Here is a 144,179-nt window from a genome sequence, read left to right as displayed (position 1 = left end):
TATAGTTTGCCATGTTTGGGTGAAATCTATGATGCCATGGACTCTGTGGTAGACAAAATAAGAAACATAATAGAAGCAAAGGAACTTGACTTAACATAAACTTTTTCTGGAAATGTGCAAAAGATTGTCATTGGTCATTAGAACAAGATGACCACCACATAACATCTTGTAGCATTTTCTTTTACGCCAAAGTATTATATCACAGCTATGCTTTCCTTGCCGACAAGTGTGCTACCATGTAGGGAAGATAAGGTTGCTAGTAGCTACAAAGCTGCATTTAGAAATACATGACAATATTGAAGTGTCATCTTGAGTGAGTTTAGCCACTTCATGTCTTCAAGCAATCACTATTATCTCTCTTTAAACCAAATGTGAGAAAGATGCTTGCGATTGGTGGTACATACACAGACTACTTGCAGCCTTTTCCAATTAAATATCTCACTCAAGTATGTAGATTTTTTATATTTAATTTTTAGTTTTTTCAAAACATAATAATATAATTTTATAATTATGTTTTGCATTTATAAAATAAAATACTAAGAGCTGTATGTAAATTGAATAGTTTGCAATTTCCTTAGTTGAGCACGATTCAATACATACTCTATTCACTCAATCAAGCTCAGCCACTGTGAGTGCAAAAAACAAAACAAAGGATTTGGTCTATGCACACTCTAACCTTCATCTCCTGTCCCATATGACATCTAAATGCAGTGAGGGTGTGACAAGAAATTGGGATCTAAATCCTGAGTGTGCTAATTTAGATGCTACAATTGCACAGCTTGCTGAAGTCTATAGATGGGCCAGCTTTGCATGACATAGCCTAATGTTGACTGTGATGCTTTTATTGAAGAACGACATGAAGATAGTTACATATTGATATTAATTTTGAAACTCCAGTGTCTAATAACATTTTGATTTCACAAATGGTTGAACTATGAATTTATGAGTATTTTTTATTTTTTCAAATTATGAATATATGGCAAACCTGTATCTGTGCCCAAAAAGTTCTTTTTGCCATGCCACTGTATTGGGTCCCTGTATCCATACTTGCGTCCATTCCACAACCAGTAACTTAACATCATTTTATACATTTAATTCAACCAAGGTTTCCAGTGTCATACTTACATTTTGATATTCAATTGTGTGTGTGGTTCAGCAGTTCCTTTGCTCTTGGATAGAATGTTATGTGTATTTTAAATCTAGGATGCTTGAGAATTTACATTAAGTCTTTTAAGTGAGGCTTGCTGAAACTTGCTAAGCCATATAGGCATATGGAGTTTGAGGATTTATGTCAGATTTATTTATGTCATCCTGTATCTCCATCCTCTGTTTTCCCAGATTAATTGGCCTTAAGAGTGTGTTCCACCAGCCAGATGCTCTCATTTATATGCAGTTACAAGACATTTTCAGACAACCACACTGCTTCACGTTTTTGCAATAGAAAGTGTTTGAATTTAATAAATTTGATTGTCTATTGCTCTTTCTGAGATTTCACACTTTTAAATGGCATTTGCAACATGTTCAAAGTGCACAAAGGCCTCCTCTTAGGATCCAGTATCTACTAGGATTTGGACTCTTGTGCTCAAAGACTTCATGAATGACTATTTGTTGAGAACTCATCCTGGTATCCAGGATTACAGGATGCATTGAAGCATTTCCGAAGCACACAAACAGAGGTTACGATTCTATCTTCTCGTACTTCAAAAAAATCCAACAGTTGAGGTTCAAGAAACATTAAACAGTGTTGTATGAGCCGTTTGTGCCAGTTGAGGCTGTCAGAGGTGCTTCCTGCTCATTGACCATTTTGAAATCACTCCAAGATTCCTAGTTCTGGTGTAGTTAGGGTTACTGCTGCTGTGAAGTTTGGTATCCGCTCCCCCCTTCCCCCTCCCATCCTGCCTATTTTTAGTGTTGGTGGAAAGAGCTATACTCAGGCTAGTAAATTTGCTCCTTCAAAGGTGAGAGCATATCCCATTGCTTGTGCCAAGACCTATTCTGTGGTTCGTGGCTTGGAATTGGTGGAAAATGTGGATTTCTGCCAACTTTGCAGGTTGGTGTGTAGATTTGCTGCTCTGTGACCCTCCCTTCTGGATCTGCACTGCATGGAGTCTTGGAGATCGTTAGTCTCTGATAAACATCGAGCTCTTTCCTTGCGCAAAAGGTTTTTTATTGCTGTTTTTACTTTTGAGGGCAAGTGTGACTTCTATATTGAGCAGACTATAGATGTGGGGAAATCACTCTCTCTAGGCCAAAACTTTGGATGGTCTCCTTCAACCCTCTTATTGAAGTGCTCAACATGCGTGTAGTGTGGGTTCATCTCCCAAATCTTGTCCTTCATTGTTTGAAGAATTCTTTCTTTGAGGCCATAGGCAAATTTATTAGTCATTTTTAAAAGGTGGATGTGGCTATGACTAAGGTGAGCCGATCTACTTCTGCTTACATTTTGGTTGACTATGTTGTTTCATGGTCGGGGACATGCTGTGGACCCAATTGTTGGATTTTGAGGGCCTTCCCTTCAGATGTAGGCAGTGGCTGTCTAGCCACATATTGTTCCCTTTTGTGTTGTAAAGTTGCTGCTACATGGTGGAAGGACGCAAATGATATTCATTTGACTGTCCTGGCTTCTGACTTTTCCTGTGATGACACTCTTCAGGCTGATGATGTCTCCCCCTTAGGTGATGCTCCTTCTGTTCTGACCTCCTCTATCTGAGTGGATCTGTCTCTAGCCCTTGTTGCTATTCAATCGCCCTGGTGGTGTTAACCCTTCTTCGATCGCTTCTGCTTCTGATATGCTCCAGCTTGTGGCTGCTAAGGTTCAACGTTGTCAGCGCACTGGTCCTGTTGATGGTGTTAATTCTCTCTATGGGGATCCCATCATCTTGTGTTGGAGATTTTGCTGAATGTATCACATGGATGGTTTTTCGCTGACAAAGCAAGAATCACTGTGCAGTTTCTCATCTCCTCCCATTGCTGCAGATAAGGTGTGTACCTATACTTGATGTGCTTTTAGTCTGCTGCCAGTGGTCTTCTCTTGGCCTTGTTATAAATATCTGTTGTTTTTATGCCTTTGGGCTGTGGTTTTGTAAGGGACAGCACCCTTATTTTGCCACTTTTAATAATTAAAAACATTCCGTACTCAAGTTTCTGTGATTGCACACTGCACTATGGCATTTTCTTAAATATATGGTTAGACTGTAAACTCCCAGGTATGAAGACCTAAAGGACTAAACATTTGGAATGCTTGAGAAGACCCCTCTTGAGCACTACATAAAGTTTCAAATCTTTAAAAAAATCATTTCCAAGTGTGTTGTTTTTAAAGGCCAACTCTGCTCATTTATTTATGAAATTTCCTTTACAGACTTGGTAACTGATTAACATTCACAGTATTTTTCATAGAGCAATAAGATCATAGGCTCCATACACATATAAATTAAATAACCACCTAGTTTTGGGAGAAAATCCTCATGGGTAATAAAACAATCTTTGATAATGTAAATGCATATACAAACAATTTGTTTGCAAATGAATGGCTCAGAATCTCAGATTACTCCATGTGTTTCACTTTCGTAATGCTCCACAACTTGTGCAGCTGCTTAATGCAATGGCAGCAATAAATTACTCTAAGCACAATGTAGAAACAGCAGTTAACTTACAATAACCATCTAATCACTACTTATGCTACGATATTCTATGAAGGAATCTTATTTCATGCATTGAAGATTGCATTTATAATCTACAGTCTCACTGATAGCCCATATAAATAGAAAAAGAAATTGAGGGATGAAACTATCACAATTTGTGAAAAAAAGATCAATTGAGATGATCATAATATATATTAACCATTATGGGATTGGGGAGCCTCTTTACTGTTGGAGCTATATTGATTTGAAGATATCCTTCTCATAGTTTGTATGCCATTGTCTGTTTCCATCATGCAGTGGTGAAGCTGCTATAGAGTAGCTGCATGCATCATACTGTCAGTCAATTATTGACTACGAAGTACTAATTTGCAATTATGTATGTCCTCGGCATCTGTACGTGAAAAACTAAAGAGCTTCTTCACCTTTTATCATCAGAAGTTTTTCTTTGGCTCCTCTTAAGCAGATGCCGTTCTGTTACACTTTCTCATATAGATGTTTATGCTAGTACATAGGATTTATGATCAGTTAATAATGGGGAATGATATGCCTGATGTTTTGGAAAGCTTGCATGAGAATTTGGTGTGTGTATTTAATTATACTCCTTGCCATAGGTATTGGTTGATTGGACTTCACTGACTTCCTTGTAGTGTTTCCAATGAGTCCAATGCCAAATTGCTCAATGAATAAACATATGAACTATCTACCTTAAATGTTATTTGCTTATAATTTGTATCAGCTATAGTACCTCCTTTATGAGCTACATATTAAAACGCTTGAAAGTATAAACTGAAATAGTTTGCTAATCTCATCGAAGAAATCTTGGAGACCATTGATTGTTTTGTTTGCCATTTTATTGAGAAGCTCATTATTCAATCACAACTTGATGTAGATAGTCCAGATTGAATATGATCATGTTTGTAAATTTTAGGTCAACAGTTATTTTCATATATTTTAAGTTTTTATAGTGAGATCTTTTTTGCTTGTTATTATATAGTAGCAGAGGCCTTTGTTACTTGTATTATTCCATGAGACTATCTATAAATATATATTCCAATGTCTCATCTAACCAGTGTTATTGCTGCCACAGAAAACTTGGTTATAAACTACGTTTTTAGTTATGATATCCTATCAAATTTCAATGATTGCAACTAAACAATTGTGACAGATACATCCCTTGTCATACACCAAAGAGTGGAGTAGCTTAAAATGGTACCACTAGTCAGCACAAGTAGCTTTAATGTACAACCAAGACAAACCTATATTAGAGCTCGTCTTAATTTGTTATAATTAGAAACTGAAAACTCCACAGTTCTGATTCTCATTCCTTTCTTTCCTCATTATTTTTGTCAGAGTATCAAAGGGAGTGCGGGACTTACCAGGAAATGTTCAATCAGCTGCCAACACTTTTCCTTCAGGAAAAGCCCTCGTGTACTTTGGGCTGCTGATGGCAACGGGCATTTTTTTCATCATCATGGCGCTGTTATTGTTCCTTCCAGTCATTGTTCTGATGCCTAAAAAATTTGCATTAAGCTTTACACTCGGCTGCCTATTTATTATTCTTTCTTTCTTTGCATTGAAGGGCCCCAAAACTCAGCTACTTCACATGGTCTCCAAAGAGGTAGTTTCTTATTGTCACCTTATATAATCAACTAATTTAGATTTCAGTATCAATGAATTGCTTTTCTGTTTTGCCCATAGGCCTTTTTAATGGACTCAATGTCAGCCCTTTCATTGGGCTTATCTTGATTGGCCAGTCCTGGATGCTTTTTTTACTTGCAAGATAGGAGTTTACAGTAACTATTATCGAAGGAATTTTCTTTCTAATAGTACCATCTCATTGCAGCCTTCAAGCACCTAATACTCTGGCTCTGTGACATGGTATTCTGCAGAGATTGCCATTCACCATTGGATTTGTTGCGAGTATGGTGGTTACAATTTATGTATCTATGTTTCTCCACAGCTATATTCTTTCTGTGATTTTCTCTGGTGTACAGGTTTCTTTCTTTTCCATTCTCTCACATGTTTTGTAGTGGACAAGGAGAAAGGATTCTTGAGATTCTCAAGTTGTGAATGAAAGTATATGCTTTTGTGTGATCACTGTGTAACCTTATTTTTCTTTACAGGTTCTGGCATTGGTATATTATGTTATTTCATACTTTCCAGGAGGTTCCGCTGGTCTGAAGTTTCTTACATCAAAAATTACCTCCTCAATAATGAAATGTTTTGGTCAGTGATGTATATGCCATCTGAAGCTTTAAGTTGTATTTGAGAACTCAAAGCTGTTTGTGGAAGAAGTGCTAAACTTCTTGTTAGATTTCGTGTATTACTCACAGAGAACCCAGGTACAATCAGAATGCTATATTTTTACGGTTGTCACAGTGTTTTGTTCATGTTGTGCTTTGAACAATACCTCTATGGGATTTGCTAGAGAGTTTTGAGCAAAAGAGCCCCATGAATGGAAATTCAGATCTGTCAGAAATCTTTCATGTATAATTTCCTAAGAAGTTGATCATAGAAGGTAATTGCTTCTTCAGCTTAAATAATGTAAAAATTATGATTACTGCAGCATCCTTATGGGAAATTCCATCTTGTTACTACAGGCAACTAGAATACAGGTTCTGTTTATGCTGGTTTCCATATTCCCTCATTCATTTTGCTACTAAGGCCATACCTTCAAAATAATACGTTTCTGGGTTCTCAATTTTGTATAATTTACAACAAAAGTTTAGGGCAAAACAGTGTGACAGGAACTATAGAGATTCTGTTTTGGAAATTAGACAACAGATGTAATTGATAGAAGTAAACATAATTGGGTATATTGCATGTAGTGTACTGAGTATTGCACTGGCATGATTAGCACATTATTGTCCAATTTTCGCTGTTTGCCAAGCAGATAACTGCAGGCCACGGTCACTCTCAGATGTTTACTAGTTGAATTCATAAATGGCAGGCTGTTTCTATATGAAATGAAAATTGGCTGGTATGATGGATGAGATTGAATGCGCTTCATTTGATTCTCAATATTAAACTATGTTACCCCAAGGGACGTGGGGATGGGGAAATGGGTTTCCGGGACAGATTTTTTTTCCGGAGTAGGGGACGGCAGTGGGAACAGCTATATAAAAAGTAAGAAAAATTTAAAATATATAGGGAAATTTTAAATATTCATATAAAAACATGGATAACGCATGCTTCTATAGATTATAGAACCTTAACATATAATGTTTGTGTTAAATAATTAAACTTTAGAGTTCACATGAGAGTGGAAATCAAACAAATTATCAAAACTGAAACATTAATTTTATGAGACAGCCAAGGGAAAGGTTTCCGGGAGTTTCCGAGTTTCCGGGACGGGGGGACATGGGGATGGGGTCAATTTTTGTCGGAAACACATCCCTGGGTAACATAGATATTAAATAATGTCATTATTTGGCATCTCAGCTGCAAAAGTAAGAATAAATGTAGCACAAAAGACATTTATAATGTGCTTTTATAACAAAAGCAGAAAAAACAAGGTGCTGCCCCTTACAAAACCAAAGGCCAAATGTGAAGGATTTAACAAGGTCAATAAAGGCCATTGACAACAGATTAGCAACACAGCTAGTCACTTGCATCAAGAGTGGGTAAAAAGCTTATCCACAATAGAGGCAGGAGAGTAAGATTGTAGACTGATTCTTCGTTCGTAGGTGGACAACCATCCACATCCAATACTTTTAGAAGGGTCCCCACCACATAGAGACAGTAGTGGAACCCCCAACGAGAAAATTAATGCCAGCTACAGGAACAAAGTGTGAACAGTTTTGAACTTCAACAACCACAAGTTGGGTAGAACATGAGCATCAATAGTTAGAGAGGGGTCCATGTTGATAGAAGGGACTATATTAACATCAAGAGGTGTAGTAGTAAGAGCGTCTTGGGGGCATACATCATCAGCTTGTAAAGAGCCATCAGAGGTAGAGTTGGAGGCCAAAACAATTAGATGATCATCCTCTTCGTCCTTCCACCAAGTGGCAACAACTTTATGATGTAGGCAGAACAATATGAAGCTAGAGGATTTGTAGAGAGACACTGCATGCATCTAAAGGGGAGGCCTTCAATATCAAGCAATTGGGTTTAAGGTTGCTTGTCAACCATGAGAACTACATCACTTGAAAGGGATGTAGAGATGTCAACATTAACCAAAATATTAGCAACGGTTGAGCGACTCACCGTTGTCATACACTCATCCACCTTTAAGAAGCCATTGAGAAATTTGCCTATGGCCTCAAAGTAAATTCTCTCAAAAATGAAGGGGGAGATTGAGGGGAGGAATCCACATTAGACACATACTTGAGTGGTTCAGTAAGAATGTTAAAGGAGATTGTCTGGGGTTTGGCCAAGAGAGCGATTCCCTTAAACCCACTGTTTGCTCAATATCAAATCATGTTTTTCATTAGAAGTAAAAACAACAATTAAAAACCTTTTGCTCAAGGGAAGGGCTCAATATTACTAGAAACAAATGACAACCAAGAATTTGTCAGCCAAAGATGTAGATTCAAAAGAGAGGGCAACAAACAAGCAAATCTACAAACCAATCCACAACGTTGGTAGAAACATAGATTTTCCACTACATCTGGGCCACAAACCACCACAAGAGAGGTCTTAGCACGAGTAACAGGATGCGATTTCACCATTGGAGTAGTGGCAACCGATTTGTCAGCTTGAGCATAGCTTTGCCCATTAATAGTAGCATTAAGAGGGTGAAACCCAACCCTCACAACCTCAACGATAGAAACCCCATTGCCACTCGACACAAGAATAGTCTTTGAGCCCCACACATGAAGAGGATTAGGAGCACCCAACCTAAGGAGGGGCATGATTGCAATGCCATCTTACGTAGTAGAGGGTACAATTGAAGCTCCCACTACAACCATAATGAATAAAGGGGAAGCAACAATGGACCTCGACAAATTTGTAAAATCCATCGATACCCATTGTACTTCAAACATTTATGATGTGTCAACTAAGTTAGCAAACATGTTTTTAAATGCTTTTATTCTATTGAAATGAGAACTATGTCAAACTGTGGCTTTAACTATTTTTGTTACCTCTTATTAAATAGGAAACAAAGATTTACCATATAGAAAAGAGATTAAGCAAGCAAGGCTGATTATTTCATAATTATGAGAGCTGATAAGGTATGATGTGCTGAAATAAAAGAGAAGTAAACATGAATGTGGGCAAACATAATAAAATAATTGACCTATCAAGCCTGTGGGATAGCCCACTTTGATTGTATAATGGTGAAATAAAAGAGAGGTCATATGATGTAGACAACCATAAAAAAGTAACTTAACAAGCTTGGGAGTGAGACTATTGTCATTTATGTCACCACTTATTTACTTGCTTGTATTGCTTAATGTTGAAAACTGCACACATGTCCTTTTGCCTTTGTTGGGTTCAATTCAACTAGATTGCCCCTTATGCAATAATAGGTTCACAAGTGACATTCCATTGTTAAATTCATCTGAAGACTCTATGCACCTTGCCCTTTGCCCCCATTATCATTCATCCTTAGGAACTTGTTTCAATCCTTAGATCTTGCATTTGTTACCATTGTTTAGATTTATTGGTGCACATACAACCCAAGTATTTAGTATGCACAATTTAATCTACAATTTGCAAAACTCAATTTTAAGTTTGCCAACAATTTCCCACCACCTGTCAAGTTGACCTAGTGTTGGGTGTGTGCATGTGTGTTATGTTGTTTTTAAATTTTGTATCCATTTGAAATCATGCTTGAAATATAAGAACTTTAAAAGTGAGCGTTACAAGAAAACCAAAAAACATTTTGATTATTGTAACTTATGATCATCTTAGGTATATTGTATGTATTGGCTTCAATATTTATTTATTCTCATTAAATCAGTTAGTCCAAGGGATTGACAAAAGGAGAAAAAAATCCTTGTAGAACATGTTCCTAAATGGTGTCCTTCAACTTTAGATCACTTTTGACCTAGGAATAAGACGATATAGTGCCTTATTGCAATTATTATTTTATTGTAGTAAAATAACCTAGAGAAAAGATGGATATAATTGGAATCATCCTACCAATATTTGATAATACTTGAGAATTTTAAGCCATTTTGAAGGGGCAGACATCCAAAATTTTCCAATAAGAACACAATTTGCAATATAAAGACATAAGCTAATCAATACCTTCTATTTGTGATATCTTGGATGCCATTTAGGTTGATTTAATTACCCATATATAACTATATACATGATTACGTAACTTAAATAAGGCTAATATTGGCCAAAGTTGACTATGCCTATTGCAATACAACCAGTGGATTACAGGTATAGTATGCATCCCTTTTCTAACAAGTGTTGCCTTTGATAAGAATCAATTGTTAATGCTTATGCACCAATTATTCCTTTTCTTAGGTCAGTTTTTTCAAGTGGGGAATTATTCCAGTTGATTAAGTACTTCGAGACCACCCTTGTTGGTGACCTAATGATGTTGTTCAAGGAGTGTCTTTGATATACTTAATACTTTTCCTCCCTCACCAAGCTTTGGTGAATCACTATTGTTACAAAGTGCATATTTCTTAACACAATTAACTCCAATTGGGATGCCACACTACCAATCCTTGGAAAAACCTTATAAGAACCACAATACTTGGGTGTAAGCTTGTTATTCTCCTTAGGTTGTTTCAATGACATTTGTTCATATGGATGTATTCACACAAAGATTCAATTTGCTACTTGAAAATGTTTTTTACCATGTTGATGATCCAATTGTTGCTTCATTTTATTTTGTCATTAGCCAAGTACTCCTTGAGATTGTTATGGCATCTTTTTGGCTTGATGCATTCTTCAATTTTTAGACCTTTGGGTGTTCTTACACCAATTAGGTGATTGATGGTGAATGGTATCAATATAGTACTGTATGCAAAATAATGTGACAATGCAATTTTTTATATAAAACAACTCATCTAATTTAATTATGCACACCCAAAGGATTACAAAACAAAGTAAGCTAAAAATGTGACTTTTACCTTTAGTTATCAGTTGCAACGTGCCTCCATTGTCCTAAACTTTGAGTTCTTGGATTTGTGAGCTCTCAGACTTGAGTCAACTCTTTCCTTCAAGATGCTTCAAGGTGTTGGAGAATTATGAATTCTAATGCAATTCTATGAACCTAGAATACTCTATACACTATATGAGATGTTGAATGATAATGAATGCACTAAGAATCTAATGGAACTATGATATGATTATGAAAAAGCTATGAATTGCTTGATGATTGTGTGAATGCTAAAGGATGCTAGAATGTCTATTGCTTGAATACAAAGAGTGCTGATTAGCTTGTGTGAGAGAATGCGGGTTCCTTTTATAGAGTTTGGGAGGACCCTAACCTAGGTGGCGGCATCCGACAGTGGAGAGAAAACCTAGGACAAGTGTAGGGATGCAATTGACTCAGTTAAGGAGGTTGAGAGAAAGGACTTTGAATGTGAGAAAAACTAGGGAAGATGTTCTTCTCACATGGACATGAAGATGTTCTTCTCACATGGACATGAAGATGTTTAACAGGCGGAGAGACACATGACACATATCTCACCAAGACCCTTGAGAAGACCCTTCCCTCAAGGAGGACTCTTGGACAAGTGTCTCATGAGTCATCTTTGACCCTATGAGGTGGATTGACTAACTTCTATATAGCATATGGAAAATGGGAAATACTTCGTCACCTAGAGATGTGTCCCAAATACCAACTCACATGAGGACAAGTGTTCTTGCATCTCATTCGTTGAGGACACATACCACTTATGGACCCCATAAAAATATGACACATGGGTGATGATAAATAGAGTTAATTAATAATTAATTAAAATTAATTATTTGTGCAAAGATGATCTGTCACATGACATGGACTACATAGGTGGACTAGGAGACTTCATCACTTAGGTAAGTGTAAAATTAAGTAATTGTAATAAATCACTAAATATAACTATTTAATGGACTTAGGATAATGCAAATAACCTAGGTGAATTAGCTTAAATAATTAAATGATGTATTAAGGCTAATAGACGAATACTATTAATTAAATATAAAACATTTCATTAATTGATAGAAATGAATTAACTTAATAAATTAAATAATTTATTAAGAGTAATGGAAGAAAGACAATAATTAAATATTAAAATATTTAACTAATTTATTTGACAAATTTTAAATGTATACATTTGGCCCTCTTTGAAATAATGTGCGAACAACACATTGTTTCAAAGACAACTTGCACTTGACCTTATTCCTCCTGCCCCAAGACTTTGGACAATGCAGAACCGATGAGATGTCCCCTCGAAAGATTGATCGATTTTTTTTATTTTTTCGAAAAATTAAATTTAGTTTGAGTAATTTTTCAATAAGGATTTATATAGAAATGAGGAAAAGAATGAAACAAGTAGCAAGTTGAGCTAGCATAAGAACACTCTTGAGCATAGAGGACCCCACATGTATAAGTAGGACAAAAAAGGAGAGGATGTCATTATTTGCACACTTGGAGATTGGAGTAGAGCTAGCATAGCGAAGAACGTCATTCCTGATAGAAGACCACCGATTCGAGCGTGTTAGGAGATACTATCAGCCAACTGACTATGGTGAGCTGTTAAGTCATTGATCCCTCTTTGTCATTTGATAGATTTAGCTTGAATTTTAGATAGGTTTGGTATATTTTTGATAGATGTTGATAGGATTGTAAGATAGGAAAATTTTGAAATTTTTGGCCAGCGTGAACAGATGCGCAGTTTCGGCACATGGATGTGCAGGTATACTGTGTCCATGCGCAACAATCCTAAACAAATGTGTGGCTACACAGTGGATCAAAATGGCGGCTCAAATATAGGATAAAATAACGCATTCATAAATAACTGCGCATTGATCGAATGTTTCTGCGCATTGGTAGAATTCAACTGCGCATTTGTAATGCACATCTATGTAGATTTTGTGTGCATATGTAGGATGAAGCTACACATATGTTGAATAGGTGCATTTGTTTAGGGATCTTGCACATGTATTAGAAAGAGCTGCGCATATGTTCTTAGTGATAGAATTTCTATATGAAATTGTTGTGAAACCCTAAGTATTCGATGATTTTGGTTGACTGATATTGTAGAATTGTGATCGAACTATCTAATTGAAGAAAATTGATGTGACTAATGTAGGCATCGTCGTTGCGTAGTTTGTTAGATACCCAATTAGGCTCAGACAAATGACAAATTTGTTGGTAATCATGTGATAATACCAATTGTTTGATAAAATAGTTAGATCAAAATTATAGATCAAGTATGTCTACAATATCTAATTTCATGCTATGTCGTTGAGACCCCTTTTGATTGACAATGATCACATATTGAGATTGCATCATGCTTTGTATTGGCTTGTGATCATGGCCAATCTTGGTCTGCTGAAAGCACTTGCAGAGAGATGGCACTCTGAGACTAGCACATTTCATCTCCCTACGGAAGAGATGACTGTTACACTTGAGGACGTATATCGTATTCTCTGACTACTCATCATTGGTGAGTTAGTGCACTATGATAAACACGATGGATTGGCTGAGTACAGAGATTTGTTCGGAAATGAGGACCTAGATGAATATGGGATCAATTGGGTGGTGGAGGCTTATGATTCACTTCCCGCAGTTTTGGCTAGCATGATAGCAGGGTATATTTTTCTAGACAGGAGATCGAAAGGATTTCCACTAGGATGGGGGCAGACTTTGCAGAGGATGATAGAGGAGGGGACCCAGTTTTCTTGGTGAGTGTGTATGCTAGCACACTTGTATCGTGATCTACATCAGATGGTCTACCATTGTGGAGCGTCAATATCTGCAGGTGTGACATTATTACATGTTTGGGCATGGGAGCATATTACTGTAACACATCCAATTCACATGAGGTTCAAAGGTGTCAGACAACCATATGTACATCTATATTCTACGATTTAGTGCTAACCTAAGTTGGGAAGATTGGATCACTAGAGATATGTACTAGACACTTTGGATTCGGTGATATGGAGACCTTATTTGGATTCTGAGGACTAAGATGATGAGATGGAGTTGGGATATTGTTTTGAGACCAGATGGTTGATTGGCCGGACACCACATATTCTAGAGAGACAATTAGTGGGCCGTGTTCCAAAATAGTTTGGATGACTTCAGGTGATCCCTCCGAGTGTAGAAGAGTTTGCGTGCATTCATCGCGAGAGGTGGGACTAGGGGCCTGTGCCCTCATATGAGATTTCCTGACATGAGTTTCGGTAGATGCCATTCTAGGCATGTACGATCAGGAGAGATGTTGTCGATCCCAAGATGACAAGAGAGTATGAGAGATACCTACAGAGGCATATGATTTTGAGGATATTTTCTCCAGACAAGCTACCTCCACTAGACAGAGGATACATGATAGGAGAGAGGAGGAGATGTGGTGGGAGAGATGGTGGTCGGGTACCACCTCCAGGTAGAGGTGGAGGTAGAGGTGACAGAGACAGTGATGAGGGTGGAGGAGACGGGGAAGGTCAGAGGAGAGCATAGACACGTGGTAGAGGAGTAGTTCGAGATAGAGGATCGAGACTAGTTCCTCGTCATTTAGTATAGAGACATGTTCCCTTATAGATGCCCAGAGAAGCAGGACAAGGAGAGGAGGCAGAGATACCTATACAGGAGGATTTAGTACAAGGCTTTCCACACGACATGGAGTTGGGACAGGAGGAGGAGATAGATTTAGAGCAAGCAACAGAGGAGTACACAGAGGTGAAGAGACAGGCTATGAGCATTCTGCAGTTAGAGCAGAGGATAGATCAGTTGGAGACACAGTTGGCGGAGGTGCTCTAGAAGTGAGATAGGGCACTTGAGAGATTAGAGACAACTAAGACTCTACTAGAGCAGATGGAGAGGGCTCAGACCTTGGTATGAACATAGAGAGCATGAGACTAATGTTGAGAGATGGCAGGGAGATTACCTACTGGAGGGAGGCATTTCAACAAGCTGTTCTCGAGGACCAGTAGATCGAGAGTTTCAGAGAGAGCTCCTATGCAAGTAGACCTTCAGCCAGGACACACAGAGAGAGTTGGGATGTGGCTTTGAGATCACCTAGGCCTGAGACGAGAAGACAAATAAGTGCAGGAAGAGACACGAGTAGGGCTGAGGCTGTTGGACCATCTATCCCAATTCACAAAGAAAGACATACAAAGTCAGGTGGCAGTGCCAGTTAGACATTTTGTATACACTTTGGACATACACCTTGTATTTTGATGGACTTATGTATTTTGAAACATGTTATTATTGTGTGATATCATCAGCTATTGGACATTTGGACTTTGTATATAATTATTTTATCATGCATGGACATTATACGACATTCGACACCTTAGTTCTTACGATTATATAGACTTTCTATTACTGTTATTTATGATTGACACTGACACTTGATTATGCAAGATGTATGATTTGATGATTTTGATTATACGCAGTTATATACACGTGTTGAGGTTCTACTATGATGTTATGCACTTATGTGATATGATGTGATGTTTGTATCTTTCTGTTATGGATGTTTTATTAACATATTATGGATGATCTATTGTATGCATTAATGCTAAATGGTACATGATGGTTTCTAAATGAAACATTAATGCTTATTATTATTATGTATTAAAGCATCTTATATGATATGAATAAATAATAACAACAACAAATGAGACGTGTATAAATGAATTCATACATGTATAACATTAAATGAATAAATTAATATGAATGTAATATGATATGATTTCTATGATCTCTAAATAATGTTTTAAAATGACAAATGTTTCACTAAATGCAATTAAACTGAATCATGATGATGACCTATGGGAAAATGATAAATGAATACGAACAATGTTAAGAAGTAAATGGACCTTCTAATCATGGAATACTATATGGAATGCAATTTTTTATTTATTTATATCTAATAGCTTCAATCATAATAATACCAACCATGTCTCACTCTAAAAGACCTAATGGAAGAATTAGAAAACTTAGAAGAATGAACCCATAATCTATAAAAGGTACCTCACATACAATGAGTTGAATATGTATGAGATGGAAAATTTGAATGAATATATAAATGCAACTATAAATGAAACTCTAACATTCATAATCTCCATTGCTTTTGTAGCATCTTGATCCAAGGCAACATGAATTTTCTATCATCATTGAGCTCTTTATTGTTGTAAGAGAACAAAAGTATCATGGCATAATTAAACCAAAATGACCAAATCATTTCTTACATGGATTTTAATATTGCAATCTTGACAAGCATCTAGGTATAATTAAACTGAGATGACTTGAGTTTTTCTTGCATGATCAATAGACAAGGAATGTTTTCCAATTCATTTTATGAACATATATTTGGAGTCGAGGTATGTGTAGCACATCATAATCCAATCAATAGTATCACAAACTAAGTTGTCACCATATAATGCTTATTATATATATGTAGGCACTTATGCACATACACCCCAAAATAAAAGTCCAACTGATTGCAATAGAAAACACCCCACAAACAACAATAAAAAAATGTCATGTTCCATCCTAGTTACTCTAGTCACATGGTATATGGGAGTGATTAACTCATATCAATGAGACATCCTGGAATAACATAAGAACATGATAACGATGAAATCAAATTGATGAATGCATGCACTCTAATAATCAATCAAAATTTGTCACCAAATATATAAATCTCTTGCCAAAGATATTGTTATGGTTTTGTGTGATTGTTTAATTTTTTGGATAAGTTGAATTTTTAATGTAGGTAATGTTTTGATTGATTATCCCAAGTTATGAGTAAACATTTGATTTATTTGTTGAAGTGAAGTTTGATCATTGTTTGATGTCTGAAGATTGTTAAAACATAATCCCTTTTGTCCTCTTTTTGAGTCATGAATTATCAAAGATCCACTTCCAGAACTAGGTCAAGGACGTAACCCTAATTAGATATTGGACTAACTTATTATGGATGGAGAAAGACATGGATGAAAAATCCAATCTAGACCAAGCTATGATGGAACTTTATTATGGATATATACAAGGTAGATCACATATAAGTAGCCAATTTATTATGAATATGTACATGGTAGGCGATGGAGGACAATAAATTTTATTATGGATATAGACAATGAGATGGAGAATTCAAAAGAATCCTAATGGATAGAAGAGCTAACTTGTCACAAATGACACATATTGCCAAGATTTCACCACTTGCTTTTATAGTAGTTTTTTCCCTTTTTTTCCACATTTCCCCCTTTTTTTTTTTGTTTTTTTTTCATATTTTTCAATTTTTTTATTTTTTATTTATTTTTCACCCCTTGCACTGGGATTTTTAGACATAAAAATTTGTAAGGTATATGCTATTAATAGGTTCATCCAACAACCCATCCTCAGAAGTTGATAATTGATATGCCCCAGATCCGATTACAACAGTAATCACTAAAGGACCTAGCCAGTTTCCTTCAAATTTGCCTTTCTTTTCTCTATCTACTCGATTCTTTGGATTTTCTCTTAGGAGTAGGTCACACACTTGAAATTCTCTAGGTTTCACTTTGTTGTGGTATTGATGGGACATTCATTGTTGATAAAATTTCAAATGGTCAAAGGCTTTTTGTCTCCTCTCATATAACGATTATAGTTCTTGCAATCGTGATACTCTCTACTCTTCATCTAGAATAAGATCTCTTAATGTCACTCTAAGAGAGGGTAATTTGAACTCAAGGAAAAGTATATATTTTGAATTGAAAAGAAGGGAATATGGAGTGGCCCCGGTAGGAGTGCGAATGGACATATGGTAAGCTTGCAGTGCTAGACTAAGTTGAACATGCCAATCATGACCAACATCATTGACAGTCATTTTAAGAATCTTTACAATGGTTTTATTAGATGCATGAGCTTGACCATTTCCTTGTGGAAAATAAATGGTAGGGGAATGATGGGTGATATGAAACTTCTCACATAGTTCTTTGATATCCTTATTTTGAAACTATTTACCATGACTCATGACCATGGACATTGGAATACCATATCGAAAAATGATATAGTTAAGGATAAACATGGAGATCTTGCCTGTGGCGGTTTTGAGTAAAACAACCTCAACCCATTTTGTAATATATTTAGTTGCAACATTTATGTATCTATGGCCATCAAAAGAAGATGGATGAATTACCCCAACAAGGTCAAGTCCCCACTGATTGAATGGACATATTGTAGTAAATGAATGGAGTTCCTAAGATGATGCATGAATGAGATTCCCATGTATCTAAGACTTTTTGCATTTTCTAGCATATTGAAAGGAATTAGACTCCATTGTGGACGAGTAATAACTCATACGCATAAGCTTCTTTGCCAAAGAAGGACCATTTGAGTGTAACCCACATATATCCTCATGTACTTCTCGTAAAGCAATTTGAGACTCATCATGTTTGAGACAACTCAAGAGAGTACCGTCAAAACCTTGTCGATACAGGGTGTCAACAACTAATGCGTAACAAGGTGTTTTTTGGAGGAAATTCTATTTTTGGTTTCAGGATATGTTAGGTGGTAAGATATTATCTTTCAAGTAGGCATATATTTTTCCATAAATTGGGGAATCTTGACCCACTAGATGACATATAATTCTAGAATCAGGATCATCATAAGAAGGATAAGACAAAGGCTCCACTAAGAACTCAAAATGAGCTTGTGTGTTTTTCACATCGAGCAATGGAAAGGATAATAAAATATTAAAAGAAATTGATTAGTGAGTTCCCTCACTTGATTGCATAATTAGATCCCCAAATTAGGGGAGAACTCTTTATCAAAGATCGAGAGCTCATTTTGTAGGGGTTCGAGTTTTGGAGAGGCGATTTTTAGAGAAGGAAGTTTTCAGAAGAAAGTGGTTTTCTCGCATTCTTCGTGCAATTGTGTGTTAGAATCAAATTTAGGTAGAATCTTGTGATTGATTATGCAATTTCCATTTCCCAATCTTTTGTTTGCTTCATGTTTGGACAGATTTGTTCTCAGATATTTGTAGATTTGTTTGATATCATTGATGAAACCCTATTGTGAATCTTAATTTATCTTCATATCAAAGTTATCTGTGTTTAACGAATGGAGTTTTTGAAACCCTTGTTCGTTTGAATTTTAAATAGATGGGTTTTGGATTAAAAATTGAGTTCTAGAATGTAAATCCGAATGCTTTTTCTGGGTTTCCCTATCAGAGTATTTGATCACGTTTTAATAAAAAAAACTATATAGAAAGTTTGTTTATAAGGGAGGGGTGTTGTTTTTTTTTTAAACAAAAAAATCTTATATTTTTTTTTTTGGTGGGCGGGGCCACCAACCCCCACCCTCCCCCCCTTTCTCCCTACCCCACGATGTACGGGATCACAACAGTTCTGTTGCGACATCAACAAGTAATGTTGATGCAGGTTCTGTTGTGATCACATCAGAGTTCGTTGTGGTAGCATACAACTACAAGCCAATGGGCCTTTAAAAATGCTAGACCATATTTTAATATATTTTAATTTTTTTATTAAATTAAATTTTATTAATATTTTTTAATAATAGTTTTTATTAATTATTAAATTTATTAATAATTGTTAATGTTTGGTAGCTTCAGTCGGCTAAACCTATCAGACTAGTATAAATATACATATATAAGTGTGATATATATATATATATATATATATATATATATATATATATATATATATATATATATATATATATATATATATATATATATATATATATATATATATATATATATGAGATATTATATATATATTTATTATTTTAATGGATAGACATGTCTCATGAGGACACATGTCTCTCCATGTGTCATTTACAATACATATAAGAGGAGATTGATGCATTTGGAAAGTATATACCTCAATAGGAAATGCCATTACATTTGCAGCAGATTCGAAAACCTCAACATGGTATCAGAGCCAGGTTGGATCTTTTCGGAATCAAGAAAACTAAAGAATGTTGATCTCTATGAAGTATTAAATGATTTCTAAACTCCACAAAATTACAGAGATTATAACATGCAAGGTAGCACCCTTTATATTATCTGCTTCTATGTATGGAATACGATATTGGGAAACATATTGCTTAAGAGGGTGCAGATATATAATGGAATTAATGGAGATTATAGGTGTGGTCACAAATTGCAATTTAATTTAATGTTCTACAAATGTAGAGGGGATTGTTAAGGGCACAGGAGGCAGCAAGAGTCTACAAATTACATGAAGAATTGAGGATATCTGACAACAATAGACCATTATCAATGTCAAAATGATATAGTAATGGTTAATAAATGGACTATACATAATCTGAACAATTTTTGAGATTGATAGATTACTTGTCTTTGTCATTTGCAAACCATTTTCGTTATGAGAAAAGCTGCAAACAAATGAGCTAAGTCCTTGGATGACTATGGGATGTAAGGGAATGCATAGAATTAGTCCAACTTCAAAATACATAAGTTGTTTAAATTTATGTGTCATGTCTCCAAGTGCGAGCACTCTAAGAGAGTAGTGCATCAAATCAACGTTTTCTATTAGCACGATGAAAGGTTTGAAAATGTTGTCCTGCAACCAGAGCCTTTGATGTCTTTGATGTCGTAATGAGAAATAACACATAAATTCTTTATTGAAGCAACCACAAGTAATGGAGTACAACAAGTAAAGAAAGATGTGACTAAACCTATTTTCTCATGCCTTCTGGTTCTCTTGGCTGTTTGGAGTATGATCTTAGTTCTAAATATGGGTATTAAGGAGATGGGCACCCGACAGTATATAGGAGATCGATTGTGTAGATTTTCCAATATCTACAGCGTTAGAAACCTCATGACCCACATGTAAAGCATTGAATAGATGTATCACTTGCACCTTATACAATGATGCCCTCAAACGAAGACAGAGAAAATACACTGAACCATGCAAGGGCTTCAGGCATTTGAGAAGGTGATGGTCAAGATGAAATGACTTGGTGGACTCACATAATCGGGCAAGGTAAATTTATTCGATGGTACATACTCCTTTACACCTGAACTCTCCATTATGTATGGTGACGTCAATCATCACATTGAAAAGGTATAAAAGTATATTAGTTTATACTTATTTGAAATTAATGGCATTGTCTTATTAATTCTAATGTTATGGGATATAAATAACATTGGGATAAGATTAGAAATAAATTCATGTAATGAGCGGATATATCATTATAGTTAAATAAAACTATAGTTGGTATTATCATTTCTATTGAGTTGATAATAATAATATGTTGAAAATATAGATAAAAGTACATATAGAAGATGGAATATGTTCAATTAATATTTGCAGAAATTATTGTAAGGTGATTATCTTACAATAACTTGTATCAAATTAGATCTTTATCTATATTACATTGGGATGATCTTATATCACAATGCAAACTATTTATTATTGTAGTTTCTCTCTTATTTTTTATAAGAGCTATGTGCCTTGATCTTTTCCTCCGAGAATGTTATTGTAGGAAAAGATGGAGATTGAGACTCAGAGGGAGGTTGATATTTTAGAAACCTCGGAAGAGAGGGAGAAGATAGGTGATAGAATTCAGTCAACCTTTTGTGATCTCAATCATATTGATTCAGAGGGAGTAACTAAATTGTGGTAGTCAAGAGGACTGTGATTCACGAGTATACCTCGTGACTATGTGATTTTAATGAGCCTACCTCCTGTGTACATCATGAGGAAGTGACGACTTCCAAACAATTATCACTTGTATTTGTAAAAGTTATTGAAAGGTGACGATGTTACAATAACTTAATTTTTCTATTATGATGGATATCTTACGATGTCTATGTAGATCATAATAGATTATATTTTTTCATTGTGGATGTTTATATGGTAAGCATTATGAGAATGCGTATGCACATACCTTATAAACAATTTTGAGTATATGGTGAATGTTATGTGAATTTGATGTTCTAGAGGCCATTACATAGAGTACATGGTGAATATCATACTTGATATTCTGGAGGCCATTACTCATAGTACTTGGTGAATATCTTGCATCTTATTTTGGAGACCATTACTCGAAGAGTATTTGGTGAATATCATATATTGTTATTTTGGAGACCAATACTCAAATGTGATATCAAAATAGTGAATATTATATGTTGATATTCTGGAGACCATTACCTTATTGAGTACACGGTGAGTTTCAAGTGTTGATACTCTGAAGACCATTAGTCAAAGTATTTGGTGAATATCGTTGATATTTTGAGGCCAATACCTATGATGTCATATGAGATATCAAAATGTTTAATATCTTCTTATCAAAGTTATTCATATATTACATTGAGTTAATATATCATCATATGTTTATCCTCCTTAGCTAAGAGGGAGTGTTAATGTTTGGTAGCTTCAGTCGGCTAAACCTATGAGACTAGTATAAATATACATATATAAGTGTGATATATATATATATATATATATATATATATATATATATATATATATATATATATATATATATATATATATATATATATATATATATATATATATATATATATATAATAAATGAGATATTATATATATTTATTATTTTAATGGATAGACATGTCTCATGAGGAGACATGTCTCTCCATGCGTCATTTACAATACATATAAGAGGAGATTGATGCATTTGGAAAGTATATACCTCAATAGGCAATGCCATTACATTTGCAGCAGATCTGAAAACCTCAACAATAATGAATAATTTTATTTATTTATTTTAATATTAATTAATTAATTTAGTTAATTTAGTTTAATTAAGTTTTATTAATAAGTAAATATGATTTTATACGTTTAAATGTTAATAATTAGGGTTAGTGCAATAAGTTGGGTCTCACTTTTGGCCAAAAAGTGGAAGTGTTTTTCCTGTTTTTGAAATATTTTGTCAATTGATGCCAAAATTTGAGCCATTTAGAGATTAAATATGAAAAAACTTCAGAAATAAAAATTGTAGTGCCTAGGATCTTCTTTTTGAATATGTAATTTATTTGTATACTCATATGATAGATTTTTTTTTTGGTATGGATCTTTAAAAATCACTTTTTCAAAATGCTTGTTTCAGGACTATACCACGCTCATGTATGAACACCACAATTTGACACAAATAAATGACTTTTTGTGAATCCTTTTAAATAGAGTTAATTGAGACACCAAAGATTGATGAGAATATTTTTCTTGAATTTTTTGAAGAATAATTTTATTATTATTAATTTTTAATTGGCTATAAAGGTAAATTTTAAAACCTCTCGTGTACGAACACCATAATTGATCAAAATTTCACTTTTTAAATTTTTTTAACTTCAAAAGAATTGAATGTAAATTGATGACATAAATTAATTTAAGAAAAATCATAAAATAAAAAAGTTATTAAAGTTTTAGTGAACATCGCTATTTTACATTTAGGTACCACCTTTGATTAAAAATAAAAATTAGTAAATAAAATCATAACACTATAAAACTTATATTTCTGAAATTAGGATAGTGAGAGCTCTAATAGATTTTTGTTTCGTAAAAAAATTTGATTGGGAAGACCTTCTAAAAATTATGGCAAGGCATGAATTTGTCAGTTCAATGCCTTAGTCCAATTTTGAGAGGCCAAGGCATAGGCTTGGTCTCACCAAGCCTGTCCCAGACCAAAATCTGAGGAGGGAAAAAAAATCCCACCTCATGTTGTAAGAAATGGGCACCCGTTATTTGAAATTCAAAAAATAGGTACCCATTTTTAAAAACTAAAATTGGCATGTAAAATCCCCCCAAAACTTAACAAATTGAATTTTTTAGAAATGGGTACCCATTTTTTCCTTTTAAAAAGCGGGTACCCATTTTTTACTTTCAAAAAATGGGTACCCATTTCTAAAAAAATTAATTTTTTTTATTTTTTGAGAAATGGGTTCCGGATTTAAAAAAAAATAGATGTGTGTTTTTTAAATTTAGGTCAGGTACTTGAGCCGAAAATGGGTGCCAGTTTTTAAAAATCGGGTACCTATTTCTAAGAGGTCTCATTCCACAGATTTGACTTTCGCAGAATTGCGACCCAACTTTGTGCAATCACCCTTTAATGATTTTGATTGTAAAAAATCTTATGATTATTTTATTAAAATAATCGATAATTATTATTTAATAATTTAGTAATAATTATTCAAATTATTTTATGATATTTAATCAAGATACAATTTTGTGAGTTAATGGTAATTTTGTAATTGGTTAGTAAAAGTTGAAAATGGGTTCAATTATATGGGGATTTCATAACTTTATCGAATCAAAAACTTACATTGAAACGAAAACTTGAACCTTACTATCAATTCAAACTATGTATTTTCAAAACCAAACAGAACTATGAAACTACACTGCCTATTGTATGTTTTGTTGTATGTTGGGTTTGGGGTTGACTTAGCTTTGACCAAATCAGGATGTTACCAGAGGCTTGGGGTTTTTTTTTGTGATGTCATGATGGTGTTTTTGAATCCGATCTTTTATACCCAACCTTGGTAATGTGTCGTGCATTTTTATGAGGAGTTTGATGTATTGATGGTTATTACTTTCAAGTGTTCTTATGTGGAACTGAGGTGAACGATGTATCTTTTCTGATATAACCTTTGAGTCTTCAATCAATTATTTTTGGATGCTTTCCAGTTTCTTGTAAAGGACTGAGGTATTATTGTGAATTGTCTTTTGATGCTCTCCAGTCACTTGTTTAAGGGTAAGGTGAAAACTGTGATTCTTTGATTGTATTTTTATGACCCTAGGGTAGGTAATCTTTATGTGATGTCAGGAGGTGGCTTGCAATGGAGGTTGGAGCCCTAAAGTAGCTGTGCGGGTAACCCATTGTAAGTTGTTTAATAAGTAATAATATTACATTAAATGAGAGTAAAATGAATTAATAAGAGTCATGCCTTTCCTCATCCATGCCTCAAGTGCTATTACAAACTAGGATGAGAGTAGAGAGGATGCTTGGTTGTGACCTTGCTTTTTTAGTATGCCTTGCCAGTATGAAAGGATACTAGTGTTGCATAGAGTCACTAGGGGGCCGAAGTATTAATGGACTAGTTAGGTAACCTTAGAGTTGGCTCATGTGATGACACTTGCCCACTTGCATAGTAGATTCCCTATGTGTCTTTGGTTGCCTATGGGTTTAGATTTCATCTATGTCTTAGAACCTTTGAGTTAGATTGCTTTAAGGATTTCCTAGACCTAGATGCTAGTTTTAGTTTTGAAGTTTGATATCCTGTGTGGGACTTGAGACTATCTCCTCAGCGTAGTGGGAATGAACCTTTTTGGGTTAGCACGAGGTCGAGTGGTAGTGCTTTTTACTTTTACCATTGAGATCTGTCAATTCGATGCCATGGTTGGAGTTCCTTGTTCTTCATTTACTTTCATTCTATCCTCGTGTACTATGATGGATGGTTATACCTATTGTATTGTATTTTATTTTATGAATCTTAAAGAGATGATGTAATCTATTTTATGATGTATATTCTTTTAGCCTTTCATACCCTATGACCTATACAGTGAATGATTGTGCATTCAAATAATTGTCAAGTGGCATTTGGGACAATTGTATATGATTTAAATGGATTTGTACTTGTAGTTATTCTTTAATGTAGATGTGTTTTATATTGGTTTTAGTATGAATTAAACTTGGTGCTACCCAATATTAAAAATTTTTAATTTATGGTTTCAAACCTATTTGAACTAAGGTTTGAAGTAGTTTGAAGAGGTTCAAATGATTCTACAGGCTTGTTGGTTTGATGTGGCACAATAGATGTGTTCAGAGGATTGTTATCAGAATGTGCTAGGTTATAGTCCGAATCTTAGGTGCAATATTTCAAAAGTATAGTTCAAATTCAAAGATGCCAGTTCTCAGGTTTAAGGCCTCAAGGCCCACATTCACCAGTGTAAGGTTATTTAATGCTTCAAAGTTTTGTCTAAGGTCTTGGTTAGAGGTTTCAAAGGTCCATGATTCAAGTTCCCATTCAAGTTGTCAAAGTGAGATCTTTTGATTCAAGTTCAAGGTATGAGGTTTGGGAAAACCATCTTTGAAAGTGCAGATCCAAGCTCGGTGCCAAGGAAGGTTAAGTTTCACATTCTATGTTTTCAACCAATAATTTTCATTTAAAGGCTTTGATGGTAGAAATAATGGGAAGACATGGAAGGCTTTAGAAACTAGAGAACAAGTTAGAGGATCTGGAACCACAAGTATAAAGGATATATATATATATATATATATATATATATATATATATATATATATATATATATATATATATATATATATATGGAAGGGAGAAACTTGTATAATTTTCCTACTCAAGGTTCGAGAAAAATAGATGGAAGAGTTTCATGGTTTGGTTAAAAAAAAGTTTATAAATACTCTCCTTTGGATAAATTTATATTTATGCCCATATTTTGAAGCGTGATTCTGCAAACGAAGGTTATATCAGTGATACTCATGTATGATGGAAGGTTCTCATAATGCAAAATATATTCAATATCAAGTGATATTCTTCTCTTGTCAATAAATTTTGAGTCACAACAGATTAGTGGAGAAGATCGAGTTCTATTGTAGTTATTAGCGCATCAAACACACTATCAAGCCAAGGGGACTAAAGAAATGGTCAGCTAAAGGAGACATGACATCTAGACTTCGGTAGTTATCAAGACCCCCGACAACTCATCTGGTGTCATGGTTATGCTAATCATGTTCGACGAAAGAGTTCGGATTCACATGACATCTCCAGCCATAGACTTGAAAGAGAAGAGCGCACCATGGCCTTGAAAATGGAAATTCTAGAGTTGCTTGCTATCTAGAAATATTACTTGGACTTAGAATTGAGCATATATATTCATGCTTCTTCAAGCAATGGTCAGATCTTTTTGGCTGGTGAAAACCCACCTCTGAGTTATTGTGATACTTGTGTCAGACACATACCATTCACCACACGCAGATCAACACTGAAAGAAGCAAACAAGATCTACAGTTAATTGACATGTGTACACTTCCCTAAAAGAGGAGAACCAAGTTCCCAAACAACCAGAAGAACTAGCTGCAAGCTCAGATAGAGAGAAAGAGAATAACAAAGTGGTAACTGAATCAAAATGAAAAACAAGAAGAAAATACAAAAAGTAATAATTCCTAGAGTTTCTTCTGAGTTGGAATATTTGGATGGTTTATACATTTCTAATGTTAGTAATGTCAGCAACACAATAATGGTAAACCAATCAACCCCGCTCCACGAAGTAGCAAAGTCTAGTAACACATCACATGTTCTTGAGCTAATGGAGCAAGGCAATGACCCTTGCATTAAAGATGAGAGAGGCCGGACACCATATGTATTGGCAGCAGACAAGGATACAAGAAACGTATTTTGGCGTTTCATGGCTGCATACTCTGATAAGTGGGATTGGCATGTGGCCAATTTGCCAAGTCCATTGGCAGCAGAAACTGAAGCTACCCAAGCAGCAAAGCGGCTAACCAAAGAATCGAGGGTCGAGTTGATAAAAAAATGTAGAGAAAGTCATGTGAGCCGTTTGACAAAATGCCGACATAAGTAGTATGAGATATATGGTGAGATGGGAAAGCTTAGAGATCGCTTCCAAATTGCTAAACCGAAGTAGCAATGTGAAGAAGATGCACACCAGGTGATGGAATTTAGGCAGAACTCCCAAAGCTGGTTTAGGAAATGTTTTCCAGATTTGCACTCATGGTACTCTTGTCGGTATTTGAATGTCCCACTCGATAGCAATTCATGAAGATGAATATGTGTTACGAAGACACTAGCCTACCAAGAATCCAAGTAATGATCAAAGGCATTGGGCCTCAAAGTAGGGAGTATCAAACAATTTTTCATCGGTGTCACAGTATGTCAGATGTCATCGTGACAAAATAAAACCATAGGTGTATGCAGGGGAAGCTGCTTGTTGTCAACAAAGAATGTTTTAAAGATTGCAAATACTTCATATTAAAATTCTATTGGGATAACCACACATTATGGTGTTAGCTATTAACAAATGACATCCGTCATCCAAAATAGAAATAGTTATAGCCACTTGTTAGCATGTAAAGGAACGTGCTATATGAGACTATCTTTATAATATTCTGGGAGATAGTTCCATTAAAGGGGAGGAGATTGAACAATGATTGGTTTGATATAAAATTCACCAGGAAATATTAACCATGCTCGAAGGGAAGATACAAGCAACATTATAATATTTTTATTTAACATTGTAATTATCATTGCTCGTGATATTTTGCCATTCCTCAATAACAAGATATGTAATATTCTTTTGGATATCATATGAGGATAGGCATATAAGGGCGTCCCCAAGAATCATTTATGTAACTAAAATGTTATGCGAAAGAGAAGATGTTAAATAAACCACAGAAACATAGATGAGGAATTCCATTTTTCTTAGTTTTTCCAGTCCTTCCAGTCCTTCCAAGGGAGAGAGAGCAGACTTTGGGGCTGTAGAAGAGTGGAACTTTTATTTTTCTGGACTTTGTGTTAGTAAAAGGGGGAAATTTTGATTTTAAATGTAATACAAGGAAGGGAAATTCTATTTTCTTCTAGATAGTGTTTCTGATACAACATGTAATGAATTTTGTGTTATCTCTTATATTTTAGAGAAGGGAGACTTGAGAGATAATTGCATACCAAAACTTTGAGTTTGGATAGTTTTCTTTCCACTAATTGTTATCTTTGTGTAATTTTTGATTTTCTCTAAACGCATTTTAGTGTCGCTATTTTCTAAATATTTAATTTCAAGATGTCTTTGAAGCTTTGATTCTTCACTTTCTCAAGTTTTTATTCTCTTTGTAATGCATCATTCAGACAAATGAACTTTGTGTCATTTGTTGTTTATTTCCTTTAAGTTACTTAGTTTTTCTACATTTGTTCCATGTTTACAGATAGATGTTTGTAGACCTTTTGTGTTTTCTAGTTAAAAGCATCCATATTTGTATTGCTATGAATTCATTGTAAATCATGCACGAGATTCAACATCATGGGACCCTTAAGGATTACAATCTATTTTATGGTATGTGTTTTTGTGTAGGTTATTGCTTCCACTATTTTATATCTGTGGTTGTTAAGTTATTATCTTTCAAAAAAGAAAATGTGTTTGGAAAACTTGGTGAAACATTAGGTTAATTTATTTTGGGTTCCTTGGCGGGGTGTTACATCTGGCATCAAAGCCCGAGTTTCTACATTGGGAGCTCTGGGTAAATTGGAACATCACTAGTTGTTAATTAGTTGAACTAAAACGAAACTTAAACTATTATATGTATCTATTACAAATTTGAAAAAACTTGAATTAGTTGAACTGAAACAAAATTAAAACTATGATATGTATATTCTCAAACTTGAACATTTGGACTTCAAAACTAAAATATACTTCAACCTAAAATAGGCAAAATTGAAATTGATCTTGTACTGTATTCAAAACATGGTTCTTATGTGTATGCTTTATAATAGTATGTTCTTACAGTTATTATAGCATCTCATTAGCTTAGGTCTTATTGTAGGATGGTATTTGGGACAAGATCTTTAGTGAGAGGCTGTAGCTTAGGTCATGGTAGAAGTTGAGGGTGAGGCAGAGACATCAGTGTAGATGAGTCTACCCATGGAGGCCCTATTCAGGAAGAGAATAGGGAAGAGCATCCCAGTGAGCATCATGAAGAGAACCATAGAGAGCAGCAAGCTAACTTAGAGGAGGTTGATCGGAGACAGATGATGAGGACCATTATGTATCACCTACCTCCTCTTCAAGATGCTAGTTAGGAAGGAGCACACCATGTAAGGAATGAGGAGAGACCTAGGTTTAGGAGCCCTCAGAGGGATCTTCACATGGATTGACAAGGGTCAATTTAGGCTTCTCAAATGAAGGACCTTCAGAGGTCCAAGGTCAAACCTTTTAATGGGTTGAGTTTAGGTTATGTGGCCGAGTAGTGGCTTATTGATCTATATAGCATTTTTTCTATATAGGACTTTGACTCTAACGTCAAAGTGAGGTTTGCTATCACCAACCTAGAACTCTTTAGAGCCACATGGTGGACTATCAAAGAGAAGAAACTAGGTATAGACATGAACATTGTCACGTGGGAGTTATTTTTGGAGAACTTTCGTGAGTGATTCCCACCAAAGGAACAGAATCAAGAGAGAGTAGATGAATTCCACAACCTGAGATAGTTCACTATGATCATAATAGAGTATGAGCATAAATTCTATGAGCTTATGCCCTATGCAGGGATCAACAATAACTCACCACACTTGGCACAACATTTTATCAGAGGTTTGAATAAATGTCTAGTTGGGGGTGTTAAGGAATTTGAACCTAAACCCCTCAAAGATGCAGTACATCGAGCCATACTTGTAGAGAAGAGTGTTACTCTAGGACATGGTGGATTTGTGGGAGCATTTGTAGCATCAGTGTCCAAAGGTAATAGGGGAGTAGGTGGTAGTAGGAAACCTCCTAGAGGTAATCAACAGTAGGGAGGATCTTATCCTCCAACTCAGAGTGGTGGTGTTGGATCACATGCTAGAGACCGTCAGTACTCTCAGTACAATAAGCACAACCAATATGATTGGTCCTCACAAATTACTCCTTACACTAGTGGGGGTAGTGTTCAACAGTCTAGTGCACCTAGAGTGCAGAGGAGTTTTGACAGAGAGTGTTTCTCATGCAAAAAATGCAGATACAAGTCATCCCATTGCCCTCAATGAAAATTATAATTCTCAGACTAGAGACCGACAACTTTAGAACCTATGGTTGGAGACATGGGTAGGTCACAGAGAGTGTTCTTAGTGGAGTCATACTCTCCTGGGGGGAGAAGGGTCCAATGGGACCCGTACAGTGAGTTCTTTAGTTTTACCTTTCTTGTAGGCTACCAAAAGTAAACCTAAATTTTTTAGGCCAGCTTTATGTTTATGCTTGATGATCAGTGACATTTTTTTTAGATTGTTGGATATTATTTCATATTCAAAAAAAAAAAAAAAAAAAAAAAAAAAAAAATATATATATATATATATATATATATATATACAGTTACTTAGTTATTTCAATTGTGTCATGATTGTTCTATGATGATATATATGTTCATGTAGTGATTTTCAGTTATTTAATGATGTTAGTTGAATAATTTATATGCATTTTTTATGGACACTTACCACATACTTACATGTGTATGGTGTATGTGTATGTTTTCTTTATGTTTGACGTTTATGATGTTGTTGAGGAAGGGAGTTGTAGTCACCTACTAGTTAGAATCTATATGATGCACCACTTCCTGCCATTTTCTATTTAGTTTAGAATATATGTGATTATACATGCGTAGATTTTATGCAGATTGCAGGTATCGGATATCGACTTCCTTGAATTGGCAGAATGAGCACACCCCATTGCAATATCTCAATGTTAAGAGAGGGGAGATAACTCTTGAGTTTGAACCCTATCCCAAAGCCATTTGTCCTAAAAAGTAGGGGCAAGTACCCGAGTTGTTTACGCTTCTGAATTCCTCAAGTGACGTAAATTCATGATTATAACCCTTGAGTGTGGTCTAGTTGTATGTACTTTATTATGGGTTTTCATTTTAGTTTTGTGGGTCTTTGGTGTATTTTCTGTTATAACTAAATCAAATTAAAAGAATATTTAATGATTATATTTAATGGGATTTTTATTAAGAAAATTCAATATTTAATTATATAAATTAATTAAATAAAAGAATTAAATTTAAAGATAAATTTATATTTCTAATTTTAGAGCGTAATAATATTTATTTAATTTAATAATAATATATTTAGGAGATCATTTTTAAATAAATGTTAAATATTATTATTACGTAAGTTGATAAACATTTTTATAAAAAATGCTTCAAAAAATTAATTAAAGAGAGAAAGAAAATTAATTTAATAAATATATTTTAAATTGTAAAATGTGTGCATGAAAATGTAATAGATAATAAAATAATAAAAGAAATTGATCAGGAAGTTCCCTCACTTGATTGCAAAATCAGAGCCCCAAATTAGGGGAGAACTCTTTATTAGAGATCGAGAGCTCATGTTGCGGGAACTGGGTTTTGGAGATGCGATTTTCAGAGAAGGAAGTGTTCAGAAGAAAGGAGTTTTCTCACATTCTTCATGCGATTGCATATTAGCATCAAATTCAGGTAGAATCTTGTGATTAATTTGTGCAATAAGATTTCCATTTCCCAATCTTCTGTCTACTTCGTGTTTAGATAGATTTGTTCTCGGATATTTGTAGATTTGTTTGATATCATTGATGAAACCCTGTTGTGAATCTTAATTTATGTTCGTATCGAAGTTATCTAAGTTTGAGGAATGGAGTTTTAAAACCCTCATTTGTTTGAAATTTAAACAGATGAGTTTTGGATTAAAAATTGAATTCTAGAATGTAAATTCGAATGCCTTTTCTAGGTTTCTCTATTAGAGTATTTGATGACGTTTTTATAAAACAAATTATATACAAAAATTGTTTATGGGGAAGGGGCATTTTTTTAAAATAAAAGAACATAAACAATTATATTTATATTTTTTGGTGGGTGGGGCCACCAATCCCCCACCCATCCCTTTCTCCCTACCCCACGGTGTACGGGATCATAACAGTTTTGCTGCGACAACAGTAGGTACCACTGAAGCAAGACTTGTTGCAACAACATACAACTATAGGTTGACGAGCCTTTAAAAACACTAGAACGTATATATATATATATATATATATATATAAAATTAAATTTTATTAATGTTTTTTTAATAATAGTTTTTATTAATTATTAAATTTATCAATATTGAATAATTTTATTTATTTAGTTTAGTATTTATTAATTAATTTAGTTAATTTAGTTTTATGAATAAGTAAATATGGTTTTATACCTTTAAATTAAAATGTTATTATTTAATGATTTTGATTATAAATAATCTTATGATTATTTTATTTAAATAATCTTATGATTATTTTATTTAAATAATCTTATGATTATTTTATTTAAATAATCTTATGATTATTTTATTTAAATAATCTTATGATTATTTTATTAAAATAATCGATAATTATTTTTTAATAATTATTTAAATTATTTTATGATATTTAATCGAGACATGATCTTGAGAGTTAATGGTAATTGTGTATTTGGTTTTAAAAGGTGAAAATTGTGAAAAATTTAACTATTGCAGTCACTGATTATTAATCTCCTATCATAAACGATTATTAAACTGCTAATAATAAATTTCTAGCTAATATCGAAAAATAACACAACTGCAACTTCACTTATAAAATAGGGAAAGAAATGCACAACACAATGAACACAATATTTTTGGACAAATTGTCCCTAGAAAAATCCCTAAGGGAAAACCAATTCTACAGATGAGAAATTATATTAAACTTCAGCAAATCACGAGATACAAAATTCCTTGCCTCTCACTGGCAGAACTCCGACAACCTCCTAATTTCTCCCGCTGATATTTCCCACTGCTATCCCCATGCTAACACTGCAAACGTTTCTCCGAACTTCATGTTCTCCAAATGCCATCGTGACCTCCTTTTATACTACTCCTGTTGGTAAACCAACGACCGAGATTGATTTACAATCGACGGTTGAGATTAAAACAACTTAACAACCCTAACCAAGTTAGTTTCTAGTTGTTTCCAAAAGTGGTCAATTAATTAACAAATATTTGTTTCTAATCTAACCAATTAGTTAGCAAAACAATTACTTGCTAAATAATAGCAAATGGACAAACAGCTGTCCAAAGCTAACAAAACTAACACTCCCTCTTAGCGAGGAAGCTGTTTTGGAGGACACCTAACTTATCTCTGAAGAAGATAAATTTTTCCTTCCCCAATGCCTTAGTCAGAATGTTTGCTACCTGCTCCTTTGTAGGTATGTACTATAGCTGAACAACTCCCCTTTGTACACAATCTCTAATGAAGTGATATCTGATATCTATATGTTTAGATCTATCATGAAACACTGGATTCTCAGACAACTTGATGCAACTCTAATTGTCACAATGTATTACAGTAGTCTCAACCTTCTGACCAAACAAGGCTACTAACAACTTCCGAAGCCATATAGCTTCACATGTCACCATGCTAACTACTATGTATTCTGCTTTTGCTAAACTTAGAGCCACAGACTTTTGCTTCCTGTTGAACCAGGATACAACTCCTGATCCCAAACTGAAACAACACCCTAAAGTGCTCCTTTTGTTTGTTGTACTTCCTGCCCAATCTGCGTCAGTATAGCCTATCAACCTGATACCTTCACCTCGAACATATCTGATCCCATACTCGACTATAACACACAAGTAACGTAGCACATGCTTAGTTGCTATCCAATGCATTCTCTTTGGTTTAACCATGAACTGACTAAGAGAGTTAACTGAAAATGCTATATCTGGTCTAGTGTTGACCAAATACATAAGCGAACCAATCAACTGTCTATATAAAGTGGGATCTACATCCTTCTCCTTAGATGTATCTACCTTCCTCCAATTTGTAATCATGGGTGTAGACATGGCTTTGCAATCCTCCATCCCAAATTTCTTCAAGATTTCAATGCAATATTTCCCTTGACCAAGGAAAATCTCCCCATCTGTCTGCCACACTTCCATGCCTAGAAAGAAGTGCATAAATCCTAAATCCTTCATCTCGAACTCTTCTGCAAGGTTCCTCTTGCAATCCACTATGAGCCCTAGTGAACCTGTAAGAAATAGGTCATCCACATAAAGAACAAGAATGAGAATCTCACCCCCAACCACCAAGTAGTAGAGGTTAGCATCTGCTTCACTCTTCACAAAGCCCATTTTCTGCAAGTATGTATCAATGTGCTCATACCACGCTTTAGAAGCCTGCTTGAGTCCGTACAATGCTTTCTTCAATCTGCACACATGGGTCTCTTTGCTGTGTGCTACAAAGCCTTCTGATTGTTCTATGTATACCTCCTTCAACTCACCATTAAGGAATGCTGTCTTGACATCCATTTGATGGATTTGCCATCCCATCTGTGCTGCAAGTGAGATTATAGCTCGTATAGAAGTATAGCTGGCAACAAGAGCAAATGTCTCCTCATAGTCTATTCCCTCCTTCTGAGAGAACCCCTTTGCCACGAACCTCGACTTGTATTTCTCGATGCTACCATCTACACTGTGCTTTATCTTATAGATCCAGCGTGATCCAACTACAGACCTATCTGTTGGTCTAGGTACTACCTCCCACACATCATTCTGAATTATTGAAGAATATTCCTCAACCATAGCATCTTGCCATACCTGATGTTCTGTAGCTTCCTGATAGCTAGAAGGCTCACTATCTACCAACTAACTAACTAATGCCACATAGTCATTGAACTTGGCTGGTTGTCTTCGCTGTCTAGTACTCTTCCTAGGAGCTCCCACAAACTCCTGAGTATCCCTTTGTGTATCTGAAACCACTTGGTTCCCGCTGCCAACTATAGAGGATGAAATGTCAACCTCTAAGTCTTCTAGATGCATTTCCTATTGCACCTGTTGCTCCATACTCTGTGAATCTTCACTAACTGAGTCTACACTCGTACTGGTAACTATACTTGAGCTTTGCTGCTCTTGACTTGGTCTTGGAGCTTCTGTTGGCTGCTCACTCTGATCATTTGCTGGAAAATCTCTAGATCTCCTGAATGCCTTGTCCTCCATGAACTTGACATCCCGTTTGACAATAATTCTTTTAGTCCCCAGAATGAAAATCTTGTATGCCTTTGAGGTCTTACTGTATCCAACAAAGTACCCCCTCTTTGTAGTCTGATCTAACTTTGTATGTGTATCTTCAGGAATATGGTAATATGCCAAACTCTCGAATATCCTGAAGTGACTAACATCTGGCTTCTTCCCTGTGAAAGCCTCCTCTGGTGTCATCTTCCCTAGCACCTTTTGTGGAACTCTATTCTGGATGTAGACTGCTGTATTACACACCTCTGCCCATAAGTAATGGGGCATGTCTTGGTCATGTAGCATAGCTCTTGCTGCATCCAATATAGAACGGTTCTTCCTCTTAGCAACTCCATTCTGTTGTGGATTGTAAGGAACATTCCATTCTCTCTTGATTCTTTCTCTACTGCAGAACTCTTGGAAGACATTTCCTCTGTACTTGCCTCCATTGTCTAATCGAAGAACCTTTATCTTCTTTCCTGTAAAATTCTCCACTAGAGCCTTGAACTCTTGGAATCGATTGAAAACCTCATCCTTAGTCTTCAAGAAGTATATCCAGGTCTTTCTAGAGAAATCATCAATAAAAGTAACATAGTACTCATATCCTCTAAGAGATTTCGTTGACATTGGTTCACAAACATCTGAATGTACTAGATCAAGAACACCCTTAGATCTGGTGTCACTCCTTGGAAAAGATGCTTTTGCAAACTTCCCCAACACACATCCCTTACATACATCGTCATGCTCCGTGCTCACCTCTGGAACACCTGTCACTGTCTCACGAAGTAATCTCAGTGCTCCATGATGAATATGGACCATCCTCCTATGCCATAGCTCTCCAAGATCTCTAGGATTATTGTTGCTCATGAGTGCCTTAGGAGTATCAAACTGTAATCTATAAAGGCGACCACTCCTAACTCCAATAGTTATGGGTGATTTCCAATCCTTGTGCTTAATCAACACATTTGTCCCTCTAAAGAGTACATTATACCCTCTATCCTGAAGAACAGATACATAAATCAAATTCATACCTAAGCCTGGCACATATAACACATCATGGAGTGGAATTATCTTTCCATTCTCCCTTTGAAACTGAACAGTCCCTTTCCCAACAGGGTTGAGTTTGGACAAGTTTCCCATAGAAATCTGGATGTTGGTGTCCTCCTCCTTGTAATTGGAGAAGTACTCTCTAACTCCTGTCATATGAAATGATGCCCCACTATCTATATACCAAACACATTGTGAGGTTGAGCTAACTATACAAGCTATGAGTGTAAACTCATCTTCCATTCTACTGGAGAGTTCTTCCGCACTTGCTGAAGTTGCTACTTGCTTCTTACCCTTCTTCCTCTCTGGGCAATCACTGACATAGTGGCCAAACTCATGACATCCAAAGCACTTGAACTTAGAAAGGTCCTTCTTCTTCTTCTCACTTTGTGAGTTTGATCCTTTGCTAGATCCCTTCTTTGCTTTCCCTTTACCTGCTAGGGAAACGTTCTCTTGTTCCACCTCATTTTTTTGACTCTTGTTGGCCCCATTGACAAGACTTAGTCTAAACTCCTCCTGAGTGAAATCAGTCCATAGTTGATCCCAACTTGGTAAAGTATCTCATCCACTGACAACTTGAATAAAGACACTCCATTGTTTAGTAAACCCATTTAGGGCTATTCTCACTAGCTCGTCATCACTAGGGCTATCTCCAACAGCTGCTAACTCATCCTTGACAAGTTTGAGCCTGGTGAGGTAACTTGTGACATCTTCTCCCTGATTCATTCCGGTATTCTTTAGCTTCTCTCTGAGAATCAACTTCCTGTTGGTGGTAGCATTCTGGTATAGATTCAGAATGGCGTCCCACATCTTCTTCGCCATATCTAGCTCTGCGATATGTGGAACAATATGATCCTTGACACCATCAAGGATAATCCTCCTCGCTTTGGCATCATCCTTCCTATATGCTACAAGCTATTTTGCATCTGTTGGTACAGGTACAACACTGGTAGCATAATCCTTGATACCATTCTCTTCCAACAATAAAGAAATTCTGGCCTTCCAGACACCAAAATTTGAGGCACCATCCAATCTACCCTGATCTCTCAAACCAGCTGAAGCCATCTCAAGGGTTTAAAGCAATAATAAATCTAAAGAGATCAAAATTTATTTCCTAGGGCAAAACTCTTCTACCCTTAAGAATGCTCTGATACCATGTGAAAAATTTAACTATTGCAGTCATTGATTATTAATCTCCTATCATAAACGATTATTAAACTGCTGAAAATAAATTCCCAGCTAATATCAAAAAATAACAAAACTGCAACTTCACTTATAAAATACGAAAAGAAATGCGTGACACAATGAACACAATATTTTTGGACAAATTGTCCCTGGAAAAACCCCTAAGGGAAAACCAATTCTACAGATGAGAAATTATATTAAACTTTAGCAAATCAAGAGATACAAAATTTCTTGCCTCTCACTGGCAGAACTCCGACAACCTCCTAATTTCTCCCGCTGATATTCCCCACTACTATCCCCACGCTAACACTGTGCCCTTGCTAACACTGCAAGACTATTTGCTAACATTGCAAACGTTTCTCCGAACTTCATGTTCTCCAAATGCCCCCCTGACCTCCTTTTATACTACTCCTGTTGGTAAACCAACGGCCGAGATTAATTTACAATCGACGGTTGAGATTAAAACAACTTAACAACCCTAACCAAGTCGGTTTCTAGTTGTTTCCAAAAGTGGTCAATTAATTAACAAATATTTGTTTCTAATCTAACCAATTAGTTAGCAAAAAAATTACTTGCTAAATAATAGAAAATGGACAAACAACTATCCAAAGCTAACGAAACTAACAAAAATGGGTTCAATTATATGGGGGTTTTATAACTTTATCGAATAGAAAACTTGCATTGAAACAAAAACTTGAACCTTACTATTAATTCAAACTATGTATTTTCAAAACCAAATAGAGCTACAAAACTACACTGCCTATTGTACATTTTCTTGTATGTTGGGTTTGGAATTGACTTAGCTTTGACCAAATCAGGATGTTACCAGAGGCCTGGGGGTTTGTTTTGTGATGTCATGATGGTTTTTTTGAATTCGATCTTTTATACCCAACCTTGGTAATGTGTTGTGTGTTTCTATGAGGAGTTTGATCTATTGGTGGTTATTGCTTTCTAGTGTTCTTATGTGGAACTAAGGTGAATGGTCTATCTCTTCTAATATAACCTTTGAGTCTTCGATCAGTTATCTTTGGATGCTTTCCAGTTGCTTGTAAAGTACTGAGATGTTATTGTGAATTTTTTTTTGATGCTTTCTAGTCACTTGTTTAGGGATGAGGTGAAAACTGTTATTCTTTGATTGTATTTTTATGAGCCTAGGGTAGGTAATTTGTATGTGATGTTGAAAAGATGCTTGCAATGGAGGTCGGAGCTCTAAAGTGGCTCTACGGGTAACCCATTGTAAGTTGTTTAATAAGTGATAACATTACTTTAAATGAGATTAAAATGAATTAATAAGAGTCACATCTTTACTCACCCATGCCTCGAGTGCTAGTACAAATTAGGATAGGAGTAGAGAGGACACTTGGTTGCGACCTTGCTTTGTTAGTATGCATTGTAAGTATGAAAGGATACTAGTGCCACATAGAGTCCTTACAATAGTAAATTTGAACTCAATTTTCAATGAATTTTGGTCAAAATTTCAACCCAGGTTGGTCAAAATTTTGACCAAACTGTTCGTGGTAATTTTGACCAATACATTCGTCAAATTTTTTTAATTTTTGCTAGCTCTGATATGTCATTGTTGGTCGAAATTTCCACCAATGTTTGGTTGAAATTTTTAAAAATTGGTGGAATTTTTGACCAATTCTTGGTAGAAAACTATCAAGAATTGGTCGAAATTTCAACCAATGTTTGGTCAATTTTTTTTAATAATTGGTGGAAATTTTGACCAAGTCTTGGTAGAAAACTATCAAGAATTGGTCAAAATTTCCACCAATGTTTGGTCGAAAATATTTTATAATTATGAAAATTTCAACCAATTCTTGGTAGAAAACTATCAAGAATTGGTCAAAATTTCCACCAATGTTTGGTCAAATTTTTTTATGCTGTATCAAGCAATTGTTTCTTATCCAAGCTATTTAATTTGCAACCTTTTAAATCTCTGTAAAGATAAAGTTGGAGCAGGAAATTTTTTCTTCTCAAAGGTGTCCTTTGATTGTAAAGCATCCATTCCATTATCTATTCAACAAACAAGACATATCTATAATGTAATGGATGCTTTACAATCAGAGGACACCTTTGAGAAGAAAAATTCTCCTACTCCAACTTTATCTTTGTAGAGATTTAAAAGGTTGCAAATTAAATGGCTTGGATAAGAAACAACTGCTTGATACAACATGGAACAAATGGACATTTATGCATAAGGCACCATCAATTATGTGAGTAATGCAAATGCAATTGAATTTCTGGGGGTCAAAGCCACCAATTAATATAAGGTTTCTAATCTCCATGAGGTCGACATTGTGGTTGTAAGGGTTGTGGAGAGGGCACTTCTTCATTGCTCGCTTCATCACCAATTAACTTGCACCACAGATTGATTCACAAACATATCTAAATATTTGTCTTACAAAATCAAATATTGTATTTACAACTCATTCAATCTATAAAGAGACGAATTAAAAACATATCAAACTTCTTGCCATCCTAAATTTGATTATGCTATTCTAAGAGCATTATTGATATGACTGAAATTGACATAACAGATATAATTGTTTATATAAATTTATCTCCGTAATCTGAAGCAGTCCAGATATAAGGTTTAGATAGTTGATATATTTTTGATCTAGATAACATCCACCACTGGTAAATAGTTAGCCTCTCATATGAGAGTCTTGGGTTAGAGTCTCCTTGAACTTAACACATAATAATAATTAATTTCAACAAATAATAAAATAATGAATAAACTAGACTTCAGCCGATTACCTATAAAAAAATTTGGTCATATTATGACAAGTGAGGATATAGGACAAGTGCTAAAGTTCTTCAATTGTTTACGTACCTGCCTGTCCACCTAAAGGTTAAAATAATTACAAGGATGCATAGTTATGGCTACAACAAGTTGGAAAGAAAGAAAGTGTATTAAGATTTGATGATGTTGAAATTCTTCTTACTAAGGACATGAAGAGGAAGAATCATGAAACTTCATTGGGATACACTTTCATAAACAACAAATGGGGCAGATCACAAGGAGGTAATCATTACCAAGGAGGACTGTTCAAATGACTATTGGACTTCACATTCAACAATAGCCACATTAACTATCATCCCGAATCCATTTATAGAGTGTCACTGTCACAATGCATATATAGAGTGTTACAGTGTCTATGACCTTACTTGTTTCCGATAGTTTCTTTTTAGCACTATGTACTATGGAAGCTTCCCATGCTATTCACACTATAAAACTTACAAAATATATTGTTCAATCATAACTGAAAGTATTAAGTAATCACTTTTTCAATTCAAAGGCCTTAGCCACTGGAAAGAGCTGGTCATGTTCTCTCCACATAATCAAAATGTCCTACAAAACACCCAATCATTAGTCCTTGAATAAAACTTTGGATAAAAGGCATTCAGGTAGGAGAAAAAAAAGGCTATGAAAATTAAAACATCATGCATAAGAAACAAGCAAGTCGACAATGCCTTCTCAAGAACAAGAAGAGGTGGGGCAAGTTTAGTGCCAATAACAAGGCCTTTCAATAGCTCTTCTTTCTCTGCTCTATTTTTCACATATGAATTCAACAGCTTAGTCCAAAACATGGAAAATTTAGTGTTATGGCTCTGAATCGACAAATTTCAATCTTTTTCAATATAAAATAGTAGTAAACTGAGAATACAAGCTTGCTTGAATTTGTATAGAATTCAGAAATTATGTTTCTCCTGACTTTTCTTACCCAACAAAGGTGTTGAATGAGTTATATTAGATATGTTAGAATACTTTAAGGGCTTCATTGAATCAATAGGTGGCTTGGGAAGCTCATATAGTGTGGTTTTGTGGGGTGGAGATAGATTAGGAGGTGAGACATTGGGAGAGAATTTTGATGGAACATAACAATAAGATATTGAGGAACGAAGGATAGGATTGGATTTGAATGAAGACTCTATACACTTAGATGTCAATGGGCCACTGCTAGGTATACTTGACCTATTAGACTCACAACTTGCCTATCAATGGACCTAAAACAACATGTCGTTTGATTCTCTTGGAATCATAAGCATCTAGAATGTCAAACCTTACCATAGGTATCCTTTCAACTGAAGCTGGCATAGGCAATGTGTTTGCTTGAATGCCTATATTTGGTTCTTTCTTGTGTTTCAATTGTCAATAGCATAGGACACACACACACACACACACACACACACACACAAACAGATCATGCAAACAACAGTCTGCAGAAGAACCGCCCAAAATAAACAATCATGAAAGGAGGGGTAAAAATCTTCACTTTAAAAAAAATTAAACTTCTTTTTTTAATTCATATAAAATAGTCACCACCATATCATGCAACATTTAAATTTTACTACACAATCAAATATAACAATTGTTGTCTCTACAATTGTCAAGAAGATAACAGAAACAATATAAGCACTACATTCAAATGAGATATATTCAAATGATATAACCACTACATTCAAATGACATACTACTCCAATATATATAGATATATAGGAGTAGTACTCCTATATATATATATTTGCCAACTCCTATATATATTTGCCAACTCCTTAACAAGAATAGGAAAAAGAAAGCTTCAGACATGCAACAATATTTGCAATTCAGAGCTTAAGAGTACATCTTATATTTTGAATAAAACAAGCAATTTCAACAAGTTAACCTCACTACTCAAGGGCCAAAAAGTAAAGAAAAACAACATGAACTTATCACAAGTACATTTGGAATCAGTGATTTAAGTGGGCATACCAAGCTTAGAATCCAGTGGACACAACACCTGACACAAAAGCAATGCTGATATAAGGATCCATTGGGATAAGGCACATATTCTTCCAGGTCTTCCTCGCTTGGACAACAACATAAAGCTCCCATACTCCTTTGATATTTTATGAGCTTCAAATTGAAAAGCTACAAAATACTAGTTCATCAATGTCCTCTTCACACCATACAAAGTCTTTACATTGAAACTTTTTTATTGTTGCTTGCACACGATGAAAAATCTAAACAAAATTGAAACTCCAAAAGATTCTATATAAGCATATAGTTCAGGCAATTCTTTTTCAAAGTAACGGGCTTATCAATTTTCACATAGTTCCAATACTGTCCATAGTCTGAGTGAAGGTAAAATATTAACTAACACAATTCTTAAATACTGAATAAGTTATAACACCAAATGATAGTAACCCTTCTAAGTTCTAAGGACAATCAAAACCAAATGCTCCTAGCTATTTTGTTCACAATACCTCAAAAAATGCTGAGCCACCAACATAAGGAGATAAAGTTTTAGGAAAGAAAATTTTGAATGCAACAACAACAAACAAAATTTAATCCAAAGCATTATCATTGCATGTTGTTTAAGAGAAAACATGTATAGCTTAATCTCAAAATGCTGAGCCACCAACATAAGGAGATAAAGTTTTAGGAAAGAAAATTTTGAATGCAACAACAACAAACAAACTTTAATCCAAAGAATTATCATTGCATGTTGTTCAAGACAAAACATGTATAGCTTAATCTCGCAAATTCTTCCAGCTCGATTCAAGTTATACCATCAAATTATACTTGATTAGGTTAAAATTACTCTAAATAAATATTAGGTGTACAAGTAGAGCTGCAAGTCTAATGTGGTGAATTAAAAGGAAAATAATATATGTTTCCATTATGGTCCAGATCATTAAAACCTTAGACAAGATCTTTTACTTCCCTGGCTTGAAAGGTTTGGTTCTTCAATATGCATCTAATGGAAGCTTAGAAAAGTGTTTGTACCCTGCAACAAATCATCAAAACGCTTGTCAATTGGGATTCAGTGAATGTTTGACCATTGCCATAGATGTAGCAGATGACATGGAATATCTTCATTATGATTGTCTTGTACAACTTGTTCATTGTGATTTGAAACTAAGTAATATGCTCCTAGATGCCGACATGACAACTCTTGTGAATGATTTTGGTATATCCTATTTAATTGCTACAAACCCATAGATTCACTGAGTATAGAAACATTTGCACTCATAGGATCTATAGGCTATATTGCCCCAGGTAATTGTTTTCTTGAGTATCTTTTATATTGGCATTGTCACTTTCCTTAATAGATTCTCATGAATACATTTGTTTGCAGAGTATGGGTTGGGTGAGAATGTTTCTACAAACGAAGATGTGTATAGTTTTGGAATCCTAATATTTGAGATGGTTGCAAACCAATATAAAGGATTAATCGATGCAACATTTTGTGAAGTGCATAAAATAGAGTCAAATAGTCTTAGACAATCTAAAGAAAGACTTAAAATAATGGCACTGATTAAGTTGCAACAAAAATGGATCTTCATTCATCAGATGGAACCTGCCGGAGGACTACATCACAAAAAAACAAATGTAGCAGTCAGATTTACTAGATAATTCTTACTTTGAAAACATAAAATGCTTACATGAAAAAATTAAGAATAAAAGTCATACTCTAGGCACATGAATTTCAAAATGTATCGTTGTATATTCATAAACCAATATAGAAAATGATGTGGAACATTTAAAATATGAAATTGTCTTGCCATTCTAAATAAACATGCTGATATTTAGTTGAAAATTAAAAACGTTGATATTTAGTTGAAAATTTAAAATGCTAATATTTGATGTGCATTACATCCTATGTTTTTTTTAGAGCAGGAAAATACTTATAGTGCATAGAAAAGAAACAAAGAAACAAATTTACCAGTAGGGATACTGGTTCAAGGCCAATTTTTAGGGGACAACTACTAAAAAGATAGGAGAGTTTAGAGATGGTTACAAAGAATGTTGGTTTTCTTTGTAGCAGTGAATCGCCAAGAGAATGACCTTCAATGAGAGGCGTGGCCAGGACATTGGAGAACCTCAAGGAATCATTGATAGGAGGTCCAACTGCTTCTAATTTAACAACAACTATATCAGAGCTCCTACGCAATACCAATGTCACAAAACCATTGGCCTATGACAGTCAAAGTTCTTCATTTTATCTTATGACCTTCCTTGAAACCTTTGTACTAAGTTAATCTGCATGAAAAATCACATATTAAAATTTTATTTCTAAAACTATCACAAGAAACACATTAGTATTTGTTAAACATAATTAAATCGAATGCTTAAGAGAAATTTTCATGAACCATCAGGAATTTAAAAAAGCACAATCCTTTTTATCTCAAATATTACCATAAATAATGTGTATACAACAACTGAAAAAAGCTTTATTTATGAATGAAGCAACTAGAAATGTGAGATGACAAAATGATACAAATTAAATTCAATTTCATATCTCAGATTAAAGAGCAAAGGGAATTGTTACATTAAGTACCATGGTAGATTCAAAAAGAAAAACAACATCAAACACACCTTTCTTCTTGTGGCATCTCAGAATGAATGCAGATTGATGGAAAGTTGCACTCCACAAGAAACTTGTTCAGCACTACAACTCTATTAACACTCTTGACAAATATCACAACTTGATTGAAGTCCAGTGCATCAGGCATATCATATAGCTTTCAATTCTTCTCCAACTCACTCAGTTTGGTATAGTGCTGGAAGAATCTCAAGACATAAATACCATACACAAAAAGAGAGAGAATGGTTTACTATTTTATCGGACATTATTAAACTCAAATAAATTCAACACTTGAACTAAACCATGAAGTGTCAATTTTGCCTCATCGTCAATGTGTATCTCTATAGGCTGTAAACGAAAACAAATGTGTGTAACATTAGGTGGTGTGATCACCATCAAGAGCCAACAGTGATAACTAGTAGGATAATTGAGTCACTGGATTAGAAAGTACATGCATCATCCAATGGATATGTTGGTAGCTACTCATTGCTAGAACTTTGGGATTCAAAGTCACACACTTTCTAGAATGGGGTCTCGGTTGGTTGCACATCTTGGTTCTTAACAAGTTGTATTGGCTTCTTTGGCTCTACATTCGATTATGTTGGTAGGCTATACCCCTACTGGGATGTCTTGTGAGGCATGATATTCAAGGAATTGTGTATGAACACATGCTTCTTTGCTTTTCAAGAGATAGGTTATGTTCCTCTTAGCAAAGTGGCTGAAGTTATATGTTAGTCTGCTCTTTTTTGCAGGAAAGGATCTAAATACTTGGTAGAGAAGGCAAATACCATGTGGATGCAACAATCTTCCAGGTTTATATAGTCACCACCAAATATTTGGCCTTTTGTGTGCCTTGCTAGCCCTCTCTGTATATGCTAATTTATTTGGAGGTCTTCACAAGGCTCTTCTTTGTTTCACTGTTATCAATGGGAACATCTCTATTGGGTTTTTTTGCACATCATTTTGGATTCACTACATATGTTTTCATTGGTCAATGCGTGTTCAACTTCTCTCACTTCTGCTGAATATTGTTGTATTAGGCTTCTAAGTTGGGTCACTCTCATGAATTGTAGCTTTATTCTGGGTAAACATGTTAACAAGGCACTTGTACATGTAGCTTTAAGAATCCCCAAATCTGATGCCAATGGAGAGTTGCACACAAATCCTAATTAACTCAGACTTGATCCAAACACATTGCTGACAAAACCTCCTTATCCCATTTCCTTCCCTTGCCTTGACCTTTTCACTCCCAGTCTAGTCTTTTGTCTTGATTATAACTTTCTAGGACTTCTACAACTTAATCATTTTCTTCAAAAAATGAAGTAGGAAACATACCAGATCTCAAATGGATTGAGGAATTCTTTCATCGAAAAGGATTGAAGCAATGTCAAGGAGCTATGATGGTTACATGCAATCATGCACACCTCCTTTATCTCTGCCACTACCTTCTTGAACCATTGAATTTCACCAATGTCCTTGATTTCATGATATACACTTGATAAAGGGTACACTAGATGTGCATGTAGTTGGACACAACCAATTTACTTGGTTTCTCAACGAATTTATGTTGCATTTGTAACTACTTGAACTTCATTAGAAGAACATTCTCCTCAATGTGCTCTCTGAAATTTTTTTATTGAAACCTTGAATCCTTATATTTTCTTGAGCTAGTGATTTCCCTAAGGAAATAAGATCCATTCTACATGAAATCAGAATATTTTTTTTATTGGCTTAATAGAAAATATTGCTTTGAAATAGATTACAAAGGAAGTGACCCAACATTAAAAAACTTGAATGAGAGCAGAGGTGAGAAAGGAGCAAACTAAACAAGGAAAGGAACAAAAAATGACATGATCAGCACAACTGAAAATAGTGATTATTCCCACAAGAACTTAAAGTAAGAACAACATTCAGTGCAGAATCTAGAGATTGGGCAAGAGCAAAGAGAATTATAAGGCCTAGTTACTTTTAGAAGGAAGGATCATGCAAGTAAGATAAAAAACTAAATCACTCCAAACACCGCCAAATTAGAGTAGACAATAGTATAAATCATCCCAGGCATTCAATGTGTTCTCATAATACAAACACCTACCAAACCATATTCTCATAAATCAGAGCAGGCAAGAGGATAAACCAAACCAAACTCGCTCTATAACGTGGTCCACATTTATAGGAGCCTTTCTGCAACCTGTCACCTCCTTCCTGCAAGCACAAATACAACCATAATCAAGAAAGACACAACGGAAAACAAACGTTCAACAAAGAGAATTGTTTCCAAAAACTAATCCCATTGGTAGATGTGTTCTTATAGCCAGTGGTGATAAATCCCTAAAGGGTAGTGGTGTGATGTTTATACTCCTACGCGAGTGACTTCAATTGGCCATAGAAGTTGCTAGGTGCCCACATCTCTCTTTCCTGTTACCCTTGTGCCATGCACTCAATTGCATCAGAAATAAAATTATGTCAAGCGAGAACATAAAGTTATCAAAATGAATCACCATGTGCTTTAAAAGTTATTTGTTATAAAAAGCCTTAAACCAATTTAAATATTAAGGAATAGATACACCTACCTAGATCATACAAAGTCTAAAATGCGAAAGAATTAGATTTTAAATGATGTCAAATTGAGTTAGAAGATCCCGCCATTAAGCTCATATAGAATTTTCAACCAATCAATGTGAACACTAACAAAGCATTTGGAAGCTACATTCTCCCTTGAGACAATTTTTTTTATGTGTCTCACACTCCAAATAAAGTTTTAATAAGAGGTGTGCATAAAAAGAGTGGGCAAAGTCTTGGACTTCACCCATTTTTTTTATTTTTATGGTTGACCACATTTTATTCATTGTCCTTACATTATGAAAGTTTGGTCTAGTATGAAAATATTGACTAGTCAAGAATATTTAAGCCCATTGTTCCTTTGTTTTTGAAGATTAACATCATGAAGAAGCATTATACAACTATCAATCTCTACCATTTCATATTTTCTAAAATATTTGGTAGAAAAACAACTTGATCCTTGCTTCTCAATGCTCATCTCCAACTCTAGCCAATTTTGCCTACTTTCAAGTCAAACAAAGATTAAAATTTGGAGTTCCTAAACTCTCGATTGACTAAATTAGCATATTCCTCAAGCATACTATTTTATAATATTCAACATTATAGTAGTTTTGGTGTTGACATCAGTACAAATAACTTTATTTAAATTATGGCCATTTTAAAAGCATTTTTCCCCCTTTCTCAGTGGGCTAACAGGCAACTATTCCCAAGATTTCTTCCTTACATTTTATTGAACACACAGGCAGGACGATGAAAAGAGGAGACAATATCATCTACCAAGGTTCAAAGCCCTCAATGCACGTTACAATTAACACCTAGATGAACTTGATGATAAATAGCCACAAATACACAACCAATTAAAATTTTGCTCAATCAACACCTCAAGTTTTAACAAGTAACTTTCCTTCGTCATTGATTTAACCTATATTAATCATTAAAGTTCTCTCTTGACCCAATTTGTATTCATTTTAATTAGCAATTTAATTTATAATCCCAATGAGGGTTTTAAGAGGCTATACTAGGCTTTAACAAATACTAGTGCCTTTTATAATTAAAGTTGGGAAACAATTACACTTCAATTGGAATATGGAGCATATATTAATTTTTAAAAAAAATTAAAAAAAATTATTAATCATAGTAAACAAATTTTATGCGAGGTCTTCAATTTCTTCAGCGTCCTATCTCATGTGAGACAATTCCGATTGGGTGTTCCCAGCGGAAATAGCCTATTGACTATAATAACTTATCAGTTTAATCCCCGTCTCACATTTCTAGATTATTAGTATTGATAGGATATTTACATTTTTCTGCTGCAACATTACTTTAGATTAACAAATTTGTGATGCAATGAGCCCTTAACAGAAGTTAAAAGAAATGGGACCGACAATTTGAATGGATTAAACTCATCAAAATTACCATTGTCCATCAATTCTCTAATCCCTTCCTTGCGTTGGAGGAGATGCACCCAGATTCCTAACTATGACCATGACGATCGTTATGCATCAAACACCTGGTTCCATACCATTACCATCGAAAGCTCTGAACAAGCACACTTTGATATACATGAGTAGGCTTCATATTACCTACAAGATTGCTTGCGCATTAACTCAAAATGCCCCTACCAAGGCACTTTCAATTTAATCCTCAAGTTCGCTACATATAAATTTGATCTATTCCCGCAACCACAAACCACAAAATTATTCAGGATGAAGTTTCAAATAGCTAAGATATCAGAGATCTTCAATGTCACATATTCAGTTCCATCAGAACTTTTGAAGTCACTGCCGGCAAACCTTGAGTAGAGAACACTGTTTCCAGGAGCTACTGGCATTGGTTTTCTTTTTACATTTTTCTGCTCTGCCTCCTGGACCTGTATCATACACCGCACTCAGTGTTTCTCTATGCATACGCCTTCAAGACCCACCCTGGATACCAAGCCTATGTTCATATTTTATCCAAATGTGCCTATTCCTTTGACAAATAAATAGAATAATACACAACCCATGATGCTATTGCCAAAACCATTCACACTAAATCAATACCATGATTAAAATTCGATCATACAATGGCTTCAAATCCTTTATATCATCAGTTTCCAGAATTCCCACAATGTCATCTTCTTTTACAAGAAGGTGATTAACTCCATGGAAATCAATCTCTGTTCCGGCATACTTTGAGTAAACAACTTCGGCACCGGGCTACAATATAGAAAACAACATGAAAATCTTTGAGCACACTGAAAAAAGAAAACGTTCAACACAAATTTAAGACGGCTAAAATTTTAAAAAACACTCACACCAGGTTCGAGTTATAATTCTGCAAGATTTTAATGGCTATGTTATATTAAATGAACACAAACGAACGCGGTTCTTCTCAATGCATGGGTTCAAATCAAGTATTCAATAGTTATTCATAAAATCATTTAAAATAATCCCACGATGAATCTTGCAGTTGTGCACACTCCATTTGGCAGAAGCTTACCTAGGTGCGTTCCTGGTAGAAGTTTAGATTGATAACAAATCAGGACAACACTTTTGATGCTCTGCTCTTTCTGCCACTACCAGCTTGCAAACAGAAATTTAAAACGCTAAATCCACTTTTTAATTCTAGTATCCTCCCCTTTCATGGTAGAGAACATGAAGGTCTCCAAGAAAAAGATGTTGGAAAATTTAATGCAGCGTTGATGTTTGCCCCTTGAGCCAAACGCTCACCTACCCCCTTGACGTTCAGAACAGACAGAAAAATTAATACGGGTAGGTGAGGTTTTCAAATTCTGAAAAGAGGGGGAAAAAGGAATGTTTTATTCATTCATTCATTCAGTTAGATTATTCAAAGTTTCAGTTCAACAGAGCAGAAAAAAGGAAGAAGAAGAAAGTGGTCAGTAGATCCACTTGTTGCAGAGACAGAAGGAAGTATGTTCAGTGTCTCCAGTTGCACGTGACTCCTTTGTTCATTCTGTGAGTTTGTTGTTGTTTGTTTTTTTGTTCTATTGAAGTAGTGATTGCTCCAGATACCTTTGTATGCAGCCATTAGAGTTGCAGGTTTAAAGGTTTTTTGAAGTATTAAAGTTGTTTGAAGTTTTACCAATTTAGGGTTATTTTAGGGTTTTCTGGTTGAAGCCGAATGCTCCCAGATTTTGTAATAGTTTCATAAAAGATTGAATAGAAAGCAAACAGGCATACTTGAATCTATCTTCCTCTTCTATTCATTACATTTGACAAGTTCGTTTGAAAGGTTAAAGCTTTGAGTTTTTGGTTTTAATGGTGAAAGCATATACATTGAATTTCTCTAAGTTATAATATTACAGTTGAAACATAACACTCGGCACCTACTGCATTTGTGTGTGCTGAGCATTTCCTTTGTAAGTCGAGCTCACTCGGCATTCATTGGTGTTGAGCTTTCTCCTTTGAGTGCCGAGCTTACTCGACACCTGTTACCTGCCACTTGGCACCATCAAGTGCCGAGCAATCTGTCACTCGACACCTTCAAGTGCCGAGTAAAACTGGCACTTGGCACCTTCATGTGCCAACCAACTTTTAAGTGCCGGATAAAATTTTAGGTTTAGGGTTGTGAGTATTAAATTAAATTTTAATATATTTCTCACATGGTATCAGAGCTTTGAGGCCCCACATTCACAGTGAATTAGGGCATTTGTTTTTGTTGGGATATTTGACATGGCAGGAGATGTAGGAAATATATGGCAGCAACCACCATCTTTTAATGGAAAAAATTATGATACATGGGCAAAGAAGATGAAGACTATAATGGTTGCAAATAATTTGTGGGAGTTTGTAGTTAATGGATTCAATGATGTGACTAATCCAACTCAGTATGCTGCCCTCACAAATGCACAAAAGACTCATTTGGAGGAGTCAAGGAGGAAAGATGCAAAGGCATTAAGTCTTATTGAAGTAGCAATGACAGAGACATTATTCTCAAAGATTGCAGCAGCAAATTATGCAAAGGAAGCATGGGATATCCTTGAGACGAACTTCAAGGGGACTGATAAAATCCGTATAGTAAAGCTACAGAACATAAGGAGGGAGTTTAAGAACCTTCAAATGAAGGAAAATGAATCAGTTGTAGACTTCAGTTCAAGGACCTCCAATGTGATTAACCAACTGAAGTCAAATGGAGAAGACTATCAAGAGCAGAGGATAGTGGAAAAGATATTGAGGAGTTTACCTCATAAATATGACAATTTGGTCATGGCCATAGAAGAGGCAAAAGACCTCACTGTTTTGACAATGGATGAGTTAATGGGTACACTTCAAACCCATGAGCATAGGATCAATAGATCCACATCTTCTTCTTCCCAAGAGCAAGCATTCAAGGCTTAGTCAAATCCAAGAGGAAGGGGGAGAGGAAAAAATGGCTCAGGTAGAAACTCCAAAGGTAGAGGCCGAGGAAATGGAGGACAAAGAAATGCTGCAGCAGAAAGCTCAGGAAGAGCAGATGGAGCAAGTAGCTCACAAAATACTTCAAGAGGAGGTAAGAAAAACTACAACTCAAATAAGAGTAATGTAGAATGCTACTACTATTATAAATATGGGCATTATGCAAGTGAATGCTGGAAGAAGCAAAGTGATCAGTCAAGACAAGCAAATGTGGTTGATGTTAACATGGGAAGTGAAAATAATGCCACTGCCTTCATCATGTGTAATGTTGGTGAAGAAGGAAGCCCTGAGGTTTGGTACCTCGACAGTGGATGTAGCAACCACATGAGTGGCAATAAAACCTTGTTTTCATTCATTGACAAGAGTTTCAAATCAGAAATTAAGATGGGTAACAATGGAACCCTACCAGTTGTGGGCAAAGGATCTATTATGGTCCGCACCAAGAAAGGTGAGAAGAAGGAAATACAAAATGTGTATTTCGCCCCTGGTATGAAGCACAATTTGATGAGCATTGGTCAACTCATTCAAAATGGATACAAAGTGCTGATGGAAAATGACAGGTGTGTCATTCATGAAAAAAGATGGGAGCAAGAACTTACTTGCAGCAGTTCAAATGACAAAGAACAGAATGTTTCCCTTGAGGATTGAGACATGTTTCTCATCTCAAGTTTGTGCTGCACCTCACACACAATCAGCTCTAAGGAGTGTGATTGAAGACCCCTCACGGCTATGGCATCTCAGGTATGGTCATCTTGGCTATGTTGGTTTAAATTTGTTATCAAATAAAAGAATGGTAGATGGTTTTCCATGTGTAGGAAATTCTTGTGACAAGTGTGAGGCTTGTATTTTGGGTAAGCAACATAGGCTTCCCTTTAATTCTGAAAATTCTAGGAGGGCTAGATATCCATTAGAGTTAGTGCATACTGACCTAGTCGGTCCTATGCAAGTTACTTCCATTGGGGGGAGTACTTATTTCATGACATTCATTGATGATTTCAGTCGTAAGACATGGGTGTATTTTTTAAAGAATAAATCTGAAGCATTTGATAAATTTGTAGAATTTAAAGCCCAGGCTGAAAGAGAATGTGGACACTATATCAAGGTCCTAAGATCAGATAGAGGAGGGGAGTATACCTCCAATTCTTTTGTAAATTTTTGTAGGAAACATGGCATAAAAAAAGAGCTCATAGCCAGCTACACACCACAACAGAATAGAGTGGCTGAAAGAAAGAACAAGACCATTGTTGAAATGGTAAGGTGCATGATGAAAGAGAAAAGTCTCCCAACTGAATTTTGGGGAGAGGCTGTGGCAACAACAATTCACCTAATTAATAAGTGTCCAACAAAGACAATCCATGACAAAATTCCAATGGAAGCATGGTCACGAGGAAGATGGACAGTTGAACACCTAAGGGTGTTTGGATGTGTTGCATATGCACATGTGCCTAAAGAAAAAAGGCAGAAATTGGATGACAAAGGTGTGAAGTGCATCTTCACCGGCTATAGCTCAGAATAAAAGGCATACAGATTGTATGACCCATTGAACAACAAGATGACTTTCTCAAGAGATGTAAAATTTCTTGAAAATCAGTCTTGGTATGGTTTAATTAATGAGTCATTGAGCACTTCTAGTAAAGTGTCAATTATGAGTGAAGAAGATGCTGATGAACAACAAGAAGAAGGAGTAAGTAGAAGAAAAGGCAAGCAGGTTTAGTCACTGCCGAGCTCCTTTAGGCATGATCGAGTGTCAGTGCCGAGTACTAATGAAGACCGAGTTGGTTACCAATGTAGTAGCAGTGAAGATTCTGATCCCACACTCTCCTCCCCGTTACCAAGAAAGACCAAGAGTCTTAGGGAGATATACCAAGATGAAAGGTATGTAGATTATGATGAGAGTGTTAATTTTGCATTATTTTCTCATAGTGATGCAATATATTTTGAAGAAGCTATTAAGGAGAAGAAATGGTGTAAGGCCATGGATGAGGAAATAGATGCTATAGAAAGGAATGAGACATGGGAGCTAACTGAATTGCCTCCCAAGAAGCATGTGATTGGAGTGAAATGGGTCTACGAGACCAAATGCAATGCTGAAGGCAAGATTGATAGGTATAAGGCAAGGCTGGTAGTTAAGGGCTACAAACAACAGTATGGAAGAGACTATAATGAGACATATGTCCCTGTTGCAAGAATGGAAACCGTGCGTGCTATCATAGCAATTGCAGCCCAACAAAAGTGGAAGGTATTTCAAATGGATGTGAAGTCCGCCTTCTTAAATGGTGTATTGAAAGAAGAAGTGTATGTGGAGCAGCCACCTGGTTATGAAGTTGCAGGTGAAGAGAACAAAGTATATAGATTGAAGAGAGCTCTTTATGGGCTCAAGCAAGCTCCACGAGCATGGTACAATAGGATTGACTTATATTTGATGAGAAATGGCTTTAGCAAAAGCAATGGTGAGCCCACTCTTTACATCAATGTAGTAGATGGTAATGTATTGATTGTTGTCTTGTATGTAGATGATTTAATTTTTACTGGTAATGATAAGGCTCTAATCGGTGAGTTTAAAGAGGCCATGAAAAGTGAATTTGAAATGACAGACCTAGGTCTCTTGAAATACTTTTTACGCATAGAAGTCAAACAAATGCATAATGGCATCTTCATCTCTCAAGAAAAGTATGCAGGGCAGATCTTGGAGAGATTCAAAATGCATAACAGTAAGGCAGCCTCGACACCAACATCAGTAGGTCTAAAGTTGAGCAAAGAAGACATAAGCAAGAGAGTGGATCCAACACTATACAAGAGTATGGTTGGAAGTCTAATGTATTTGACTGCAACTCGGCCAGACCTAATGTATGCAGTAAGTTTGATTTCTAGATTTACGAAAACACCAAAGGATTCCCATTGGCAAGCGAGAAAAAGGATCCTAAGGTATGTGAAAGGTACCAAGGGATTTGGAATTTTGTATACTACAAATGATGATTTCAAGTTGGTGGGATACACAGATAGTGATTGGGCTAGAAGTATAGATGATAGGAAGAGAACTTCTAGATACATGTTTCATATGAGATCAGGTGCAATTTCATGGGCATCCAAGAAGCAACCTATTGTTGCTCAATCTACAGCAGAGGCTGAATACATAGCAGCAAATGCAACAGCATGCCAAGCTATTTGGTTAAGGAGGATCTTGACATATTTGAATGAAAGACAAGAGGTTGAAACCATAATTTATTGTGACAACATCTCATCAATTGCATTGTCCAAGAATCCAGTCTTCCATGGGAGAAGCAAACACATAGAAATCAGATATCACTTCATCAGAGAGTTGGTGGAGAATGGGGATATCAAGATGGATTTTTGCAAGTCAGAGTAGCAGCTAGCAGATATTATCACCAAGCCATTAGGCATTGGGTCTTTTGTACACCTAAGAGAGTGTCTTAGTGCAGTTGATGTGGATCAGTAGTGATCCTTGCCTGTTTGGCTCGGGACAAAGGGAGAGTGTTGAAAAATTTAATACAGCGTTGACATTTGCCGCTTGAACCAAATGCTCACCTACCCCCCTGACGTCCAGAACAGATAGAAAAATTAATACGAGTAGGTGAGGTTTTCAAATTCTGAAAAGAGGGGGAAAAAGGAATGTTTTATTCATTCATTCATTTAGTTAGATTATTTAGAGTTTCAGTTCAGCAGAGCAGAAAAAAGGAAGAAGAAGAAAGTGGTCAGTAGATCCACTTGTTGCAGAGACAGAAGGAAGTATGTTCAGTGTCTCCAGTTGCACATGAATCCTCTGTTCATTCTGTGAGTTTGTTGTTGTTTGTTTTTTTGTCCTGTTGAAGTAGTGATTGCTTCAGGTACCTTTGTATGCAGCCATTAGAGTTGCAGGTTTAAAGGTTTTTTGAAGTGTTAAAGTTGTTTGAAGTTTTACCAATTTAGGGTTATTTTAGGATTTTCTGGTTGAAGCCGAATGCTCCCATATTTTGTAATAGTTTCATAAAAGATTGAATAGAAAGCAAGCAGGCATACTTGAATCTATCTTCCTCTTCTATTCATTACATTTGACAAGTTCGTTTGAAAGGTTAAAGTTTTGAGTTTCTGGTTTTAATGGTGAAAGCATTCACGTTGAATTTCTCTAAGTTATAATATTTCAGTTGAAACAGAACACTTGGCACCTATTGCATTTGTGTGTGCCGAGCTCTTCTTGTGCCAAGCATTTCCTTTGTAACTCGAGCTCGCTCGGCATCCATTGGTGTTGAGCTTTCTCCTTTGAGTGCCGAGCTTACTCGACACCTGTTACCTGCCACTCGACACCATCGAGTGTCGAGCAATCTGTTACTCGACACCTTCAAGTGCTGAGTAAAACTGGCACTTGGCACCTTCATGTGTCGACTAAATTTTAAGTGCCGAGTAAAATTTTAGGTTTAGGGTTGTGAGTATTAAATTAAATTTTAATATATTTCTCACAAAAGAGCAGTTGATGGATATAGTTAAATGTCAAGTTGGTCTGACTCTTAGGATATAACCTATAGGTGCATCTATAGAGATTCAAATTTGTTGTCAATCTCCTTCCTCCTCGAGTTTTGAGATAGGATGTGGAACAAAATAGCTCTACCTCTTCTTTTGGCTTTCATACTAAATGGTGAAAGCATGCTAAAACAAAATTTTTATTAATTTGTTTGTCAATTTCTCAAATTGAACCAGTGTTTCAAGCTATTCTAGTGTTGACAATTTGTTGGACCGAGACAAGAAGACTCTGAACATATTGAGCCTTATCAAAGAAGATGTTGATTCTTCCACTCACGAGCTGAAAATTATTGACATAATTTCATAAGTATTTAACATGATTAAAGAGTAGTATAGAGCATACAGATCATAGGTAGAGCACCTGGACCTTGATTTTACTATGTTCGTGTGTTGACAATTTGTTGGATTGACAATTTGTTGGACCTAGACAAGAGACACAATTTCATAAGTATTTAACATGATTAAAGAGTAGTACAGAGCATATAGATAATAGGTAGAGCACCTGGACCTTGATTTTACTATGTTCTTGTGTTGACAATTTGTTGGACCTAGACAAGAAGACTCAAAACATATTGAGACTTATTGAAGATGTTGATTCTTTCACTCATGAGCTGAATATTACTAACATTATTTCATAAGTTATTATCATGATTAAAGAGTACTATAGAGTATACAAATAATAGGTAGAGCAGTTGGACCTTGATTTTACTATGTTCATCTGAAAAGATCAGAAGTTAGAGACTTTCATTAAGCTAGTTAAATGGTATTGTTTTGATCATCTTTCTCTACGTTAGTTGGACATTCTCTACATTAGTTGGATGATAGTTATATCCAATGATGTTAAATTTACTCATTAACACCATTTTTATATGGGTGTCTCATTTTTTTACCTATCAATATATGGTTTTAGTTTCTTGGCTCTGCCAAGCAAACACTAAACATAGAAGAGACGAAAAGGTGGAGTAGGTTCATGGCCTATTAATCACTGTATGCCCATGATCATCTAGATTGGAGGCAATCATAAGATGAAATAGTGGATCATAAACACAATTTGAATTTTTATAGATTATTTTACTGAACTTTATAGATATTGTTGGTTTGAGAAGCTATATTTTTCTTTCCAGCTATGTTGTTAAAAGCTGAGACATCTTGCCTTGAGAAGCTATATTTTTCTTTCCAAGTGTGTTATTAAAAGCTGAGACATTTTTCCCTCAAAAGCCTTGCTTTGTTGCTTAAATTTGAATTAGTTGATCATAAACACAATTTGAATTTTTATAGATTGTTTTAGTGAACTTTATAGATATTGTTGATTTGTGAAGCTGCATTTTTTTGTCCAACTGTGCCATTAAAAGCTAAGACATTTTTCCCTCAAAAGCCTTGCTCTATTGCTTAAAGTTGAACAAAAAGATGTTTATTCTTATTTGCCATAACATAAAATAGAAGAATAATTGGAAATCAAGAAAGTGTTGGTAAGCAATGTCCATGGAAAAAAAATAGCCATTGTAGCCTCTGCTCATGGAGTTTTATCCTAATCAAGTGAACACTTATATTAGGACCTACAACATCCTTTTCTTAATGGAAGTTAGAACACATCTCACCTCGTGTATGGCTTAATGGAATTGAGCACTTTTTGAATCAGGTCAGAGCAAACTAACAAACTCAATTTTTGTGTGTTGCTGTAGTTTGGTGGATGCCTGTAAAGGATTTTCTCGTGAATCTTTTGATAAAATGCCTCTAAGAAATTTAGTCTTAGGAAACTCCATGATTGAGGAATGTGCACACAGTGAATTTGTTGATAACACTTAAGAAACTTTAGAGAAACTGAACATCCATCAAATCACAAGTTCATCAAAAAAATGAGGTGTGGAATTTGATTTTTTTTTTAATCTCTTCATTTTTGTATTTGATGATCTGTTGCAGAAATATTGGTCACTCACACAATCTAACAAAACTGAATCAGACAAATGATGAATTTCAAATTCAGACAACATTTATAATGGAAAATTGTTAAATATTTTCTCAAAGTCTCCTGATCATACATGAGTATAAATAAATTCTTAATAATTTGAATTTGTAGAAAGCACCCAAAAATCTAAAAGTGAATAAATGTTATTATGATTGAGTTGGGTTATTGGGATAAGAAAAGCTTTTGATGCTACATAAAACCTTCTTGTTTTGTTTCATAATCAAAACTTGCTTGTTCTATTTTGTGCATAAAAGAGTGCAAATATGGCCACCAAATTTAACCTCTCAATTTATGAATGGGGTAAAAAAAGTTGCTGAAACAGATCTACTAGGCGATCTTTAGATTTTACCTTGCAAAAATTGAATACTAACCGATGCAGAATTCACATGCCCCTATTGCCTAGAGTGAGTACTTTGTTACTCTGCTCCTCATCTCAAAACCCTTTTGGAGTAGAATAAAAACTATTTTGAACATCTCCACGATCTTATTACAACTTAAAAAAAGGCTGCCAAAACATGTGAGGATATGCAAGGTCTTTTGCTCATTCCATCATTCTTTGGTACAATAAATATTCAAAATAATTTTCAAAAGTGTGAATCAGAAGAAAACTAAGGCTTCTAAATTTGTATGACTACAAAACATTTGCAACAAAGTTTCTTTAGCAATGGAAATTGTTTCTACAAACTATAATAGGAACATCAATCCAACAAACACAAATGTTATGAACCAACAGTGGTCTTTTGAAAAGGGTGTATTTTTACCTTGAATAATGTATAATGGCATAGATGATCATCTACTGGTACATTCATTTTTACATTCGGTGGAGACGATGGTGGTGCAATGTTCATCCATTTATCTGAGTCATAGCAGTTGGCCACGAAAGCTGCTCGGTGCCCCCATAACCTCTTCCTGGCGACGTTCGTGTCATGCTCTCTACCTCAATAGAAAGAAAATTCTATTAGTCACAAAAAATGGGATTCCAACTTGGGTAGGACAATTCTCACTCGAGAATAATTTCATTCACCTTTTCTTTGTTATGACATTTTCGACCAACTTGCAATTTTCTTTGTTATGTGATTGAGTTGGTCTAAATTTTGACCAACTCGGGAAAACTTAGGACATTTTCAACCAACACGGGGATGAAAACTGAAAAAAATGAGAAATAATAGCTTTGGTCAAAAATTTTGGTAGAAAAACAAGTGCAAATGTACTAGTGCTAGGGGGCCGAAGTATTAAAAGACAAACCAGGTAATCTTAGAGTTGACTCATGCTATGACACTTGCCCACTTGTATAGTAAATTCCCTATGTGTCTTTCATTGCCTTTGGGTTTAGATGTCATCTATGTCTTGGTACCTTTGAGTTATATTGCTTTTAGGATTTCGTAGACCTAGATGTTGGTTTTAATTTTGGAGTTTGATATCCTATGTGGGACTTGAGACTATCTCCTCAGCACGGTGGGAGTGGACCTTTTTGGGTAACCATGAGGTCGGGTGGTAGTGCTTTTTACTTTTACCATTGAGATCCATCAATTCAATGCCATGGTTGGAGTTCCCTATTCTGCATTTACTTTCATTCTATTCTTGTGTACTATGATGGATGGTTATACCTATTGTATTGTATTTTATTTCATGAATCTTAAAGAGATGATGTAATCTATTTTATGATGTACATTCTTTCAGCCTTTCATACCCTATGACCTATATAGTGGATGATTGTGCATTCTAATTATTGCCAAGTGGCATTCTGAATAATTGTATATCATTTAAATCGATTTGTACTTGTAGTTATTATTTAATGTGGATGTGTATTATATTGGTTTTAGTATTAATTAAAGTTAAATGTGATTCAACATCATGGGACCCTTAAGAATTGTAATCTGTTTTATGGTATGTTTTTGTGCATGTTATTGCTTCCGCTATTTTATATATGTTTTTCTTAAATTATTGTCTTTCAAAAAATAAAATGTGCGTGGAAAACTTAGTGAAACATTAGGTTAATTTCTTTTGGGTTCCCTAGCAGGGCGTTACATCAATCAAATTCCACAACTAAGGAAATCTACTAGAGAGAGAAAATGTCTTATGAAGTTTGATGACTATGAATTATTGTTTTCTCTTTGTTTTGATCAAACAGAGCCACAAACCTTTAAGCAAGCCTACAGTGATGTTAACTTGGTGTATTGGATGGATGCCATGAAAGATGAAATGGAGTCTCCGCATACCAATCAGACTTGGGATTTGGTTCCTCTTCTACCAAATTGTAAGGATTTGAAAAAGAAATGGGTTTACCAAATAAATGAGGAAGATGGAGGATGTAAAAGCTACAAGGCTAGATTGGTAGTAAAGAGATTTTATCAACTAAAAGGTGTGGATGTTAATGAAATTTTCTCTCTAGTTGTAAAAATGAAAACTATTCGATTGGTTTTAGGCATAACAATAGCTTGGGATCTTGAGCTTGAGCAACTCAATGTCAAAGCAACATTTCTACATGGTGATATTGAGGAGTTATATATGGAGTAGCTAGAGGGTTTCGTTAAAGAGGGGCAAGACCATTTATATTGAAGGTTAAAGAGGAGTTTATATGGGTTGAAGCAAGCTCTACACCAATGGTACTTAAAATTTGATAACTTCATGACACCAAAAAGGATTCACTCACTTGAAATTAGACCTGTGTGTTTACTACAAAAGGCTTCCTACTAGTGAGTTTGTGATTTTACTATTATGTTGATGATATGTTGACTGCTGGAAATAGTATGCAAGTCATTCATGAATTGAAGATGCATTTGGCTCTTTGTTTTGCCATGAAGGATTTGGGGACACTGAAGAGGATTCTTAGGATTTATATAATCCACAATAGACATAAAAGAGAAATTAAATTATCTCAAGAAAAGTATATTCTCAAAGTTTTAGAGAAGTTTAATATGTCAAATGTCAAATCGTTTGCCACTCCATTAGCTGATCATTTTCAATTCTCTTCAAAGATGTGTCCTTCCACTTTGGACGAAAACTTTGAGATGGATGGTATTCCTTATTCTTCAATATTTGGGAGTTTGATGTATGAAATGGTTAGTGCACGTCCAAACCTTGGACATGCAGTGGGAGTTGTAAGTGGTTTTATGTTTTAATAGTAAGACCTCTTATATTTGCAGATATTCTGATTTTGATATGGCTGGAGACTTAGATAAAATGAGGTCTAGAATAGGCTATGTGTTTACTTTTGCCAGTGCAGTGATTAGCTAGACTTCTCATAAGCAACAACTTGTTGCTCTTTCCTCTACCGAGGCTGAATACATTTCTCTTACTGAGGGGGTCAAAGAGATGATATGGTTACATTGATTTTATGGAGAGTTGGTATTTCAACAATCCAACTTTAATTTATTTTCTAATAGCAAGAGTTCCATTCATTTGACTAAAAATTCAACTTTCCACAGTCGTATGAAGCATATAGAAACTGGATTTCACTTCATCCATCATGCTCTTAAAGAGGGAAAGCTATAGTTAGAGAATATTGATACAAAGGTCAATTTGGCTGATTTTTTTACAAAGGTTGTATCTTGAGAGAATTTTGAATTTTGTAGAGCTTCTCTCTATATTGTCACGACATAGACATAAGCATTCCAAGTAGGGGATATCTCTATGTAGCACTGATTGGACTTCAAGTGGGAGATTGTAATGGTTCTAACAAGGGCATATGTGATGACTCTGACTGTGCAGTCTAATCATTGTCGACTCTTCCCCTTCTCAACCTTTTCATCTTCCATTGAATGTTACTGGTACATAATATGAAAAGCTAGCTGATGTTGTTGTATTATACTGAGAACTACATTTTGAATAGAGAGATTACCCTTGCTTGAAGAGTGGATGTAATCTAGATTAAGTAGATGAACCACTATAAATCTATTTATTAAATATTATGCATTTTGTTTTTTGAATTAGTTTTAGATTGTTTTTTTTTTTTTGTATTTTCTTTAGTTCAAACTATCAAGCAAAAATCATTATTTTGATCATATGTACAAGCCCATTCGATAAATTGGCAAGGATTGATGGATCGATACCTGGTCTAGACGTGTTTACGAATACTGAAGTAGTGATTAGTGAGTGAATAGTAAATGAGATAGATGTTGAGTTCTTGGATCATCGAAAATGCTCATGTTGGGGCTCAATATTGGAGAAACACATACAAACAACTGCGAATATTTTGATTATGGATCATTGATATGACTTCAACACAACATATAAGCTGTTAAATGCTAGTATTAAGATGTCTGAGATGCATTAAGTTTTCAATTTCCATAAGGGCCCATTTGGTTTCTCAAATTAGAATAGAATTAGCATTTGGAATTCGTAATAATTTCAAATTCATTATTTGGGTTCGTACAATCAGAATTAGAATTGGAAAAAATTAGAATTTGGTAATGCCCATTTACCCCCCCAAACCTCGAATTTGGTTTTCCATCTAAATAGATGGAATTTATTTAATTATCATTTTAATTCCATTTTTTTCAAAATGAGCATTACACAATAATTGAAATGATTTGTTTTTGAGGCCACCTGACTTATTTTGTTTCCTACTCGCAATGTAAATCGGGTGAATTTCAAGCTCCTTTGGGCAACATTGGAAGATAACACTTTTTCGGACAAAAAAAATGTTTTTCACCTCATCACCACTTCCATGGCCAAGCCCTTCATCTACAGGCTTGTGGATGAATTTGAACGACTAGAAGAGGCTTATTCGCTTGTGTTTCTCATTGAGGACAAGCTTGTAGTTTCTTGTGACCCACACAAAATTTGACCCCTAGTCGTGGGATGGTGCAACAATGGAGTCACTGTTTTTTCCTTTGACACTTGTGCTTTGGATTTAATTGAGGAAAAATATGAAAGGGAAGTGAATTTAGGTGAGATAATTGGCATAAAGCATGCATTCTCAGTAAATCTGATCTGATGTTGATGGAATCAACAGTCTCTTCCTGTTGCCACACAAGCAATAGAAAGAATTCATTTTTTAACACATTTATTCCCACTATTTTTTGGTGTTGCTTCTTCTACGTCTTCTTGTTTTGGGTGAAAGTTGCTTTCCCACATTTTTCATTGGTCTATGTGGCAACATCAACCATGTGAGTTATCTTGGAGTCCAGGGGTGCCTTGAAATTTTTGTACTCCCCATCAACAATAATGGATTGCTTCTCATGTGCTTACTCTTCTAATCTTTGGCAGTAATAGGGAGGCTTAGATCTAGTGCTTGTGTTGCCTATATCATCTCAGATTATAGCTTTGGTTTGGGAGCTTTGTTAGTATTATGATTTTAGAAATTTGCAACCAAATGGAGGAAATGTGTATTCTCACAATAAACTCTTATTGAACCAAATGTCCCAAGTCAAATTCTCAAAATCATAATCGAGATTACAAGTTCCAGAATCCAAAATCTAGGATTCTAGATGCCAATTTTCAAATTATATCCCAACAACCAAACGGGCCCTAAGAGCTTGGCTCATATTGAGATAGTACTTTCATGGATAAGAACATAGAAAACATTGAGTATATGTGCTCTCAATCTGCACACATTATGGTATTAGACATAATGAGAATCCCTAAACCTAATATCACTAATTCAAAAATCATGTGTTAAGAGCTTCTGAAAGTATGAAGAGATAAGTTGGAGGTAAGTATGTTTTGAATTTTAATATTTAAAACATTATTTTTAATTTCTTATCTACACCTTTTTGATGAAATATTTAATATATAAATGACGAGGTTAAATTAATGAGATGTCATCTTAAATCATTTATATATTTTTAAATTATATAAATATACCTTGCTATTATATAAATCTTACATTGTAAATAAATATTTTTACTTATTCATAATATTTTTAGAAGACAAATTATTAAAATATTATACATCAAAATATTATATGTTTACAATGTATGGAATAAAGGATTAATTTTTCACCTTGGATTTATATCCTCTTGAAACAAACCTTAATCCTAAGTATTTTTGCTAAGTGAGAAATGTGAGGTGAAGGTAAATATGAAATTGTGATATCACTAGGTGAGTTTGCTATTTATTCCTAAAAGGCGAAAAAGTTAAGAATAAGGCAATTAATGTTTCGATTTAATATTTATGTCTTATCTTTTAATGTAATTTCATCTAAAATATAAGTGGCATATTTCAATTAATGAGTTGTTCTACTTTTTAATCACTTACATTTAAAAGGCTCAAAAAAATTATTATAAGGGAACTTTAATAGATTATTCTCTTTAATAGATTATGAAAAATCTTAATAAATAATGTTTCAATTGGTGCAGGATATTATAAGAAAGCTTTCAAAAAGCTCTAAATGAAATAAAGTAAGATTATGTTTTCTTTGTAATTAAAGGAGTAAACTAATTTAATCATTTTTGTGTAGAAACTATTATGCATATGCACAAAGGATCTATTTATCAAAGAACATAGAAATATTTTTAAATGAAGAAAGTGAGACATCAAAGTAGAATTATAAGGCTTAATCATATTTTCCAAAAGAAAATGTGTGACCTTTTATCAAAGTAATACCAAATTCATGGAGTCACTATTAATCCTTTCATTATAATAAATAACTGTTCAATTACATTTTAGGTTTTAGTTAGGAATATAAGCGATGATCCAAAGCTTGTACACATCCTTTCATTTTCTATAAAGGATACCAAGATCATTCACATTAGGCATAGATTTACATTGCAACAAATTATTAGATAGTGGATGGATATTTATAGTAGTTTGATTAGGTAATGCAACTTGAACACAACTCAATTGTACTTCCTTTTATGAATCAATAAAGATGTTTTTTCTATCTCAATTTGGTTAGATGATTTTTCAATACTTGTATAGTATATTGTCCTCTTGGATCTAGAACTACTATTAGATAGATCAAACTTTATGAATACTCTCGATTATCAGATATTTTTATAGTTTATCTATCTAATTGGTCTCCTTTAGTTGGGGTTAAATTCATTAGACTAGGTTTCATGTTCAACAAATTTCTTTGTCTAATAGTTGATGGTGTGGCCAACCATCTCCATAAAAATATAACTCCACTTGCCCAAATTAGATAAAGGGCTTGGCTGGTTGACTCATTTGAGTTGATATACAATTTTATGTTGGTGTGGTTCTTTACCTTAATCATCTGCGTATCATTCATCCATTTTCATCCATATTTCATATTCAAAAGCATTCTGAAGCATTCCAAAAGATATTCAACCTTAAAATTTTGATTTCTCCTTGAGAACACACTTACCAACTCAAGAGTATCATTGTCTACATTCATAACCATCTACCATTTCTAGTTAAGGTACAACCACCTAGGTCTCATAGAGCCTGAAGTGTGGAGATTGAACAAAGTTGAGATTTGATCTTCTTTGTTGGTTAAAATTGTGTTGAGTTTCCAAGCATCAAGTAGGCAAGCTCATAGGAAGTCAACCAAAAAAATCCGTTGTTGCACAAATTTATTGTGAGCAAGTTTGAGGTTGTAGATGGGAGATGACTATCTACTATAATTGGTGCTTGAGTAAATTAAAAAATGAGATTACATGAAGGACACAATAGTATCGTGAGACTCACATAAATTCAAATTTTTTTTGGGACTTCTTGTAGAATTTCATAAATATTGTGAGAGATATTGAAGATCTTTGCTGCAAGAGAAGAAAATCTCACAGAAATAAAAAAGAGCAAAAATAGAGATCTAGAAAAAAATTTCCATTATTTATTTATGATTTAATCAATATGCAACATGCATAAATACAAAATCTTACTCCACAAAATAAGAGCAAGTTATGGTAACAATACTTACATGAAGCAAAAATAACATAACTAAATTATAAGAACCAAGGGCCTCTGGTCATGCATATGGCTAGATTAGTTTAGTTAACAACCTTAGTTTGGGTAGACAATACTGGGGAAAACTAAATCATAAGAGGCAATGAATAGATAGTCAAATTTATCATCTCAAACACCTCGCCTTAATTTCAACTAAGGAGAAAAGAAAAACCTGAGGAAAGGAAAGAGGAAAGAGAGAAAACCTAGCAAGAATAAAAAATCCCCTCGAAATAGATTCTAAAAAATCAATAAAAAGTAACATACTACAATTTATTTCATCCCAAGAAGATCTCCGAGAAAGTAAAATAGAAAAGAATATAGATCCCTCCATAATTTGTATTCAATGGGAGATGCTTGAAAATATGTGTGGAAGGTGGTCCATGATCTTAGAATGTTATTCTTCCCTTTAGGAAGAAACAAAATTGAAGATGTATGAATGAATTCCCCACAATCTTGAAAGGAATATGTATAAAGAAATCTCAAGATGTATGATGCCTCTAAAAACTACTCCATGGTTTTTGCGCAGATCTTGAAATAACTAGAATCTTTTAGAAACTAATGGATAATATAATCAAAAGACATGTTTATCTCCTTAGAAGGAAAGTAGTTCTCATCAAAATATTGTGCAAAAGTATCCAAACTCATATCAATCTGTGACAAATGACCATGTAAAGAAGGAAGAAGAGGGACAAAAGATTCCCTCACAACAACTGAAGAAGAGTCCCCTTCATCGAAGAGAAGATGTATGAAATCAATACTATCATCAAGATCCAAAATGAGGGATTCTACAAACAAAAAAGGTACACTTGATAGAAATCAATCCCAATGAATTGAATCTAGAAGACACAAATGATCCTGTTGAAAAGAATCATTGGAAGCTTTCAATGCAAAAACTCTAATCTCTAAAGAAACAACATGAGCACTAGGGTTTTTAATAAATTGATCATCCAAGAAGGACGTGTCCACACAAGATGGGGCAACTAAAATCTTAGTATCACCCATGGTAGCCTCATTATCCAAGGAATCATTACTTTCAGATGAAGAATCAATGTCTCTATATAATTGTTGGATGGTGGTTTAGGCAATGAAAGGGAACTTTATGTACTCTATATGATATAAAATATCCTTAGAAATAGTATGTATGATTAAACAATGCAATTTTCTGTTCATAACCACTTGGCTAAAAATTGCATCCAAAGAGATAAGGCAATAGATTTTTCTTAAGGCAGTGATTCTTTATCCCCTTTTTCCAAGACTAATAATTCTCCAAGGTTAGCTTGACAACAGAAGGATGAAAATAAATACTAAACATCATTGATCTCCCCCAAAAGTAGAAATTTTCCTTAGTTTGTGATTACAAAAAGAACACATAAACAATCCCCAATCTAATGAAAAAACTTCATTCTAGACAAATTCTAATCTACAATTTAATAAATTCAATTCTTCTTCTTCCAACTCCCATAGGCTTTGATACCATGTAGAATTTCATAGATATTATGGAATATATTGAAGATATTTGCTGTGAGAGAATAAATTGTTGTAGAAATATAAATAGAGCAAAAACAAAGATGTAGAAAAACAAATGGATTTCCATTGTTCAAATAGAACTAAATTATAAGAATCAATAGTCTTTGATCATGCATATGGCTAGATTAGTTGAGTTAACAACCTTATTTTGGGCACACAATACTGGGGCAAACTAAACATAAGAGGTAGTGAATGGATAGTTGAAATTATTATCTCTAACACTTCTATTCAATTTTTTGGGGTTTTCTGTTCAATAGTATGCATGTGCATATTGTTGAAATCTGTTGATTCTCCTTGACCCAACCACCCACCTACCTATCAGAAATATTAAACTTGGTAGGTGAGTTTGAAATTCAAAATGAGGGGGAAAGTGTCCGAGACAAGACAAAAAGGAAAGAATGTTCATTCATTCTATATGGGTACACAGAGTAGTTGAAGAGAGGAGAGCTATCAGAGAGCAAAAGGAAGGTTCAAGAAGTCAGGAAGAAGATCAGAGGTTGCAGCAACACAAATCTTGATCTCCTTGTTTTCTATATGTTTATTTTGTTTATCCTGTGAAGTACTAATTTCTTTAGGCATTATTGTATGCAACCTTCTCATGTTGTAAGTTTATATTACAAATAGAAGTTGTAGGTTAAAGTATTTTGATTCTGGTTGAAGCCATATGCTCCTAGATTTTTAATAGTTGAATCAGTTTATGAATAGAAGGAAAACAAGTAGGCATATTAGTCGATCGAGTCATTTGGCTTATTATTGTCTCCTTTCTATCTATTCTACTTTGTGTTTGGTATTTGAGAAGATAAGAGGTGAAAGTTCTTTGTTCTTATCTCTGTGTTCTAATGGTGGAAGAAACTAGATTGTAGGTTAGTCACCAAGTAACTTGGTATTATAGTCAACCAAGTTCTCTACCCCCACTTGGTCTTAGTGTTGACCAGTCCTTCTCGTGTTTACCAAGTCATTTGGTCTTAGTGCTAACTGACCTCACTTGGTCATTGTATTATCCAAACTTACTCTGTCCCCTTCTTGACCGCATTGATTAAGTTCATTCCTTTGTCAACCAAGTTCACTCAGTGTAGTTTTGGTTGAGTTTGTGTTGCCGAGATCTTTCTTTTGGAGACTGAGTCACTCGGATCCCATTGCTACCAAGCAACTTGGCATTTCCTATCACTTAACTACTTAAGGTACTGAGAAACTTGACACTCACTATGAATTTTTGATTGCCAAGAAAAAAATGTTGTGAAGTTTTTCACATGGTATCAGAGCCTTGAGACCCCACATCCTTATGAGTTTGGGCATTTGTTTTTTGGGTATTTAACATGGTAGGAGATGTAGGAAAGACATGGCAGAAACCATGGTCCTTTAATGGATAGAATTATGACACTTGGACAAAGAAAATGAGAACCATTATGATTGCTAATGATTTGTGGGATTTTGTGATGAATGGGTTCAATGATATAACTAACCCAAAATAATATGCTTCCCTCACCAACCCTTAGAAGACTAAGCTGAAGGAGTCAAGAAGAAGGGATGCAAAAGCCCTAAGTTTGATTGAGACAACAATGGGAGAGACTATTTTACTAAGATAGCAACATCTAACTATTCAAAGGAATCTTGGGATATTCTTGAGACAAAATTCAAAGGAACTGATAAAGTTCGAGTAGTGAAGCTACAAATGACTAGAAGGGAGTTTGAGAACCTTGAAATGAAGGATAATGAACCTATTGCAGATTTTAGCTCAAGAATCTATACTTTGATAAACCAGCTCAAATCAAATGGAGAAGAGTATGAAGAGAAAAGGATAATGGAAAATATATTGAGGAGTTTACCTAAAAAATATGACAATCTTGTGATGACCATTGAGGAAGAAAAAGACCTCACCATATTGGCAATGGATGAGTTGATGGGAACTCTTCAAACCCATGAGCACTAGATTAACATGTCAACTGCATATTCCCAAGAGAAAGTTTTCCAAACTCAAGAAAATTCAAGAGGTAGGAGGAGAGGAAGAAATGGCTCTAGTAGAGGTTCAAGAAGTAGAGGTCGTGGAAGAAATGGTTAAAGGAATACTGGTGTAGAAAGCTCAGGATGAACAAGCAATTAAGAAGGAGCAATAAACTCTCAAAACAACTCTAGAGGAGGAAAGAATAATTACAAATCCGATAAGAGCAATGTAGAATGCTATTACTATCACAAGTTTGGGCATTATGCAAGTGAACGCAAGAAGAAGAAAAGTGATTAGTCAAGATAGAATGCAAATGTGGCTGATGTGAATATGCGAAGTGCAAACAATCCCACAGCCTTCATCATGTGTAACATTGGTGAAGAAGGCAGCCATGAGGTATGGTACTTGAACAATGGTTGCAGCAACCACATGAGTGGTAATGCAAGTTTATTTTCTTTCATTAATAGAAATTTCAAGTCTGAAATTAAAATGAGAAACAATGGAACCATTCCAATAGTGGGCAAAGGATCTATCATGGTTTTCACCGAGCAAGGTGAGAAGAAGGAGATACAAAATGTTTATTTTGCCCTAGGTATGAATCACAATTTTATGAGTGTGTGACAACTCATTCAAAATGGTTACAAGGTGCTAATGGAAAATAACAAGTGTGTCATTCATGAAAAGGATGGGAGTAAGAGAATACTTGCAACCGTCCAAGTGACAAAGAATCAAATGTTCCCCTTTAAGATAGAGACATGTTTCTCTTCTCAAGTCACTATTGCACATCTCAAGCATGCATGTACAATAGTACATTAGCAATCAGCTCTTAGGAGCATGATTAAAGACCCCTTTTAGCTATGGAATCTCAGGTATGGACATCTTGACTTTGTTGGTTTAAATTTATTGTCCAAGAAAAGAATGGTAGATGGTTTTTCAAGCATTGCAGATTCATGTGACAAGTGTGAGGCTTGTATTTTGGGTAAGCAATGTAGGCTTCCCTTTAGTTTTGGTAATTCTAGAAAGGCAATGACACCATTAGAATTGGTGCATTCTGATTTAGTTGGCTTTATGCAAAACACTTTTATTGTGGGGGGGGTAATTATTTCATGACATTCATAGATGATTTCAGTTATAGGACATGGGTGTATTTGATAAATTTGTAGATTTCAAAGCCCTAACTGAAAAAGAATGTGGACATTATGTAAAAGTCCTTAAGTCGGATAGAGGAGGGGAGTATAACTCCAATTTGTTTGTAAATTTTTGTAGGAAGAATGACATCAAGAAGGATCTTACAACCAATTATTCTCCATAGCAAAATGGAGCGGCGAAGAAGAAAAATAGATAGGCATAAAGCATGATTAGTGGTCAAGGGGTACAAGCAACAATATGATAGAGATTATGATGAGACTTATGCCTTGGTTGTAAGAATGGAAATTGTGCATGCTGTCATAGAAATTGCAACCCAATACAAATGGAAGGTATATCAAATGGATGTGAAGTCTACCTTCTTAAATCATGCATTGAAAGAAGAGGTATATGTGGAGCAGTCACCTAGTTATGAATTTTTAGGTGAAGAACACAAGGTATATAGATTTAAGAGAGCTCTATATGGGTTCAAGAAATCTCTATGGGTATGGTATAACAAGATTGACTCATATTTGATGAGAAATGGTTTTAACAAAAGCGATGGTGAGCCCACTCTCTACATCAAGGCAGAAAATGGTAAGGTCTTGATTCTTGTCTTGTATGTAGATGACTTAATCTTCACTAGAAATGATAATTTCCTAATTGGTGAGTTCAAAGAGGCTATGAAGAATGAATTTGAAGTGACAGACCTAGATCTCTTAAAGTACTTTATAGGCATAGAAGTAAAACAAATGCATGATGGCATCTTCATCTCTCAAGAAAAATATGCAAATTAGATCTTAGAGATATTCAAAATGTAGAACAATAAGGCAACCCCAACACCAACAATAGTAGGTTTGAAGTTGAGCAAGAAAGATTGCAGAAAAAGTGTGAATCCAACATTATACAAAAGTATGGTTGAAATCTTGATGTATTTGATAACAACTTGACCTGACATGATGTATGTAGTAAGTTTGATTTCTAGATTTATGGAAACACCAAAGTATTCCCATTGGCAAGCAATAAAGGGGTCCTAAGGTATGTGAATGGTACCAAGGGATTTGGCATTTTGTACACTACAGTTAATGATTTCAAGTTGGTTGGGTACACTGATAGTGATTGGGTTGGAAGCCTAGATGATAGGAAGAGAACTTTTAGATGTATGTTTCATATGGGCTCAGGTGCAATTTTATGGGCATCCAAGAAGCAACCTATTGTTTCTCAATCTAAAGCTAAGGCTGAATACATAGCAGTGAATGTAACAACATGTCAAGCTATTTGGTTAAGGAGAATCTTGGTAGATTTGAATGAAAAGTAAGAGGATGGAACCAAAATGTTTTGTGACAATATTTCCTCAATTGCACTTTCAAAGAATCCAATCTTCCATCGAAGAAGAAAATATATTGAGATCAGATATCACTTCATTAGAGAGCTAGTGGAGAATAGAGAAATCAAGATAAAATTTTGTAAGTCTGAGCAATAGCTAGCAAACATATTCACTAAGCCATTAGGCATAGCAACTTATGTGCATCTAAGAAACAGTCTTGGCATAGTTGATTTGGATCATGAGAGATCCTTGCATTGCTAACTCAGGACAAAGGAGGAGTGTTGGAATCTGTCAGTTGCTCCTTGAGCCAATGACCCACCTACCTGTTAGAAACATTAAACTTAGTAGATGAGTTTGAAATTAGAAATGAGGTGGAAAGTGTTTGAGACAAGAAAAAAAAGGCAAGAATGTTCATTCATTCTATATGGGTATAGAGACTAGTTGAAGAGAGAAGAGTTATGAGAGAGCATAAGAAAGGTTTAGGAAGTCAAGAAGAAGACTAGAGGTTGCAAAAATATAGGTTTTGATCTCCTCATTCTCTGTATTTTTATTTTGTTTGTCTTATGAAGCAATGATAGCTCCAGGCATTATTGTATTCAACCTTATAGTGTTGTAAGTTTATATTACAAATAGAAGTTGTAGGTTAAAGTATTTTGATTTTGGTTGAAGCCCTATGCTCCCAAATTTGTAATAGTTGAATCAATTCACGAATAGAAAGGAATCAAGTAGGCATATTAGTCAATCTAGTCATTTAGTTTATTGTTTTCTCCTTTCTACCTATTCCTCTTTGTGTTTAGTGTTTGGGAAGATAAGAGGTGCAAGTTCTTTGTTCTTATCTCTATGTTTTAATGGTGGAAGAAACCAAACTGTAGGCCAGTCACCAAGTAACTCAGTATCCTAGTCAACCAAGTTCTTTGCCCTTACTTTCTCTTAGTGCTAGCCGAGTCCTTGCCATGTTTACCAAGTCATTTGGTCTTAGTGCTGATCGAACTCACTCAATCATTGTGTTATCTGAGCTCACTTGGTCCCCTCCTTGACCATGTTGACCAAGCTCACTCAGTTCCTTTGTCAATCGAGTTCACTCGGTGTAGTGTTGGTTGAGTTTGTGTTGCCAAGCTCTTTCTTTTGGAGACCGAGTCAATGAGTCCCTTTGCTACTGAGAAAATTGGCATTTCCTGTCACTCGACTACTTAAGGTGCCTAGCAACTCGACACTCACTGTATCTTTTTTATTGCCAAGAAAAAATTGTTGTGAAGTTTTTCATATATATGTAGCATGCAACAATCCCATTTTCCATTTAGGGTATTGGTTAAAAAGATTGTTAACATTATTGTGTATATTTATTTATTTAGTTTGCAAATTCACTTCTTTCAAAGAAGGTGTAATAACCAATATCACTGGACATATATTTTGAACTAAACATGCATAGGAGAGTGGTTGAATGAGAAAGGAATCATAACAAAGATTTCAAATAAAATAAAAGACTTTTTAAAGTATACACACAACGCAATCTAAGTCAAACTTCAACAACATCTGGGTATGTGCAGGATCATGGTGTGCCAAAAAGTGGCGATGTGAAAAAAAGAGAGTTTGAAGACACCTAAAAGCGCTTCAAAATCCGCTCTAACTTTTTTTCACCTATCCAGGAACCAAACCTGGAAGGTAAGGCTGAGCCTTATTGGATATCCGATATAATATCGGATATCCGATTTGACATCGGATATCCGATAATATCGGATATCTGATTTGACATCAGATATCTGACATGGAAACTATTATTATGCCACTATTATTATTATTATTTAATATTATTATAATAATAATAATTATTATCATATAATAGTATGATATATTATTTAATATTAATATTTACTACATGATATTATTATTATTTAATATAATATTATTATTAAATAATAATAAGATATAATAATAATATTATATTAAATAATAATAATATCATATTAAATAATAATAATAATATTAAATAATATATCATACTATTATATTATAATAATAATATAATAATAATAATTATTATACTATAATATAATAATAATAATAATATTATATTATAATCGTATAATATTATATTATACTATAATAATATTATAATGTATTATATTATAATAATATAATATAATATTTAATATATTATAATATATAGTAATGTAATATTATATATATATATATAAGATATAATATAATAATAAAAAGTAATATCTTATAATATAATATTATAATATTATTATTATATAATATAATATTATTATTATATAATATAATATTTTATATTATAATATATAGTAAATTAATATAATATATATAAAATATAATTAAAAATATATAAAATGTAACATAATGTAATATATATTATATGTTATATGTTTTTGGGACATATCGGATATCCAATACAATATCGGATTATTTGATATCCGATATAGTATCGGATATTTGATACCTGTTGCATTGGATAAATAAAATCACAAACCCGCGGACCCTCATTTTATGCGAATTTGGGGCCAGTATTACCACTATGGATCGGATATCGGATATGAGATCAGATATCAGATATTCGGGTATGTTTTTTTTCCCCCAACTCATTTTTAACCTAAATTTAATAGATTTTAGGATAATTTTATTTGTTTTAGTTGAATGTATGGGTTTTTTGACAAAAATGGTTAAAATTTAGATTTTTTTATATATATTACATTTTGCAATTCAATAGGAATGGCTGATCAAAATGATGACACTGAGGCAGGGAATAATATTCCTCATAACCCACCACCAAACGATCCAATATCCCCACAAAACCATCCACCAAATGATCCTCTACCTCCTCAAAACCCTCCTTGTTTCGAGGATTTGATAAATGAAAATCTCACCGAGTTGAGAGGTTTGCATAGAACATATAATAATGTACCTGCACTGGCTCCTATGTTATCCATGTTAAACACCATTGTGGATAACATTGAAACCCTTATGAACCAACAAAATGCCGCTCTTTGTTGGCGTGATGAAATGCACCATATGTTTGATGATGGTTTGGATTATGATGAGGTCATGGCCCTCAACATAACCAAAGATGATTTGGCTAGCCTTTTTGCTAACCCAAAAACGGGTATACCAGTTGACCCAAAAAAAACCAAACTATCGATTAAATGGTGCACAAATGATGCCATACGTGCAAATTTTTGAGATCGTTGGTGGATGGTCTTTGATATCCCTCCACATGGCAATTTAGACATACCATTTTATTTCCTTAGAAAATTATATGCAAAATTTGTGTTGAAACTTAAAGTGAACTATTGGAGCATGAAGCCCAACATGGGCTTAGGACTAGGAGCTCCTCAGGATAGACCCTCTTCCTAGCAGAAGAAACTTGGCACTTTTGTCCCCCCCCCCCCCCCCCCTGATATCTCCCCCCCTCCTCAAGTGCAGCATCCAGATATTATGGTAGAGGCTAGCTCTTAGACCATCAGAGCCATTCATAGGCTGAGTAGCCTAATGATATCTCAGGCTAGGTCTGTCCTGCCTCCTTGTGTTGATGATGTTGGTGCCAGTTCATCACTGACTAGCTCATCACATGTTTGTGTGCCTCACACTTGCATTACATGCAAGAATATTTGCTTGGGTCCCATAGGTGATCTTCCTAAGTATCATTTTGTATTAGACGAGGATACACCAGACGCACGTGCAGAGGCTACAGACCTTGATGCAAGAGAGGAGGGGAATGCAGAGGCACATGGACTCCTTTGGTGTTAGTACGTGTATACATTTTTTTGTTATGACATATGCAATTTAAAGTTAATTTTTATAATAGAGTAATTTTAATTTTTAAGCCATACTAACTTTTACATGTATGTGATCTTCATTCATGTTTAGTTGATGACTGAGGAGGAGCTCAGATAGATAGACAATGCTACACTCTCGGCCATTTCATTTAGCCTTGAGACATCTATGGTACATTATGTTGTGTTCGCATTTTTTTTTCTATTTGATATTGTAGCAGATATGGTTGCTAATCTTTCTTTTATTTTGCAGATACCACCTGCCCCGGGGGGACAAAGTGCGAGGGGTGAGCCAGCATGCACTGACAAAGGAGAGGTAATTAGATGTTTTCTAATTGATTAAATATTGATGCATTCTTGTAAAATGTTTGTGGTAATCTCATTTCATTACATTCTTTATTGTATATAGGGTGTGGCTACTGGCGATGAGCTTGTACATATTCGACGTCCTAGATCATCAGGGATTTCCATTCACACAGAGAGCCCCATTGTATGTATAAGTATCATTTATTTTTTATTTTTCTTATTGATGCAGAGGAAAGTATGATTGTTGTTCCATACAATTTCTGTGATTTTTTCCATACCAATAATGATTCATGTCTTGCATATGTTCATTACAACTTAAATAGGCTTATATGCACCTGTCCAACTGACCAAGTTGGTTATAAAGGTTTATTTAATCAAACAAATACCAAATTACTGCTTTCCCTCCAAAACTAATATGACCATTTGAATTTGAAATTCAAATTTCAAACTATAGTTTTTATGCATTCCCTAACTTTTGAAACTATTCCATTGACTCAAAATTGGTCATATGGATTTATTAAATGCAACTAAGTATGAAACTATCCTAAGACTACCCCATATGGCTCTTTTGGCCATTTTACATCATGTTGCCCTTAGGTCCTTACTAGGACTTTTATGACTTTTGTCTTTCAAAGTACATTGTTTATTACATAATTCCATTATTGGTTTTAATATATCCCAATTAACAATCAATGATGTCTTTGATCCTCTATCTTCATCTAGTACCAAGGCTCTCTTATATGATTTAATAGGTGCCCCTGCACCAAACACCCCACCTTCAAAGAAACTCTTGTCCCAAGAGTTAAGGGGTACTATCTTCTTTCCTCCCATCCTTCTAGAGGGATGTTTACAACTTTGCACCTGTAATGTATTACCCTTCCCACCTGCATAGAAATCATTAGAAACAAAAAGCATTGGATCCTTGTTACTAGTCATGGTAACCTTACTGCATGCTGATTGTGAACAGTCATGTTTTATCCTTGACAAAGGCTGAATAACTTGTTGTCTGAGGTCATGCTGACCCTGTCTCTTATCCTCCATGGATATGTTCACTTCTTTGTTCACTCTCGTCACCAAAGGACACCATAATATTCCTATCATCAATCCTTTTGTTGTCACTGTCTGCTTGTAAGAAGAATTTTGAGTTTTGTCTTGAACAATCTTATCCTTCATAACCAAAAGAGATGGCTTTAGTGGCAGATCTGTCATATCATGTTTACTCTCCCTTTGCTCCTGGAAGTCCACAAACTCTTTCTTGCCAAAACAAATAACTCTTTCCTCATCATGACCAGTGAAAGGATTTAGCTTAAACTTTACACCATCTTTTTGTACTATATAAACATTTGATGAGCCAAAATGAATAGTGTTCCTTGAGGCTTGCCAAGGCCTTCCAAGGATTACATGGCAGCATGTCATTAGAATGACATCACATATAACTTGATCTTTATATTCTCCTATAGAGAAATCCACTATTGCTTGCTCCCTTACAACAATATTTTGTGCATCACTGACTGAAGATGCCCTATATGGTCTATCAATAGGATACTTCTTCAATCCTAGTTTATTTACCATTTCATAAGACACTAAATCATCAAAGGAACCAGAGTCTATTATCATCTTATAAATCTTACCATGGCTCATGCAAATTGTCCTAAAAATGGATGGTCTGGTCTCCTTTTGCTACTGCATTTGTGGTCCTCTTCTCACCATCAAAGATTCTCTTTCAAGTTCAGGGTCTGCATTATCATACTTCTTTTCTTCCTCTTCTCCTTGGGTCAAGGTGACTCTCCTCTCCTCCTTCCTAAAATCCACACCTTTCCCAAGGCACTTTTAGGATTGATTGCCTACTCCTCCACATGTGAAGCATTTACTTGTGAAAACACTATTACCTCTTCCACTTCCAAATCTTCCTCCCTTGAAACTTCCTCTTGTCTTAGATGTAATCTCTTTTCCTCTATCTTTGTCTTGATTGTTTGAAGTGTCAAATTGACTTCTTACACCTCTTCCTCTCATTGTTCCACCTCCTCTCTGATTTTCTTGCCTCTCATTCTTTCTTTTCAACTTCTCCTCTGCTTAGATTGCCAACTGAAAACATTCTCCAAGTGTCCTTGGTACATTCAATCCTATTTCATCTTGAATATTGTACTTGAGGCCATTAATGTATCTAGCCACCTTCTCATCTTCATCTTCCAGTCCTCCCCTAATACTCAGGGTATGGAATTTCTTAGTATAGGACATGACATCCATATCCCTCTGTTTCAAATTGTTCCTTCTTATCTTTATTTAGATTGCTAAATCAGATGGAAAGAATTGATTTCTCAACATGGTCTTCATTCTCTCCCAATCTAAAATCTTATTCAATCCCCTTTTGATGTAGAGTCTGCAGCAACTACCTTCCACAAGCCAATAAATGGCTGTCACAATCCAACTTAGGATTCTAGGACTTCTCACAAGTCCTCTTACCCACTCCGAGTATACTCAACCTCCAAGCCAAACAAGGAAATCCCACTTCAAAAGCCTCACCAAATGTCACCAGAAATGGAGACAATCATGGACATACTATTCCAATCCAAAATCATCAATTTTTTTGGTTCCACCAAACTCTCAACACACCTTTTCACTTCTAGGCCTACAAACCTTGTAGCCTTCGAATTAGCTTCTTTGCACTTTTCTCCCAGTATCCTTTAACAGCATAGGGACTTCTCCATAGGTCCAAACACCTTTCTTGGCACCTACTAAGAATCCAAAAGCTTTTGGGCTGATCTTGCTCCAGCACCCTCCAAACTGCTTCTTGGTACCTAGGCCTAGTTGATCAAGTTAGGCTAGGGCTTCAAGGAAGAATGGGCAAGGTGGGTTCCCAAGACAAAAAAAACTTAAGGAAATCTCCAACACAATAAATGCATCCAACTCCAGCCCTCAAACTGATCAGAAGTGCCTGCAACCATGACTGTCACCAATTACCTTGCAAAAACCGGTCAAGCACATGGGCTTGCTTGACCTAGGGCCGACTTGGAAAAATAGTTGCCCTTCTCTCCAGCCCTCCAACCTCTGGAATTATGTTGCCTAGTCTCCTAACTTGCATATCCCTCAATTTTAGAGGGTTCCACCGGTGGGAATGCAAGTTAGGGATGCATTTGTGGAAGGGTCTAGGAAACAAGCTTTTCAGACCACCTTCTACTAAAATGCAGATAACTTTTAAACCCCAACTCCTTTTTGAGTCAAACCAAAACCAAAAGTTTCTTAACTCACCCTTGCAACTATTACATACACTTAGCAATCATAAAATTTCCATACGGATTTGTACCAGCATAACAGTCGAGCGATTACCAGTAAATTTCTAGAAAATTGAAGTTTTTATTGTTTTTTATCCAAACCACCGTACACTCTGATCTCCCCCTTTCAACTGAGATCACATATGACATATATAAAGGTCTACATGACCGTTGGAACAACCATATAGACGTTCCCAACCATAAAACAAACAAACAACCACTTTTTGCTAATACTATTTAGACTCTAAATACCCTATTCTAAGGCCTTTTGGTCCCATGGAGTCACTTGGTTTATAACCACACCAAAATGCTTGTGGGCCTTACATGTGCCTTTATTACAAAACATAAACCAACTTGTAAAATATGGACCAAACCTTTATTCCAACTTCCTAATCAACTTGAATCCTCGCTTTAATGGAGTGGCAAGGTGTCCGGCAACATAGATACTTGTTCCCCCCTGCCACATAGGGTAGGTGCCCTACACCACCTTTCCTCTCTCTCATTCTGAACACTAGTCCACCAAGTGAGTGCTGTTCCTCTCAGTCTTGCTTTTGCTACTTTTACCTTCTTATCTGCCTCTATGTCTTCAAGATCAAAGTAGTTCTCAAGGGCCTCTATCCACCCTAGCACTTCTTCACTATCCATTTTACCCTAGTATATTGGCAAATCAATATGGTTCTTCCCACCATTACCTTGTACTACCTTAATGATTCATATAAATCTCCTTTCTTCAGGATCATCTATTGTCTCATGCTCTTGCCTTGCATTACCAACCTCTTCTTCTTCATGGTTCTCTCTATGATTTCTTCCTCTAACCTCTTCTCCTCTAGGTTCTTGCCTTTCCTTTTCTAAGGATTCTATCCTTGCAATAAGCTTCAGCCTCTCTCTTCTCATCTATCTTTCTTCCCTCACTCTAGATGCTTCAAGTTCTCTCCTCTCTCTTTTCTCTCTTGCCAACTCTTCTCTTAATTCTTCAAGTTCTCTAGCCATTTGATTTTTAGGAGGAATTTTCACAAGAAGTTTTCTTCCTTCCCAAGGGCCAACTCATTGATTCTCTTTCTTTCCTCACCAAGAAATCTCTGGACACCACTTATGTACCTTTCAACTCTGGGACACACAAGGAGGAATTAGACACGCCAAGGCTTCAACAAAGGGACTAGCACACTAAGGATGGCAAAGACTCCTATGATGATGAAACCTACAACTTATCAACTCCCAAAAGACCTTGTTTATGCTCTGATACCATTTGATGTAGAGGATGGAGGATCTAACCACAAACTTGCAAATTCAAGCACAATATGGACCCAACCCCTATGTTTCAATGGTGTTCCCAAATGCACACAATGCCACCAAAGACTCCAAACTTGGATTTACATTCACCAAGTGTTCCCTCCACCTCTACACACCTTAAAAAACTTCAACCAACATGTTTCTAAGGTTTCCAAACCCACAAATCTTTAGTAGATACAAAAGAGACCAGTTTTGCCCTTTACTAGGCTATTCTCTTCTTTGGATTAGTAGACCCTATTTTCTTAATTTTTATCCCAAACTTTCCAAAACACCAAGAAAATAAACTATCTTTTCAGATACCCTTTTTTGAGTTTTATAACATATCCAAAAATCAGATATCACTCCTTTGGAAAGATTGTACGGAACAGGGCAGTTTGTCTCAGAATTAGGCCTAATTAGACCACTTTTACAAAGCAAGTACCCTTCAAACTTGCAATCTGACTTAATCCTTTTTCATAGTCTTTATTAATGATCTAAATCAAAGGATTTTCAAGATTATAGGTCTTGGTCACACTCCTAAACACCCAAATTTCAAAACCCTCCTTAAAAAGGCTTAAAAACTAGGGCCTGCTTGTTCAAACCCCAAAAATCAATTCTAGAACTTCTCCTTCAGCATTCACCATGAATTTACATATCTAAGATGATATTACCACTCATTTCAATACCATAAAGAACTTACAAAACAAAGGATTCTTCAAGTTGCTCTTGAAAACCAAGCACTTTCATTCAATTTTTTGAGACAGTCCATACAAATTTGACCCTCTAGGCCGTACAATCACAATTTATAAGTTTCAAGGGATGGTTAGTAACCCCCTCAACCACCTCCAATCAATTTCATTTTTTAACTCTTCATAAAATTTAAATTATGGAGTTTCCCTCCAAAAAACACATAACCGTTACTATTCAAATTTCTAACTATTAAACTATGCTTTTAATGGGCTTATTGAATGTTTTGACTTGTCTAATGACAAGATATGATCATGAAAACCTACATGAACCTATCAAATGACTCATCTACCATGTGAAATCCTAAAATCCTATCTCATGCCCAATTACAACTTTTTTCCACATATGAGTCCAACATTATAGCTTTGTATGCTTCCATGAGCCATAATTGGTGCAAGGATTGCCCAATTGATTTCAAGAGATGCTCCATGACCTCTGTAATGCCTTGGATCTTCAATGTTCCCTGATGAGCATGGGATGCTCCTGCATCACTTATCTTCATAAATAAATTAAAAACTAATTTCTGTGATATTAACAACTACTATTTTGTATCTCATAGGAGACTCCTAGTGCACATGAGGTCCGACAGGAGAGTTATGTAGATTTGATGACGTGGCCACTCACTCCTGAGGAGGAGCCTACAATAGTAAGTTGTAGTTTGAATTCATGATTAAATATGTTATAAATAAATTTAGCATGCTATGAATTATAATGTTATAGTTTAAATTATAGATTCATCTGACAAAGGTATTTGAACATATACAACCCACAATCAGAGAGGTACCAGCATTGCCGAGGGCATACGAGAGGACTGCTGACCGGCGCAGGAGGTCAACGAGAGAGGTATTTGTTATGAAATTTTGATAGTATTAATGTCCATTACGGAAAAGATCATTATGCATTTGAGTAATTCAATGTTAGATACGTAGAATCATATAAAATTAGTAGTCTAACTTTGGGTTTTCCTTTTTTGTTTATGTAGGAGGCATCTGATCCACCTAGTGCAGCGAAGAGGCTACATTTTGATCATCCACCATCACCCTAGGATAGTATAGTTTTCGTAGGATGCATCATGAGACATTTTGAGATGGCATATGCCACATTGTATAGAGAAACATTGATATTATACACATTCTGATGGCATGATCAGCCACATTTTGTATATGGATCTATGTATTTTGATATGTATTTGAGTACTTTGTCTATGGATACATGATCTTTGATATATATATTTGTTTAAAATTTTGTCTATGGATACATGCATTTTGATATATATTTTTTGCATTTATGTGCACAATGATATACATATTATTTTAGTATCTAGTATTGTTCAATTTATCGTGGATCATGTGTCATGCCCTAAATTTTACTAGTAAAAACACAACAATTTTTTATTTTTTTGTAGCTTATGAAGTCGCATAAGAAATTACATATTGTAAAACAAGGTTATCATTGAATAGGAGTTCAAGACTCATGTGGCTAGTGTCATCCTGTTGTAACATTTTAGTCACAGGTGGTTTTCAAATAGATTGGATGACAATCTAGTTCAAGTTAGCGTCACGAATCAAATGAGAAAGTTCAAGATACAACACTCATAAATTAGTGAGGTAATTCATATCCTAACAAGCCTCTGATACTAATATTCTATTAGGGTCTATCGGTTGTATCATATGGACTAGGTCGTGATTCTAGCATGTAAGGGAAGGGGGTCAGAATTACTTATTATCCACATTACCAATGTACACACATTCATTTCTCATTACAATATATATTAATGTGACAATTACTATATGGTGTGGAAGTGTAGTATATCTTAATCGATTAAACACATGTATCTAGAGAATTTAGATTTAGTACTCATCACATGAGCACCCTTAGTCAAATAAGAAAATGTGCACTTATCTACCACACTATATCGGATCTAACCATTGGAAATTAGAAAAGATATGCCCCAAAGGTAGCTTCCAAGTCTACATGATGGAGAAGGGGCCACTTTCATTGATAGTATCCATCATTCAACACATTAGTTACACAACTTATGGAATAAACAATTTGTTTTATGTGCCAAATGTGTATCATGTGCTTGCATCCATATCTTACTAGTTACAGGTCCTCTCGAAGATTGGACTAATACTGAGTCATTTTCTCTCTCTTTACTCTATTTAGTCATCCTTGTGCATTCTATCAACATTTCTTCCTCACCAAACTAGCACTCACTATAGTTTCCTAAACAGAAAAATTACTATTTCAATACATAAATTAAACTCATTCTAACAAAAGACAATTACTAACCATCTAGCTCATCAACTACTAACTAATCTAGCTACATTGTCATGCTTTTACATTTACTATTTTAATTACTATAATTACTATACTATTACATTTACTTTTTACATTATTACATCTAATTATTCACCATAAGCTCACTTTCTCACTATCAATATTATTATTATCAAAGCATGTTAAGATTCAAAGTAGTTTCATAGTACGAATTAGTAAGCACATAAAATGAGGAACTCTTAGTATGTCTAAGGGCCAATTCAAAGTACTTAACTCAATAATAATTCACGATCTGTATTTAAACACATCCTACTACACCATCATATTGAGTGTGTCAATTTAAATTTGTTAGATGAATTGTTTATGCAAGGATTAGGTGCAAGCGTATAAATAAGGTTTGTATATAACATAGCTTGTCATATCATGAAATTAATTTGATGATTTCCTTGCTTAGAATTGCATTAAGCTTGGTAATTAAAATCAATGTTATCCATGCATGTGATATGAACATAAAATTTTCCTTCCAAATTATTGAGTGCACAACAAGATTGTAAGCAATCTACTAAGTTTTAAATTTATACAATCAATGGTATCACATAACATCTATGGATTGTTATTATCAACTAGTCATTTACAATACCACAAGGAGAAAACTTTCTTTCACATTTTGAAATGATAACAATGATGTCAAAGAAAATCTGTGACTCATACCAATGCTTTCATAACAATATAAACTCCAAATGAAACATGCATATACAACCTTATCAATTATTTCCTCTACACGTACATTAGGTAACAATGATACAATCTCCTTCCATCACAATGGGGCAACATAAGGGACTTTTCAAAATCATAAGGAACATGAACATTGAAAGATATGGACAATGAGTCACAATACAACAAGATGCACAATGGTGTCACACTAATCTACATGGAATGAACACCATTCAAGCACTCACATGAATGCTACTCCACAATGCATACTCCATTGATAAAATCCACACTTGCATATTTTCTTAACCATGCTAAAAGAAAGAAATGGAAAAGAAGCAAGTTTGAGATACCAACCTTGGTCCAAGCTAGGGTAAGGATAGTTGTAGTAGAGCTCCCCTAATCTCCCTCCAAAACCTAACTGTCTCTAAAATTAGAGAGTGGGCAAACACCCCACTAGTTTGGCCAAGACCCTCTAATAAAGCCTTCCCACTAACTTATTTTAGCAAAAACACTAAGCCACTCCATCCTTATAAACTTGTCTCCTCTAACGGTTCATTGATAGCCCTCATGAGCTCTGAGTTATGACCCTCGAAGGATCGATCTCAAAATGCACTTAGAGCACCTTGGGGACTCCTCAGTACGAGGTGGCCGCAAATGATGGATGGTCTTCATGGCCAAAAAAAGGGTGTGACTAGGGTTCACCTGCCCATCCAGAGCTAATGGCACTGACGATTCGATGCCAAGATCAGTGGTTTCAAAGTTACACTATGGTGCACCTATGAACTGAGGCACACTGTGAGTTTTGGCATTGAGCAAGATCGTTTTGCTGAATCTAAACGAAATGTGATCTCTTGAAAATGAGATAGGTTATTTTAGGCCTCAATATCACTGTCCTATAGCATTTGATAGTTCATCGATAGCCCTCATGAGCTCTGAGTTATGACCGTCGAAAGATTGACCTCAAAATGCACTTAGAGAACCTTGGGGACTCCTCGGTACGGGGTGGCCGCAAATGATGGATGGTTTCCATGGCCAAAAGAAGGGTGTGAATAGGGTTCACCCACCCATCTAAAGCTAATGGCACTGACGATTCGATGCCAAGATCAGTGATTTCAAAGTTACGCTGTGGTGCACCTATGAACAGAGGCACACTGTGAGTTTTGGCATCGAGCGAGATCGCTGTGCTGAATCCAAACGGAATGTGATCTCTCAAAAATGAGATAGGTTATTTTAGGCCTCAATATCACCATCTTGTAGCATTTGATAGTTCATTAATAGCCCTCACGAGCTCTGAGTTATGACCCTTGAAAGATCGACCTCAAAAATGTACTTAGAGAACCTTGGGGACTCCTCGGTACGGGGTGGCCGCAAATGATGGATGGTCTCCATGACTAGAACAAGGGTGTGACTAGGGTTCACCTTCCCATCTGGAGCTAATGGCATTGATGATTTGATGACAAGATCAATGGTTTCAAAGTTACGCTGTGGTGCACCTATGAACTAAGGCACACTGTGAGTTTTGGCATCGAGCGAGATCGCTGTGCTGAATCTAAACGAAATGTGATCTCTCAAAAATGAGATAGGTTATTTTAGGCCTCAATATCACCATTTTGTATCATTTTATAGTTCATTGATAGCCCTCACGAGCTCTGAGTTATGACCCTCGAAAGATTGACCTCAAAATGCACTTAGAGAACCTTGGGGACTCCTCGGTACGGGGTGGCCGCAAATGATGGATGGTCTCCGTGGCTAGAACAAGGGTGTGACTAGGGTTCACCCGCCCATCTAGAGCTAATGGTACTGATGATTTGATGCCAAGATCAATGGTTTCAAAGTTACGCCGTGGTGCACCTATGAACTGAGGCACACTGCGAGTTTTGGCATCGAGCGAGATCGCTGTGCCGAATCCAAATAGAATGTGATATCTCAAAAAATGAGATAGATTATTTTATGCCTCAAAATTAGTGTCTTGTAGTATTCGATAGTTTATCGATAGCCCTCACGAGCTCCGAGTTATGAACCTCAAAAGATCGACCTCAAAACGCACATAGAGAACCTTGGGGACTCCTTGGTACGGGGTGACCACGGATGATAGAGGGTCTCCATGGTTGGAAAAAGGGTGTCACTACAGTTCACCCACCCACTCGGAGCTAATGGCATTGACTTGTAGCCATTAGGAGTTAGATTTTGAAAAGTTGTCAAGAAATTTTTGAGAGAACTTTTACTCCATTGGAAGATTCTCATGATAACATCTTGCAAACACTTCTTGATAATGAATCCATCACATTACTAGACAACTCTAGACCTTATGAACCCAAAATCAAACCTCCATTGTGGAGAAATTATCATTATTGCCACTTCCATGGAAAAAAATTTCATAAAACTAAAGATTCCATAGTGTTGAAACATAAAATCAAATATCTCATTTATGATGGGATTGTTGATACCTCTAATGACTCATGTGTCACAAGATCATGCTGATGAACCTATGTCAAGTGATGATTTCCTTGACACCTTCACTTCTTATAACACTAATGAACCTCCTAAAGTGCCAAAGCTTTCGAAAATGCCTCCACTAAACAAAAAACCTAATTCTTTCCATATAGACCATGCGTACCCTCAAGGGCTACAACTAAAAGAAAATCAAGCTAATATTCACTTGTCTGCAAACCTTTTCCATGCTACTAAGACTAAAGATCCTCAACATTCATGCAATACTATGATTTCTATGCCCACTTTAGCTAATCCTACATTATTGCTTTAAGATTCTATCATGCACACCTCACATTTTCCCTTGTCCTTAGAAGGTGCTCCATATCAAGATGACTCTCAAAAGGAAAAATATATAAATAAAGATCAAGATCAAACACCTTTTCATCTCATCCAAAATTTCACCTTTCTATATCCTGTGTGTTACCCACCTCCTACATATGATGAGGATACCATTTCCAGTACCTCCATTGAGCTTACTGAAACTTATGGGAAAAGTGATCTTTCTATGCTATATAAAGAAAGATGTCAAGATCAAAGTGTCCCCTCATGTTCTACTTCTCCATATCCACTTCAAAACTATGCTCAAGATTCAAACACTTCTATCAAAGGTCTTTCTCCTATAAAACGTACTCATGAGTCTATTGATGACTTTGGTCATGCTACTCACTCTAAAGATGTTGAAATCCCTAGTCACTATCCCTTTGCATTTCGTAATTCTATCCTTGGTCCTTATCCATCTAATCTAAAGTCTTCAAACCTTCTCCTACACTTTCTACTTCTAGCTCTCCAAAGTCTCTCTTGAAAGACTTTAATATTGAACATAAATCTAAGTTGACATTCAATATTCCAAAGGCTTCCACTCCATTTTCTTCCAAACATCATTCTCAAAAGCTTACAAATATTCCACTCAATCTTCTTCTAATATTGTCCTACCAGCTCATACATCTAAACCTTGATCCATTTCCTCCATGATTCCTCCATCATTCAGAAACCCTCCAAGGTGTGTGTAAATGTTGATCTTCCCCACTTTGTCACCTAGCCTTATGCAATGTTTTCAAAGCTACACTTACCTACTATCCATACTCATACAATCCTTCCAAGGAATGAAATCTTATCCTACTATCATCTCACTTCCTTCACCCTATCAACATCATTGAGCATACTTATCTATGGTCTTGGCTTATCATAACTTATCTTTCCTTTAGGAACACTATCTAACTTGAAAATAGTTGACCTATTTCTAAAAAATAAAATAAAAATAGAAAAGAAGATAAAAAATCTGCCTTGGTGAAAACCATTATCTTATCCATGAGATTCCCTATTTTACTTTCTCATTCACTCATAGCCTTCATATCCAACTTCATATCATGTCATTATGCATGTGCCATCTTGCTTATTGGCTTTAATTGCGTATCCTACATGCTATCTTCTTTCATGGATTTCATGGCTTATCCCAAATGTGCTTCATACAAATTTTCAATATGAAAGTCTTTCAAAACATTATACAATATTATGACTCTTTATGCTTTCAAATGCTATGATTGGTTGCAAAATGGAAGAAATCAAGTATTCTAATTGTTCATCCATACTTTCAAAATTTTTCTTATTTGATTAGTTTGATAAAAATAGTTTTAATAATCATAATGTCAGCTTTATGTCAAATAAGGAAACAACCAAATTTGTAATAAGATATCCACATGCAATTATCTTTCATATGGTTATAAATGCTCTTAAAATTGTCCTTATAGCCTTGTATCACATGCAAATATGATTTGCAAGAACTTGTTCAATATCTTCCTCTTATAATTCCTTACAAAGAACCTACACAAATACAAAAACCATACACAAAAAAAGTACACATTTTACATCATAATACATCATAAATTTTAGAAATTCTCCCCAATACCACCCCCCTCCAACTCTTCATGATGTACCTACATTCCAATATCATAAAAAAATTAGTAACTTATTGTATTAAACAAGATAATCATCAATTCATTAAATCATTATGAAGAAAATAACATAAGAAGTATATATACCTAGTCGAGTATTCCAATAGGGTCCTCTCTCTATTTTAGGGTCTTGAACAGGGCTTCATGATCAGCATTAGCAATAGTAAAAAGTTCTTTTACTTTTGGTCTTCCTTGATGCTTCAATAAATTTACATTTGTTGCTATAATAAGATGCGAATATATGAGAATTACTTTGTGCTTCTGATAGTCTTCGAATGCAGAAATTCTGTTCCTTCTAAGCATGTATGTCCGCAGCCATGTTCCAGCAACAACCACTGAATCGGTAGGATATGTGAATCCATCATCATCTGTGATCGGTTGTGAAATTTTTTGTTTGCCTCTTACACAACGTGCTAACCAATAATCAGATTTCTCATCATTCCCCTCTGGTGCAACCAATGCAAAGACATGTCCTGGCTGAAGTAGATCTGATAGATGGTTATGCTCAAGTGAACTTTCCATGTCATCATTTTTGATAGAGGGTATGATATACAATGGAGTAAGATAATGTGGAGCCCATGTGTCCACCCACTCACTTGAGTCACAATGATCCCAATCACACTGAAAACAAGTAAGACAAATACAAGCTAGTTGTCGTGTCCAAATGGTCCATGTACTAGAATCAAAGCTCCAAAATGAATGCATTTTTGATGAGTCTCTCACTATAGCACAATCTGATCTATCACCTATGGACCCTTCCTCAACCAACCAAAAGAACCTGCGTACCACTGAATCAAGAGTCCCCCCTTGTGATAATGCTAAACTACACAAATCAACAATGCTATGAGCATCAAGAAGCTCTGTTGTTGAAATATTTAGTTGCTCCTTAACTAGAGCTCTCTTCACACATGCCCCTACTCCATCATGTTCACCTTTTCCATGGCTGGACTCAAAAAAACTCCAAATATGAGGCACCCCTCTTTCTACGTGCATCCTACACAACCAATAAAACATGCGAACATTTTTGAATTGACGTGTACATTTATCTGACCAAATGATATGTCTATCCATAGCAATTGCATGCTCATGTAAGAAATCAAAAAAATTCTCAAAACAATGTTGCACAAACTCGTGAGAGTGAGATCTATCATCACTCATAAAAAAATGATACTCTCTAATAATCTTTTGATTATCTTCTGCACTATCAGGGGCATGTCTATATGTTATGTGAACAAAAATTGCAATCTGAATGGAGTTGTAATATTGAGATTGTGTCTCATTTTGAGGTTGCAATGTGTAGTTCTCAGCAAAATTAACAACTGATATAATAGTGCCAATGGGAAAAGTCTCCTTACATGTTCTAAATTGTTGATCCAACCACCGAGACCTGTAATTATATCTTGCATACTTGTAAAAAAGATTTGTCTTGAAATCTGAAATAAAATTAGCCACACTGATATCTTTTCTGACCAATTCACATCTAGAGCTCTCACTCCCACTCTTCAATGTGTATTTCACCATTTCATATACCCTTTTTTTCAGTATTGTCTTTCCAAGATCTTGTTCACACCCCTCATGGAAACATGTGTCAAACTTGGATAACCCACCACATTCTGAAAACTTCTCATTTAAGCAAGCATTTCTATAAAAGGAACAACCATCAACTCTACGACATAAGAGTTGATCTAGCAAGTCTCTTGATGATTTTGGAAGCCCACTAGCCCCACAATCCTCCAACATTTCTTTACTATGCAAAGTAGAACGGATGGAGCGTAATAGTTCATGGTGCATAGAAAAATCAACATAATATTTGCAACAACATGTATTTCGAATTTTTGAGTGGCACACAATAAAATGGCTTCAAAGATTCAAAAGCCCTTTATGATATATGAAGACTTGGATGATTCTCTCTAAATTGTTTGAACAACATAGTTTGACTTACCTCTAAATGGTGTTTAGGATGTGGCATGCGGTCTCTGATGCCAGTTCTCAACTTTAAGACATTGCATTGGGTGATACTCGTGAGTTAGAGTGCCAAAATTGTGTAATTTCTTCCTTCACATCATCGGATAGCTTGGTTATCAAAACATGGAAGTCTCCCACCAAATGCCCATGTTTCATTTTGAAGAGGATCATCAATTTTCTCTCGTTGACTAAGTGCTCTTCTCAAAGTAGTACGATTTAGATTCAAATCAATACAAGTTTGTCTTATATATCTACCCTTTCTCAAATGATGACTTACCAAAGAGGTTGTAATGACCCTTCGAGCAGCTCTATTATCCTTCTCTCTGCTATTTTTCCCAATGCTATTGAGAGCACTGAAAATATTCTTCACGATAATGGCATTTCTTTCCAACTTTTTATTGACACGAATCTTTAATTTGGAAAGCATAGGTCTCATCTTTTGCATCTTTAATAAGTGCATGAAAAGCTGACATTGCTCTACTACTGTCTTGTTGCTGAAATAAATCTGATATAGTCTTGAAGCCCATAACCGAATGGTTCTTTCTGATTTTTTTCCTTCCAAACTAGTAATAATCGTTTAATCAATTTCAAGTATCCATTTTGGTGTTTTAGAACCTTCATGTCGATTATAATTAGGAGATATGTAAGGTTCTTGTGCATTGTCATCTTCGACATGGTCAATTATACAATTTGGATTATGACTTGGTGGCATTTCTTCTTCAAAATTTTCATTCTCCAAATTTTCAATTTCGACATTATCATTTTCAATAGGTACATTTTCATTCCCCAACTGTACATATTCATTATCTGACTCTATGATTTCACCTTCGATTAATTCATCATCAACTTGACTGATATTTAGCATACCTTGTCTTTTTCTTCAGTGTTCCATTTTGTCCCTTTCCCTATATGCCGCAATGTCTTCATTGGATATCTTCCTTTTGCGTTTGTCCTTTTGACAACTGCTGCTCTCCATTCAGATGACAAATTCGAACACCTAAGGTTATATTTTTGTTTTTTTTTTATTAGTTGGGCCCCAAAACGTGACTTTTTCCAAAACCCGCGAAAATAGAAGTGAAAAAGTGATGTTTTCGGGTTTGCAGGGACAGGGAATTATTGTGAATTAGTGCCAGTAAAATCGGATATCCAATTTGAAATCGAATATCCGATTATGTAAAAAAAATTTTGGGGGGAAAACTTGCTATAATTTCCCTCTGCCATAATTATATTAATATTATGAAAATCATTGGAGGGAAACCGACTTTGGTTTATTACTAAGCTAATAGTATAGTAATATTAATATATAATAGTATCAATAGTCTAATAGTATTAATATATAATAGTATTAATATACAGAAATATTAATATATAGTATTAATATAGCTATAGTATCAATATTATTATTATACCCATAATAGTATTAATATTATTACTATAGATATAATAGTGTAAATATTTAGTGTTTATTTATATTATTATTATTATGCTACAATATAGTATTAATATATATATTATTATTATAACTATAATAGTATTATTATTATTACTATAGATATAATAATATTAATATTTAATTTTTATTTTTATTATTATTATTATTATCATAAAATAGTATAAATAGTATATGTATATCTTTTCATTTTTTAACCCATATACATACGAACGATTCGAATATGTCCCTATGGGTCCTAGGATCCCTAGAGACATATGTCATCGATTAAAGGGTCAAAGGGGGTAATAGGCCACCCTTTGACCCATATGAATGATTCGAGTATGTCCCTATAGGTCCTAGGACCCCTAGGGACATATGTCATCATTTAATGGGTCAAAAGGGGACATAGATCACCCTATGAACCCCTTTGACCCATATGAACGATTCGAATATGTCCCTAGGGGTTCTAGGACCCCTAGGGACATATGTCATCGTTTAATGGGTCAAAGGGGGTCATAGGTCACCCTATGACCCCCTTTGACCCATATGAATAATTCAAAATGTCCCTAGGGGTTCTAGGACCCCTAGAGACATATGTCGTCGTTTAATGGGTCAAAGGGGGTCATAGGTCACCCTATTACCCCCTTTGACCTATATGAATGATTTGAATATGTCCTTAGGGGTCCCAAGACCCCTAAGGACATATGTCATCGTTTAATGGGTCAAAGGGGGTCATAGGTCACCCTATGACCCCCTTTGACCCATATGAACGATTCAAATATGTCCCTAGGGGTTATAGGACCCCTAAAGACATATGTCATCATTTAATGGGTCAAAGGGGTGACCTATGACCCCCTTTGACCCATATGAACAATTCGAATATGTACCTAGGGGTTCTAGGACCCCTAGCGATATATGTCGTCATTTAATGGGTCAAATGGGGTCATAGGTCACTTATGACCCCCTTGACCCATATGAACGAATATGTTCCTAGGGGTCTGAGGACCCCTAGCAACATATGTCATCGTTTAATAGGTGAAAGAGGGTCATAAGTCACCCTATGACCCCCTTTAACCCATATTACCCATTCGAATATGTCCCTAAGGGTTCTAGGACCCCTAGAGACATATGTCATCGTTTAATGGGTCAAAGAGAGTCATAGGTCACCCTATGACCCCCTTTGACCCATATTACCCATTCGAATATGTCCCTAGGGGTCGTAGGACCCCAAGGGACATATTTCGTCATTTAACGGGTCAAAGGGACCTATGACCCCCTTTGACCCATATTACCCATTCGAATATGTCCCTAGGGGTTCTAGGACCCCTAGAGACATATGTCATCGTTTAATGGGTCAAAGGGGGTCACAGGTCACCCTATGACCCCCTTTGACCCATATGAATGATTCAAATATGTCCCTCGGGGTCTTAGGACCCGTAGGTACATATGTTATCGTTTAATGGGTCAAAGGGGGTCATAGGTCACCCTATGACCCCCTTTGACCCATATGAATGATTCGAATATGTCCCTATGGGTCCTAGGACCCCTAGGAACATATGTCATCATTTAATGGGTCAAAAAGGGTCATAGGTCACCCTATGACCCCCTTTGACCCATAGGAACGATTCAAATATGTCCCTAGGGGTCCTAGGACCCCTAAGGACATATGCCATCATTTAATGGGTCAAAAAGAGTCATAGGTCACCCTATGACCCCCTTTGACCCATAGGAACGATTCAAATATGTCCCTAGGGGTCCTAAGACCCCTAGAGACATATGTCGTCGTTTAATGGGTCAAAAGGGGTCATAAGTCACCCTATGACCCCCTTTGACCCATATGGTCCATTCAAATATGTCACGAGGGGTCCTAGGACCCCTAGGGACATATGTCATCAATTAATGAGTCAAAGGGGGTCATAGGTCACCCTATGACTCCCTTTGACCCATAAGAATGATTCAAATATGTCCCTAGGGGTCCTAGAACCCCTAAGGACATATGTCGTATTTTTAATGGGTCAAAGGGGGTCATAGTTCATGGTATGACCCCCTTTGACCCATATGAACATTCGAATATGTCCCTAGGGGTCGTAGGACCTTTAGGGACATATGTCATTGTTCAATGGGTCAAAAGGGGTCATAGGGTGACCTATGACCCCCTTTGACCCATATGGCCCATTCGAATATGTCCCAAGGGTCCTAGGACCCCTAAGAACATATGTTGTCATTTAATAGGTCAAAGGGGGTCATAAGTCACCCTATGTCTCCCTTTGACCCAGATGAACAATTTGAATATGTCTGTAGGGGTCCCATGACCCGTAGGGTCATATGTCATCATTTAATGGGTCAAAAGGAGTCATAGGTCACCCAATGACCCCCTTTGACCCATATGAACGATTCAAATATGTCCCTAGGATTCCTAGGACCCCTAGGGACATATGTCATCGTTTAATGGGTCAAAGGGGGTCATAGGTCACCCTATGACCACCTTTGACCCATATGAACGATTTGAATATGTCCTTAGTGGTACTAGAACTTCTAGGGACATATGCCATCGTTTAATGGGTCAAAGGGGGTCATAAGTCACCCTATGACCCACTTTGACCTATATGGCCCATTCGAGTATGTCCCTAGGGGTCCTGGGACCCCTAAGGACATATGTCATCGTTTAATAGGTCAAAGGGGGTCATAAGTCACCCTATGACCCCCTCTGACCAATTTGAACAATTTGAATATGTCCTTAGGGGTCTTATGACCTCTAGGGATATATGTCATCATTTAATGGGTCAAAGGGAGTCATAGCTCACCCTATGACCCCCTTTGACCCATATGAACAATTCGAATGTCCCTAGGGGTTCTAGGACCCTTAAAGACATATGTCATCATTTAATGGGTCGAAGGGAGTCATAGGTCACCTTATGACCCCCTTTGACCCATATGAACGATTCGAATATGTATGTCATTGTTTAATGGGTCAAAAGGGATCATAGGGTGACCTATGATCCCTTTTGACCCATATGAATGATTCGAATATGTACCTAGGGGTTATAGGACCTCCAAAGACATATGTCGTCGTTTAATAGGTCAAAGGGGGTCATAGGTCACCCTATGACCCCCTTTGACCCATATGAACAATTCGAATATGCCCTAGGGGTTCTAGGACCCCTAGAGACATATGTCATCGTTTAATGGGTCAAAGGGGGTCATAGGTCAACTATGACCCCTTTGACTCATATAAATGATTTGAATATGTTCCTAGGGGTCCTAGGACCCCTAGAGACATATTCGAATTGTTCATATGGGTCAAAGGGGGTCATAGGTCACCCTATGACCCCCTTGACCTATGACCCCCTTTGACCCATATGAACAATTTGAAATGTCCCTAGGGGTTCTAGGACCTCTAGAGCCATATGTCATTGTTTAATGGGTCAAAGTGGGTCATAGGAGACCTATGACCCCCTTTGACCCATATGAATGATTCGAATATGTCTCTATGGGTCCTACGATCCGTAGGGACATATGTCATCGTTTAATGGGTCAAAGGGGGTCATAGGTCACCCTATGACCCCCTTTGCCCAATAAGAACGATTCGAATATATCGCTAGGGGTCCTAGGACCCCTAGGGACATATGTCGTCGTTTAATGGATCAAAGGGGGTCGTAGGTCACCCTATGACCCCCTCTAACCCATATGGCCAATTCGAATATGTCCCTAGGGGTCGTAGGATCCCTAGGGACATATGTCATCGTTTAATGGGTCAAAGGGGGTCATAAGTCACCCTATGACCCCCTTTGACCCATAAGAACGATTTGAATATGTCCCTAGGGGTCCTAGGAACCCTAGGGACATATGTCATTGTTTAATGGGTCAAAGGGGGTCATAGCATGCCTTTGACCCATATAAACGATTCGAATATGTCCCTAGGGGTCGTACGACTTGTAGGGATATATGTCATCGTTCAATGGGTCAAAAAAGGTCATAGGTCACCCTATGACCCGCTTTGACTCATATGGCCCATTCGAATATGTCCGTAGGGTTCCTAGGACCCTTAGGGACATATGTTGTCGTTTAATGGGTCAAATGGGTTCATAGGTCACCTTATGTCTCCCTTTGATCTATATGAATGATTCGAATATATCTGTAGGGGTCCCATGACCCCTAGGGACATATATCATCATTTAATGGGTCAAAGGGAGTCATAGGTCACCCTATGACCCCCTTTGACCCATAGGAATGATTCGAATACGTCCCTAAGATTCTGAGGACTCTTAAGGACCTATGTCATCGTTTAATGGGTCAAAGGAGGTCATAGGTCACCCTATGACCACCTTTGACCCATATGAACAATTTGAATATGTCCTTAGTGGTACTATAACCCCTAGGGACATATGTCATCGTTTAATAGGTCAAAAGAGGTCATAAGTCACCCTATGACCCCCTTTGACCCATATGACCCTTTCGAATATGTCCCTAGGGGTCCTAGGACCCCTAGGGACATATGTCATTGTTTAATGGGTCAAAGGGGGTCATAAGTCACCCTATGACCCCCTCTAACCAATTTGAACAATTTGAATATGTCTTTAGGGGTCTTATGACCCCTAGGGATATATGTCATTGTTTAATGGGTCAAAGAGAGTCATAGGTCACCCTATGACCCCCTTTGATCCATATGAACAATTCAAATGTGTCCTTAAGGGTTCTAGGACCCCTAGAGATATATGTCATCATTTAATAGGTCAAAGAGGGTCATAGGTCACCCTATGACCCCCTTTGACTCATAAGAACGATTTCAATATGTCTTTAGGGGTCCTAGGACCCCTAAAGACATATGTCATTGTTTAATGGGTCAAAGGGGGTCATATGTCACCCTATGACCCCCTTTGACCCATATGAACGATTCAAAAATGTCCATAGGGGTCCTAGGACCCCTAGGGACATATGTCGTCGTTTAATGAGTCAAAGGGGGTCATAGGTCATGCTATGACCTCGTTTGACCCATATGAACGATTTGAATATGTCCTTAGGGGTCGTAGGACCTCTAGGGACATATGTCATCGTTCAATAGATCAAAAGTGGTCATAAGTCACCCTATGACCCCCTTTGACTCATATGGTCCATTCGAATATGTCCCTAGGGGTCCTAGGACCCTTAGGGATATATGTTGTCATTTAATGGGTCAAAAGGGGTCACAGGTCACCCTATGTCTCCCTTTGACCCATATGAACGATTCAAATATGTCTGTAGGGGTCCCATGACCCCTAGGGACATATGTCATCGTTTAATGGGTCAATGAGAGTCATAGGTCACCCTATGACCCCCTTTGACCCATAAGAACGATTGAAATATGTCCCTAGGATTCTTAGGACCCCTAGGGACATATGTCATCGTTTAATGGATCAAAGGGGGTCATAGGTCACCCTATGACCACCTTTGACCTATATGAAAGATTCGAATATATCCTTAGGGGTACTAGAACTCCTAGGGACATGTCATCGTTTAATGGGTCAAAGGGGGTCATAAGTCACCCTATGACCCCCTTTGACCCATATGGTCCATTCAAATATGTCCCTAGGGGTCCTAGGACCCCTAGGGACATATGTCATCGTTTAATGGGTCAAAGAGGGTCATAAGTCACCCTATGACCCCCTCTGACCAATTTGAACAATTTGAATATGTCCTTAGGGGTCTTATGACCCCTAGGGATATATGTCTTCATTTAATGGGTTAAAGGGAGTCATAGGTCACCCTATAACCCCCTTTGACCTATATGAACAATTCGAATATGTCCCTAGGGGTTCTAGGACCCCTAGAGACATATGTCATCATTTAATGGGTCAATGGGGGTCATAGGTCACCCTATGACCCCCTTTGACCTATATGAACGATTCAAATATGTCCTTAGTGGTCCCAAGACCTCTAAGGACATATGTCATCGTTTAATGGGTCAAAGGGGGTCATAGGTCAGCCTATGACCCCCTTTGACCCATATGAACGATCCGAATATGTCCCTAGGGGTTATAGGACCCCTAGAGACATATGTCATCATTTAATGGGTCAAAGGGGGTCATAGGTCACCCTATGACCCCCTTTGACACATATGAACAATTCGAATATGTCCCTAGGGGTTCAAGGACCCCTAGAGACATATGTTGTCGTTTAATGGATCAAACGGGGTCATAGGTGATCTATGACCCCCTTAACCGATATGAATGATTTGAATATGTCCCTAGGGGTCCTAGGACCCCTAGAGACATATTCGAATCATTTATATAGGTCAAAGGACCTATGACCCCGTTTGACCCATATGAACAATTCGAAATGTCCCTAGGGGTTCTAGGACCCCTAGAGACATATGTCGTTGTTTAATGGGTCAAAAGAGGTCATAGGTCACCTATGACCCCCTTGATCCATATGAATAAATATGTTCTTAGGGGTTCGAGGACCCCTAGCGACATATGTCATCATTTAATGGGTCAAAGAGGGTCATAAGTCACCCTATGACCCCCTTTGACCCATATTACCCATTCAAATATGTCCCTAGGGGTTCTAGAACCCTTAGAGACATATGTCATCGTTTAATGGGTCAAAGAGAGTCATAGGTCACCTTATGACCACCTTGGACCCATATGACCCATTCGAATATGTCCCTAGGGACATATGTCATCATTTAATTGGTCAAAGAGACCTATGATCCCCTTTGACCCATATTACCCATTCAAATATGTCTCTAGGGGTTCTAGAACCCGTAGAGACATATGTTGGTATTTAATGGGTGAAAGGGGGTCATAGGTCACCCTATGACCCCCTTTGCCCCATATGAACGATTCAAATATGTCCCTCGGGGTCCTAGGAGCCATAGGGACATATATCTTCATTTAATGGGTGAAAAAGGGTCATAGGTCACCCTATGACCCCCTTTGACCCATATTAACTATTGTAATATGTCCCTAGGGCTCCTAGGACCTCTAAGGACATATTTTTTCGTTTAATGCATCAAACGGGGTCAATGGTTGACCTATGACTCCCTTTGACTAATATATATTAATATGTATACATATTTAATATAATAGATATGTATATTATTAACATATATAATATACCTATGACGTTATTATATATATTAATAACATACATATTAATATATATAAATAATTATAATACATATTATATATTTATATTTAATATATTACGTTATTATATATATATATATATATAATATTATTATACATATTAATATAATAATATAATACATATTATATTTAATGAAAATATTACGTTATTATATATATATTAATAACATACATATTAATATTATAATATATAATACGTATTATATATATATATATAAATTACGTTATTATATTTATTAAAAATAATAATAATATAAATTATATTTATAGATTGTAATAAGATTAACATAATATATTATTATATATTGCTAGATTATATTTTATATCTTTACATTACGTTAATATATATATATATATATATATATATAATGTATTAAAATACATCTTTACATAGTAATATAAGTGAAAAAACTTATAAATAATAAGCTATGATGTTTAAACCCAATTTTCCCTCCAAAATGGGTTGAGATTTTGAATTTGCCAATTGTAACATATCAGATATCAGATTAATAATTGGATATCCGATTAGGCTTGGTATTTACCAAGCCTACCCGGTCAACCCAAAAGATTTGTTTGAAGAGGGTTTTAGTGATACTCAGACTTCGGGTAGCCGTCTGACAATGTTATTTTGATCGAAATTGAATAAAACGAAAAGAGTTTTTTAATATCGCTCTCTAGATTTCATCAATATAATTTCTATAAAATTCTGAGTTCGATAAGTATTTATTAGTTAATTATCAATGAAGATAATTGTAAAGTGCTGATTGACATACTGATTGAAAAATAGCTATAACTTTCAAACGGTATAACATTTTTTAAATCTACAAGTTGCATCACATTCTATACTTCGGCTAGTATAAGAAAAAAAATAAAAATAAAAATTTGGTAAAATTTTCTATTAGTTAGGGTGGTTAGACACGAGACTTTTTTTTTTCGAAAAAGTTTTGGTAGAAAATTGATATTTAATTATTTTTTTGGAATAAAAATATCAAAAAATATGTGTCACATCTGGGCATGAGTCTACTTTTCATATCTATAATTATATTAAAAAAATATTATGATTTGATTTTGATTAAGGTGGTTAGACATACACCTACTTTTTATTTTCGTCCTAAAATGTTTTTAGTACTGCATTAAAATTCAAACTTTTGACCAATTAATTATTTTTTTCTCCTTATAAGACCTAATAGTTTAGAAACTACATTCAATTTTTACAGATTATTTTCTTTTAACTTTTTGATATAAAGTCCATAACCACTTTAAAATTATGTGTCAAGTTGACATAAACCTAATTTGCTGATTTTTCACTGCCACTTAAGGCCATAGTTTGGTACACCATGATCCCGCACATACCCATCTATTATTTCGTGTAGTTAGATAACTATAAGGAATGAGATAAGTAGGAGTTATTCCCACACTAGGTCAAATTGTGCTCATTGACCTATATTTTATAAATAATGATTCATAGAGGAATTCAACAAATGTATTCATACAAGGAATGTGTTATTCATATATGAATAGTGATTCATACAAGCAATGCGTTATATGAATAGGATGTCGTGATCCTCCCTACAAATTGCACCATTGACTAAATTTCAAAAAAATGAAAACACAATGATTTTTTTTTAAATTTTTAGTATTTGATCTTCAAAGTCTGTATATTTTGTGATCACAAACAACAAATTTTTTGAAAAAATTTTAGTATGTTTTCGTGAATCTGAAAAAGAATCATGTTTGACTACATTTTATTGGAGATTAACTAGCACCAAATATATAACCCGCTCATTGTGGCTTGTATTCATTGTTAAGCTCCAAATTAGTCTCTACTTCCAAATACACTAACAAAGAACAATTATTAAAGAGAGATTGTCCGAGTCATGGTTTCTGCAGAGAAAGGTGTGAAAAGTGTCATGAGTTACCAGCAGACAAGCTATGTGCATGTGAAGTTTGGTCTTTTTAGATCGATATCTCTCTTTATGCAACAAGTATACTATCATTTATTTTGTCTGAAATGTGGATTATTTATCCTTAATGTGACCCAAGTATGTTTGAAATTATAGTAATAAACACTCATAGAAGAATGATAATTGAGACGTCCTTCCTGAATACTGTCTTTTGTGAGCTCGCTCCCCATAATTTTGATACTTCTCAACAAATCTGGTGGTCTAATATGATTATATTGATGCTTCCTATTCCTTGGGTGCATGCTGAAAATGACACCCCTTATCAACATTTTTAACGTCTGCGTCGTTGGTGAAATTCCCTCAATTCCCAATATTTTCTCATCAATGGATCTATTACTAAGTTCATACTATTATTGGTGCAGAAGTATAGTGGATCAATGAGAGCTATTGCATTTGGTATTTAGATAGTCAAGTTAGTCTTGACAACTTCAAGACATTGTCCACCTCATTATATCGTGAGACACCCAAGGGCTGAATTCGGCAGAGCATGTGTATTACTTGGTAGTAGTAGACACAAGAAAGGGGAGCCAATTTTTTTATTTTATGAAGGCCATGCTCAGATTGGGCTTCTCTATGCTGTAGAATGTTTGAGGGACTATATCTATCATACCTAGGTGTTTGAAAAATTTATGAGAGTTATGGGTTACTTCATTATTACTCTTTCTTTATTCATGTGTGTTGAGTCACTTTTATTTCAGTATAGATTCTTCAACTTTGGAAGGCTAACTGTTTCACAATATTGGATGCTTTGAAAGGCTAACCGTTTCACAATATTGGATGCATTTGCTGAGAGAAAAAAATAATATCTGCAAATACTTTGGATTGATTGGGAATTTGATATTTGAAGTCTTTTGACTTTAGATATAGAGGTTGATGACTAACAGAGTTAGAGGTTGATATCATTCATGCATGATTTTCTCGTATTGGACTTGATAGTGACTGAAAAGTCTATAAAATAGAATCAATGAGAATTTTACATTGTGGTAGGGACGAAGGAATAATAAAAAGTGTTCCATTCCCATTTGAACCACTCTTAGAGGGGAGATATCACAGAAGAGATACTATCAAAGTTTCAATTTGAACCATCCTTAGATGGGATATGTCTCTCAAACAATTTGAGAACAATGTACTTAAATTGTTTGACAAATGCTTATATGAAGACATTTTTTGACTTGATGCATATGGACCTTCATTGGAGAAACTTGTATCAAGGATGTATATATATATAAGTATTCATTATCTTTGAGCATTACATTTATTTGCTTATTATAGTCTCTCACTTATATATAAGAACAATAAGAGCCATTTTCCTTGATATACTCTTGTTCATTTCCTTTGTCTCCAAGGATGTTCTTATAGGAAGAGAAGAATGGTGCATTAGGAATTCTGTTGAGGCATTTTTTGTGACCGATAACATCCGAGATTATGAAATAAAGTTAAGACAAGAGACTCTTCCAATGAGAGGGAGCAGACTATGATAGGATTTTGTTCAAATATCAAGATTGTCATATAACTATTTTTTTTAGGACTTGATCTTATTATAGTAACTCCAAAGTGGTCTTGGATCTAACACCTTTGGCCACATATGAGTCATGTTAGATAATAAGGGACTCTTGAAGCAAGATATCTTCGATGATTGAGATTATGAGTATCCTTCTATATGAAGAGATATCCTGACCATGCATTAGAGACATTGATACATGTACTTAAGAGAACCACATTATCTTAACATCTGATGTTGCCAAGCCTAAGGATAAATCCATGGTTTAATACATTCACTCATGTTATTATGAATCAAGGTATGCTTTTGTGACAAAGGAAGAAAATAGAGGATATGCTTTAGTTGAATTTTGAGGATCTTGGTCATATTGATTCAGTGGGAGTAGACCACGTCGAGATGAATTCTCTAGTGATCAAGAAACTGTAGTAATCAAAGGACTACGATTTATAAGATGAAGTTCCATATGTGTAAACGAAAAGGCCTTTATGCGAATGCCTAATCCATAGATGAATACTTGGAATAATTTTCATTAAGAGTACATTATCGCTGAGTATATGAAAAACAATATTTTCTCCAAAGCCTTCAGCCAAAGAGAAGTTTTCACATTGTTGAAGACAAGCTCAAAGTTATGAATCATACCCATTACTAAGAGAAAATATCAACATCAATGATTTCCTGAGATGTATCTTAATGCATCCTTTTCTATGAGAGAAAAGTTTGAGGTGCAAATCCTTGTTCCACCTTGTGGGAATATTCATGGTGGACACACCCTTTGACATGGTTCATGGTGGATGTCATGTGAGTTATTACATGATCTTGTGAAAATTTCTTGAGAGGTGACTATCTTTCATTAAGTTTACTTGTGATTACTATTTCAAGGTGAAGATCTTAACAATATTTTAACCTGGTATCATGATGGATATCATTTGGTTTATATCCTTTGAGATCATGATAATACATGTCTCGTATGTAACCTTTGAATTTACTTTATTGAGATATGGCATGGTGTATACAATGAGACACAATATTGGAGACACCATGTGAACATATTTTCCTTGGAAAACATCATGATGCTGGTGCACACACCAAAGACAATAAAGTATGGTGAATATCTTATGGATGATATTCTTGTATATACCCTACTTTGATGAGATCTTCTTTGATAGACATCATGACACACGATGTCAGTGCACAAACCAAGAAAGTATATGATTGTAGTGAATATCATATGGTTGATATACTTGGGCATGCCATACTCCTTATGTTACCATGAGGTAAAAATTGTACAATGTGTTGTTTATTTGGATATAAATCATTCTCCCTAGCTAAAAGGGAATGTTAATGCTTGTAGCTTTGATCAGATGATTCTAATCAATGCAATCAAATGTTAGAATGGCCTAATGGTCTAAAACATTTGATATCTATCCTTCACTATTATTACCATGAAGCATTAGTATTATTGATAATAAATTACTATGCATGTTTATAGTAGATATATGGGATATATTATATATGTACATTATTATCACATATTATAATCATGATAATACCTTGATAAAATATTATTTGTGATAGCTAATGTGAGTTAAGATATTAACAAGAGACATACCTTTTCTTGAGAAGGTAACTCGAATGACACAATAAAGAAGTGACAATTCAAGTTACTACAATGAATTAAAACATATGTACAATGAGATCCTTAACATTTTTTTAGAGAAATTTAAGATAGCTAGAAATAGTATTGTATGCATATGGCTTCCTTCAACCTTTCAAATGCCTTGATAACTACCTCATTCAAAAGGTATGCTCCTTAAATTTTTTTTGTTAAAATTTAAAACTATTCTACCATAGTTGTTGTACAATTTGCAAGGCTCAACCTTATGTGTGATTATTGCAACTCCTATTTCCTTTAGTGGTTCCAAATATAGCTAGTTAGCTGAAACAAATTGGTGAATTTAACAACCTTGCTTTTGTTTTTTTGCAGATATTATTGATCATGTTGGTGAGCCTTGTAACTCTCTTTTTCTTTGAAAACCATTTTGAAAATATATGTTTTTCTATTGTCAATAAATTATGTTATTTATCTTATAAATTGTCTAATGGTAGATCATCAACTTTTGTACCTTATTATATATTTTATACTATAATGATTTTTCTAAAATCAAATGACCATGTCTTAGACATTCTAACTCCTTTTAATTGTGGTTTTTTATATTATCAAATTTAAAATGGTAACTATCTAACCCGATTAAGTATGAACGTAATCTTATTAGGTTGGAATCATTTTAAGAAACAATTTAGATAGAGTGAATTTGGCTAAACACAAAGTAAGGAATTATGTTGGACCAAGTTTTAGTGCAATATTGACACTAATGTATTTTATATCTCCTTATAAGAATGCTAAAAGTGTGTGGTACTAGGATTTTCAAGATTTTAATTTTTTTTCAAAAAGATTGGTAGCTAAGCATATGCTACATCAAAATGAAGGTAATACTAACCATACTAAATGTGAATCTTAGGAGACTAGAGATTGTAAGTGAATTTGGGGAAACACAAAGTAAGGAATGATTTTGAACCAAGTTTTAGTACAGTGTTTTATATTTCCATTAAGGAGGCTACTAGTGTGTGGTACTAGGATTTTCAAGATTTTTAAATTGTTTCAAAATGATTGGCAGCTAAGTATATGCTACATCAAAATGAAGGTAACACTAGCCATACTAAATGTGAAACTTAGCTGACTAGAGATTATAAGTTATGTAAGTTTAATAATTTATTGATAGTAACGATTAATAAAATAATATTCAAATATGAATTAAGTAGAATAAATTAATGATAAATCCAACTCTTTGGATTACATAGGATATTATGTATTTTTATTATCACTAACTAAAATTTCAATTTTGATTGTAACAAAATTAGAGAACAAGAGTGATTAATTATAATAATTATTTTTTCTAATGCATACATTAGATATATTGATGTTATGCTAATTGAAGTTTATTATTCATCCTAATAACTTTTGAGGATAATTTGTAATAAAACATGTACAATTTGAGAGAAATTTTTTTTTTCTAGAGGCCAAGATTTAGTTGATTAAAAAAAATTGTGTATTGAATTAAAAATTTACAATAATGAATCCTTTTTGTTGGAGGTTCATAACCTCTTTGGCTAAGAGCATATGACTAAGGGACATCCACTTTTCCAAAATCTGCTCGAGAAACGATCTCAACCTCATCCCTTATGGTGTCAATGACTTTATCTAGAAATAAACAACTTCACTAGTAGATCGAGGGCCCATTGAATATAATAACGAATATTAATAAAAAGAGGAAAACAAAAAGTAAAAATATAATCTTATGTGAGTATGAAAAGATATCATGACATGTGTCCTAATCCTAAGACTTGAAAAATTAAAAAGCACATGACTTAAGTTACTAGAGTTAAATGGACCTAAGTATTTAATAGGAAAATACCATTTAAATCTAACAACATCCCTTAAGTGCAATTTAGGGAGAAATTATAACCTTTAAATGATGAATGCATAAAATGCAAAAGATAGGTAATGACAATTAGAACTAAGGGGTACCCATTAACAAATGTAAAAATTCTCTCATACTTGGAGGAGAAAATAAATTTGTAAGGAAAAATGCTCTACTAAAAATAGAAAATAAAAAAAGGACTAAAGAGTTCCCAAGATCATTCCTTGCCAAAAATAAGAACCTAAATAACACCATAAATTCATGGAGAAGATATAAACAATTTTCAAGAAATGGATGCTATAGTGTTGAAATAGAAAAGGCTATTCTACAATTACGATAAAGACTATGATAAAGAAGATAAAAGCCTACACAAGTTTTTATTTATATATACATGCTTATCTCATTGAAATGATGAGTTAAAAACCATTGTACTTTCCTAGTACATAGAAATAAAAGCTGGATATGTAGCTCACTCAAAATTAAAAGTAAAGAAGGATTAACAATAACATATAAAACCCCCATAATGATGACAAGGGAGAGGGATGATAACTCCACAAAAATTTAGTGTCAAAAAGTAATATATAAAGAAGAAGAAACACCATCAAAATGTACACATCATAAAACCTACAATTGAATAATACTATGCAAACCAAGACACACACTTGCATCAAGTCACACATGACCTTGTACCTGCACACAAAAAAAAACCCCACAACACTTTATAATGCAGTGCAAGTACAAAGAAAACTACAACAAGATTTGTAAATCTTTTAAAAGGTTACAAAATAGCTACATTTATCTTAGTGTATTTACAATTGATACAGTACATTGAATCAAAATATTTAAAAAATGATAAATTGATAAAATATACATGGGAATTATTTTGGAAAAAGTGCATAGATAAGTATGAAGAACTCCAAAATACCTTTTAAATGTCAAAAGAATTAAGAAAAATAAAGGAACAAATAAAAAATTGTTAGCTTTGGATCCAAAAAAATACATTTGTGTTCACAAGGTGAAAAAATGCACCAATGTTAAAATTTGAGGAAAATATCTTACACCACTAGAAAGCACCTAGAACTATCTTTCCAACATTATCTTGTTTACCAAATTTTGATACCACATACCCAGTTTATTCCAAAACACAAACACTCATTTAGGGAAAAAATAGTGTATGCAGAGTAGGTAGAGGTGTGGATGACCATACAAAATCACATATAAAAAAAACATACTCTTTACATGTCAAGAAAAGTATGGTCACCCACAAAATTCGTGATTTCTTGGAGAACAAATTAGATTTTAAAAATAGGTAGGAAAGTCATTAAAAACTACTTGTATTGTGTGTAATGTGTCAAAAAGTTGATGATTGATGGTTTAAATAACATGTAAGGGGCTTATAAGTGGTTTGTAAAACATTGATTGTTAGAATTGGCTTTGCTGAAAATGGAGAGCTCATTGAAAATGATAAAAATGGTGGCTTGGAAAGAGTTATAAGTGGTTAGGCTGCTAGTTGAAAAAATCTTGGCTATAGTGATGAATCCTAAAATAAAATGGAAAGAAAGAATGGTAGTCAAAAATATTAACCAAGGGGTTCATCATTTAGTGTGTTGGTTTAGTGGTGTTTTTGTGGTGTTGCTGTTGTTTTTTATCCCCACCTAGTTTGGAACCTTCATTATGTCATTGTGATCATGGGGTTGGGCCTTCATTGATCCAATGTGCTTGTGGGTTTGGACCTCAAATGTGTAATAAGGAGATGAGGTCCCCCATTTGTGACCTCATTGGTTCATAGCTCTAGGTAAAAAAAGCTCACATGGATTTGGATGGCATGTCATGTTAGCATCACTAGTCACACAGAAATTTAACTCCAAAAATTTCAAACAATAGTTGCCAAAAGAATTATGTCATCAAATGAAAAAATAGTTGTACCAAAATTTATAATGTCTTTGTTGAAAAATAGAAATTGGTGACAAGTAGGACTAATTTTTGGATGATAAAGTCTAAACATTAGAAGTAGGAGGGTGCAACAAGTAAAAATTATAGCTATTGCAAAATCCTTTTCCTTCACCAAAAAATGATTTTTCCCACCTTAAAATCAACAATCATTATCATAAAATATAATGCCTATAAAATTAAAAATAAACTTGTCCAAACTAAAATGATTTCCATTAGAACCAAAAACTCTACAATGAAGAGTTACACACTAATTTAGGAGTGACCTTTTTTACGAATCTCTAGTGTTGTTGAAGTTGAGGAAAGCTCAACCCAAAGCTCCCAAGAATCACTTGCATACAAACACCTATCATTGAAAGAAAGAAGAAAAGTTATGGAGGCTTGAATTCATAGATCCGCATGAGGTCGCAATTATATTGAATCAATGAATACAAAGAGAGACCAATCCTTATAAAAGGAGATTGAAACTCTAAAAGGCAATTAACCTAAGTTGCATTATAATGTTTAATAAAAGAATTAATTATTATATGACTAATGTTTAATTTAAGTAAATTAGAGATAATAAGTGACAATAATTAAATCAAAATTATTTAATTTATAAGAAAATACTCTATTACTATAACACCCCCTCTTAAGATAAACTTACAGAGTAGCTAAAAACCTAGAAACTACTAGTGAAAGAAAAATTGTGTCTTGACAACAAGGCCTGATGAGGTACCCAATCACAACCGAAGCTCTATAAAGTGGAGAAATAGAGAAAACCACATGGGAAAATCCCTACTCCAAAAAGAGATGAAAATAATGTTGAAAGACTAGTGAATGACTATAGAAGCCTCCAAACTAGAGAATATCCCAAAAGATAGGAGCAAAAGGATGATCATGAAGAACACCACTGAAGTATGAAGCTACAAAAACTATCAAATTGCTTATCTAATGAACCTCCATTGAATAGAACATGACCAAGTAGAGAAGACTAAGTCAAGATATATGATCAATCGAAGATGGAAGACATCTTTATGGCCTCCAAAAATATGAATGAAAGAGTGTCCATATGGTAAATGACCCATCTCGCCAAAATGAAGATATACCTAGCCATTGCATCCACCTAGTACATAGAAAATAATAATTAATACATAGATCACTTCATCTAACCAAGAAAGAATATGAACCAACATAACCCCCTTATAATGTTGAGAGGTTAGATAGGTATATTGAAATTGAATGCATAAAATCCAGCAAAATGAAGAATCAGGAACATCAAGAGTGCAAAAGAAGTACAAAAACCTATAAAAGCATGTCTCATAAACACCTCATGATGATAATATTGGAAATATAGGACACACTAGGTTACTAAGAGGGGCTGGGTGAATCAGGAACCAGTAAAACTTAATCTTAATTAACCAATCAATCCTTCATATGTATTATGATCTAATTGCATGCATGAAAAGTTGAAAGAAAAACATCCATAACAATTTGACACAAGATACGGTGACCTGTAAACCTTCCAAATAGAAAGTAAAACTGGGGTGGGGATGATACCCACAAGCTTTAGTACTATAGTATAAAGTTGACCAGTTAAGGTTTACAATTGATCACTTTTGATGATCTACCCTATTAGGAGCAATAAGAACTACTAGGTCCACCTTGTGAAAGGATTTACAAAACATACAATAAATTATGCACTCAATAAAGAGATTTACAAAAGACTATTAAGTCCACTTTGTGAAAGGATTTAACTATTCCACCTATTAGGATGAACTAGTGGTTGATCTCAGATCTACAACTTTGATTTTCTGGTTGAGATTCCTTTGGAGTGTAATGATAACCTTGCTATGAAAAATAAATCTTTGCTGCTCCTTATACTACTTGTAGGCTTCTTACTTTGCACTTCTACTCTTACACATATCTTTCATATTCATACTTATTTGGATGTGATACAATAGATTACATATATAAATCACAATTCATCAAAGTCAGCTACAATACAAGTTTCACCAAAATATACAAAGTTGGCCCAATTGTTGGTACTTGGGTTCTAAAGACAAACTCGGTGAGGTTCTGATACTCAAAAACCATTGTCAACACTCGACATCATCATGCTCTCAATAGAAATAGAAGCTTGGTTCATACTAATCACTTCTAAGTAGTCTGAACTTGGTCAACACTAGTGACTCAGTGAATATTGTGAAACTTGGCATATAAACTAAATCACTTGGTTGACATTGCATAGCTCAGTCAACACTAACATTGTGAGCTCAGTATAAGCTAAATCACTTGGTTGACACATCCTGGATCAATCAACACTAGATTCACACCACTGTAGCTATGAAATTCATAAATACTAGAGAACTTAGTTTGCACTATGCAACTCGGTAAACACTATGAGGCTCAATTTATACTAATATTCATCAACTTGGTAGATGCTTTCTCTGTGCAAATTGAATACTATTTCCAGAACTCAATAGCAACTGAGAACTTAGTAGAACCTAAATTACTCGATTAACATAGTAAACCACAAGATAAGCTTGGTAGCTACTAACCATTTGATTAAGTGTGTGTCTCTAATAAACAAACTTGACTATAATATCAACAATCTCCCCCTTCGGCATTAGTGACAAAAACACTTATCAATCAAAAACTAAATTCTCAAAATTTCAAGTTCAAAACAATCTTTAGTCTCCATCCTGTGTGTTCAGCTTAGTAACATACTCTATTTTTGAGATTTTTTCTTTTTTTTTCTTTTTTAAGAGATGTTTTTTGATTATCTATACATGTATATGTCTAATATTATGATGCTCCCCCATACATATATACATTTTACTTACTATATAGCTCATGTCTTTATATTACATCTTATCTCCCTTTTGTCTTATCTCATCTTCTCATCTTCTCCCCATTTTTGACATAAATGCCAAAGGTGTATGCTACATGGTAATGCCAAACTGTGATAAGAAGTTAGAATGTACCTTCAAAATCAATGATACTGTCTTGTCCCAATTTTATTGTAACACTTTGCTTGCATATAATGCAATTTGTACTTCTGCTGATAACTCCATCATGTGATCAACTATGGAGAATTTATTATCATGGATGAGAGTTTTGGCATGTACAATGTGTTTTTGCAATTCATCCATGTTTGGAAGAATCATGCCTTGAATGTCTACAAGTGTGGCCCTGATCCTGGCTTCTTCCATTAATAATTATGCTTGCATATTAGTTAGAAATCTAATCTTTTAGAAGTAGAATTGTAGCTTGGGTCAAGTAACAACTAGTGTGCACTTGTCTTCGAGTCTTCATCTATCTTAGATAGTTTATCTTTGATTTCCTAAGTAAAGATGGATGTATCAATAACTTTCTGAATAATGAAGTAACATTATTTGTAGAGGTTTCCAATGAGCCAAGGATAGTAGACAAGTCTACTTGATATATTGCAATTTTCTATGCAACTAGCTCCAATACTTTATTCTCAAATTTCTTCTCTGCTATTTGTACCAACATTTTTTTCCCATTTAGATCTTTATTAAATTTCTAAACAATTTTTGCTAACTAAACCAAAATGGGTTGAGTACTATTAACCTCGATACTGAGTGCATCTACAAGTGTGTTCTTTCCATCTTCTAGCACTTAGTTTTCTCCACTTTTCTCTTCTCTAAACTTTTGCTTCTTAGCTTTGTTCTACAATAGTCCACCTACTATGTGCATTTGATCAAGATTCAGAGTAGAGATATCCCAATTTGGGATAACTATATCCTCATCAAGATCAATGTCTTCTTCTTTGTCTTTGCCCTTGCTTGTAACTTTGGTACTCGATTGAGGCTTGCTCTCAACTATCTTTGTACTAATTATTTGCACATTGGAAATTGTAATAATAGTAGAAATATAAGGGCTAGCAAAAAAAGTAGATATTTTACTGATAGTAGAAATATTTAGTTGTTGTGTAGCCAAATCTGATGAAGGAGGAAGCACTAGCTGCTTGGTAGATGAAGTGCTGATCACTTTAGTCAATATAATACTTAGCTAAATAGGTGCTGAGATTTTTTGGGTGCTTGGACCTATAGGGGTTGACATAACCAACTTGACAGAAGCTTTCTATGAGCTTGATGGCTTTAAAAATTTTCTCAAAGAGTGAGGAAATGAGACCATAACTACTGCTAAAATCTTCTCTGGGCCAGTTTCCTCAATGCTTTGCATCTTAGGAAGATTCTCCTCGGTAGCTTGTTGTTCTTTGTCCCATCATGTAGTTCCTCTCATGTTTGCATCCTGTACCCTTGTTGATTTTTGATTTGAGACATACTTGATACTCTTATTTATGTACTTTGAGATGACCTAAGGGTCAAATGTTATACTTTAATTTAGTACCATAGATGCCTTACTGCTATGCTGTTTAGTTTATCATATTTGTATGTTGATGCCATTTTGAGATGACAGTAGATCTATGATGATATTTGATTGTTTGGTATTTGGACATATTTTCTGATTATGTTATGTGATGGATTTTATGCTATGGTTATTTACTTCATTCTTGTATCTTTATGCTTTATGTGAATGTGAGTGATGTAAATTGATTAATTAGGTATTTAATACATTATTGCTTCAACTATGATATTATTTGCAATTGCATTTGATCATCTATTTTAGTGTGTAGGAATTATATCACTAGTAGTGGCATATGGAGTTAGTGATTCAACTATTCATATTTTACCAATGTCATCCTTATTTGGTCAACGTATCATTATTTTAATTGTGATTAAACTTTTGATGATTATTAAATCTGAACTCATTTGCATTATTTAATTAGACCAGTGAGCATGTCTGTGCATTTAGAGGTTTGCATTGTCATAAAGGTTGTTAAGTGATTTTCTATAATTTTGGGTTTTTGGGCTTTAAATCTTATTGAATTTAATTTCTAGCAGCTTTGCCTTAGGTGAATTCCCATTATGAGGAATAACCTATTTTTGTTTGGGTCAATTCAGAGTCTAGCTAGTCTAACTAGTTATTTTACCTAATCGACTATTCACTTAAAAAGTGAATAAGTATTAAAAAATGGATTTGTAATTTCACTTTTCAATTTTTCAATTTAGAAATCGGAGAGATTTTATGAAATCCTCTTCCTAAAGGATTTGATTTCTGTTCATTCTGAGAGCTGTGAGTGTGGGATTTTTGCAAGATCAGTCTCATTGGATCCGGCTAAGGGAGACCTTGCTTTGCTGTCACTTTTGGTAGTATCGACAAGTTATTTATTTTATCAACTTGATTTCGGGTAGGGCTTTCTAATTTTCTTATTTTTGCTTCATTTTAGCTTCTATTTTTGGTAGTTGTTTGTCAGGAAGCTAAGAAATAGTGTTCCCCTCTATTTCTGTTTGCTGGTTTTGCCCGGTTAGTCGGGTATGAATATTTTCTCAATTTCTGGGATGGAGGTTTGGGGTTTTGCACCATTAAGTTGCCCATTTTTGCATATGATGTTTGAACCCAAATATTATTGGATTATTAGGATTTTTGTACCCAAAGATCAAATGGGTTTTAATTTCAAAGTTTTCTAATTTTAGGGGTTTTTACCTCATTTTGTGTGCCACTATATTTTCTTGAGTTTTCTTGGCATGAGTTTGGTCGTGGACCTGGATTATCCATTGGGATGTTGGTTGGACCTGTATTGTACTTTTACGTTGCATTGGGATGCATGCTACATTTGTCCTCTTGATTCTATTTTTGATTGAGTGACTTTCTGCTTTGTGTTCTCATCCAGTCCTTGTGTTATGATCTTCACGATGGTGGTGTGCCACACACGATTATGTGCACATACAAGTTTTGTGTGACTTGTGAGGCCCAATCTTCTATGGTACCTTTGAAAGTTATGATCATTGGGGTTGTGTTGGGAATTTACATGCCTACAGGCATTCATCATTAGATGAGCATGGGTAGGGTAGGGTAGCACATGGAGGGGCTTCTATCCTACAACCTGGTGACTATTTCCTATTGGTTGGCAAAAGAAGTTTTATATAAGTGATAAGTAAATTAACATACTCAGTGGTAATAAATATAAGATAATTAAAATGTTGGGAAGTGTACCTTCTATTGGAGAGAGTTACCACCCAGATTGTGCACCTTTCGTTGGGGAGTGCAACTACCAAATTGGCTTGGGCTTGTCGATGCCAAACAACTCTCCAAGATGTCAACCCCTACTTAATAGCACATTGAGTGTTTGACCAAGACCTATAGTTTATGCAGTGTCTATGTCTTGTTTCAGTCATCATGCTGTCTAGCATGTATGTTAGCCATGGACATTTTTTTATGTGTGTTTATGGTTGGATCATAATTTCCATTAGCACAGTGGAAGTGGGCCTATGGGTTCCACATGGTTGGGAGGTGTAGCTACCTATACCATTGTTGGGGAGTGGTGTATAGAGATGGTCTCTTATCCTAGTGTGACTATTGTTGGATGTTTTCACTTGGTACTTTGGGTTATGGAGTATGCTTTCTTTTGATTTATGCTTTCATTGGGATGCTTGTATATCTTGTTCAAATGGTGTTATTTATTGACGCATTTACTTATTACGATGATTAGCATATGATAGATGATATTATCCATAATTGTAGGATTATCTTATGCTTTACTTCTAGCACATTAGATTTCCTTATGCTTATGTTGTAGCATGTTTTAGTAGTGATGTCCTTATATGATAGTACCAACGATCTAATTGGTAGCTTGGGATGTTATGTGCAAGGGACAGCTAGGGCCCATGATGGTCTTATGATGCTATTATGATTGGGAGGAACTACATACATAGTTTGGTTCTACTATTCATTATGATGTTATTTCTATATATTGTGATGTTGTTTTAGTACACTATGATATTTCTTTTTGTACTTTCCCTTCATTGATTATTAGATGGTTAGATTGTGTTTCTATCTTTTAGTATTGTGTTTGAGTGTTTACACCTCAAATTGTGGATCTGGTACTCCCTAGTGTGGAGGTTCTAAACTCTATTTATCTCTTTGGTTCATCCTTAGAATTTATTTCTTGCATTCTTGGGTGACCATGTGTTAGCATGGGGTGCTACAATATAGTGTCACACACCTAGTAAAGTTTTTCCATGCGATATTGGAAAGTATTATACCTCTTAGGAAGAAATGTCGTGTGATATTGGGAATTATCACACCCTCATTGAATAAATGTCGTACAATATTGATAAAGTATCACACACCCTTTTGAGGAGTGTCAACTAAACTCTAAAAGTGTCACCTTCCTTCTTGAGAAAGGTCTCACGATACTAGAAAGTATCACCTGGTAATTGCAAAAACATGTCTGGGAAGACAGTGAGCACTTTTTAGTAAGACCTAAACTTTTTGGGAAGTGTTTTGGATACACTCTTAGGTTCTCTTCAATCCTTTAGTGTTGCATTTTGAATTTGAAATGTTTTGATTTGAATTCAGTTCCACTTTTTCTGTTGTTAGTCATTTTGGTCACTAGTGGCATTTGGAGATCTGTTGGTGTTGGGATGTTGGTTAGTCTTCTATTTTGATCTTTGTGATCCTCACATGTTGTATGCCATGTGCATTCATTCTTTTACAAATAAATAAAAATCTTGGTTTATATTTCATCCTTGTTCCAAGGATCTCTATGCGGGGCATTACACATTATCTACATAACATCATCTATTTCTATATCTTCTTCATCATTATTGTCTTGTTCTTCCTTGTCATCTTCATCATCAATATCACTGACATGTACAAAAAAATCACTCTTTTGAAGAAGATTGTAGATATTCTTCCATGTAGTTGTAGCTGTCTTCACCATATGTTCAATATCACTAACCAATATCATACAAGTTGTGAATTTCAGAGTAAGTTTTTCTTCATTACTCTTCATGGATTCTTTTACTTCTTTATCACTAAGACTCAACATGAGCTACCTTAGAGTCTATTCAAATATATCTTTTGCAGTCTTTCTAGCATTTTCCCATCTAGGATTGATTCTTTTCATACGTTCGTTTGGAATTTTCTATACAAGTTGATCAGGTGAATATTTTTATTTACCCAACTTGGACATAATCATGTGTTCAACTTGCTTCTTCTCATCTACATTCCTAGTCTCATATTTGAGAGATTTAAAGTTTTCCATGCTATCTCCTGCATCAATCTCTTTTATTTTTTCTTGAAATGTAGGTGGAGGTCTTTTGAAAATAATATCCTCTACTTTTTCACCTAATTTTGATTTCCTTCTTGATCTGGATGCTCTTCTTGTTAACACTATAGTGGATGACTTGGTAGGTCTGGTTATGATAATCTTACCCTTCTTCTTGATTGGTTCTTCTTCTTCTAATTTAGTTTCTTCTACCCCATCTTTTGCATCATCTTCTTCCACATCATCTCCTTTTCCTTCTCTTCATAGGAGAGTAGAACTTGCTTGCCTTAGTTTTTCTATCCTCTTCTATCCTTTGTTGATTGCTTGAGGAAGCTTAATTTCAAGTTCTATTCTAGCTTTGACTTCATTATAAGTACCAAAATATGTAGCTTTGGGATCCATAGATTCATTTAGCAGTGCCTCAATGATATCCTTGGTGTTGTCAATGTTAACCTCATAGCTTGAAGGCTTAACCCACACCACTCTAGGTTTGACTGCTTGGATTTATATCTTATGACAGTCTACCATGAAACAAACATAATCCTTGTAATCTTCTACAAGTTTCCTAAGAATTTTGAATCTCTTATTCATATTTTCCTTGAATGAATCAAAATAATTAGCCATGATACTCACAAAGTTCTCACCCATCTCTGCTATATACTCATTAATCTAATATAGTATTGCTAGATCTTTTCTCCATATGACTGAACCTTTTGAATTGAAAAACTTTTGCACAAAGAAGAATAAACAAGTTAAGAGTCAACCAAACTTACATAGGTTATTCTTTGAAGTTTTGATGCTCTCCATGTTCTTATTAACATGTATTAGCATTAGCTCAGCAACGTCGAAGGACATGTTGTTCTTCACCACCTTGGAAGCCAGATCAACTACCTCACATGACATGCTGTTGAGATGACTAGAGCTATAGATCTTATGTGCTATCACATGAATTCCAAATTTCAGCTCCATGTTAGTCACACTACTGATCTCCATGCCTCTTCCATCCCATTTCATAAGAGTTTTTCTTTCTAGTTCTACCCAACTTAGGGTTTTGGTAGTCTTTGCCTTATTCAACATTGGGAGCCATGTGATTCAATGAATCAATTTATTTGTAATTTGAATAGGCTGCTCCAACCATAGTAGCCTATTGTGTACATGGATAAGGATAAACCTTATCTATTTTATCTAGAAGTCTTGAGGCAAATGTGAAATGTGTGTTAAACCCTTGGTCTCCAAGTATTGATGCTCAGGTTTCAATGCTCCATTCACATATAACTTTTCCAGAGCCTCATCCATCTCTAGGGTTCCAATATCTTGAATTGAACAATGAAAATGCCGAATGAATATCATTAATAAGTAGTACCTTTGGTGGAATCTACAACTGAGCTCCAAATGGATCAAGCACTTCTGCAATTATTGGACTCAACTTGAAGTGTGGTGCTTTCCAATCAACTCCTCAAACCAACATCTCAGATCCTTTCTTGTTTTTTCTGCTAGAGGATGCCATGCTCGATAGCTTTTATGAAAATATGAAAATATTTAGCAACAAAAAACATAGATCACTACATAAATTTCTCTTTGCGAATAGCTCTTTTAGAATTTACAGTGATAAATGAATTTGATTCCATTCCTTTTAACAATTTTCACTTTCCAATCACCATAAATGCTTGGTATGATCACTTGTTTAGTGACAGACTATCTTCCACTTGGTTCAACCTTAGTGCTCAGTAGAGTCATTCATAACTCAGTGTCCACATAATTATTTAGTGTATCCTGACCTTGCTCAGTAGGGTCTTGCAACCAACCTAGCTTGGTAAGGTCTAGATTTTCCTTAGACACTCGGTAATCCCTTTGCATCTTGAATGTTGATATGGATCTTTCTTTCTAGCTGACTGTATCTAATGTAAGATGTCTACTTTAGAGTCTTAGTTCCAATTATCCCTATGGGAGATCAAGTAGAAATGCTTGAGTAACCCAATTCTTGAGTGACATGTGCTTCATGGCTTGGACTTGCATTCTTAGAGTTTTTGAAATCCATTTTTGCCTCATCTGCTTTCTGATGTTGTCATCCTTGGCTTTCTTTTCATCTTCAATCCTTCCAGTGTTCATATGGTTCTTGGAAAGGTGACCAAGTTTTGTACAAATAAAACATCTTCTAGTGGTGTCTCTTGTCCTCAGGTGATGTTTCACACTGTTTTCTCCAATTTGTCCAAATTCTCTATAGTAGTGCCATCTACACCATGTGTTGTAGTCCCAACCAAATATAGCTTTCACAATCTGTTCTGCTAGGTTCAATATCTTGGTTTTGCATTCAAAAGATTTGTGCCCATGCTTCTTGCATTTGTGACATTTGTCTTCAAATTTAGGTTTCTCTTTGCATTCATTAGCTTTATGACCATGCTTATTGCAATTTTAACATTTTCCATTGAATTTAGCTTTATCATTACTCCAAAATTTGTTTGATGTATGACCTAACTTACCATAGTGATTGCAAGTAGGCCTTTGATTATTTTGAGCTCCTTGCTTGGATGATTCACCTTCTTCTGTGTATCCTATTCTTGCTTTACCTTTCTATCTGTATTGACTTTGCTCATTCAACTGATTCATGTCTACTTGAGATTTCATCATCCTCTCATTGGTTTTATTTTTAGTGTTTAGATCATTTTGTAATCTTTCATTCTGTGATCTTAGATTCATAATTTCTTCATTTGCATTAGTGAGCTAATCAATGAAGTCTTCTTGTTGAAGGGATAGATGCCTAATTTCATTGTTCTTTCCTTTTGTCTCTCCTTTGGCCTTGTCATTTTCTTCCATGACTTAACAAAATCTTACTAACTAAATTTCTTGTTCTCTTTTTAGCTTTCTAACTTCTTCTTGAAGGTTATAATTCTTTTCTAATAGTTCTTTGATTGCCTCATTAGCTTCATCTAAATTTATTTCTGAGTAGATATCTTCAATTATTTCTTTAGTGTAGAGTTTTTAATTCATTTGTACTACATGATCTTTTATTCTTTTTAAGGATTGAGAGAGTTGCTCCTTTTCTTTCTTGAGTTTCCCAGTAGCCAATTCCAAATCTAGCTATTCACTATTAATAACCTTATCTAGTCTGAATACCTCCATTGCCTCTATCTTTGCTCAAGCTGTTAAACTTCTTCTTTGAGAACCACAAAGCTTTGATACCAATTGTTGGAAATATAAGATAAACTAGGTTACTGAGAGGGGAGGGGTAAATCAGGAACCAATAAAACTTAATCTTAATTCACCAATTAATCCTTCATATGTATTTTGATCTAATTGCATGCATGAAAAATTGAAAGCATTAAAACATCCATAACACTTTGACACAAGATATGGTGACTTATAAACCTTCCAAATAGAAAGTAAAATTGGGGTGGGGATGATACCGACAAACTTTAGTATTGTAGTATAAAGTTGGCTGGTTAAGGCTTACAATTGATCATTTCTTATGATCTACCCTATTAGGAGCAATAAGAACTACTAGGTCCACCTTGTGAAAGGATTTACAGAATATAAAATGAAGTATGAACTTGGTAAAGATATTTACAAAAGACTATTAAGTCCACCTTGTGAAAGGATTTAATTGTTCCACTTATTAGGATGAACTAGTGGCTGATCTCTGATCTGCAAATCTGATTTGTTGGTTGAGATTCTTTTGGAGTGTAATGATCACCTTGCTATGATATATAAATATTTCTACTCCTTATACTACTTGTAGCCTTATTACTTCACACTTTTTCTTTTACACATATCTTTCATATTCATACTTATTTGGATGTGATACTACAATATGTTACATATATACCAATCTAAATCACAATTCATCAAAGTTGGCTACAATACAAGTTTAACCAAAATACACAAAGTCAATCAAACTTATGGTACTTGAGTTCTAAAGGAAAACTTGGTGAGGTTCTAATACTCAACATCGTCATGCTCTAGGTAGACATAGAATCTTAGTTCATACTAATCACTTCCAAGTAGTCTGAACTTAGTCAACACTGGTGACTTGGTGAATACTAAAAAAATCAACATATAAATTGAATCTCTTGGTTGACATTGCATAGCTTGAAGTCAACACTAACACTACAAGCTTGGTACAAATTGAATCACTTGGTTGACACATCGTAGCTTGGTCAACACTAGATTCACTATACCTACAAACTTGGTAAACATTGGAGAACTCAGTTTGCACTATGCAACTTAGTAAACACTATGGAGCTCAATTTACATTGATATTCATCAACTTGGTAGATAATTGCTTTTTGTGAATTGAATACTATTTCTAGAACTTGGTAGCAACCATAGAACTCGGTAGAACCTAAATTACTCGGTTAAAATAGTAAACTGCAAGATAAGCTCAGTAGCTGCTAACCATTTGATTAACTATGTGTCACTAATAAAAAAACTTGACTATAATGTCAACAAATGATATCATTGAAGGAACACTCATTTGACAAAGGAAGATGGCAAAAATGGCCAACATGAAACTCCCCATAACACTTTATAATGTAGTGTGAGTACAACACTACAAAAAGATGTGCAATATCCTAAAATACAATAGAGTGGCATTTTATCTCAATTCTTTTAAAAATGAATCTAGATTATAATTTGAAAGAAAAACCAACATCACCAGAAAGAGGGCATAACATGTTTTCCAATGATATAGAATTTTTGAAAAATTAAATCTAGATACTCAAGATATGACTTCCAGAGCGCAAAATAGAATCCTTGACTTTGACTGCATAAAAAGGAAACCAAACATTATCAAAATCCAAAATTACCTACGCCATCGTAACAATCTTGGAAAGATATTTTTGATGATATATGATTTGCCAAAAAATACCTTTGCATGCCCAAGATATGGCCAAAAAACTATCAATATCTTTTAGGATAAATAAATCAAATACCTGATAGTTGAATGGTCGTCAAATTTTGGCTAAAAAAGAATTACATCAACAACCTATACCTATGCTTACATGTGTCAGTACTTGGCTAACATACCTCTAACATGTGTGAGTACCTTTTCTCACATGCACTTAGTTTTTTATTTAAAAACAATGCCTTTTTAAAAGGTGTGACATGCATTATTATTATTTTATTAATTTGTTTAAAGCTAAATAAAAATTAGTGTACCTTTTGTAAAGTTTTTTTAAAATTTTCTTTTTTTGCATAAAAAAATAATTTTTTGCCTTGGGAAGTGTGGCCAACCTGGGAGCAATTATTTTTTTGCCTTAGATTACAACTATGTACAAATTAGATGTGCTTTATATGAAAATGGGGGGTTTTGGGGTGCTCTAAGCCTAATGGTGATGTATGTTTTGTCTCAAAGTGACCAAAAATAAAAGACACCTAGATCTAATAAAAAAATCTAAAAAATAAGGCCAAACCTCTCATGAAGAGAACAAGGGCATGAAAGTTTGAAGTTTTGATACTATGTTGAAGTTGGGAAAAACTCAACCCACAACTCCCAATAATCACTTGTATGCAAACACCTAACACAAAAATAGAGAAGAAAAGCTATGAAGGCTTGAATTCAGAGATCCACAGATGATGAGACATTCATAATGTGCAAAAAAAATATTGCAATTGTATTGAATGAATAAATACAAAGAGAGATCAATCCTTATAAAAGGAGATCAAAATCCTAATAGGTAACTAACCTAGGTTGCATTATAATAATTAATTATTATAAGCTTAATGTTTAGTTTAAGTAAACTAAAGAGAAGAAGTGATTTAGTAATTAAATAAACATGATTTAATTAATAAGGAGTGCAAGTGCCAAAGTTCCCATGTTTATTGCGATGAAATGAAAAAATGAATAACACAAGAATTTAAATTAGAAAGTCCATTTGGAGAAAAGTCTAGTTGTACATTTAATTATGAACATGAAATGTAATGCCATGAAGAGCTTGTAATTTGTGAAGACCAATTTGCATCAAATTTACTTGAGCTTTAATGTTTATTTGATTTGAGATCTATTACTTGTAGAAGGTTGATTTAATGTATCAAATGAAGACATGTAACTTTTTAGGTGTTAAATAAAATTGTAGATCTGGGAATGACAAGGCAACTAAATTCATGCAAACGCGACACAAGAGATCAACAACATGTTTTAATTGATTACTTATTTCAATGTGTATTGCATGCAAATCTAAATGAGATGAAGATACATACTATTAAAGGGACATTCATAATTAGAGTGGAACCTTTTATAAAACTTGTTAAAAATAGGAAATTATGCATTTAATAATCAATGAAATTAGTCATAAGGCATATAGAAGAATATTATTATATGTGATAAGAAGATAGAAGCATGAGCCATCAAGTTAACAATATGAACTACATGATGAATAGTGACTTCAAATTGAAAAACATGGAAAAGGGAAGGCATCTAACAATGAGGTATTGTATTCGTTCAGAGAAAGAAACCAATGTGATAAAATGAGTAACAACAATCAAGGCATAAGAGTAGTGTGGAGTAAATATGCAATACCTAGAAGTACAAGAAACATATAATTTAGAATTAATTTTTGTTATGTAATAAGTTTTTTGTTATTTTTTTATAAGGACCTTTTCATTGATTATCTTGAATTATATTTTAAATTATATTATTATATTATTTTATATCTATTTATGAATATTTTATATTTTATATTTTTTAAAAATAATTTTATATTTTAATAATAATAATTTTTTTACCAATAGTTAATTTTAATATTATATATATATGTATATATGTATGTGTATATACATGTATATATGTAATAGATGTATACATGTATATATTTAATAGATGTATTACACATAATACATACATACATATATGTATATAGGTATATATACATATATATATGTATATATGTCTATATATACATATATAGTATATATATATATGTATATATACATACATACATATACATATATACATACATATATACATATACACACATATATATATATACTATATATGTATAAACATACATATACATATACTATATATGTATAAACATACATATACATATACTATATACGTATAAACATACATATACATATACATGTATATATGTATATATACATGTTTATGTATATATGTATGTATACATGTATATATACATATATACATGTATACATATATAGTATACATACATACATACATACATACATATATATCAATAGTTAAAATTCATATGTATTTTAATTTTATATATATATATATATATATATAGGTACCTTTTCATTGATCATCATAAATTATACTTTTAATTTTATTATTTTATATCTATTTGTGATTACTACATTTGTTTAAAAATAAAAAACACTATTTCAAAAAAATCAAATTTCATTTATTTATATATTAAGATTAACTATTTCCAAAAAAATATATTTTTTATAATTAAAAATAATTATTTAATTATGAAATAGTGAAATTAGTGTATATTTATTATTTTATATTTGTTTGAAAAAAAAAAAAACTTTTTATAATAAGATGTAAAAGTGATATATTTTTTGTTACTCTTAGAGATTCTTTCATTTTTATAAATATTGTTCACTTTATTTTATTTATATTAGTTTTTATATAAGGACATTTAATTATTATATTTTCTTGTGTACTTAAATTCATAAGAAATGAAATGAAAAATATATTAAATTTGACAATTTAAAATATTTAACCAAAAAGAATTGTCCATTTAATAAATTCACAAAATTTATAAAGCTATTTTTCAGTTTACTTACATCATTTATATAAATATTATTTTAATATAATAAATAATAAATAAACCATTATAATTATACAAAAGCATTTTAAAAAAAAGTACTCATATGATATACCTCACAACTTTAACATTAATATCCAGAAATTATGTGATGTAGGGGCATCCAGAGGTATAAGGGCAATCCCGTGTCACCCAAAAAAAATACTTAGACTTAGTTTCTGTTTCATGTGTTTTCATTTTTGGATACCCATTTGGGTCAAATAAAGGTTCCAACTCTCACAGTTCCACTATTAGTGTTCGTGTAAATCTCAAAAAAATAGGAGTATGTAATTGAGCCATCATTTTGGTGAACTAGGAGGTGTAAATTGGCTAGATGAATGTAATTGTAATTTAGAGCATTCTAGAAAAAGAATCAGGTCAAAAGGCCGCACGGTTTGAAAGTTATTACAGTTTTTTGGGTTTTGGAGACCTCCTAAGAATGCTTCAAAGTCAGGTTAGCGGCATTAAATGACCTCAAAAAGGGCCAAAAAAATGGGGTACAAGCCAAGCTTGTCCATAGGGCTATAGAGCGCTTCGAGAGCTTTCCAAAAATGTAAAGGGTTCGTCAATCAGAGCTACGGTTCAAAAGTTATGCCTCCCGAAAGTTCGGTTACCGTTTTTGGATTCTTCTAGATTTCTGCCGACTTCTAACGTAGCTTCTAGAACCTTCTATTTGGTCGGTGGATGCCTACTAGCACTTTCTAGAATGTACTCCTAGTCCTTAACCCTTCAGGGTCTATTTAAGGAGATTTTTGGCATTGTAAAAGGCAGTTCAGAGTGGAGTTTGAAAGGAGGTACTGAAAGGAGAAATTATCTCCACATTTATGCTATTATAAGCCCTTAGGGCATGTTTTGAAGTTTATTTTCTTTGTACTGAATGTACTAGCTTATTTTTTAGTTAATACAATTTCCCTTTTCTGTTGTGTCCATTCTGTTCTTGGGTTGTGTCCCCATCAAGTGGTATCAGAGCTTGTTTTCCTGAGTGTGTAGACAGAGCGCCGACTGTGAGGTAGTTTGCACTAGGACTATGTGGTTGTGGGTTTGAGTTGAGAAGATGCCTCCACGAAGAGAGCGTGGCAGAAGGGCCAAAGCTATTAATCCTAAGGAGGTTAGAGCCCTCCAAAGGCAGGTACAAGCATTGCAGGAGGAGCTCCGTAGAGGAGCAACTGTGGCCGCAGGTGATGAAAGTGAAGATGAAAACGAAGAAGATGAAATGGGACCAGAAGGGGAATTTGATGGGGAAGTTCTGAATCATCCAGAGGAAAGGCTTTTTAGGGCCATTACTAAGTTTGGGAAAATACCTACAATTGAAGTGGGTGTATTTTCAGGAAGTCTGAAACTAGATGAGTTGATCGATTGGATCAATGAACTGGAAGAATAATTTGAGTATGAGGATATCAGGGACCCAGATAGGGTTAAGTTTGCAAAGGCCAAACTGAAAGGCCATGCCAAAATCTGGTGGCAAGAGGTCCAATTGGAAAGAAATAGAAGAGGAAAGGAGAAGATCACAAGATGGGATCACATGGTGGACAAATTAAAGAAGCAATTCATTCTTGTGGACTACGAGCTTGATTTGTTTAAGAAGATGCATGGGTTAAAGCAAGTAGGAAGATCAGTCCAAGAATATGCAGAGGAATTTTACCAACTCTTGATTAGAGTGGGGCATGTAGAGGCAAATAAGGAGAAGGTTGCTCATTATATCAGTGGGTTGCGACCTAGCATCCAGGAGGAATTAAGTCTGGTAAGAAAGACCAGCATTGAAGAGGCATACCAGTTTTCCCTACGAGTTGCAGAGAAGCTGAATAAAAGGTTTGAAGGAAGACAAAGAGGGTGCGGTCAAGGAGGAAGGGGAAGCAGTAGGTCATCTGGAGGCCGCAATGAAACCCAAAATAAAAATGAAGATGTGGGTACTTGCAGGAACCAAAGGAATGAGGGTTTCAACCGCTCCCATGATCAAGACTTTGGAAATCAGAGAGGAAGAGTTAGAGGATGTGGACAAGGAAGAGGAGGCTTTCATGGTACCTATTTCCATTGCAATGAAGAAGGTCATCGTGCCTTTGAATGCCCTCAATGACAAGGAAGGATAGATAGGAGAGCTGAGGGCCAAGCTAGGGTTGCTCATGTGGATGAGGATGCACAATCATCACATTCAGAGGATGCAGAAAGAGGAGAGACCTTGGTAAATGAAAGAGTCCTACTAAGTGGTGAGATTGAACCAGGACAACAGAGGAGTTTGTTTTATACCAGATGCAAGTGTGAGGATAAATGTTGTGACATGATCATTGATGGTGGTAGCACTGATAACTTGGTATCAGAAGAGATGGTCTCTAAGCTGAAGCTCAAGAGGGAGAAACATCCCCAGCCCTATCAGATTGCTTGGGTAAAAGATGATCATAAGGTCCTGGTAAGTGAACAATGTTTAGTGAAATTCAAAATTGGGAGTTACCATGATGAAGTTCTTTGTGATGTTATTCCGATGGATGTTTGCCATCTATTGTTGGGTAGACCATGGCAGTTTGATAGACATGCAGTACATGATGGACATGCAAACACATACTCTCTGAAAAAGGATGGAGTTCACCACAAATTGAAGCCCATGAAAAAGGAAGGTGAAAAGGTATGTAGCAGTGGTAGGATTTGTCTTGTTGATTGAAGGAAGTTTTTAGATGGCATGAAACATCAGCATATGTGCTATGCTTTTATTCCTAGGAAAGATAAAGAATAGGGTAGTGAAATACCACTTGAAGTTTTAGATTTACTAGGGGAATTTGGAGATATTATCTTTGATAATGTTCTAGATGGATTGCCACCAGTAAGGCAAATCAATCATCAGATAGATCTGATTCCAGGAGCTAGTTTGCCTAACAAGGCTGCTCACAAGATGACTCCTACTGAAACAGAGGAGCTAAATAGACAGGTTTAGGAGCTGTTGAGGAAGGGCTTGATTCGAGAGAGCCTGAGTCCATGTGCAGTACCTGTAGTACTCGCACCAAAGAAGGATGGAGAGTGGAGGATGTGTACAGATTCTTGAGCTATAAATAGGATAACCATCAAGTACCAGTTTCCTTTGCCAAGGATGGATGATCTTATGGACTGCTTGAGTGGAGCTCAGTACTTCACAAAGATAGATCTCAAGAGTGGCTATCATCAAATACGGATTTGAGAAGGAGATGAGTGGAAAACAACCTTCAAGACCAAGGAGGGTCTTTATGAGTGGTTAGTCATGCCCTTTGGATTGATGAACACCCCAAGCACCTTCATGCGGCTCATGAATGAGGTACTTAAGAAGTTCTTGGGAAAATTTGTTATTTTCTATTTGGATGATATTTTAATTTTCAGCAAGACTTTGGAAGAACATTTACTGCATATGCATAATGTCCTTGAAAGGCTAAGGGAAGAGAAACTGTTAATTAATATGAAGAAGTGTATCTTTGCAAAAAGGGAGTTAGTCTATTTGGGGTTTGTTATATCACTCGAAGGTCTCAAAATGGATCCAGAGAAGGTAAAAGCCATCTTGGAATGGCCTACTCCAAGGTCTGCTACTGAGGTAAGATCATTTCATGGTCTGGTTAATTTTTATAGGAAGTTTATTAAGAATTTCAGTGGCATATGTGCACCCCTAACTGATACAATAAGAGGGGATAGAAAAGAGTTGAAATGGACTGTAGCAGCCGTGAGAAGTTTTGAATTGCTAAAGAAGAAGGTAACAAAACAACCTGTGTTGGCACTTCCAGATTTTAGAAAGGTTTTCCAGATGGATTGTGATGCCAGTGGCAATGCTATTGGGGCTATATTAAGCCAAGAATGTAAGCCTATTGCATATTTTAGTGAAAAATTGAATGATGCAAAGAAGAAGTATTATGTTTATGATCAAGAGTTCTATGCAATAGTTCAGGCCTTAAAGAAATGGAGGCATTATTTATTGCCAAAGGAATTTTTTTTATATACTGATCATCAAGCATTACAGTACCTAAATAGCCAAGGTAAATTGAATCAGAGGCATATGAAGTGGGTAGAGTTCTTGTAGAGTTATTGAAGCATAGAAGTGGAAAATCTAACAGGGTTGTAGATGCACTAAGTAGGAGACAGTTGTTGCTTACAATAATGCTAGTTGAAGTAGTTGGGTTTGATGAACTCAAGAATTTGTACCCCGAGCATCCTAATTTTGTTGAGGCATGGAAAGCTTGTAAAGAACCTATTGCTGTAGATAGAACCAAGTGGTTAGACTATTTGATTCAGGATGGCATGTTGTTCAAGGGTAGTCAATTGTGCATTCCAAGGAGTTCCATGAGGGAAAATATGATTAAGGAGAAACATAGTGGAGGAATGGCAGGACATTTTAGTCGAGATAAGACCATTTCCATTCTTAGAGAACATTATTTTTGGCCTCAAATTTCACAGGATGTGAAGAAGTTTGTACAGAGTTGCCAGGTTTGTCAAGTTGCGAAGGGGTTTAGTCACAATACTGGCCTATATCAGCCATTGCCTGTTCCATCAAGGCCATGGGAGGACATAAGTATGGATTTCATTCTTGGATTACCAAGGACACAAAGGGGTAATGCCTCAGTATTCATGGTGGTTGATAGGTTCTCCAAAATGGCACATTTCATTCCATGCCATAAAACTCATGATGCTATCCATATTGTAGACTTTTTTTTCAAAGAGGTGGTAAGACTACATGGTCTTCCAAGGAGTATAGTTTCTGAAAGAGATACTAAATTTGTGGGGTATTTCTGGAGGACATTGTGGAAGAAGTTGAGAACAGACCTAAAATTCAGTTCCACGCATCACCCGCAGATTGACGGCCAAATAGAAGTGGTAAATAGAAGTCTGGGAAATTTGCTGAGATGTTTAGTTGGGGATAAGCCCAAGGGATGGGATTTGATTCTACCACAAGAAGAGTTTTCTTACAATAACTCTATAAATAGGAGTATTGGAAAATCACCATTCCAAATTGTATATGGGAATAGCCCAAGGACTGCACCATAATTGAGGAAGATAGAACAAGGGGAGAGGACAAGTGCTGAAGCTGAGGAATTTGCTGAACATATCAAGCGTCTACATGAGGAGGTTCAGGCACACATTACCAAGATGAATCAAGAGTATAAAGCTAGGGCTGATCAAAGGAGAAGACATAAGGAATTCCAAGTAGGGGATCTAGTCATGGTGCACTTACGAAAAGAAAGATTTCCAGCCGACACTTACAACAAGCTGAAAATGAAGAAATTTGGCCCCTGCAAAATTTTGAAGAAACATGACTCAGGAAATGCATATGAGGTGGAGCTGCCAGATGGTATTCACATTTCTCCCATTTTCAACATTGTAGATTTAATAGAATATCATGATGATGGTGCAGATGAGGAACTGGTGTTAGAGCCATGTCTGATTCTTGCTTCTAAGAAGGAGGAGATAGAAGACATTCTAGATCATCGTGTGGGTAGGAGTACCAGAAATAGATAGTATGAAGAGTATTTGGTCAAATGGAAAGGACGACCGATCGAGGACTCAACTTGGATTTTAGCAGCCGAGGTTTCCCATTTGGGATTTCCTCTACCATTCATAAAGTGACAGGGTCACTTTTCAATCTACCCTGGGTGTCTGATGCAGGAGCATCCAGAGGTATAAGGGAAATCCTATGTCACCCAAAAAAATATACTTAGACTTAGTTTCTATTTCATGTGTTTTCATTTTTGGATACCCATTTGGGTCAAATAAAGGTTCCAACTCTCACAGTTCCACTATCAGTGTTCGTGTAAATCTTGAAAAAATAGGAGTATGTAATTGAGCCATCATTTTGGTGAACTAGGAGGTGTAAATTGGCTAGATGAATGTAATTTCAATTTAGAGCATTCCAGAAAAAGAATCAAGTCAAGAGGCCTCACGGTTTGAAAGTTATTGCAGTTTTTCAAGTTTTGGAGACCTCCTAAGAATGCTTCAAAGTTAGGTTAGGGGCATTAAATGACCTTAAAAAGGGCCAAAAAATGGGGGACAATCAGAGCTTGTCCATAGGACTATAGAGTGCTTCAAGAGCTTTCCAAAAATGTAAACGGTTCGTCAATCGGAGCTACGGTTCAAAAGTTATGCCTCCCAAAAGTTTGGTTACTGTTTCTGGATTCTTCTAGATTTTTTCCGAATTCTAACGCAGCTTCTAGAACCTTCTATTTGGTCGGTGGATGCCTACTAGCACTTTCTAGAATGTACTCCTAGTCCTTAACCCTCTGGGGTCTATTTAAGGAGATTTTTGGCATTGTAAAAGGCAGTTCGGAGTGGAGTTTGAGAGGAGGTACTGAAAGGAGAAATTATCTCCACATTTATGTTATTGTAAGCCCTTAGGGCATGTTTTGAAGTTTATTTTCTCTGTACTGAATGTACTAGCTTATTTTCTAGTTAATACAATTTCCCTTTTCTGTTGTGTCCATTCTGTTCTTGGGTTGTGTCCCCATCATTATGTGAGTTAAAATACTTGAAAAAATATTGCTTAGATGATACAAGTTCCAATTCATCTATTAGTTAAATCGTGGGTTACAAATACTCGCATACAAATTCGTCTATAATGCATTAGTATATGTGATAAGAATTTGTGAATTTTATTCTTTTAATGTATTTTTAATATTTAAAAATTTGAAAAATTTAAATAGGACTTCATTATTGCTTAAAAATTATTCACACAATGCCAAGCTAGCATCAATCAAATGACTAAAACACATGGCAAAAGTAATTTAGCACCATGAATGTTAAACTGTACGGACCAATGACATAGTAGACTTTGGTTCATTCCTTTTTTATGCCATGTTCAAGTAGATAAATGTCTTTTTTTCAAATTTAATGATTGAAAATTGGCTCTATGAACCATCCATTTACTAGTGCAATATTTGTAGTTGGTTTTCACTCTTTTACACTTCTGTTCCAAGGAAAGATGACACATCGCACACCATTGTTATTGATTAGATAATATATCTTAATTTTTTGCAAGACATATACTAGGTGTATTATTTGGCTAAACTATCAAAATCCCATCTATTCTAGTAGCTATGGCTTTCCATTTTACAAACTACAAACTACTGGTGTACTTCCTAAGCTATAGTCTCCACAGGGCATGCATGAAATAAATTGACCAAAATAATTGACACCTATACATTTTTTTCTTTGCAGTTTTAATATGTGTCAATGTTTTCACCCTACTGGCTTTATAATTTTCATATGAAGTACTGGATCATAAAAAATAGTACAACTAACAACAAGGCGATAAACTAAGATTTAGATCAATCACTATACTTGCTATATTGTAACCTTACTTCTGCTATCTATAGTTTCAATGAGGATGAATAGATTAGAGACCTTTGTCCTAATACAAAAAATCTTATGGTGGTGAAAGGGACATCTACAATGGCATACCTATATTCTATTGAATTTTGGTCAAATAAGTATATATGGGAAACAAGATATTGAGAGGGGGGTGAATCAAGATCTTCAACTTTTGACTTCAAAACCAATTTATTCATTCACGCCTAATTCATCTCATAGATCTACCATTAAAGCTAAAATGCTGAAACATAAATGAAATATATCACATCCATAAATAGTTTAACACATAACACAATGATTTGGTTACCCAAAAATACTTCAAGATGAATGTAAAACTGGGGTGGAGATGAAACCCCCAGATATTCACTATTGCAACAATAAAGTTAACCTATTAGGGTTACAATGTTTGATCATAACATATGATCTACCCTATGAGGGGTCTTCCTTGTTAAGAGCTTAAGAGACTATTAGGTCTCACCTTGTTAAAGTGCTTTACACTCACAATGAAGTAAGGAATTTGTTAGGAGGTTACATAGAATTGTTAAGACCACTCTGTTAAGAGATTTACCCTATCTCAATTAACAATAACTGATTTAGTACTTGACCCTCAATTTTCTCTAAAAACTAAGCTTGGGTATCCTCTTTGCTATATCTCTGATTTGATCTTCTGATATGATAGCTCTGTTTAGTCATTCACTACTCTGATTGCATTCTATCTTCCCTATCTTTGAACTTCATCTTTAGTCCTTCACATGTGCATAAGGATACTCTTACACATCCCAACAACCTCTCTACAATTCTAGGTTAGAATCCTCCTTAAATAGATATCTTGTGAAGGTTTATTCTTGATTGAAGACTTACACTTCATTATCTTTTGTTGTTTCAATCCCATTTTCTTATTGGTTGAATTGTATGCCTTGAGATCATTACCTTCTGTAATGATGCATAATCAACTCCTTACCTAGCTCTTCAAATATTAAATATCATAGAAAATTTGGCCAAACTAGTTTACATATGTGTTTGTGCCATTCCAAACTTATATGTCAAAATTGAACTACTCGACACTTGAATGCTCTAACGCTTGGTCATGTAAACTTTTTCATGTTGTTACTCAACTTCTATAATCCTTTTTCTTGACACTTAGTAACTTGTCAACATGCTCAGTCTCCACTATATTGCTCAGCTCATTCATTAGCTTAATCACTACTGAATATTCAACAATTGCTATCTTGTTTGATATAAGCATTGTATGCTCAACCTTTACTAGATAACTAAGTTGTAGTGATGACCTTGTAATCTTTCCTAGTAAATGACTAAGTTTTTGGACACTAATCAACACTATAGGCTTAGAGATCAATAATCTCCCCCTTTGACATTAGTGGCAAAAATACTTTTATCATGAAATAATTTTGTTAAAAAATATATACTCTCCCTGAGACCATAATAAGATCCTCTAAAATCGGATATCTAATCTCTGATCTTCATAAATCATCTCGTTGATTTATATCCTCTTTTGTTTCTAATCCACCTCTCTCCTAGCCTTTCTTTATTTCATATCCCTTGTTATGCTTTCTTATCCCCCTTATTTTTGTCACTAATGGAACTTGGGGCTATAGGGGCTAACCAATACTTATCAAAAAATTGCTGATGACTTGCCATAATATTGGCATAGCCTTTATTCCATAATTCTTTTACTTGCTCCAAAATTTGATATTGAATCTCTAGCTTGCTAGCTAGATCAATGAATCTTGCAATATGTGAGAAATGTGTCTCTTTCTTCAAAATGTCTTTAGCAATAGAGACCACCTTCTATATAATCTCTATATGTGGAACTAACTAAAGTTGAATTAGCATCAATTTGTGCCTGATCTCAGTATCTTTAGTTGTGATCTCGACTGACCTCTTTTGACTAAATATTAATTCACTATAAGAGGATGTGATTGAACTTGCATTCTTTCCTAATGTAATAACATTCAATCTTATTTTATATGCAATGGTTCTAATGAACATGCAATATCTACTATAAAGAATTCTACATCAGACAATTTTAAATATAAAGAATTAATGGTTTGCAAAATTGTGTCCAGCTTGGTGATTGATGTAGAAAGCTCAACTTCTCTATGTACAAGTTCCTATGATACTTTCTATAGTACTTTATGCTCTATTCTTCACTCAGACCATTGTAATAGTTTCTCATTTGTGTGTATGTCTTTTAACTAAATTCTATCAACTAAATGTATTAGCTAATCCAAAATTGTGTGCTATTTGTTCACATCTATGATCTCAAATGCATTTGTAAATATATCTTTGACAATATGAAGTACCTGGCTTCTCTTTTGCGCTCTTCTCAACTATTCTTGTTTTTCCTTATGGCTCAACAAGGTTTGTAACTCTTGCATTTGATCTAATGTAAGATTATTCAAATCATACATAGGTAATGTAATTACCTCATCAAGGCTCACAAACTCATCATCTTCCTCTCCTAAAAGAGTCACATCCTAAGATTGTGAGGGTGTAACACTGAGTAGTAATAATTACAACTATTTCCCCTTTTCACTCAATCTTGATTTTGGCTACTGCACTTGTGTAGAAATCACCTATTGCATAGGTGTCACATTTGTTGGTTCTATTACTTGTGCACTTGACAATTGAATAAGAGGTTGAGTAGCCTCTTGCTCTTTCTATTTTTCTTCATCCTCTACCAATTTGGAGCATGAGTCTTTCTCAAAATTTTTCTCCTTTTTCAAAATTTGTTTACAAGTGAATGATGTATATACAATTAAAGCCTTACCAAGTTGCTCAACCCTTGTATCCTCTATAACTGATGTGACATTAACATCACCAATCTTTTTAGTTCCAAGCTTTGGATATTCAACTATTTGTAATAAAATTTGGTTAGTAGAGAGTTTTCTTGAATCATTGATTAAACCTTGAATTTCCTCTTCTATTAGTATATTTGGATTAGGTAGAGGGGTGTCAGTGTCATCTTCAATTGCGACTATCTCTTTCTATTCACAACAACTAACAAGTTTCTAAATCTCCTCGGTCAGCTTGGCCATTTCCTATTTTTATTCATCTTCAAATTCTATGGCATCTAGGCCTTCCCTCACTTCCATAGATGGAGAAAGAAATCCAAATGCTTCTTTCCATACTCGAAGACTATCTTGCTCAACTTCATGATCTTTATTTTTCAAAACTTTATATGCCTTGTCCCTCAGTATAAACTTCTTGATAAAATCTTTAAGGGCTATAGACATATGAGTTTTCCCTAAATCTGGCATAGCTTGTGCTAATGTTGTCTCTCTTATTTTATTTTCAGTAGACAATGCCCATTTCCACTTAGCATCCACTCTTTTATATAAACCTATTGGAAATCTAGTTCCCAATTCTAGGGGTGTGCACCTGAACTTGATCATCATGTCTATCATTGTGCCTTAAAGCTTAACTTGATCATCATTACTCAAATAATCATATTGAATGTCTTTAAATCCCAAAATATTTTCAGATTCAACCAATTTTTCACATACTTGATCCACAATCATAGGAGGGATTCCATTCAAAATTTGTAATTTGCTAGGTTCATCAAACTCCATCTTTTCATCATCATCCTCCTCCTCTAGTGAAATGATCAATTTTCTCTTCAACTTATCTTGCACTTCAACCAATTTCCTCTTCTTGGATGGACTTCTAGTCAATATCTTGGTAGTGGGTTGTGTAGTCCTTTTTTGGGTGATGATCACTTTGCCCTTTGGCCTCTGAGGTGTCACCATTTCTTGTATATCCTTCTTCAGGTCTTCCTACACCTTAGGTTCTATCACAACAACCTTTTTTCTATTTGGTGGCCCTTGGACTCATAATGGTAGTTTATTTACTTTTTCCTTGCCCTCTATAGGTTGTCTTGATCCTTCTCCTTGTTCTTTAATTCCAGCCTCAACAATTTTTCTCATTCTTTTCTTTCCTTCTTTAGGTGTGCCAATTTCAGTAGTCAACTTGGCAATTATAGTCTCATATGTACCAAATTTCTCAGCACTAACATCTATTTCATCTGCTAGAAGTGCAATAACTATTGCAGTTACCTCATCTACATTTACTTCATAGGGCATTGGCCTTAGCCATGCTACACTTGACAAAATTTTTTATGCATAGACAAAATCTATGTCCATAATGAAACATACTCCATCATAATATTTGTCAACAACTGAATTTGGAGTTCTCATTCTATCCTTCATTTTAATTTTTAATTCTTCAAAGTAGTTATCCATTACTACTTCAAAATTCTCTCCCAATCTACTTATTAAATCACTTAGTTGCTCCATAGTAGTTCTATTCCTATCCCATGTAACTATACCAATGGTAGGGAAATAGTTCTAGACATAGAAAAATATGCAAACTAATGGGGATCCAAAATTTAAAAAAGTGTTCTTTTCTTTTCTTACAGCTTCTAGGTTCTCTATAAGTTGGTGAAATTGTAGCTTGGCAAGATCATATGAATGCTCCTTCTTCACAACTTTGTAGCTCAAATCTACTACTACATAGGGCATGTTGTTCAATCTACTAGATTGATAGAACTTGTGTGCAATTACATGAAAAAAAAATTCAATTAACGAGTCCTCAATTCCATAAATTGACATTCCATGACCATTCCACTTTTCCTTGGTTAGGATTTCAATTTCATTCTTCATTCCATTCCTTATGTTCTTCAGTTGGTCCAATGTAGGGTACCTTGTTACTTGACAAATGATTTCCTTGTTGATTTTGAGTGGCCCACCTTCCAACCATATTTTCATATCATGAAATCAGCTAGGAATAACCTTAATCCTTTTGACTTTAAATTTTTTAGAAATCCTAGGGCACGGGTAAGCTCTTTCTTGACAATGATCTTATATTCTTCCTTTAGGTTTCCATCAACTCAGAGCTTCTCATAAGATGTTCTAATCTTGAAATCTCTGATTTCTCCAACTTTACATTGATAACATAATCTTAAATCTTGAATAGTCAAGACTCTAGCTAGAATTGATGATAATGCTTCGATATCATCAACAATATTTTCAATATTAACAATTTTTTGAAGTTGGGTGGACTTTGGTCATTCCTTATAATTTGTGCATTTCTCTTTTTGATTATTTCACTTCCAAATTCCATTTCAAACTAGGGTTTAAACAAAGCTTTTTGCAAATATCTTCACTCAATATCTAACTTGACATTGAGAATGATACTTACTTTGTTCCACAAATTCTCTATAAAACTTCTATGATTCTTTTTCTCTATTCACTAAACTCACTTTGATTGCCTCAAAATATTCACATGAACTCTTTTATCACTTGGTGAATGCAAATAAATCACCAAATTTTATAAATACCTTTAATCATTCATTTTAGTTCTACAATAAATGTTTTCGTACTTAGTTGGTGTATGATAGTTAGCTCAGTCTTCATTATAGCTTGGTCAAGGTTACTCACTCAATCATAACCAATTTACTTGGTTAGTGTGATATTCTCCTTGTTCACTCAATCTATACTTCAAAGCTCAGTCAATGTAGATTGTACCACTGATGCTCAATGTAGAAAAGCTCTACAACATGTACTGCATCATATGTCCTCTTACATGGTATGAGATGTTTCATCTTAGAAAATCTATTTACAAAAAAAATATAGAATCATCCCCCTTGTTGTCTTAGGTAATCCAAGAAAAAAATCCATACTAAAGTCACTCCAAGGTTTCTCAAGAACCAAAATACATGTATATAATCCAATATTCTAACTCAAGCAACCTAACTTCATAATCATTACCACTATAAAAAATTCTTAAGATTCTACAAGGACCAAACTTCTTCATTTTTAGCTTACTGTATGTTCCAATAGGTAATCTACCTTTCTTCAAATGAACCATCAACTCGTCTCTAACTTAAAACACACGATGTCTTCTAGATTTGTCTGCATTCCCCTTATACTTCTGATTACTTTGTTCCAACCTCAACTTAACTTCCTTCAACACTTATCTTCTCTTCACCAGCAACATTCCTCAAATCTGATGTACCTCTAGGCTACATTCCAATAATAATTTGAAAATATGTTTTCCCTGTACTCCTATTCATAGAATTATTATATGAAAACTTAGCTTTTGCAATACCATATCCAATTACTTGTCTTATCTCCAACTAAACATATCAAAAATTAACCAAGCTTCTATTCACAATCTCTGTATGTCCATCTATCTATGGATGGAATGTAGAGTTAAACTTCAACTTAGTATCCATCTTATTTGACAAAGTCCTCTAGAAATAATCAACAAATTTTGTATCTTTGTCAGAGATAATACTTCTAGGTAATCTAACAATCTCTTTGAAGAAAAACTCTACAACATGCACTGCATCATATGTCTTCTTACATGGTATGAGATGTTTCAACTTATAAAATCTATGTACATAAAAATATATAGAATCATCCCCCTTGTTGTCTTAGGTAATCCAAGAACAAAATCCATACTAATGTCACTCCAAGCTTTCTCAAGAACAAAAATACATATATGCAATCCAATATTTTGACTCACTCCTTTTGAAACTTGAAAAATTCCACTCCTCCTTACAAAATTATGAACATACTTGTACATATGTGGATAATAATACTTATCCTTAATAAAACTCAATGTCTTATCAATTCCAAAATGTCTAGCCAATCCACCATAATTCTTTTTCTTAATCAAATTAGCTCTTATATAACTTCTTGGTATACACTATTAATTGATGGAGGTATAAACAATGAAAAAAGATATTGAGGTGGGGGGTGTAGGGTGAGGGGGTGAATCAAAATCTTAAACACTTAAACATTTCACCAATTCACTTAGATCTATCAGTAAACTTGTGCATGTAAAACTTGTAATGTAAATCTACTATAACATATAAATTTAATTAATCACATGCATGAAAATGAAACACATAACACAATATTTTTTACTTAGAAACCTTCCAAGGTGAAGGTAAAAATGGGGTGGTGATGACACCCACAAATCTTCACTACTGCAATAATAATGTTAACCCGTTAAGGTTACAATGTTTGATCATAAGATATGATCTACCCTATAAGGGGTCTACCCTATTAAAAGCTTAAGAGATTGCTAGGTCTCACCTTGTTATAGGATTTAACACTTATAATAAAGTAATGAATATGTTAGGAGATTTACAAAGATCAATTAAGACCACTCTATTAAGAGATTTACCTTGATTCAAGTTAGTTAAAACTAATTCAGTACCTAACTCTTAGTTTTCTCTATAAGCTAATTTCAAGTCTTCTCCTTGCTGATTGATCCTCTCCTTTGATTTGATATTACTTGTCTTTCCCTTTTACTTGACTACTATGAATAGGTCACTTTCTCTGTTACATGATAACAAAATCCTTCACTGACTTTTGATCTCAATCCTTCACTTTACTCCTTGATCACATGCATACACTTCTGCATTCTTGCTCTTGCTCTACACACTTTTCTCACACTCTAATATAGGTTAAGATAATCTCTATTTAAAGAGTTTTGTAAAGAGTTTTCTAGATTCTTCCATAATAGCCTCTCCACCTAAATAGTTGATCGCACAACATAGGGATATGTGATCTACATCATGTAAATGTGTTGTAACAACCTTTGCATGTATTAAATTTTCCTTCCAAGTTGGCTTGTAAAACACGTTACCTCATTTTTTTTTTCCATTTATGAATTTTAAGTAAAATCTACATCACTTAGTCTTTACCATTTTATGATGCTCGACATTGTTCTTAGTCAAACTGTATTATGCTTTTGATGGTCGACATGTATTGTGCTTGGCACACACTGTGCGATTCAACACTTGTATACTTTATACTTTGTTAATCATTGATGAACTTGACTCATATTGAAATACTTGGTGACCATACACTTACTTGGCTCCTATAGAGAAATGTACATACTTGCTTATGTACATGACTCAACCTATATAGAGTAGCTCAGTCACAGTGATGACCATCTGACTCTGCCATGTAAATGACTAAGTGGTTGACACTAATAGACAACAATGGTTAGAGATACCAACAATCTCCCCCTTTGACATTAGTGGAAAAAATAATTTTTCATATTTACATTATTACAATACAATATGATAAATGAGCTCTTCCCCTAAGTCTTGTGACTTATGCCAATGAATAATAAATAAACAATGCAAAAATGAACAACAAATCCATTTCAGCTTTATTCAATTCTTTATTTCTACCTTTTTTCATCACATATCATTACCCCTTCAATACCTATTTCCCCCTTTTTTCAACACTGATCCCATGTCGTTCTTGCTGCCTCCAAACTAGTAATCTCATGTAATCTTACATCCAAATCAATTAAACTATGAATCACTCAAAGATTATGATCTTCTATGATAAGATCCTAGGTTGTTTAAAATTCTCTTTGCATGACCTCCAAATCAGGTATCATCATTTCTTAAAGAGAGATCAATTTGGATCTCATGGTGCTATTAGCTATTTGAAGCTTGACCAATGTGCCTTGAGAATTTAGTAGATTATTGTAGTGATCAATACTTGATCTTGTTCACTCTAAAATAATGTTGTTGGATCTCTTTATCTTAGCTTGAATTTGATTTATTTATGTTTGAATATTGTTAGTGAATCTTGGCACATCTAACAAAATTGTGTACAAATGTTGTACCTTCTATATTAGCTCAATCATAATTTGTACTCTCTCTTGCAGTTGTACTTTCTACTCATCAAAGGTTATGGAGACTTTATCCACAATCTTAGCTTCAAATCTTCAAGCAAACCAATCCATTAGCTTCTCATTTGACTCCAGACTTCCAACATTCACTTGATCAACTATATCTATAAGTTGGTTGATGATTGGTGCAACATCTTCCACATTCTAAATGTTAAGAGCATCAACAAAAATATGGTTTACATCATATAATACCTACTTTTTCTTAAGCTCTCTCTATAAATCTTTTTGTCTCTTCTTCTTCACTAAAAATTCTTGTAGCAAAATTGTTTTCTCCAAGGTAAGATTTGTCAGGTCCAATTGTGGCATCTCAATTATTTCATCCATACTAAACTAAATATCTGGTGAAGCATCTTTTATTACTTTCCTCTTTCTACTAGGTGAAGGAGTGTTATTGCTAAACACTACTTGGAGAGTTGGTGAAGGGGTGTCACCACTCGGTCTATTTTGTGTATCTATACTCAATAAAATAATAGTTACACTCAATTTAACTTCATTTGATTCTTTTCCTTCATCAATGTGAGGTGCTGAAATAATCTTATTATTTACACTGGTTTCCTTCTCTTCATCATCTACCTCTATATCTATGAGCCTTGACCACTCAACTTTGGAGTGTCGACATGTATAGGGGACATGTTTCCTTGTAGACTCACCAAACTTAATATTTCTCAACTGATGTATTCATCTCTGATGTTTATAGTGTCTATTTCTCCTATCTTTATTGTTAACACAAAAATGCTTTTCCAAAGTAACTCATCTTGTTGTTGTACAACTTCCTCTTTATTCTATAGTAACAAAAACATTCTATACTCCATCTAGGATATGGCTAAGATTGGTAAGGAGGTCATGAAGATGATTATGGAATTGCAATAGTTTCTTGGGTCTTCTTTTCTGGTCGGGTTCCTGTATAGGTCCTGTTTGCTGGCTAGTTCTTCTGGTTCCTATGTTTGGTCCTAGTTTTTGGTTTTTATTTTATATATATATTATCGGTTCCAGGTCCTTGTAAAACCTAGGTTTATTATTTGGACTTTAATAGTGGTTTTAGGTCCCTATAAAACCTAATTTTGATGCTACTTTTTAGTAGGTTTATGGACTCTTTCCTTTTGGTTAGTGTATTTTTTCCTTTTTTGAGGATGTAAAAGGGTTTTGGGGTCCCTTCAAAACCTATTTTTACCATAATCTAAAACAAAAACATTCTATACTTAGGAACACATCTACTTCTATACTATTCCAAAATTGTGTCATGTTGCTCCAATGACAAACTATGCATAACTCTGACTAATGTGTGAGTTCTTATCTTTTTTTCCTTTACTTTTGCATGCTGCCATCTCCTTTCTAGTCTATCAAATAAATATTTGGGTATCATTTTATCAATTTCACTAGGAGCTAACTTATGATTAGAAATCATATCCACCACAGCCTCCTCAATCATAGTTTGATCTAAATTTTATCATACTTTACAAATCTAAAGTTAGACAATCTTGAAGATCCTTATATATTTTCACATACCTCTTCACTAGATTTAGATATCCCTTTGGGTGGTCCTCTGACCAATCTTCTTCTTTTAGTTTTGGGGGCACTAAGCTTTGCAAGTTTTGCTACCTTCTGCTTTGCAAACTACTTGACACTAGTAGTTGCCCTAGTCCTTGGCATGTTTGGTGGTGGAGGAGAAATGGGTGTCACTATTAGTTTCTTCTTTGTTCCTTGAGCCTTCTTTTGTAGTGGAATGAAAATAAATAGGACTTTTCCCTTATCACCTTCTTCTTCCTCCTCATCACCATTATTTTTTTTCTTCATCTTCACCAAGACCTTGTGTCAATTGTAATGGTTCTCTTTCTTTGCCTAGGGTGCCCAGTTAGCTTCAAGATCTTCAATCATTTTCTTCCTTTTCTTGTACTTGGAAGTTATCTTGATATTAATAGTAATTCTTTCTTTGGCTTCTTCGGGTGAAAGTACAAAGCTATGTCACCTTTCAAGCTGACTTATAAGAATGATCAAATTTGAGTATTTTTATCTAAAAATTAATTTTTTTCAAACATATGATTTTGATAAATTTATTCTACCTAAGTTATATACCGTCTTACACTTTTCCAATTGAAAATGTCTATTAAATGCATGTTTTATAGTAGTTAGTATCAAATTACTAAAGAAATAAAATTATTTTAGAAAATTGATGTTTCAATAACTCTTACTATTTTTTATGACATTTTTTTAATAACATATAAATACCATTTTATAGAATTCAAAGTCAAGAATATTCTCATATAGATTTCATAGTGTTTTAATTAGATATAGTATTATAATTAAAAAAATCTACTAGTTCATATTTTAACACTCAAGAAGATGTCAATTTTGAGAAAGAATTTTATTTATTTATATCATATCAGAAAAATCTAAATTTTTTATGACATTCTAGAGGAGAAAGTGCTCTTCAAGAATCTATAATTTTTATTTTGGTTGGAATAGATATATTTTGAAAAATGTGGTGGGAGATAAAAACTATCAATTTGAATAAGTTGAAATTTGAATCATCATAAAAGAGAAAATATAGGTCTAAAGCCAATTTTTATTTTTGATTATTCTAGCCACATATGTTATCTATAACATAATCTAAGATCAAAAGGAAATAAGTTTATTTCCATGTAGTTTTGTGGTGGAAAATAAACCCCTAATTTCCAACATTTTTCGACAACTAAAATGTTATCTTTAAAAAATAGGAAATTATATCATTTCTTTTTCTAGATAATTATTAAAAATTATAATCCTAAAATTCATCCATTTCTAGAGATTTCATTAGTTTACTTAATTTTCAAATTCTAAATAATAATACAAAATTTATGTCATTGAAGGTGAATTGTTATACTTTTGTTAGCCTTTTCATTTGTAAAAGGGTAACACAGGTTTGTACTTTTACCCCTTCATATTTACCAAAAGATTTGTCCTCAACATCTATCTCTTCTTTCAGTAGTGCATGAATGTTTACACTCACTACATTACTATCAATCTCATAGTTAAAGCATTTTCACCAAGCCTTCCTCGGCTTCACTGCCTACACAAAAGTGTTGTTTGTATCTACAAGAAAATATATGTCACTATAATATTTTGTGACCAAATTTTTAGGTATCCTCATTCTCCTTTTCATCCTTTGATTGAATTCATCAAAATAAGCATGCATTACATTCTCAAAGTTTTCTCCTAATTGAGTAATATACTCATTTATCTGTCTTGTCACTAGTTTGTCTTGCTCCCATGCAATATCACTAATACCAGGAAAATACTTTTGTCCATAAAAGAAAATACACATAATTAGAGAAAAAAACTTACACATTGAATTCTTCTCTTTTCTTATAGATGTCAAATTTTATGCAAGTTGTAGTCTCTGTATCTTGGCAAGATCATACTCATGATCCTTCATTACAATATTCCATGCCTGATCCACAACCATACAAGGCACACTATTCAATCTTCTTGATTGATAGAACTTGTGAGCTATAACCCTCACTACAAATTCAATTAGTGGTTCAAAGATGTTTGTAATGGACATATCATGTCCATTCACTTTGGTTCCTATGTTTTCCTCAATTTCTTCATGATTTAGGCTTCATATGGTTTTCTTCCTATCTAGGGTTGGATAACATGTAACCCTATGAATAATTTTCTTGTTATCTCCATTGGTCCATTTTATGTCATGGATTCTTCTCAAAAAAACTTTAATCCATTCAACCTTGATATTCTTCAAGAATTCTAGGGCACAAGTTAA

General features: G+C 34.8%; 3 protein-coding genes across 4 annotated transcripts in view; 1 reads left to right on the top strand and 2 right to left on the bottom strand.

Moving 5' to 3' along the window:
* The window catches only part of LOC149542820 (uncharacterized), a 4,458-nt gene extending 3,918 nt beyond the window's left edge, over positions 1–540 (bottom strand). For both annotated transcript variants that reach the window (XR_016355526.1, XM_089797712.1), the window contains exon 1: positions 1–540. This exon is cut by the window's left edge and continues 2,830 nt beyond it. The gene's annotated coding sequence lies outside the window, so the exon portion shown is untranslated.
* LOC149542819 (uncharacterized) overlaps positions 1–6,238 on the top strand; it is an 18,781-nt gene extending 12,543 nt beyond the window's left edge. Inside the window, exons 2-4 of the mRNA XM_089797711.1 lie at positions 4,992–5,259; positions 5,531–5,635; positions 5,765–6,238. Of these exons, the coding sequence (XP_089653837.1) occupies positions 4,992–5,259; positions 5,531–5,635; positions 5,765–5,875 (484 nt within the window). The 3' untranslated portion in view covers positions 5,876–6,238. The remainder of the gene's footprint in view (positions 1–4,991; positions 5,260–5,530; positions 5,636–5,764) is intronic.
* Positions 6,239–49,300: 43,062 nt separating this feature from the next.
* Positions 49,301–135,780, bottom strand: LOC149542818 (20 kDa chaperonin, chloroplastic-like). Its single transcript, XM_089795759.1, has 3 exons — positions 135,550–135,780; positions 49,629–49,784; positions 49,301–49,456 (listed from the first exon to the last, which is right to left on the bottom strand). Exons 1-3 carry the CDS (start codon positions 135,778–135,780, stop codon positions 49,301–49,303), a joined length of 543 nt encoding a protein of 180 aa, XP_089651885.1.
* Between the last annotated feature and the right edge of the window lie 8,399 nt (positions 135,781–144,179).

This window comes from Cupressus sempervirens, chromosome 8, assembly GCF_028749045.1.
Source record: "Cupressus sempervirens isolate cs-2001-9-10 chromosome 8, ASM2874904v1, whole genome shotgun sequence".
NCBI lineage: Eukaryota > Viridiplantae > Streptophyta > Pinopsida > Cupressales > Cupressaceae > Cupressus > Cupressus sempervirens.
Note: the sequence above shows the minus strand (reverse complement) of the source record. Positions and strands in the feature narration are given on the sequence as shown.

Coding starts and splice junctions, on each gene's coding strand:
- LOC149542818 (XM_089795759.1), bottom strand. CDS start 135,780: ATGCCCTATGAAGTAAATGTAGATGAGGTAACTGCAATAGTTATTGCA. Junction 49,785..135,549: donor CTATAGAGGGCAAGGAAAAA/GTAAATAAACTA, acceptor TCTATATTGTAG/CCCGGTGCCGAAGTTGTTTA. Junction 49,457..49,628: donor ATGATCGAATTTTAATCATG/GTATTGATTTAG, acceptor TGTATGATACAG/GTCCAGGAGGCAGAGCAGAA.